Genomic DNA, 126,518 nt, shown 5'->3' with positions numbered 1-126,518 from the left:
ATACCATATCCACAAACATCTTTTTAATTGTTCTATTGAAGTCACCATTCTATTACATTTTTTTTCATCTTCTTCCTTTGATGATAGTATCTTTGAAGCATTGGGTACTTGTGTCTCTCTCAAAATATTGGTAGGGATTATCTCAATTCCACGCATGCTCAAATCCAATATTTTAAGATGAGTCAATTGTCCTATATCACAAGGGAACTCCTTCATGGATGAATTGATGAAGCTAAGAATTTCTAAATTTATCAAGACACCCATTCTAATCATATCATACAAAGTGTGGTGATATAAACATAATGTCTTAAGTTTGGTCAATGAAACAAGAGATATTTCATCTGCCCAACTCAACTTTTGGATTAGTCCTCTTTTGGATTACCCTACCAGCAGAAAACACAAGTTTGTTCATTCAAAGCCATCTCAAGAATCTCATCTGCCCTGATATCTTCTCAAAGCACAATGATCAATCATCATCTATTGGCAAAGACATTTATCATTGTGGCTGTTTTTTCTCAAAAATGTTCTTCTCTATTTTATCAGCAAATCAATTTCCTTATTATTACTTTTAGTCTTTTCCTTCCCCATGTAACCTTGAACTTTGATTAATATAATTTTCCTTTTAATCCAAAAAAAAAAAACTCTTGAACTCGATAGTGGCTTCTGAGTTGGCATATAAACAGATAAATGGCATAAGAATATAACTGTAAGTAAACTCATAAATAATAAGTAAATATTATCAAAAAAGATTCTAAATGGGTGAGATTTCATGTTATGACAGCAAGAAATAGTTGCACTATAGTCAAAACATGGAATGGAAATATTAAAATTACTAAAATTTATTTGTTCCAGGCATTTTTGCAGTAGATGAGTCACAATATGACATATTAAAATCACATTGCCATTCCTTAAAAGAAATTTCATCTTAATTAGTGAACATGACTTTTCTAAATTATTTGGTTTTATATACTTTTCTTGAAAATGAGAACTATTTGTGAAGATTCATTAAAGAAAAGCTTCAGTTAAATAGATTGATGTTATGTGGGTTGAGCCTGTGCATTTGAAAACTTTGTGACTAAAGTAGTCACCAAGCCGGTGGTTTATGTTATGGCATTGGGCTCAGTATGGTTGTATATTAGAACAGAGACCCAAAACTCATGCGTTGCATGGGGGATCCCAATATTTATGAGATTGCTTTTTTTGTTTTTTCTAAGATAGAATGAAAAGATAGGGAGGGAAAAAAAAAAAGAAAACAAGGGGACAAAAAAATTGGATGAGGAGAGAATAGGAAGGTAGAAAAAACTGGAGATAAAATAAGTGGTAGGTCCTACTATTTTTTCTCCCAAATTTTCTGTTCATGTACACCCTCTATTTTCATGAAACTAACATTCTTAAACTTTTTTTATATAAGTAAAATCACATTTTTTGATAAATATTTATTATACTTTTTAAATTATCCCTCATAATTTTTTCATTCATAGGCATAAGAAACAATTAATAAAAGCTTGATTAACACAATTAATGAAGAGAATTATAGTCTAATTCTTTTATTTTCAAACACAATTAAGATAATTAACTAATTTTCTTAAATTATGTGATATAATTTTTTTCTCTTACAAATAAAAATGGAGGGAGTGTGATGAGATTTTGTAGAGAAAAGTACATTTTTCAATGTTGTTGCCCCTTCTTCTATCCACCACCTCCCCTCATTGTCTTGTGTATTGTTTAAGAATCAGATTAGATAGTCAAATTGGTCGGACTATTGACTAAAGCAAGTGATGAACTTAGAAAATTTAGCAATGGGGATAATATTTATACTAAATATAAATATTAATTTTTTAAAATATATATAATTCTAAATATTGATTAAAATAAAATATAAGTAAATTATATGAGAATTTTAAAAATATATATTAATTTTATTTATGTCATAAATTTATTGTTATAATAAATATAACAGTAAATAATATTTTTAAATATGTATGATTGGTAATTCTAAAGAGAATGTGAGACAACTGATTTTTTATGGCAGTAACTGCAATTTTAAAAGAGGGCAAGAGTAATTTTAACTAAAAGGTGCATAATTTTTGCAAATTTCAGGGGGTAGCTGGCCCTTCTTTTCCTATAAACGTGAGTATGTCCCGACTAAATGCCTATTTGGATAATGTTATTAATCAATTTCAAAAAGAAAAATTATGTTTTTATAAAAATATATTTAAACACCTCTATTACATATTAAAATTAATTATGTATTTAAAATTATGTTTTTTTAAAATATATAAATACTCATTATATATATCAAAATTAATTTTTGAACCCAAAACTATGTTTTCTTTCAAAATCAATTATAAACCTAAAATATATTTGTAAAATAATTTATATGATTTTTGAATAAATTTTTAAAAAAGTATAATTGAAAATATGAATTGAAAAGTTGGTGATAGTAGCTTATGAGATGACCTTAATTTTGGATTCATTATTGATTTTGGTATGTACGAGATGTTTGGATATTTTTAAGAAAATTATGATTTTGAGTTCATAATTGATTTTGGCATGTGTAATGAGTGTTTGAATTTTTTTTAAAAAAAAAATCATGATTTGAATTGATAATTGATTTTAACATGTAATGTGGATATTTGGATATATTTTCACGAAATCATAGTTTACTTTATTTTCAATTCTAATTAAAATTAATCTTATTAATCAATTTTATAAATCAATTATATACCTTATAACATAATTAATCATATTCAAAATTAATCATATTTATTATCTTTTAATCAATTATACCCAGCCTAAAATCCAAACACACCCTAAAGCTTTTAATGGTTCACTTTGAACCAAAAAATTGTTTTTAAAATAGCTGTTTTAAGTTGGATGGATTGAAGTTGAACTATTATTGAATCGAAAAATGGAGTTGAGTAGAGAGCAAAAAAGATTTTAAAAAATCAGGACAGGTCTAAATATAATATAAAAGAAGCTAAAAATTAAAAAAAAAACAGAGAAATATTCAAAACTTAAACCCTATTAAAAGCTATCTTGGTTCTTTTTTTTTTCTTTTCTTTTTTGGATAAAACTAACTTCATTCTTGAATCCTTCACATATTTATAATATGATTGAGGACCATTTTTTTATGAAATGTTAATAGTTATAAGTGTAAACGCACATATTTTTGAACTTACATATGTCTCATTTAATTAAGATTTAATTATATTTAATAAGTTATGAATTATAATTTATAATATTGTTGACCTATGGTCATATTGTGCTACTTTATTGATAGCTAGATATAATGTGAATTTATTTCTTATATATATATAATATTATTTTTATTTAATTATTATATTACTGATTTAATTAATAATATGATTAGACTATAAAAATGGAGGCTCACTGATATTTCCTATTTATATAAGCTCAGCTAAACATTGACCGCGAGAACAGCACATCGCATCGTCCAAACAACATGCTCGCCTCTGCCTTCCTCGTCTCTGTTCAGCTCTTTGCTCTCATTGTCGGACCACAATCAGACCTTCCTTATTTAATATATGAGCCCCAAATATTTTTATTTTTAAAATAAAAATAGAATCGTAATGTTATTTTAATTTCACTTTAATTTTTCCTTGTGTAGGACTCACTTATAAAGTATATATAGCCTATGCTCGTATATTTATTTCTCTCCTTCGTCCTTACTTTAAATAAAATCCTTTGAGAGAATTCAAAATTCTTACAAACACAAAATTATTTACCAATTTGAAGGAAACATTTCTGAAAAATTCTTCAGCAAGGAATATATTTATTTTAAATTTTTGAAGGTTTGGCAGCGAAATATATTTATCTATACTTTTGCCTGAAAAGATATCTCATATTTTTGTGATGTTTTCACAAGAACTCTGATATAGTTTTCATATATCATGTACCTTAGACCTTCAAATGTATAAATAAATTTTAAAAGAGAGGAGGAAAAAACCTTCATTTAAAAGTTATCGGGCTGTGGTTTGGGCATTTTGGATTCAAACTTTTATAACGTTGTTGGACTAGTAAATACCCAAAGCAAAATTTTTTGTAATTTTATGCACACTTGCCTTTAGAGCCGAGCCTAAAGAATTAGGTCTAAAAGTTTTGTTTAAATAAAAATTTAAATTTTAAAAATTAATTTTTTAAAAAAAATAACTGGACTTGAGGGCTTGGCTCTGATAAATCCTGTAAAAAAGGGCTTAGGCTCGGATGACCCTTCAAACCCTGATAAACTAGATTATCTTATATATATGTATACACATAAATACATATATTTGACCGACAATGACACAATTTAGTTAATATTCATTGTAGGTGATAAAGAAGATATTGTAGAGATAATTGACATTAAATTTTCACCTCTATCTTCAATAAGTGAACTTATATTTGAGGGATCTAATATTTTATTTTTAAATAATGATGAGAAAGATTTAGATTTATATTGATGAAGATTAAAAATCTTCATCTTAAATTTAAAATTTTAAATCTTTGTTAAATTTTATATGAAACTTTAATTTATTTTATGTTAAATTTTAGAATATTCTGTTTAAATTAAAATGTTAATTTTTTTTTTTGAAAAAGAGGGCTTAAGGGTCCGATCCTAAGTCCTATAAATAAGGATTGGGCTTTAAAATAGGTCAAATTTTGAATAATTGGACTTTAAAGGCCGGGCCCATAAAGACTAAGTCTATCAGGGTCAAGTTTACCTTGATTTCCACTTCTACTTGCCTTAGGTTGATGTATCTTTTGGTTTGAAGTCAATTAGCTTAATAATGGTACTGTTTGTATCCAAAATAATAACAATAATGGTACTTTTTACTGCTCATGAACTATATAATTTGCTAAGCTAGTTTTTTTTTTATTAGTCACTCCATCCAAATCATAATATAGAATATCTTTTAAAAATTTTACTTGATCCAAAATACAAGACACAAGATAGTTTTTATAATTATTTTTTTAACTATATCCTTAATTCATTTATCATTCTTTTTGAAAAAAAATAAGGCATTAAAATTTTAATTATTATTATTAAAACACTTATATAAAATATTTAAGTATAATTAAAAATATATAAATTTTGTTAAGAGATTAAGATTTTATTTAACTCTTTTTTAAAAAAAATCATAAAATGCTTTATCGTGTTCTAGAATGAGTGTTATATGACATCCCTCAGAAAAAACTAGTCCATTAATAAAGTTTAACACCACAAGAAACAAAAAAAAAATAAAAAAGCCACTTCGTTACAGAAATGGCAGGAAAATTATAATTAAGGACCACTGAACACAATAATTGCTTTGTCAAATCAAATAATTCAAATATTACTATGCAAAATTAAAGGATCTAAATATTATTAAAATTTATTGTGAAAAGATAAAGCTATCCCTCATTTATGTGTATTGTAGCCTCCTGATTTTTAGATAATAAATAAATTATGAAATTTGAGTGTTTGTCTAAGATTTAAAATTAAAAATTCTTATTGTTTTGAGATTTAGAATAGATAAATTTGTATTTAAAATTTTTTGTTGTTTATCACATAATTAGACATTTAAGAATAGATTAAATTCAGACTTAAAGTCATATAAAAAAGGCTTATTTAGGATATTATAGTGTATATATATATATATATAATAAATATATATTAAAATAAAATTAAAAAAGAAAAGAAACAAATGTGGGGTACAAGCCAAAAGCAAAAAACAAAAACAAAATCCCACCCACTCCCGAAGAAAAAAAAATGGACACCCCTAAACAATAATGGGAGACAAACCACCAAAGGCGGTTTGTCCCCAAAAATATAAAAAAAAATAAAATATATATATATATATATAATAAATAAAATAGTAAAATCGATATTGTGAGGCTCACTTCTTATTATAAATACCCTCCATTCCCTCTTCATTTTGCACGGCAACTTCCTTCCCTTCTCATTCTTGCTCCTCTTCCTCTCCATCTGAGTGAGCTATTTTCAAGCAAGGTTTTAGCTTTTTAGATTATTTAGGTATTCAAAATGACTTCTTTTCTCTAAATTATCCCCCTAAATATTTTTCACTCATTTAAAATTGTCTACTAGTAATATTATTTTTATGAATAGAGAAAATTTTTTGATTAAAAATGTTCTATAGGATAGTTAATATAAGATTATGATTATTCAAAAATCAATGTTGAGATTGTTGAAGGTATGATAAATGCTAGAGAATATTTCTTTGAGGTTAAAACTTAGATTTGAGAATTTTTGAGTTAAACTTTAGACTTATATGATTAAGTTTATGTTAGATTCAGAGATTGGGATAAATATCTTATTATTAGATATTTATTTGAGTATGAATAAATGTTTCTAAAACTATGAAATGATGATTTGAGGTTTCTGGCTTAAACCATAGACTCCTATAGTTAGATTTTTGATAGATTTAAAATTATAAGATGATTAATTAATTATTAGATGATCATGTGGGAGTAGAAACATATTATTAAAGCTATAAAAAGATAATTCAAGGCTTAAGACTAAGTTTGTAATTTTTGAGTATTTTTAGATGCAAAATTATGGAACAAAAATGAAAATTTTGATATTAGAAAATTGTTAGAAGGAAGCTATTGAATCAAGTAGATAGATTCAAATATATAAAGTTAGATTTTTTAGAATTCAAGAGGCTAAGACTAAGATTTAAAAAATATATATACTTAAGTTTTTAAATATGAGTGAAAATTGTGTTAATAATATTATTGAGACATTAGAATATAACTAATTGTAGATTACTTGTCATTTGGCACCATTTATGCTTTTGGAAGTATTGATTTGAGAGGTTAATCTTTGAACTTTCAAGGGTTGAAGTAACCAAGAGAAATAGATTTTATGCATTTGTGTGTTAATTAATTATTTATATTTGTGAAACAAATGAATATATATATATATATATATATCTCTCTCTCTCTCTCTCTCTCTCACAAAATCTTGAAATCATTGTTTGTAATGTATATGTGACTTTGTTGAAATCTTATGATTTGTGACAAAGTTAATTGTGACATATGTAAAGAATTTGAATGTGAAGGTCATATGTGAAGAAAAAAGAAATAAATATAAAGCTTGCTTTGTAATGTGAAATATTAATATTAATTTATGCTTTCATAGGATAGGGTAATTTATGTCGTAACATAAAAATTGATGCATAAAGCATGATTGCAATATAATAATTTTTTTATGCTTTTTGAGCATGATAAATTGAGGAACATGTGGGATAACTGTGAATTATATATATGAGAGTTATTAAAAAACATTTTTCTCATGAGTATGATCATATGGCAAGAGTTTGCCTTAGTGAAGGAGTTGGCGATTGTGCAAAATTTATATGGTACTTAGATATTAACCGTTAACCTTAAGGGTTATAGTCATTACTTACCTTGTACGGTAAGCATTGTTTGTATTGAAGAACTTAACCCTACTAGTCTACTTAGAGTTTTGGATAGAGTTAGTTTTGAATATAACACCTCATAGTGTGTGATTTGGAGGAAACCATGTTCATAAGTGAGTAAGGTAACTTTGGCCTAGTAGCTCCTCATGATATGATTAAGGCTTTGGGTAGTCTCACCACATGGATAGTTCCTTTAGGTTGTTGGCCCACAGATTTTCTGTCAGAGGTAATAAAGGGGGATAAAAGGAAGAGATTGATCATGCATTTTATTATTATGCCATTTAAGTGATTGATGGCTATGCTTTAAGATAATGATTGTAATTGTGGAATGAAAGCATTTGGTAAATATGCAAAAAATGTTCATACGGCCCTTATGCCAATTTTGTACGAACATTCAGTACTTGTGGGCAATCATGCCAATTTTATACTTAACTTTATTCTTAAAATTATTTACATGAGATAGATGTTAACGTAAATAACATGATCTTGATATAATTGTTTACATAGTTATCTTGATGTAACTATTAGTCACTTGTATTCATGATTGATTATCATGCATTTATATAACTTAGATGTATCTTAGTTACTGAGTAGTTATACTCACCCTTCTTTCTTCAATATTTTACAAGTATTAGTTCATTTGAATCAAAAAGAGAAAAAGAGAGACAAGCTTAGGAACTTGAGAGTTCCTAATTTATAGGCTATGTTTATCTTAAGTTTATGTGTATGAATTATTTTTTATATTGCCAACTAGGATTTATATTTTGTCACTTGCATTATGGGTTTTAAAATGTGTTGTGAGTTAAATAGATGAAATTGTCAAGAGTAAGCATGCTGTAGCATGTGAATATGACTTGAGGTTGTCAAATATGTGTGTGTGGGATTTATATGCAATCTTTTTGAAATATCTTGATTCCATGCTTCTGCAATATTATGAGTGAATTGATTGATGTTTTTAGAAAATACAAGTTAAGTTAGGTTAAGTTAATCATCCTTGGATAATCCTTTTAGGTTAATTCATGGTTAACTATGGTTAGTGAGTTAATTGGTCTCCTCATTTAGTAGCACTCTTTATAGTAGGGATTTATGTTTTGGTTGAGTTATCACATGGTAAGCTCTCATTGAACCCAATGAATAACATGTAGATTAGTCCAACTCACCTTTGACTAGGTGACTTAGCATATGAGTATGGTGTAAAAAGGCATATAAGGTATAGTCATGCTAGTTATTTGAATTATTTAGAAATAATTGTTTTATTTGTCCACTTAACAATTGCATGATTAATTGTCTCATGTGCATTATTACATATTACTATTTTTAGTTACTGAGACTTTTAAGTCTTATTCCACATGATTATAAGATTTCAAGAGCAAGTTCAGCCAGAGAAGTACCTAAGGCGTAATTCAATGTATGAGATACTGTTTTCTAATTCAACCTCTTTATCTTTATTAATGATGTATATTATGCCAACTTAGGATGGATATAGATATAGATATATATATATATATTTGAGCATGTAGATTTTATTTATGAATTATTGCATTTTACATGCTAAGAGAATTTTGTCTGTCCTTCTTGACCCTGTGTATTTATAAAGTAAAATTTCAATCAAGTATACCCCTATGTGGTAATTTTATTTGGTAGTGACCAATGTTTGAAAAAGTATATTTAGGCCCAAATCGAGTATTTATAGTAAAAGTATAGTTTGTGAAATATTGTTCAACTAACAATGGTTTTGCAATTTTAATAGGGGTGTACACTTGGAGTATTTATAACTATTTTTCTTAATTACAATGGTAAAGTAAATTTATTATGTTTAAATCTTTCTACCATGATAAACCCTTTTCATCATGGTAGATCATTTGTGAAATATTTTTATTATAGAAATAACTCTTTTTCTACCATGGTAAGAGTTCAAAATTTTTAAAATAGTTTATTAAACTATAATTTAAAAAAATAAGTATGAAAAATTTAGGGTGTTACATGTATTCTGTAACAAGTCTTCATTTGAAAAAAAAAATTAGTATTAGAGTATTGCATGTAGATGGTTGACAATATATTGTTATGGTGCTTCTCCTTAATATGGCCATTTTATTAGATTAATTTTATTTTTTTACATTCTACATCCTTCAAGAAGGGAGAGAGAATGATGATTTACAATCATTCTCACCTTCCATTACAATTTTGTGGAATAACTTTAATAAGTGTAACCTGATAAATTTGATGATAATCTAAAAACCATTTATGGCAAAAAAAAAAAAAGAGTTGATTGCCTTAAAATCGTATTTTAAATGTTTAGGTGCATCAATAGTTAGATGTGCACATTACTGTGGTGCTAAAAAAAGGCTAAAAAATTGTGTGAGACTACAAGTTCTAAGGTTGAGTATACATTCACTTGGGAGGATTTACTAAAGAAACTGCTTGAATATTGTTTTCCTTTTACATTGAGGGAAGAAAAAGAGTTTGAATTGTATGCTTTTTGTCAAGGGAACCTCGATGAGGAAAAGTTTATAACTCATTTTTAAGGAATTTTTTAGATATTCTACTTGTATATGGAACCATAATGATTTTAGATGGAAAGTTGAATGCCTACTAGAGAAAGTAGGACCAAAATAGAAGGAGTTATTGGCCCCATTAAAAATATAATATGTTTGATGAAATGTGTAAGAAATTTCAAGTTATAGCTAGAGAAAGAGAGAGTCAAAGAAACAAAAGAGGTTAAATTCTCACGATAAGCTTCTGTTATGAGTTTTGTTGTGACAATTGACAAGAGGAACTAGTAAGATTTCAATAACTCGAGAGGATATGGAAAGGGGAAGGGTCTTTCTTGGAAAGACCAGGCCAAGCCAAAGAATCCCCCTCTAATATTTTAAAGTTGGAAGAGCTGACCTCTTACTGTGACTAGATAGTGGATTTGAAATTACTAGCAATAACATTTCTAATTCCTAAAAAGCCAATTAGCTATAGTATGAAAATACTAAAATTGATTCTAAGAATTTTGATTTGCTGTAATTAGGAAACCAAAGATAGTGATCGAAGACCCAACAAGTTCAACCATATATTTGGGCTCTCATAGGAAACCATCAACTTTCTAAGTGTGCTTTTAGGTATAACCAAATGCCCCATTCGGTACATAGTACATTTTGGATTTAAGCACTACATGCTCGTTAGTATCTAGGATTTATATCTATTATTTAAGTTTGCTTGTATAAGCCTTACCTTGGGTTTGGAATGTGTCTACTTTGGCCAATATGTTTGTGAAAATCATTAAGGTATATCTCAACTTAGAAGCTAAATGTAACTAGATTTTCCTACCATTAAGGGATATAGATGTAATTGTGGAGATGAACTAAATGTCAACTAGTGGCATAACCTTAGGTTGCTAGAAAAGATTTTATCACTCTTAATTTTGTTTGTGCATCTCCTGAGAAATCTCAGGATTCTAAATCATTGTTAGTAGCATAAGTAGATAAATATATAAGGAAAAGTTGCTAGGCATGAGTAGTATACTTATCTATATGGATAGAGTAAGATGAAGGATTAGAAATAATAATTTAGGAAAATATTTTCCAAACAAGTATTGGTTATTGGCCATTGTCACATCCCTAATGTTGGATTGGGACATGAATAGATCATTGAAAAATAGGATGTCACCCTTGAACTTATATGGTAAGAGAGGTAGTGGTTGTAATTGATGATTTCAAGTTTAAATAAGATTGAATCAAAAGTCTAATTGGTTAGAATAACTTGTTTGGATTTGAATTGGAATTTAGAAAGTCTAGAGAAACCCTAATCAATAGCAAATTGAAGATGTCAATGATTTGAATGAGTTGTTTGGGTCAAAGAGAAGTAAGGGGAAGTTGATTTTTTTTTTTGTCATTTGAATTCAAGTATGATGAGGATCAAGGGTAGAACATGAGATTGAGAATCTAATATGATGATTTGGCAAATTGGCCAAAAATGAATAACTCTATGTTGTTAAGGTCTATAGAATAAGAGTTGTTATTGTTGTTGTGGCAATAATATTATGAATTAACTATGCATCATGTTTTTGTTCAGGTTTATTTAATCATTATAATAGGATAATTAGGATCAAGTGTTTGTATTTGTATGTTTGAACTATTTGAGTATTTAAATTGTAAGTTATATTTATTACTAGAAGAAGTTACGATGTTCTAGCAAGAATACATTGTATATAAAAATGAGCATCTTGGCCTATGGAAGTGAAGTTCTAGAACTATATTGTGTCGAGAGAAATGATAATTGGTATAAATATATATACACACACACATCAAATTTTATTATATTAAACTATTGTGTTTGGAGGTCAAAGTGTATATATTAAAAAACTGTTGTAGATAGGAATAATGTCAATACGTGAGTAATACTCTTATAGGTTGAAATGATGCTAGTATGCATGTTGATGATGTTGTAGGTTGAAAAGATGTTGTCATCATATTATAGTCATCATATAGGACAATATAGTTAGCTAGCTATCAAGCTCATTATCTTTCCTTTTTCCCTAGCTGGGACGGGGTTGGATTTTAGGGGATAACATGACACATGTTGAGACTACGTAACAAATGAGGATGATATTTCCATAGATTTTGTTACTGGATTACTAAAGACATTGTCAGGTAAGGATGCCATTTGGTGATTGTGGACCAACTTACCAAATCAGCCCACATTTTTTGTCATCAGGTTTACTTATCCATTAGAAAAGTATGCAGAAATATACATTAACAAGATAGTTCGGCTACATAGAAACACCCAAGATTATGTTGGATCATAACCTTAGGTTTACATTAAACTTTTAAGGTGCACTGCAAGAGGCTATAAGCACCATGTTGAGTTTTAGCACCGCTTACTATCTTCAAACTAACAGACAAATAAAGAGGACAATTCAAACTCTGGAGAACATGTTGAGGGCTTACACAATTAAGTTACCCAAAAGTTGGGATAGCCATCTCCCATTAGTTGAATTTGCCTACAATAATAGCTATCATTCTAGCATTAGGATGGTCCCTTATGAGGATTATATCAGAGAAAGTGTAAATAACCCTTATGTTAGACCGAATTGAGATTTTAGAGTGAATTAGGCTAGTAGCCTATAGAGTCACCTTACCTCCAAAAATTGCGAGCATTCATAATGTGTTTCACATGTCTTAGTTGAAGAAATACAATATCAACCCCCTTGTTTAATTCAACCAGAAGAGGTGGAACTTAGAGAGAATTTGACTTTTATATTTGAACCAAAGCGAATTAAGGATGTTAAGGATAAGCAATTGCACAATAAGACCATCTGACTTGTGAAGGTGATCTGGAAGGGCACAACCCAGGTGATGCCACTTAGGAGACTAAAGATAATATTAGGAGGATAATTATCCATATTTATTTGCATAGGTATGTAATGTTTAAAGCTATTAACTATAAAATTTAGGTGACAAAATTGTAAAAAGGAATGGGGAAATGTAGCATCATGATTTTTAGGTAATAAATAAATTGTGAAATTTAAGTTTTTGTTGAAGATTCAAAATTTGGAATTCTTATTATTTTAAGGTCTATTATAGATAAATTTGTATTTGAAATTATTCAGAGTTTATCACATAATTAGACATTTATTATAGATTAAATTCAGACTTAAAGTCATATAAGAAAGGCTTATTTTAGGATAATATAATATATAAATATATATAATAAATAAATATATAAATAAAAATAAAATATAAAAGAAAGAAAAGAAATAGATGTGGGGACAAGCCGAAAGGTTATCCCCACCTTAAAAAATAATAAAAATATATATAATAATAGTTGTGAGACCCGTGTCTTATTATAAATACCTTCTTCGCTTCTCATTTCTGCGCACCTCTCATTGTCTTCTTCCTCTTCCTTTCTCTTTCCTTCATCAGTGTGGCTTTTTTTTTTCAAGCAAGGTTTTAGCTTTTCAGATAATTTAGATATTTATAATGATTCCTTTTCTCCAAAATTTCTTTATAAATACCTTATACTCATTTAGAAATATCTAACAGTAGTATTATTTTGATTTATAAAGAAAATTTTTTGATTAGAATTGTTCTATAGGATAGTTAATATGAGATTATGATAATTTAAAAATAAATGTGAGATTGTTGGATATATAATAAATGCAATAAAATATTTTTTAAGGTTGGAACTTAGATTTGAGAATATTTAAGTTAAATTATAGACTTATATGGTTGAGGTTATGTTGGATATGAGATGTGGGGATAGATTTTTTATTATTAGATATCTATCTGAGTATGAATAAATGTTTCTAAGGCTATGAAATGATAATTTGATGCTTGAGGATAATTTTTAAATTTTTAATTTATTTTTAGATGAATTTTTGAAAGAAAAAAAAATATTAATGAAATTTTAATATTATGATTCATTTAAGACTCAGGTCTAATCTCTTAAGGTATAGGAATTTTAGAAATAAATTTAGAAAAAAAATTAAATGAGGCACTAACTTTCAAACTCTTTAAATTAGAATTATTTATTAAATTAATATTTAGTATTATAAAATTAATATTATACATATATTGTTAAATGGTTATGCAGATTTTGTTGTCTAAGAGAGTGGTGAAAGAGGTGTTGTACGAATAGAACATATTTTTCAAGACATGAGGTAATCATATTAATGTGGGTGGTATATGTGTATATGATTAATTATGCATTTGTTTTGTTATTTGAAAAAATCTTGATTTTTGTTGAGAAATATTATACATGCATATTTTTATCTAAAAATAATTGCCAAGTAGGTTAAACTTATATTTATGAATATTTTGTGAATATTGGCACTACTAAAAACATGAGATAATTATTTGATTGATATAAAAATGTGCCAAATGATTTCTATGTAGTTGTTATAAATGTATGACTGGTTGAGGTGTATTAAAAATTGTTTTGTAGAGATTTATGTTCAATTGAGTTACCACATGGTAAGCCCTTATTAGACCCAATAAGTGGCATATAGCTTAGTCCAACTCACCTTTGGCCTGGTGACTTAGCATCTAAGCATGACATAAGGAGGGGATATAAGGTGTAATCATACTAATTATTCAGATTATTTGAAAATAATTGTTTTATTTGTCCACTTTGCAATCACTCGATTAATTGCCTCATGTGTATTATTACATACTAATATTTAGTTATGGAGACTTTTAAGTCTCATTCTACATGGTTATAAATTTTTTAAGAGTGAGTTCGGCTAGAGAAATACCTAAGGCATTATTCAGTGTATGAGATACCATTTTCTAATTCAACCTCTTTATCTTGATTAAGATGTATATTATGCCAACTTAGAATGAATATATATATATATATATATATTGAGCATGTATATTTTATTTATGAATTATTGCATTTTACATTCTAAGAAAATTTTGTCTGTCCTTCTTGACCTTGGGTATTTATGAAGTAAAATTTTGATCAAGTGTGCTCATATGTGGTAGTTTTGTTTTATGGTGACCAGTGTTTAAAAAAGTATATTTAGGCCTAAATTGAGTATTTATAGTAAAATCATGGTTTGTGAAGTGTTGCTCGGCTGACCTTGGTTTTGCAATTTTAATAGGGATGTACACTTGAAATATTTAATGGACTATTTTTCTTAATTACTGTGGTAAAGTAAATTTATTATATTTAAATCTTTCTACATGATAGACCCTTTTTATCATGGTAAACTATAATTGTGAAATGTTTTTATTATAGGAATAATTCTTTTTCTATCATGTTAAGAGTTCAAAATTTTTAAAATAGTTTATTAAACTATAATTTGCGAAAAATAAGTGTGAAAAATTTAGAATGTTATATGTATTCTATTAACAAGTCCTCATTCAACAACAAAAAAAATCTTATTTCAACTTTAACAACAATCAAATCTCTTATTAATAATTTTAAAAAAAATAACTTGGTGGTAAAGAATAACAAGTGTTATAATTTGGTGAATATATTTTCATTTAAGAAAAAACAAGTCCCATTTGCATTTTAATAACAATCAATTCTCTTATTGATAATTTTAAAAAATTAACTTGCAGAACAATATCAAAATTATTCCATTCTGCAAAGTAATTTATTATATTAAGAGGTCATTGATTGTGATTTTCTTAGAATAACACTAAGGGAAACAGTAAGAAAGAAGCAAAAGCTACATTATAAAACTGCATATACACACCTTATTCAAAGTGAATGAGAGGCGATGTTGTGGTTGTCCTTCCTAGCTTAAGGTTTGAGGAAGCAAGTTCAGTTCTGTGATTGAGAAGAAATGGAGAGATTAATTATGCAATTCATACCTTTCATTATTCCACATCTAAAAAGTTGTCACTATCAAGAAACAGATTCTACCCTGCAACATTATTGATTCTCTCTCGTAAACAGTATATAATGAAAAGACTTCCAAAATTTATGAGGAAATTGCTCTCTCTGTTTTTTTTTTGTAGATTCTTATACCCGATTAATCACAGTGAAAAACAACAAACTCTCTTCAAACAAGACACCAGCTTAAAAAAAAAAACTTTGAAGTTTTTTTTTTTTTTTTGCTTTTTATGGTTTTTAAGATTTTTATAGGAATATGATTGACAATAAAACAACAAAGTTGATGCAGGAAAATGACTTTTTTCTTTTTTTGAAAAGTTGCTCGTGTGTGGAAAAAAACAAAACAAGTTTAAACTTGAAAATTGGGAACAAGGAGTGAACAAATATGGCAGACACGAGAACTTGAATTCAAAACTTCTCAGTAAATGAATGTAATTGATTTGGAATGATTTCTTTTAAGAATGCTAACAAGTTTAAGAAATAGGAAGTAATGAATATTGGATCTCCAACAACAAGATGCAAACGATGCCAAGTAATTAATGTAAAGAATTTTTTTTTCCTTTTTGAGATTTTATATGCAATATTGATAACAAAGAAAAGCGGCAGACTTTGTCTATGCAGAAGATGAGCAGCAGCAAGAAAAAATGTTCAAACAAGTTTTTTTTTTCTTTTTTTAGATTTTTATGAACATGTGATTGACAAGAAAGCAAATATAATGCAGAAAACTGTCAACTTTTTTTTTTTTGGAAACGTAGAAAACAAGGAAACAAGTTTGACCTGAATTGGGAACAAGGAAAGTGAAGAGAGATGGAGTAGACACAAGTTCTTGGACGAATGAACAAGTGTTTGATTTGGAATGATTTCTTTCTGAAACTCGAAAGGAGGAAACAGAAGAAGAAATTTGAAGAACATAGATTGCTCAAGGTTGAAGAAGAAATGGGAAGCAATGAATATCAAATCTGAATATGTAAACAAAGGCATGTAAGATGTGTTAAAAAAAGATTACAATATAAAGAAAGACTCAAGCTTGCCTGCACATAAAGAAAAGAACCTTGGAAATTAATTTGAGGGCTCAACCTTACACCTTCGCGGCTGGAAAAGAAACCTTGTACCTTGCCTTTCGTCTGGTCCTACAAATTATTCTCTGTTTGGGGGGACCTCAAGTACAAGGATGAAATTTGAAAAACTAAATAAATAAAAAACGTCAATAAATAATAAATAAACAATGAAGCTCATTAGTTGATACTATAATATATTGATTCAAATCACTTGATTAGTCAAGTTTTTAATTTCATGTAGCTCACATGAGAGTATGAGACGCAATTAATAACGTCATTATTCTTAACTTGTACAGAGTGTGGCTTACAAAATTTTATGTGTGTGTGTGTGTTCCTTATGGTACTATAGATTAGTAACTTTTTATGAAAGAGTTAAATAGTAATTCGACTTCTAATTTGTATATTCAGAAGCTCTGAGATTTTAAACTTATTTTTTGAACAATATTCTCCTTTCGTGTAATTTTTTTTGTCATTTTCTAAATTTTTAAATCTGTTTCTATATTTTTATTGGTCTTGTATAAAATGACAGAATATTATTATTATTTTTTAATTCGAATCAACAAATACACATGCGGACGTTCCAAAACATTTATCCACAATTTGTAAATGGTATGTATGCCTCCTGAAACTTTATATCTGTTGTAGAAACATAGGAAGAAAAAAAAAATCTTAGTATTTTATATTTTATGTTGAAATTCGAAAGACAGAGTGTGCTAAAGTTTGAGGCTTTAGAAGCAATGAATATTAGATCTCCTGCAACATGAAAGTACAAATTATTCGGTGAGATAAAATCATAATAAAGACTTCAGATTGCTTACACATAAAGAAAAGCACCTTGGAAATTATTTTTGGAGACTCAAAACTATATTCGCAGCTGTCTGGTCCTCCAAATTTTTCTTGTGTAACTTTTTATTTAGAGAACGCTTAGAACGCTTTTGTGTAATTTAAACTAGACATAAACTTAAGGCCCAAAAAAAACTGAACATAAACTAAACTCTAACTCCCATGCACCAGCATGAAATTTTAAGAAAAACATTAAATAATAAATTAATAATAAAATTATAAAATAACAATGCTCCCCACTTACTTAGTTTGCGGCATTGATTAGTCAAGTAATTCTTTTTTTTTTTTTTTTGCATTCCTTGGAGTACAATTCCTAATCTATGAAGAATGTAACTTAAAGATACGCATATTCATATAAATAATTGGACTATGAGCATGTATTTTGTATGGAAATCAAAACAAGACACATTGTTCATTGCTTATGAAAACTGGAAAGTTTTACTTTTTGTAGACTTTTATTAAATATGTATGAACCAATAAACCAATAATGACCTTATTTATTAGCAAGATGAAAAATAAAAAAAGATGACCTGAAAGATCCAAACAAGCATTTATCTCATTAAATCGGGTGGAGCATATGAATTACAGGAAACCCCACCAAATTCTAGGAAAATCTATAACGGTAATCGTAACAGTGCTAGTAAATAAGAGTAGTAGTAGTAGCATTATCAACAATAATGCTAGCAGCAGCAAGCTTTACAAAGGTCGCCAACTATAAATCAGGGTCCAACCAGCCAATGAGTCAACAAGAACCGTTGTGCTAGCAAAAAGAATAAGAAAGAACCATTGTTCTACATTGTATAGGGGTTTTCTAGCAATTTTTCAAAAACTATTTAACATTGATATTCATATTATCATCCCCTAACAATTTTTTTAATCCACAAATCACATTTTCGTTTCATTCTTTTTTTCCCAAAATATAGAAATTATGTGAAAGAAGTAACATTAATAACAGGGAAAAGAACATTCAATAAAGAACATTTAACAATCAGTCATGAAAAATCCAAGGATGATAGGGAAAATCTTTTTTTTTTTTTTTAACCGCCAGGATGATAGGGAAAATCGAAAGTACCCCAAAAAAAAAAAACTAATCATATGAACTCTCAACGTGATATTAATTAACAGGTGCTCGCAAACCCTGAAACATATAAGCACATGTCAAAGAGAGTAATAGACTAATCTGTGACAATCCTTTGACATCGTAATTCATAAATCAATCAACAAATTCCCAAAGGAAGCAGATATAAATATAAGCGACGTTCGCCCATTCTGCTAACATTAGCATTTTGCCGATCATCTTGCATGACCAATAAAGCCCAACAACTGTAATATTCCAGCCAGCACCTTTCTTGGCTTAATGCTACTACGTGACCAGTCTCAGAAAAGCTTAGCGTTGGAATGAGATAGAGTAGGAACCAGTGTTCGGATCTTTAACAGCTTTGAAGTTGTCAACACTCATCCCAAAGCGGCCCAGCAAAGAATTTCCCATATCTTTCAGTTTAGCTGCCCCAAAAGAAAATAGTGTTAACAAAGGTTACCGAAGCATACATTCAGAATCACGTAATGCTGAAATAAATGCCGGGTAGCTTAGATTAGTTTAATTATATACTGGTCATTAAATACAACAGATGAGAGGCCTGTTATCTAACTTTCTGGTAATCAATGTAGTGCTGTCAGTTTGTAAAAGGGGGGCAAATAGATAAGAGGCCATCATATTTATCTAAAGTAAATCCCAAAGTGGCCAACAGAACAAATTATTTAATTGTTTTAAGGATGTCCAACACCTATTAAACCAGACCAGCATAAAGTTGCTCCCTCGAGATTTGCAATCAACAAAGGTTAACAGAGTGTCCATTGCAAAGAACACAGACAAAAGAGACATCCTGAGCGTTCATTAAAGAGCATGACTCCTTGATGAAATTCAAGTGCTAGAGTTAGCTGAGTTACATGGTTGATCCATAAATTGCATAATGTTTAAAATTAGTCATCAGATTACTTCTCATAATTACCAGTTTACTCCCCAGTGCTTGAAAAGCTTCTCGACAAGAGGCAACCACAGATCCCATTGTTAAAACAATTATATCATCAAAGGTCTGATTTCTTTTTTTCTCTTTTTCCTTTTTCCATATCTTTTCATCTATATGTTGTAACATTTTCACAATACACATTGGAACTATAGATATCATGCCATGTCAGTTTGAAGGGAAGGAGAAAGAAAGAGGACAGAATGAAGCAAGTCCTATTGGAGAATAAATTACAAAGTTCAACAATACAATAAGAACAGATATAATAAAATAAAAAGCTTCCCATCCACGCAGATTATAAACATGAAAGGAAAAGTGGAAAGAAGAATTACCGATCATTTCTTCCTTCATCTTTTCCCGCTTTTCTGCTGCCAGGGGTTCCAATCTCAGAATGGTTTTCCTAGCTTGATCATTTGAGGGATCAATTTCTAAAATCTTTTTCATATCTGCCAATTTGAAGAGTAATTGTGAAAGGAAAAGAGTTAGATCAAGTCCAACAAACAATAAAAACTGTACATTCTCCCATTACTGTGTAAATTGCATACTAATACAATGTGAGCTAAGACATATATTAAGGACTATACCACACCAGTAGCCTTCTAGCCTAGTGGCCCATAAGCTCCCCTATAAGTGGGAAGTCACAGATTCAATTCCACTTATAACTTCAGGCTACCGCTCTTGTTCCAAATTTTAAAAAAAAAAAAGGACTGTACCACAATATTCAGTATGATCAAACAAAAATTTCAACTCACCAGCAATGGCCTCTTCAAAATGCTCAAGCTTTTCATGCGCCTCCCCCCTTCTCACCAGAGCTTTCAGATATGCAGGATTGAGTTCCAATGCCTTAGTGCACTCTTTGATTGTGTCCTCATATTTCCCCTGAGGCAATTAATTAAAATCCTTAAATGAGAAATTAAAAGGAAAGTGGTATCAAACTTAAAATTAATTAATTACAAGAATGATACAAAGATATCACACTTAAAACGACCATGGTTGTTGAGGCTGCCCTTCTAACCAACACAAGTGATTTAGTCTCCACTTCCATTGTCTGAATATAAGTTATACAGACCACTTTAAAAAAATGGATTAGATTTCACTCCGGCTGATCCCATTAAGTAATACTCCCTCCAGTCCATAATACAAGACACTAATTCACACTTACGGAAAATGCTAGTTGAAGCCTTAATTTCCTAAAAATGTCCACAATTTTTCATATATAACCTTTTAAGAGTTCTCATTAACATGTGTCTTTAAATATGGAGCATTCAAAGACAAGGAATAAAAAAATAACAAGGGTATAAATGGAAAAACAAACATAAAATTTACCCAATGACCTATATAATGGACCAAGAGGTGCTTCTAAAAAGCAACTTATATTGTGGTCTAAAAGGAGCAACCATCTAATTTCCATGCAACATATAATAATTTTTAAGACTGTTCCCCTTGGATACACAGTCACAGAGGGGCTCTCAGAATTGCAGCTTCAATCACGTTCTCTTTCCACTTGTTTTCTGCATTTTCATTTTGAACTTTATATTCTTTGGAGGATACCGAATCCTCTGCATTTGTATCTTCCTTGGTCCGTAATTAATTCTTCTTTTATGTAAAACAAATTAAGATTAATTAATTCCAAGGTTAAATTCTCACAAAGCAGTCAATTTTCAATAAAACCTCATTCAATTAATCCTAAAGCAACAAAAAAATCCTCATCAAAAATATAAACTGGGCAAATAATACTTAATACCTACTTCTGAACCAGTAACAAACAGATTACAGATCTAGATAAGCATGGGAGTAATACCAACTTTGAACATCAATCCATAGTTTAGAAGTTATTTCTTTTACTTAGCAAGATCAATAAAAAAGATACAACATTATTAGGTATAAGCTGTCCAGCTGATCGAGAGTACTTCATTTATTTAACCTGCGTGAAAGAGAAAAATAAAAGAATGTGCTCATGACTGCAATTATTTGAAAAGATAAAAGAAGCACATACCAATTTCATAAAGCATACAGCACGATTTGAATGGCATATTGAGCGAATTTCTACAGATGAAGGCATATCTGGAGCCATTTGTAAAGCAAATTCATACTTTGATAGTGCCTCCTCAAATTGACCATCCCCGAATAGCTCATTTCCTTCTAATTTTGCATCATTCGCTTGAGCCAATGCTTTCTGCTAGAGAAAGTAATAAAACTCAGTTAGCCATTTCCTCTTATTCAAAGAAAAACTTTTGTGATAAATAAATAAAGAGGGAGTTAATTAAGAGGTAACTAGTAGTTAGGATTAGTTAGTTAATTAAGGTCAAGGGTATTAGGCTATAACTAGACGGGTTGGGTTAGTTGTAATTAGGCTTTTGGAACGATGAAGATTTGAGTGTTCAGTTTCCTTGCTCCCCCACCACGCCGGTTCATTTGTTCTATCTATCCCTCCCTCCTTCTGTTTCCTTCTCTTTCCCTTCTTCTATATCTCCGACCATTCTTATACAACAAAAAACATTTTTCTATCTGTCCAAACCATATTTTTGAATCATCACCAATATAATACCAGAAAATAAATGGTGGCTTACATAGTCAGCCATTAAATTCAAATGCACTGTGCCCATCAGCTTTGATTAATTAATTCGGTTGTTATTTTCGAAATTGGCATTTACAAAAGACCAAGCTTAAACAATACCGTTTCCATAGAACAAATTTAGCAGCTTTAGAATCCCAACACTTCACTCTTCATCATTTATTAGTTCATAACATGTAAGTTGCCGCTCGAACAACAAATTAGTAAAGGTCAAGGATGATGTTAATTGTTAAACACTTAAGGCAGTAATAGTTATGGACAAGCCCAAGAACTTCCATCATCACATGATTCCAGATTGGCACTAGCAGTATGATATTCAAATGCTTCCTAGATTTAATAGCCTTGGTAATTTTAGATTATGTCATTTATATGGGTATGTCCTGAAATACTAACTCTGCAATGTTTTCGCCCTCACGAATGGTTTAAAGGACATCACACAATTAACAACGTGACCACCACGGTAATCAGTGATGACCAAAAACAAATTTTTTTTCGGTCGAAGACGACCAAAAATTTAAACCACTCACGAAAAAGGAAATTTTCAAAAACGCAATTAAGGAAACACTCAGAACCGCCAAACACAACCTGTTTCAATTCCTCATCGTGTGATGCCTCTTCGGAAGAATCAGTTCCCGGAGGAATCCCCAGCTCCTGATGTTGATGTTGTTGTTCCCGTTCCTCCACCTCGCCGCCGAGTTCAGTGTCGCTGGCGGTTTCAAAGCCATCGGAAGCTTCTTTACTGTCATCGACATTGGAGGAGGCTGACGATTTTGCAGTTTCCGCAGATTCAGACAGATTCACAACTCTCTCTTCAGTCCCAACCTCTTCCTGTTGGATCAAGACCATTTCGCAGTCTAGGGATTTTTATTTCGATGATTGAAAATAAATAGAAAGCGATTTTCAGAGCAACAAAATTCGCACGTCACCCTCCTCACAAATTTATAGTCCAGACGATTACAATAATCAGCTTCTCCTTCCAGAACCGTCTGTATGTTCCCTTGCTAATAAGGCAAAGCCAACCTACAGAATATACGGTCTCCCCTCTTCCTTCTCAACCTGTTTTAATTTATTTTTTTTTTAACTATTAGATTAAAATTTTAAATAATTGAAATTTAATTTTCTTCAAAATATTTCATTTTATTTTATTTTTACTATATTTTTAAATTATTCTTATTAAGTTTTAATAGTTTGAATTTTATTATTTATATTTTTTATAATTTGATATTTTAATAATAATTTTATAAGAGATTAAATTTAAACCATTTAAATATTGATTTAATAATTAAAAAGGAAAAAGAATGGAAGAGGATGAGAAGGAATTGGAAAGAATTCACACCCAAAATGTATACCCATCTCACCAAAATTAAAAAATAATTTTTTATTTAATAAAATATAAAGATGTGAAATTAGAATTTTTGTTTTTAATCTCAAATATTGTTTTTTTGGCCTAAATAATCTCAAATATGAGACACATGATGTCATATGGTCTTAATGTATATAAAATCATATACATTGCATTCCAATTTTTTAAGCTTTTTTTTTTATTTAACTACTCAATAAATAAATTGCTAGGGTGCGTTTCACTACATCTTCAACTGCAAGAAAAATACTGGTTGAAGTTGAACTCACTTGAAAATAAAAAAGTTACTGGTTGAATCTTAAGAATCCTATAATATTAAAATAAAATTAAGTATTCAAACTATATTTAAAAATAATAACCAATGGGATTGGAACTAGCGAAAAAAATAAGTTCCTTAAAATGTAGTGAACCAAAATTTGAATATTTTTAAAAAAATGTATACATTTAATATCTAACTGTATATCAAACAAGATTGTGTCTAATAAAAAAATACTATGCTCCATAAAAGAAAATAATAGTGTTAGCCCCTTGCAAAATGGTTAAAATTTAAGCTTTTTTATCTCAGATAGGAGGCACATGATTTCATGATCTAAGTAAATAAAATAATAAACATGGCATTTCAATCTTCTTCTCCTTCTTCTTCTTTTTGTGGTGACGAGCATTTTAAGATTTTCTTAAAACAAAAATTTTCCAATTGTGACAAATAAATTGCTTGGACATAGCCAATGTATCTTAAACTACAAACAAAAACTAGAGTGGTCGTGAATTATTAACATTTATGATTTTGAAAGCTAGAATTGTTTTAACATATAATTTCCTTTTTGTGAAACATAACATGAAATAAAGATAATATAACATTATGACCCTAGACTAAAATAAGGTTAATTAATTCTTTTTTAACGTTATAAGGAATTTGAGATTTTTTTCCTTTAAATATGGGATTTAAGGATTGAACCACATTATGGGCCCATTTGTTTTAGCTTATTTCAAGAAAAAACTACTTACTTTTTGGAAAAAAAAAAAACTACTCTGTGAGTTTTTAACATGGTATTGAAACCCGAATCGGACCGGCCAGGTCAACCCAGAAATCGATGACTCGGTCCCTTGTCCGATCTGGGTTTACTTCTAAACCAGTGACGAAATAAACCGGTGTAACCCGGTCAACCCGGTTCAACCCGGTAAACCCGGTGGGTTGACTGGGTTAATCGGGTTATTTTTTTTGAGAATTTTTTTTTCATTTTTTATTTTTGAAAGTGCTGAATTCAGAAATAAGATAACAAAAAAATTAAAACTAAAGTCAAGAAATAAAAAATTAGAGGTAGAGCATGCTAAGTCCAATTCAGATTTTCAAACAGCATTTAGTTCGACCTTTCATCTGTGTCTCTCCTCTCTCGCCCTAACCTAATTAGCGTCTCTTCTATAACTTAGTCTCCGTCTCTTCTTCAGGCTCTAGCTCTATCTCCATCTCTTCTCCAGCTCTATCTCTGTCTTTGCTATCTTCATCTCTTCTCCAACTTAGTCTCTGACTCTTCGTCTTTTTTTCAGCTCAATCTCTGTCTCTTCTCCAACTCTATTTTCATCTCTTCTCTAGACTTTTGAGATTGAAGAATTGTAATTGTAATTATAGATATTTAAAATGTTGTATTTTATTACTGTTAGACTTTTGAGTGGTTGGATTTAATTGAATATTTTTATAATTAATGTCTTTTTATTTAAATTATATTATTTTAATCATGACCGGTTTGCCACCGGTTCAACCTCGGGTTCAACCCTAATTAAACCACTAACCCGTGACCCAGTACCATAATCGATTCAATGATCGGTCCGGTTTTACGTACCTTGGTTTTTAAGATGTTTGTTTAAAATTTAAAAAATAATTAAAATAAGAAAAAGATTTCTGACCTTTTTAAGAAGGTATTTTTAATAACTTTATAATCTAATGTAATAAATGAGAAAGAGTGTTTTGAACAGGCACAATACGCAAAAATATCATAAAATTTTAAAATAACATAATAATAAATCAATTTTATAAAAAAATCAATGAATATGTCATAAAATTTAAAAATAACTAACTATATTATAACCAAACATAAAATAATATCTATTTTTTATAAAATATTGACAAAATAAATCTCCTTTTATAAAATCTTTAAATTACTTAAAAATTAATTATTTTTTAATCTTAAACAAATGGGCCCTATATATTACTATGAATAATACTCTCTTTAATCTTATTTATAAATCACTTTCATCATGTTTTATCGAAATTAAGAAAAAATTTAAATTCTATTAACTTTATTTTAAAATTTAACAAGTTTTCATCTTTATTTCTAATAAATATTCTTAAATTTTATTATTAATATTTTTATTCAAAATATTTAATAATGACAAAAAATGTAAAGAATAACATTAAAAATTGACAAGTACTCTTTAAATAAAACTAATTTTTTTTTCTTTTTATCCTACAAATTGAACCGGGGGGTATGTGTTACTATATGTTTCATTAGATCATTCATTGTTGATATTGACTTTGGATATATTGGCAATGATATTTGGTGGATTAATATATTGATTTATAATGTATGGGTGTTTTATTGTATAGTGAATTTGGGCCTTGGGGAATATGGTGGGCTTTTTATGACCCATAAAATACAACCAAGATAAAGAAAGAGCAGCAATATGGGCCTCCAATTAATAATAACCTTGGCAATTATCTTGTCATGTTAAAAATCAAGTTAAAATTTTATTCAAAAAAATTTGGACTAGTCTAATAGAAGGTAAAATTTTATCATGAGAATGTTTCTAATTCCATCAGACCAATTCTGTCTGAAATTTTATCTCTAGTGCCAAAAAAATTCAGATTAATATTATCGGCACATATTTGCATTTAGATTAAATTATTCATTACTTTTTTGAACTTTGAATCCCGTATACATAATTTCATTAACTTTTAAAATTTTATAATGAATCTAATTAAACTATTATATTTATGTAGATAAATTTATATGATTAATTTCAATAAAAAAATTTATATGATTAATTATATATATAACTTAAAGTTTAAAAAATTATTCATATATCAATTAAAGTTTGGGGGCTTAAATGTACATAAAAATAAAGTTTAAGGGGCATGTAATTAATAACTAAGGGTTATTTGCATAAACCTGAAAGTTCAAAGAGGTCTATCATTAAGTTTTAAAGATTAAGAGAATTGTTTGTATATAATTCAAAGTTTAGTGGAGTTGTACATAATTTAGCCTTTTATTTATATTGAAATCAATGTGAAAGCCCAATAATAATGTTTTGACAAGTAAAAGTGGGTAAACTTGAGCATAAAAAAAACAAGAAAAAAGTGGGTAAACTTGTTCTCCTCTTTGCTTTTTATCTTTCATTTTAAATTTTTTTTACAGGGACTAAAAAAATGAAATTAATATACTAAAATTTATTTTAATTTTTCTAAGGAGCCCTTATTTTTTTTTTGGGTGAAAATTGTACCCAGTCGTAGACAAGGGTATAATTGAAAAAATAACAATTAATGTTGTCTTGAACTTATAGAGTGACAAATAAATAGAAATACATTTTTTTTCTTGAAAAAGTGACAGATAAAAATGAACAGAGAATATCTTCCAAGCAAGACGTGTTGAACAAAGAGCAGCATCAATTTGTAATCAACATGAATATTGATGGTACTATATGAATACCATCCATTCTCAATGTTTATATCAGCATCAACATGTACATGTTAATTGTATGTTTTATTTTCATTAGTTTCACTTGTTCATAAAAAAAATCAGTAGCAACATAAAAGTATAAAATTTAAAGCAAACCATATTATTCACAAATTGTAAATAGTATTTTTCATACTCAGTGTAATGCAATGAAAAACCAACATATTTATTGGTATTTGAATCGATTTTCTTATTATCTTTAGTATGATCTGTTTCTGATCGGATTCAATGAAATTACAAGATTAACAAAAGGATTTTTAATAAGATTATTTGTTCATTGACAATGAAAACTCCAATTTTGAAATTAAATAATTTGTGAATAGGTAATGAGACTTTGATTGAGCAAGTGACTTTTACAATGGTAAATAAGAAAGTTCAATGTTTGGTAAATTAATGTTAGTGGAATAACTTCGTGGAACAATAAAAGAAAGAAAGATCTAATTGGCTATTTAAACCTGGTCAAATTAAGCACAAACTTTATATAGTGCCCTAAATCATAAGGATCACCTTGAAAGGAAAATGCTGACACACCCAAGTAATTTAGTGCCAATAGTCAAACCCTAATTCAAGAACGAATTTTTTCTTCTAAACACTAATAACCTTGAATGATTTGAAAAATAAGATGGAGGGATAATTTTATGCGTAGTAATATACATTTAATAATAAATTATGAAGAAAATATAACTATTAGTTCTTATACTTTTAATTTGTTTTAGTATTAATTCCTATACTTTTTTTTTCATTGCTCTTAGTTACGTTCCTTAAATTTCATCCATTTGCAATGTTAATTTTTATATTTTTAAATATAATCATAAAGAATTAATAGTGGCTAATGTGAATATAAACTATGCTACTTCTTGTGTAGATTTTGTTAAAATTATGATGAGTTGTATAAAAAATATATAAAATGCAAAAATAAATAAAAAAGACATTAAACCAAAATCCTTAAACATGTGATGGACAAAGCTTTAGAAGGAACAAAATGCAACAGTTTATGACAAAACATAGAAAGTTTAATAGCCATTTTGCTGATACAATATCTATCTTATCATAATTTTACCAACATAGTGGCAAAATTGACAAAGTTATATGTGTATATCAGCATGTTTAATTAACTTTGTCAATGATAATAAAAACTAATGTTGCAAAAAGATGAAACTTAAGGAACTAGCAAGGACCAATAAAAAAAATGTATAAGGACTAATACCAAAATATATTAAAAGTATATGGACCAATGATTAGATTTTTCTTAAATTATATTATTATGACTCAGCACATATGTTCTAAAAATATATATGTATGAAATGAAAACACTCAATGAAGTCAAACGAATAAACTTCTAGCTAGGTAGAGACCCCATGTTCACTCAATTTTCTTTTTCTTCAAGTGGGAAGAGTCAGAGTGGAACCGATATGAGAATGGAGGTTAGGTGTAAACAAGCGTGAGAATAAAACGAGACAATGTGTTTCGCAAAAGTCATTGTCTAATCTTTGTTCCCAAAAACCAAATAAAATAAAACTAGAAACCCTCTTTAGTGATGTATACGTGTTTCTAAATATTTGACATATTATTTGTTGCGATCTTGTTTTAAATATTCGACATCAATTTCCACTAATATAAGTGAAGTGTACATTTCAGCATTTTGGTGGAAGCATGCCAACACTTTAATTTGGAAGCTTGAAGCTAGGTTTTAGACGAGTGTTGGCTTATACAGACTCTTTTAATTCACTAAGAATGCTTAATTTGAAATAAATAAATGTAACCTCCCAACTATTAGTCTTAACTTTCATAATGCTTCTTCATTTATCTTCCTATATGTTTTTTTTTAAAGAAAATCCAACCAATATAATTGAGTTAAATGGAAAGAATCAAATATTTTTTTTAATAGTATGATCTTGATTTCGAGTTTCATAAATTTAAAAAATATGACATTTCAAGGGTTCATCCCATTTAGGATTGACGCATCTGAAATCCAAATTAATTAATGATATTAATTATATACTAAATAACCATAAAAATGAATTGAATTCTCTTCTCTTTCTTGGAAGAATAATGATTTTTTTTAATCAATAAAGACTGCTCAATCCGTCTAAATGCCCTAAACTTTTTCTTATGAAAAATTATTGGGTCGAATGATAATTTGATCTTTAAATTATAATTTCAGGAATTCATGTGATTCTAAATTTATTTTTAATGTATTTTCATCTTAAATATTTAAAATCGTGACAATATCTTCCTTATCGTTAAAATTGAGCAAATATCTGCTACGTTAATAATGTGGGGCCCAAATGTTCAAACACATGGCAGCATTTTCTTAACGTTAAATGCAAGGTGGATTGTGTTGATTTTAAATGTTTAAGGGTGAAAATATATTAAAAATGAGTTTAAAATTTTAAATACTCTTAAACTTATAATTTAAAAGTCAACTTGTTATTTTACCTAAATTATTTAAAACATGCAACAACACCAAATGAATTAACTGAATATTCAAATTTTATTTGAAAGAGTAATATTCTCATGATCATGACGTGCGGAGGTTCATATACCAAAAATCCCTCCGTGAAAACGGTTCTATTCAAGTGGCTCCACTTATCCTCAACTACCCCAGAAATGATGGCATTATATACAATCAACTTCAATGTTGCCTTTAATTGCGCATGTAATAACCCAAATGTTTTGAAAAATGCAGTGCCTGAAAGAATATTTGAGTAAATCGTGTATTAAATGATAGTAGATTAGCAGTCACAAATTTTGGAATATTTGTTGCACTTTTGGCTATGCACTACTTCTTATTTATAAATCACTTTCATTATATTTTACCATAATCAATAAAAACTTTAAATTTTATTAATTTTATTAAAAAATTTAATAAATTTTTAACCTTATCAATTACCCCTATTAAATGTATATACTACAAATATAAAATATTACAATATTTAATAACTTTTTTAGCATTTAATAAAAGCAAAAGATTGAAGATGGACATAAGATCTGAGAGGGGTTGTATAAATAGATAAAAAAGAAATACTTTCTCTCTATCCCATAAATAAAATTAAGATCTTATGGTATCTTATTTATCACTTCTAACATGTTTCACTGGTAAAACCTTAAAATTAATTAATTTTATTAAAAAATTTAATAAATTCTTAACTTTATTTATATTATATATATATATATATATATTAATAACGTATTTTTTCTTACCAATATTTAATAGAAAATAAAAGGAAAAACTTATGTGTAATAAAAATTTAATGCAATGGAACTTATAAATGAGTTCAAAAAAAATATTCTTTCATTACCTTATAAATAAGACCCGAATGTATCAAGATCATTACAAGTCTTATCAAATTCTTCAAGACTTATCGGCAACATTTTCCTATTGATAATGAGATATGATTATTACTTCTTATGAGTATAAGCTACTTTTAGAGTCGATAATTCAGGTTAAGTTTGAATAAATTTAGAGTTGGACTTAGAATTTTTTTTTTTAATGTTCAGGCCTACCGAATAATTAGGACTAGGTTCTAGCTTAGCCCAAATACCCACACAAATAATTATTTAAAAAAAAAACCAACCTAACTTGTCTGAATTATTAGCTCTCTGGCTATTTTTTTGTTAAACGTCTAAATATATTGTTGTCAATCACAAATAAATTGTTATCAAAACCAAACGAATATTTATTAATGAATGGTTGTTGTCATCAACTGCACAGCTCTCATCCTACAACTCCACTGTTGTCATCGATTTCTCTAATAAAAGGTACTGTTTTACCCTAATCGCTGTCTTCTCCTCAAAAACTCATCCATTTTGTGCCAAAACAATTTGTCCACCATTCTTGCTGTGTCTCTATTATTGCTTCGTATTATGCTCAAATCAATCGTATGTGGCAAAAAAATAGAATTTTTTTCAATTTAATTAAGAAATTAAATAATGAATGTATCACGTGAGAATGCTATGGCAAGAGTAGGTGTTTCATTACCAATGCAATTGTAGGGACTTGTCATACTTGGAAGATATTGTTGTGGCACAATTTTTACTTGGAGCATTATTATTATATTGTTGTAGAGGGATGTGTTTATATATTCAGTATATATGGATCAACAAACAACCACTCAAATAATATATTATTATTTTTGTTACATATTCTTGTTACTTTATGTTCATTATTTATTAAGTATAAAATGATGGTGGGGACTGCAGTAATGTTCTATTCCTGCTACAATTTAATTTAGTATCTCATTTGATGCAAGATAAATATGATAAAGGTCCATTGTTGGGGGATTGGGTGTTGGTGCTTCTTAGAAGATGTAACAAAACATACAAATTTCATCTAAATTTCCTTAATTCCTTTTTAGGAACTTTCTCAAATTAGACATAAGCTCTGCCCTGGCTTTTTGAAACTTTGAATTAAGGAAAAACAAATTCCGGAGCATATATTTTAAGCTTGTGAAGAGTCACGTAATTGAGTAAGCTAAGCAAATGCTTTTTTTTTTCTTTTAATGCATACTTATATGATAACATTTAGAGTTTGTTATAACTTGAGTTATGTATATGATCAATTAAGTATTTTTTTTTTAACTTCATCCAATTGCAACTTACTCGTTGTTTTCTTGTTAAAGAGATTTAGCTTACTAGTGAACGTGTTTGTGTGTGTATGTATTTTAACTTTGTCTAATTAAGTATATATAGCGAGGGATCGATCCCTCATTGTTTCCTCACTAAAGGTTAAATTTTAAACACATTTAACGTCGGATTAGCAAGGGACAATGCTGTCATAAACTTTTAGCAAGGGATGGCAACCCTTGCTATCTCATACCTAATATGGTCAGAATTTGATCTCGTTTAACAAGAGATATTGTTCTCGTTAAAATTTAGCAAAGGATATAATCCCTAACCAAATCTCTTGTCAAATAGTGAGAAAATATTGATCTCTCATTAAATTTAGTGAATCTTTTTTGTAATAAATTTAGTGAGGGTCAAAATCCCTCACTAAATATGATTTAGTGAGAGAAATAAGGTATTTAATAAGAATTTTGTCCCTTGATAAAGTTAATTTTTTTAGTAGTGTATGGCCTAGTAGTCATGGCAAAATAATGAGAGGGAAAAAATCAAAAGAAAAAGAAGACCTATGTGGACAACTTGTACTGATTTGATAAATTGGCATTGACCAACGTAAATTAAAACTTTTAAAAGCAACTATAAGTCTATAACTATATATTATAAACACTATTACAAGAGTAAATATATTTAAAATGTTAAATTTAATAAAAGTTACATTTAAGGTGTTGAATATAATATTAATTCATTAAAAATCATTATCATACTTTAAGAAGTTATTGCTAAATATTGTTAAGGCCAATATGATTTGTAAATTTAAACTAAATTAATAGTGATTGAATTAAATGGAAGGGATTGGATTCGTTTCAAACAAGATTGAGAGCTCGACTCTTAAGAATAAAAAAAATTATGGTGAAAGAATTACTTCCAAGTAGGCTCATGCTCAACTATATTTGAATCAAACATGATGTTGGATATATGAGATAATTGTAAGGACAAAGTTTTACAAAGTGATAATAACTTTTCGTTTTTAACGTTTTAAAAATTCTTTAACGTAATTTTTATCCTTTGAATGTATCTTTTTCTCTTATTAGGTTACATTGACCAAGTTGAAAAGGGCACCTAGTAATTAGTAATCAATTAGCTAATTAGTCATGTCTTAAGGAACAAGATTGACGTTACCGGTTGGCGTTGAAGTATCCCAGCCTTTACATCGTCCAACAATGATTTCATAACATTCAACAAACTAAAGAGTGAAAACATTATCTAAGAAGCTTGTTTCAATTTATTGAAAGAATTAAATTAGCTTATTATAAAATTTTGAATTTGAATCATGTGATATATAGTCGCGTTAAATAAATATATAAAAACATTATTAAAGTACCCGTGAGACTGTTGTTGGGAATAACATCTGTTTCACACAACAAGAGTGCAGATTCTCCTAAACTGGAGATAATAATCCCCACATATTCTCATGATACCTAGCGATGAAATAAAAAGATAGTAAAGGCATTAATTTTAAAACAATTTTAATTTAGAGGCACATCATCGTCATTGAAATTAAAGCAAATATTCTCTTTAGTCCTTATTATAGGACACATATATTTGATTTATGGCTCATGTATCTCTTCTAATTATTAATAGGGGTACAATTGAAAAAAAAATTCATTTTAAAATATATTTAATGAGTTAATTATTTCTTAATGAGTACATCAAAATTACCGCAATAATTCAAGGTTTTTTTTTTCATGACTAGTGCATGGCTGAATGAAATAGGTTGGATTGTCCATTGTGACCAACATGTGTTGGTTTTAACGAAATGGATTATAACCGTTTAAGCATAAAATATCGTATGAGTTCACTCAAGTGCAGAAACTGCTTTTGTGAAAGTCTTTTTTTTTTTTCAATTGGGCTCAATAATATTTAAATTTAACCTGGTTATAAGTAGTCGTATAAAAAAAAGAAATCGGCTGTAATGACAAAATTAAAATGCTTTATTATTATATGATAAATAAATACTTAAGATTCTGGTCATTAAGTTTTAAAAAAATCTTTTAATCGACATTAGTCTAAAAAAAATTAAAAAGACATAATGTATTTGATAATAATGCTGATGGGATGAATAAAGTGCGGATATGATAATCAAATTCAAAGGGGAACGCTGCCTCAAAGATTGAAAACACCTCCCTTTGCTACATATGGTTTTTTTTTTTTGGCCGAAAAGAGTCCCTTTGCTACATATTTAAAAACAACAACAACAACAACAATACTAACAATGTTTGGTTAAATAAAATAGGCCAGCGCAGAACCACACACACACACACAGTGTGGAAAAACAAAGTTAGTATTTGAAGTTACATGCATAAAAGTGCACTCAAAGCTTTGCTGAATTATTCCAAAGTGGTGATGAATTAATGGCTTGGGGTTCTCTCTCTCTCTCTCTCTCTCTCTCACCCCATATCACTCTTCAACACATGATGCTTTTCTTGCACGTATTAAAAGCCAGCTTCTACGAGACTATGTTGTTTTGTCTTCTCATAATTCCCCATCAATTTTAGCTGGTTATTCGTTGGAAGTTATTGAAAATTTAATATTTTGAGAGGCCAAGCTTGGTGGCACTAATTAACTTGTTAAGTAAGCCAGGGCATGTCTCTAAAACACATTATAGAAATCAAGTTTTATTTCAAGCTAATTTAAAGTTAATTATGATCAATGGAATAGTTTGAGAGCATGTGTGTGGTTAAAAGTTTTGACATGGGTCGTTCAAAAGAATAATGAGGCTTTTTGAAATTATTTTTATTTTATTATTTTGAAAACTGATATTTTGTAGAACATGTTCTGAAAAAAAAAAATAAAAATAGGTGTTTTTTCATTCTCTCTTAGTCTTCAATACAATAGTTACAGAACACCTAAAAATTATTTTTATTTTTTTATTCTCCAAAACAATATTTTATTTTTTGTTCTTCAAAATACTTTTTAAAAATATGTTACCAAACAAATTTTTTTATTCTCTTATTTTGAAGAATAGAAAATTATTTTCAGAACATATTTCCAAACAGGCCCATAATTTCTTGGTAAAAGTTTATCTGATTTTATGTTCACTGTAACATCACCAATGCTCATCGGTAAACTTTTAGACCAATTGAAAGTATAATATAGGTGACATATCGTATTTATATATTTATGTATTTTATAATATCTTACATAGGTCTCTTTGAACATTTATTAGTCCCTTGTAGGAGATTTTATATTGAGTGCAAACTTTGAGCGAATCAGAGACTTTGATCATGCAATGTTATGGATGACATCTTCTTGAGACTAAATAATAATAATAATAATAATAATAATAATAATAATAATACGCGGAATGACCAAGAGGAACGGAACCAAACACATGTTAATACTTAAATAAATATAAATTGCCGTACTGATAAAAAGGACAATGTGTCGTCCCCAAAACAAATGGTAAAGAGAAAAAAATAAATATAAAGAAAATCCTCTCCACTGAAAATTCTTTTGAGAACATGACAAATTTTTTGGGAATGGGAGATTTTCTATTATTTAAACCTTAACACAACATTTTCAAGAATAAAAAAAAATGACACTTAAGTTTAAAAAAGATAATTGATTATCAAAAAATTTATAAAATTTCTTAAATATCAAATTCTGCACATTTATAATTTAATAAATGACATTTACAATTATCTTCCGTAAGATTTAAGTATAATTTTTCCAATAAAAAATGTTATTACCACCTTTATTTAGTTCAAATCATGCTCAAATTTGATTTAATAATATCAAGTTAGATAGTTGCATGAGAAATATTTTTTGTAATATTATCATATAAATAAAAAATAATTACTCCCCCTATCTTAGCTTATAAGGAATTTTTAGACGTGACTCTGTCCCAAAATAAGACACTTTAACAAAATAAAATTCCATTAATCATATTTATTTTAATATTATCTTGCTTTATTATTATTTTTCTCTATATTTAATGTTTCACAAATAAGACTATATTAAATATTTTTAAAAAATAAAATTATAAAATTAATTTAATAAATTTTAATAATATGTTTAAGTTTTTATAAAGTATATTTTAAATTGAGACGGAGTATAATATATCAATTTCAAAATACTATATATATATATATATATATAAATGTTAACTCTTTTCTGTGTGTACTATTGTAATTTATTATTTTTGTTATTTTATGTTTAAAATAAAATATTATATGTTTCAAGAAATAATTAAATTCTTGTAATTTTTCAGAAAATGAAAATAATAAAACATTTTTGGTCGAAGTAAATAATACTAAAATATTTTATAATTTTAAATGGGAGAATTGTTACGGTATCACGGTAAGTGATGAATCATGAACATGCCACTGCCACGTAGCGCAGAGACGGGGAGAGACAGAGAGAGAGAGAGGAAAAACAAGCATCGGTTAACGGTGGTTAGGGGCCGGCTGGGAAGTCAAGCTGCTTAGGCGAGCCTCAAGATTAAGCGCGAGTATTATAAGGTTAATAAACCTAACCATGGTTACTATCTCGAGTTAGGCCCCAAACACGCATTCTCATTTCACTTCTCCGTCTTCCTCTTTCCCCGTCTTCTGTTCTCCAATGCTATATAAGCATCCCTCCCTCCCTTTTCTCTCTCGCTCCTTCCCTTCCCTTCCCTTCTTCCTTCTTCATCATTTTTCACACAAAGAAAAATACAGAGTGCGACAAAGTGAGGTGTAGCAGAAGCAATAATGATGGAGGCTTCTCTGAAATGGTCATTCATCGTTTTCGTTCTGACTATGGTGCTGCTTTTATCTAGCGCCAAGCCATTGAATGGGGATGAAAATGAGAAAGGCCGTCTTGTAATGTCAAGGTAACAGCTGACAATCAAAGAGAAATCAGATTTCTTCTGTACTTCAAGAGCTTCAATGAACTTTGATTAATTTCGAGTCTTACGAGAGTTTAGCGTTTCATGTGTTTGACACATTGCAATGTGATCAATGCGTTTGTGACTTGGTTGCTCTTACCTGGAACAGGAATGTAGAAACAGAGAAGTTGCAGAATTTGAAGAATTCATCAATGGCGGACAGGTTAGTGTAATTTATCACCGTTTCGTCGGGCTTTTAAGCTTCCGGTTTGAATTCTCAATGACGGCAATGACCGTTCACGTGGGATTGGATTCTAAATAACCGTTTTGTTGAGATATATTTTCGATATACGAATCAGCAATGTATCTCAGAAAAGGAACAATCTGAGCCCTTCAGATCGGATCTGAAGTATTAGTTTATCATTTCAATCTTGATGACTTTTTCTCGTTGGGTCTCAGCTCACGACAATAGCGTGAATCTTCACTATGAAATCACTCTTCTTTTGAGTTTTGAGAGTTTTGACTGCACTATTACCATGAGTCAATCTCTCAATTCAATGAGATTTTGCTCATGTCAGTCAATGGAGCATAAAACGGTGTCGTTTCTACTTCGGTTTCTTGACTGAATATTCCTGTAAATTTTCAGGTTAAACGATGCTCCAAATGAACACGCAGTGGATAATCCAGAGGAGATAGCTTCCATGGTTGATATGTAATCTCTCCATACTCAAATCTTTCCTTTCTCTCTCTTTCGGAAGACTGATCTTTTTCACTCAGATTATTTTTTTAAACAGCCATAAATTGGTTGACTTTATCTTGTTTTATTTTTCTTTAAATTTATTATATAATTATTTTTATAATTACATAAATTCCGAATTAATTTTTTCAGTCGTTCCATATTGCTATTATTAGGGTCATGTGCTTGGTAGATTAGTTTATACGTGTTTTGGGCTCAGAAATCATGTTGTTTTCATCCTTCTCGGGCACTTTGCCTTTAAAAACCTGCGTCCAACATGTCAATCCATGTGTTTAAATCGAAGTTAGAAAAATTCTGTTCTCTTTTTCATCTTATCCCTTTGATAAGAAGCCTCATGCTTGGTTTGGTTCCATGAAAAATACCCCTTCCAATTTTATTTACAAGACACCTTTTAAAGGTAATTTTTGATTCAAAATATAGGACATCTTATAATAATTAAATTATTTTTTTAATTTTATCTCTTTTTGATTAGTGTAAAGATATTTAATCTAATTATATTATTATTTAAATACTCTCTTCAATCTTATTCATAAGAGATGTGAAATGATTGAAAATGTTATATAATAAGAATAAGACGAGGGTACCGCAGCTAAAGGCAAAATCATTGAATCATGAAGGTTGATTACCCAGGAAGAACGACGGTGCCTCAAACAGCACGGGTAAAATTACCAGACCACTATAATAATGACAATTAGGTAAAATTATTAGCACAGCTATTAATTACAGTTAGGAATTCGAAATTATTGAAATTTTAATAATAGGTCATAGTTCTTATTTAAAATTAAAAATATATATGAGTTTATAAAATTGACCTCCACTTAGAAAATAAAAAAAAATATATAACTTTGGGTCACTGTAATTTTTTTCATTGTTCTAAATCTCTACACTTTTATTTTTTGATATTTTAGATCCTTATAAATTCCTTATGGAGGGACTTAAAACACTAAAAAATAAAAGTATAAAAACCTATAACAAAAAAAATGTAAGGATTTATTGTAAAATTTGAGTAAAGTGCAGAAATTTAAAGTTATATTTTCTTATAAAAAAATGATACTGCTAAAATTACTATTATAGAATGAGAATATTATTAATATCAATTGGGAAACCAAGGAATATATAATTGTTGGGATAGATTGTTTTTCAATATAAAACTAAAATTTACTTTTAAAATTTTTCAATGACACTTGTGAATATATAATAGTCATTTAAAAATTTATTAAGATTATTTTTGAATATGAACCTAATCACTTGTGAATTCTTATGTTTGTTAATATATAGGTAGAGCACTAAAAAAATAAAAAATTAACACAACTAAAATTACTATCATGAGATAGAAATAATGTTAATCTCAATTGAAAAACTAAAGAACGATTGTTAGTAATAAATTATTTTTTAATATGAAATTAAAATTTATTTTTAAAACTTTTCAAAAGTACTTGTGAGTATATAATAATTAATTAAAAATTTATTAAAATTACCTTTGAAGAGCATTAGACTATTCATATTTTTTTAAGGTTACAGTTTATTATTGAAATTTTAATAATTTAAAGTTTCTAATTATAATTAATAATCTTCAAGGATGTTTAATTGTCATTGTGCCTTGATGAAACTCCATATCTATTAAATGTGCGAACGAAATAGTACAAATGTGCAATATAGGATTCCTTGTGCCTATATAATAGCACCGTTTGCTTATTCCTTTCCGGATCATCTGTTCTTTCATTTAATATGGAAATACAAATCTGGCTTTATTAATTAATTATACGTTCAAATTGTGAAGTTGGCCTTCAAGGTTCTAATGAAGCAAGCATCATGTTGTGCGCAGAACGAGATCTATTGAAACTGAAAGTTAAACCCTTTATATTATATATGCCAGCTTTAGCCACATGCTAATGCTCCGAGATCCGACCCTGCCGCTCATGATATTAATTTCTTGTCTTTTTCTTTCCCTTATCTAAATATCATCTTCAAGTACAGATACCTTTTCAATGCCAAAAGCCTTCTTTGAGTGACATTAAGTCAACCTATCTAATTGTAGCGTAGCCTATTTAAATAGGAGCTTATGTTTTGTGTTCTTGAAAATATCAATCAGTCAATCACACAATTATTTATATTTTTTTTTGGGTAAAATACTATTATTTATATTTTATCACTTTATTTAAAAAATTGATTATTTTTTAAGTATACTTATGTTTGAATTGAAATTGTCTGTTGTTGAGTACCGGCTTTATTGGGCTTTTGTTTGTTCTTTTATATTCAGATTGTTTGAATTTTAATAAAGAAAATTCATATATTTCTAATGCTATTTTCATTTTTTTGTTTTTAAAATAAATAAAAATAAAAATAAAAATAATATTTCAACTCAGATTTTCAAAAAAATAAATATATACTATCCATATCTCTTTTTTGGTTTTTTTTTTTTTTTAGGGGGGTGGTTCCGAGAACATCCATCCTATTTCTCTAATATCAATGGTCAATGTTCCAGATTTGTTGATCTAGCAGACACTCTCACTCTCCAATGGCTAATGTTTGGTTCTCTTGCTTATGCAAATGCAATACCCTTGTATCCAACTAGATCATCCATTCCACATGGTTTTCTGGCCCCTCCAACACTTGAATCAGTAAAGGGGGGGGGGGGGAACTCTCTTGTTTGTTATTTGATTACCTTCATGATTTCTGCACCCAAATGATCAAATACAATGTCCAATTCAGACTGTAAGAAATTAATGGAGTTCCCACGTCTTCCAACAAGGTGGGGTAACCCACAGGAATGGGCTTTCGGTCTCCAGCCTGTCCTTATAAGCATACACTCCAAACTGCAGATCAGATCTGGTTTCTCCATAATTCTTTCCACACAGCGACACACAGTTGGATGTATTTTAGCTGATTTCTGATCCAGCATCTTCTGTCTCAGAGAACCTTATCAAATGACTTTTGACTATTACCACCGACACCCCCAAGTAGTAAGCTGAAATTAGTTGTTCGTCCCCCACCTTTGGCATTTATTTATTGCTAGAGAAATTTCAGGTCAGATATTCAATCCCCAGTTTCCGTATAGACCGTATCATTCTATCCGTTTGCATTATTGCAGACACACATGACCCATTAGTTTTTCCTTTTGGTGGGACATTGCAATTAAATCATAATAAGTAGTACTACATGCTTCCCTTGTGACTTCCCGTGAATCATACGTGTCATTTTTTCTTGGATCTTTCTGACATTTCTTCAAACTTATAACTTGATAAATGAAAATACTTAAATAACTAGCAAGAGTATATAATTGTAGGATTAATTTCACTAATGTCGGTGACTAAATTTAACAGGAGCATACGCAATCATACTGAAAGAAGGAATCTGGGTTTCTTCTCATGTGTGACTGGAAATCCAATTGATGACTGCTGGCGCTGCGACAAACTTTGGCACAGACGGCGAAAGCGTTTGGCCAATTGTGGGATTGGGTTTGGACGTAATGCCATAGGTGGCCGTGACGGTAGGTTCTATATTGTGACTGATCCAAGTGATGACGATCCTGTCAACCCAAGACCAGGTACCCTGCGCCATGCGGTTATTCAAGATAGACCCTTATGGATTGTGTTCAAGAGGTCCATGGTTATCACTTTAAAGCAAGAGCTTATCATGAACAGCTTCAAGACCATAGATGGTCGTGGAGTGAATGTGCACATTGCCTATGGGGCTTGCATTACTATACAATTCATCACCAATGTCATCATCCATGGTTTACATATCCATGATTGCAAACGAACTGGTAATGCAATGGTTCGTAGCTCACCAACTCATTATGGTTGGAGAACTATGGCTGATGGAGATGGCATTTCCATTTTTGGTTCAAGCCACATTTGGATTGACCATAATTCAATGTCTAATTGCGCTGATGGCCTTGTTGATGCAATTATGGGGTCCACTGGTATTACCATTTCCAACAATTACTTCACCCACCACAACGAGGTAATTGATTTGCCTTCAGCCCTCTTATTTATAGGATTAAGATTATATACTTATTGCTTTTCAATTTTGCAGGTTATGCTACTGGGCCACAGTGATACATATGTAAGAGATAAGCAAATGCAAGTAACCATTGCCTACAATCATTTTGGGGAGGGTCTTATCCAGAGAATGCCGAGGTAACATTCTTTTTTATGCAAACTCAACTAGTAATCTTGTTGAGCTTGTAGGCAGATAAGATATAAGATGACCATCAGCCTTGTTACTAGAGGATTACCAATAAACTTTTACGACTGTTTTAGTATCTTGACCAATTCTATCTCCAGGGTCTCCACAGCCTTCCACAGCCTACTCACTGTAATACGGTGTTTTGTTTTGTGGATGACTGTAATAGCAATGGCAATGGTACTGTCTTTTGGTTTTCCAAATGCTTATTCCCTCATCGTTGGTTTTAATAGAAGTCATATTTAATATCAAGATACTGTTGCCAGGAGAGTCTAAAGAGATGTATAATTAATTTGAAAACAATTTAATTGCTTTGTAAAAACTTAACCAACAGTGGAGGTGGATTTTTTTTCCCTTTACAGGTGCAGGCATGGGTATTTCCATGTGGTAAACAATGACTATACCCACTGGGAAATGTATGCAATTGGTGGAAGTGCTAATCCCACAATTAACAGCCAAGGCAACCGATACCTTGCCCCTCGAAACCGTTTTGCTAAGGAGGTAAAATCTTCAACTGTGAATTTTACTTCCAGAGTCAGAGACATGGCAGTTTATATATACAGTAATAATGTTTTAATATGTGGTGTGTGAACAGGTGACAAAGAGAGTGGGTACAGACACAAGGATATGGAAGCACTGGAACTGGAGGTCAATGGGAGACCTTATGTTGAATGGAGCCTACTTCACTTCATCAGGAGCTGGTGCTGCAGCAAGTTATGCCAGAGCCTCCAGTTTAGGGGCCAAGTCATCTTCCATGGTTGGTATCATTACTTCTGGAGCTGGTGTTCTTAACTGCCGCAGGGGCTTCACCTGTTAAAACCACAAAATTCTAAAAAAAAAAAAAGGATAAAGGAAAGGAAGGAAGGAAGAAAATGAAGTTGTTTTCATTCTTTCTCCTACTTGATTGCATTATTATAGATATGCAGAGTGAGATGCTGTTGAGGACACATCATCTGTTTGTCCTTCCCACTAAGGTGCTGGTGGAAATGTAAATTTTACATGTCCCAATTGTTATCAAATTGATAACAATGCTTGTGTTGAAGAAGCCATTTGTTTCTCCCACTTTCTGAGGACTCCTTCTTCAGACTCCACAAATTCATTTCCAGGGGAAGCAGATTCTACAGAACTCGTCTCTTTGATCATTATTTGTTTAACCTTCTTCAGAGAAAACTCTTGATTTGTTCCAAATGAGATGAGCCAAAGGAGTAGAGGAGAGATGTATTACTATAATAGTTAGGTGTGTAATTTTCTTCAAATCGAAGTTTAATTTTCTTGCACTTTCGCCTTATAATTTTAAAGCTATCATTCTTTTTAAATTACATTGAAGTTATATTCACTTTATAAGTAGTTTTAAATAAATACCTAGTTCCACAAATCCTGAAAGCATCTTAAACAGATGATTAATAATTTTAGCTTTAAATACGTTGATTAAATGCATACATTACTTTATGTAAGTGTCAATAGAGTTATTATATATAAATCCTTTATTATTACAAAAATTATGAAGAGTAAGTTATATTATTTTTAGTTTTTGAATAATATATTACACATCAATATTGATTAAATTGGAAAACATCACATTTATACCTAAATGCATCATAGTGATCAACTATATCAGTATATATAGTAAATTTTAAAAAAAAATTAATCTTTTAATCCTTCAATTTTTAACTTATTTGTAACTCAATTTTTTAATTATAACTTGCTGCGACTTAATCTCTCAACTATAACTAACCTATGACTCAGTCCCTCAACTTTTGTTAGTTCTCTTTTTTAATGTTAACTTAAATCGCACCTCAAAGAGTAAGAGAAGGGTATTTTAAAATAATATATGAAATTTTTTTTTATTCCTCTTATTTGATAAGGATAATTTTTAAATTAAAAAATATGAACCGAGTTATATGTGAGTCAAAAATTGAGAGATTGAATCACAACAAATCATAATTAAAAGACTAAGTCACAGCGAGTGATAATTGAGGAATTGAGTTAAAAATTGAAGGACTAAGATTAATTTTTCTTAAAATTTATATAAAATTGTAATCATTCTATTTATAAGGCATGATACACTTTCTCTCAAATTTACTACAAAACACAAGACCATTGTCTATACTGTGATCTCATACCTGCTTATGCCAAATAAAAATGCTTAATATAATGGCATAGAGATAAGGATGCAAATGAGTAATTGTTAACATGTGATCATGGAGGCAAATTTAACAAGTCCTGTCGTACTTTGGTTTTAATGTGATGAAAGAAATATGTATTATATATTTATATTTTGAAATACTAGAAATAAGTTATATAGTAATAACTCAAAGCTTGATAAGGAAGTAACTTCTCTAAGATTTAAAATTCAGCCAAACAATAAATGACAACAGTATCCACTGTTTACAAAGAGCACTAAAACTGAGTTTGTCAATATGATCTATGCTCATCACGACACCCATTAATGAGATTAAATTGTCGATTTCTTTAAATACATTCTTCAAATTTGCATTTAAAAAAAATCATCGACTAAAATTGCATAAAAATAAAATACAAGCGAGTTTAGATGTATTCCAATTCTTTCCCTCCATTTCTCATCCTTCCAGAGATAGACATTAAATTTAAGGAAACTATCACTCAAAAGAGTCACATATCTACTATTTAAATGGATCTCAAATGAGTTGAGTCTATCTCTTTCCAAAATCTTGGAGAAAAAACTGAGAGAAAGAAGTAGAAATGATCCAAATCCGAAACAGTCACAGGACATAATAAAAAGGACACAACCTAATTCTCATACTGATATGCAAAATTCAAAAAGGAGTGCCACTCCCACTTCTTGTTTCTGTAGGGCTGTATAAAGCAGACCTATTCCTTGGCCTATTCTCTTCCAACTGTCTCACAACTTCTTCCATGCTTGGTCTCACTGAAGGCACTGGAGCACAACATCCCATTGCTACCTTCAATGCCTGAACCAACCCATCTTCCATTGGACTCCTTATCCCTTTCAGAAGCTCCACGTCAAACACTTCCATGGTTGTCTCCTCCAACACTGCCACTTTCACCATGGAAGGCAAATCCACGACCTCCCCACTCCTCCCGTTCTTACCCGGTTTCTTCCCTATCAATATCTCCAGCAGTAATATCCCAAATGCATAAACATCGGTCCTTGAGTTACATTTCTTCATCTTCTGAAGCTCTGGAGCCTTGTAGCCATCTGTTTTTGCAAGTGCTACCATTTCATCAGCTACAGCAGGAATCATTAGCTTGTCCAGCCCAAACTCAGAGAGCCTGGCAACAAAGAACTCGTCCACTAGCACGTTCTTGGATCGTACATTCCCATGAGTGATTGGAACATCAAGTCCTGTATGAAGATATGCTAGTCCCCTGGCTATTCCCAACGCAATCTTGTGTCGCCTGGCCCAGTTTAGCACTGGTTTTCCAGTTTTAGTTTCTGTGGTTGGATGGCAAAATTGTAACACTATGGTCAATTCCAGGATACTTAATTTAACTTCACCAAAATGAAGCGCACTACACATCAAGCTATTCGGAGATCACAAAAATAATGACTCTACTAACGGATAGGATAATGGTTGCTGATCCTGTCCTCCATTCCCAGAATAGTAAAGGCTAAGCCTTTTTTGGCTTCTCTGTAATGGAATTGTAACTTTTGCTATATGAACTATATAAAACTACATTCAGAATGGTTTTTTAGCAGAAGTGAGATAAACACAGATAAGAGGGTCAAGCAAACACTGATCAGAATATATGAAAAAGTAACGCCTAGATGACCTATGTTCATGGACTTATTGGGATCACGATATCTGGATAACAATAACATCATGACACCGGTCCATAGTCAAATAGCCAATCATCTTCCTCTTAAGAATAAAATTATAAGAGGTATTTGATCCAACTCAAATAGTGTAAGAAATTAACCCCCCTAATCTCCATGGACAACATTTTTCCCATCTTGGGACATTTACTTTTCTCCCAAGGCTTAAGAAATAATCTCTCCCCATTTCAAAGATAGTTCCAAGTCTCACATGAATGCTTTGAATTGAATAAATCTTTGGTCTTATTAGACACTTCACAAACAAGTCAGGGGTACTTCAAGCAATTGGTTACCTCAGTTAAAAAGAAAGTGATTTGGCAAAAAAAAAAAAAAGATACCATGTAAGCATCTACACCAATGGAAAATAAAAGCACTCGAGGGAAATTAATAGGATATAACTTCATATTGAACATACCATGTAAAAGATCGTGAAGTGTTCTGAGAGGAAGATAATCATAAATAAGAAGCTTCTCTCCTCTCTTCCCTTGATAGAAGGCTCTCAAAGGAATCAAATTCTCATGTCGAATCCTTCCCAATTGCTTAATCACGAGCAAGCACGAAGCCCTATCCTTGCAGCTGCCTTCTCTTAATAATCTCAAAGCAATGGTTCCTCCTTCAGCAAGCTTTGCCTTATAAACAGTACCATAACACGTCTTCTCCATAACTTGCCCTGTCGCATTCAACACATCGTCCAATGACAAGTTCTCACCACCTTGGAACAACATAAGCTTCCCTTCACCACCACCTATAGCACCATTACCACCACCATTTTCTTCATCATCATCATCTTCATCTTCCTCCAATTCATCCTCACTATCTCCCTTACCCTTCCTCCTCTTGTTTTGCATATACCCAATAAGCAAAGAAACAAAAACCACAGCTCCAGTCATGAGAGTGATAACTATACCAGCAACTGCACCAGAGCTCAATCTAGGAGTTCCACTACAAGTTCTTAAGGGTAGCCCACACAAGCCAGGGTTATTCCCTTCAAAAACCTCCACACCAAATTTGGATGATTCACCAAAAGTAGGTAAAACCCCACTAAAATTGTTGTGAGAAAGATTCAGTTTCTCAAGTCTAATTAACCCAGCTAAGCTCTGAGGAATTGAACCCGTAAACATATTATTCCCCAAGTCAAGCTGTTTCAGCCCACCAAAACGTGTGATGAATTCAGGGAAAACCCCAGAAAACTTGTTATTACCCAAATCAAGAAATTGCAGATTCTTGCAAGAAGATTCGGGCAATGCCGGTTCAGGAAGAGACCCAGAAAACATGTTGCCATGGAGTCTAAGCGAAACGAGCTTATCACACAAATTCCAGATCGACGGTGGTAAAGCTCCACTCAACATATTGTCATCCAAAACGACATCGTTAAGTGAGGAACTATACCCAAGCTCAATAGGAATTGTCCCTTTCAACGAATTGATGTTCAGGTAGAGACTCTGAAGCATAGGAAACTCTGAAAGCTCCCTCGGAAGCGAACCAGAGAGATTCGCAGAAGGAAGCTGAAGAGAGAGTAGATGTAAAGAGGGGTCTCTGAAAAGCGAAAGATTGGTCCATTGTGGTGAAGACAAGTCATTGCATGACAGGGGAGAGCCATTAGAGAAAACCCATTTGAGTCCCCTCCATTGGCAAAGAGGTATAGAGGAATTCCATGAAGACAAAACGAGGTTATCGGCGTTACCTTGAAGGGCAGCTCTGATTTTACCCAAGAGAAGCTCGACATCCGAAGAAGGCGGCAAAGAGGCTGCAACGGCACTGGAGTTGTTGGTGAGGTAGCTGCAGAATAACAAGATAAACATGAAAATGTAGAGAGAGAGAAGCTTCGTCACCGCCATGAATGAAGTGAAGAAGCAGAGGGGAAAGGTAGCAGTGGGAGCGATGTCTCAAAGGAGGAAAGACACTCTTTTTGGGGAAAGTTGACAGAGTGTTGATTATTAGTAAGCTTCACGTCTAGCATTTCGACGGCTGCGATTCAATCCAGCAATATGAAATCGGATGGTTGTAATTTATTCACCGTTAGTTAAGACTTTGAGAATGTTCATTATCAGGCTTAGTTTCTCATTAAGTTAAAAATTTTAGTGAACCAAGTAAAGAAAATTTCATTAACTTCCCAAATTTACTTATTTCCAACTAAGCAACCCCTAATAAAAGCATACTTATTTATTAGTAATGTCATTGAATTTTTATAATAAATTTTTCCTTTTATTCTCATCAAATATTGATAAGATAATTTAATAATCTCCACTATTGCTACTATTAGTAATTACAATAAAATTTTAACATCACGTAGTCACCTCTTGATTACAAACTAAGGACTTAAATGAAAGAAAATAATTAATACAATAGACACATCTCTCAAAGTGATTAATATAATTGACACTAAAACATTCTTTTAAAAGAGTATGACTAATATTAAGATTAGAGAAGTAAGTGATTATTGTGAGAAAAATCTCGTTTATGGAATAACAAAATTTTCAGACGAATTTTTAAAAAGAGTTGATTGATATAAAAGAATTAAAAAGAAAACATGAAGAAATAAGGAAACAAGGAGACAATAGCGTTTGAATATTCAATAATTTTGTTGTGATGCTTTTTGAAGCTTTGCTTATTGTGTGTGTCCGTGCACGCTTCCCTCTCCTTTGGGTTCCTCCTTTCATTAGTTTGCGCTCTCTAGGGAGCTCTGTTTATTTGTTTTTTCCCAAAATTACATCAAAGTACCACCCCAGAAGAAAATATCTTCTCAAAGTTTTCAAAAACTTGCAAATATTATGCACTAATATTTTAATATATCTAAAATGAATAATGAAATAATAGAATTTATCATGATTTAGGTGTACATTTTTTTGAAATTCATGAAAAATAAATTAAAAAAAAAATAAATGAGTTGACTAGTTAAGCATTTAATCTGTCAATTCTTAAGGGTTGGATTGAATTATAATTTTTCAACCCAAAAAAAAAAATTAAATCTGACACAACCTATATTTTTTTTAACCCATAAGAGCAACAGCAAGTTATCTTTTTCAGTTAATAACACAAAAAAAAAAAGAATTATCTTTTTCAGTTATTGAGACCAAAAAAACAAGATCATTCTTCACTAAGTCATTGTATTCAAAAAAATTAGGATTAAAATTTCTAACCACATGTTTAAATGATGACCATAGTTTAAATCTTCAACTACTTATTTAAATGACCAAATTCCTAGACTATTCATGTTAACTTGAGTTTGTTAAGAAAATAATCCTTTTTGTCCACCAAAAAGACAATAATCTAAAATGTTTATTAATCTATCTTTTGTATATTAAGGAAGGAATAAATTTTAATTCGAGCCTGAATCCTATTAATGTTTTTCAAAATTTTCTATTCTAGACTTTTTTTTATAAAAAAAGGAGACTCGCACACTCATTCACATGCATAAATATGTCAATATCATGTTTAAATTCAAAACTTCTTTAAGAAAGATGGCACTGCCGCTAAGATAGCTAGCCATCAACCTAAAACCTATTAATAACTTATATTTGATTTTGTATAATACAATATATATTTATATATTAAATAACATTTTCAATTATAAGCAATTCATGAATAAAAAGTTACTGAGATAAACATGTGATAGAATTTTTAATTAAGACTTTAACACTCTTAATTGAAAAAATAACAGTTACATTTCAAAATGTTGAATTAATAACAGTTAATTCATTCTTTAAAAAATAGTTAAACCTTCAACAAAAATTTTATAAAAATGAGTTGTAAATATCAATTCAAATAGTTATAAATAAAATTTTTATTACAATCTAAAAATTATTTAATATTTAAATACTTATTTATAATTGAAACTCTTGAATTTATAATTATTTTAATCAATATTTTTGACTTATTTTTTAAAATAAATTTATTAAAAATTTAACTATCATTAAGACCTAACTATCATTTTTTTTTTCCAAAATAGTTCCTAGTGGTCACTAAATTATTTGAATATACTGGCGTTGGACTAATGGGTGAGTGGCTTTGCTGCTCCAGACTAAATGCAAGAGCTTGCCAGTTCGTTTGTGTGTAAATATATATTATATTGACTAATGTGAGCTTACGCGTGAGAAAATAAAAACTATGCCATATTCTATTTATTTTCATTTGAAATAAAAATTCTTTTATTTTCTTTATTTTTTTTTTTTTTTTTTAAATAACATAGGTTTAAATTAGGATTTAAGACTAGTGGTGGGTGTAGTGGTGACTGGTGACTGGCGAAGGTATCAGAGAAAAAAGGGGCCCACATGTTCGGAGGACTGAATACAAAAATAAGAGACAATGATGAGATGGCTTTGTTGAACAAAAAAGAGAACCGGATCGAGATCCTCTTAGAAGGAGCATCCCTCAACGTTCCAAATCTCATCCCTTCAATAAATATTTAATATCTCATATTTTATCATATTATTTTATATAAAAATAATTTTATTTTAAAAATCAATTCTTCCATTAAATTAATTTTTTATTTCATTTTTTATTTTAAAAAATTACTCTAAAGATTTTTACAAAAAATTTATAATTCAATTTATTCAAACTTTGGTTTAACTTATTTAATAAAAATATATTTTAAAAATCTATAGAGTTAGACTTTAAGTAGGTAATTACAATTTAGTTTATTTAAACTCTAAAATAATTTATTTAATAAAAATATATTTAAAAAATTATAAAATAAGTCAGACTGTAAGCAGATATTTATAGTTTGATTTATTCAAACTCTGGCTTGATCCATTTAAAAAAGTTTAAAGAGAGTTTTTTTAGAATAAGTTAAAAGAATTAATTTGTAAAATAAAATTATTTTAATATGAGATGATGTGAAAAAATATGAAATATTAAATATTTATTGAAGGGTTGAGATTTGGGATGCTGAGGACGTTGCTTCTAAGAGGATTTAGATTTGAGGAAAACCTTGGAGGGTACTATTCACAACCAGTAACCTGATACTTGAAAAATTTTAAATTCAGATTTTGAAAATTGTATATTTTACATATCTAGTCTTAATAAACCCCATAGCTCGAATAATATTAATTAATTTTTTAAGTTTTAAATTATTTTATATTAAAATATTATATATTTAAGCACATTATTATAGACATTTTTTAAAAAATAAAAATACTTATGTTATCATATTTTTATTATTTTAGATTTATAAAATATCTAAAAATAATATTTAAGTTTTATTTTAAATATTAATTTTTAAATTTTAAAACCCAAAAATTTTTTTTACAAAGTTTGAGTTTTTTACATTGTTAAAGTATTCCAAAAAATATATTTTATATTTTTTATAAAATAAAATACTCATTTCATTTCAAATTATAGGATACTTTTAAAAAATATTCAATATTTCAAAATATAAGACACCTTAATAAAAATAAAATTTTATTAATGATATATTTTTAATATTACCTTTCCCATATACTCTCTTTCTTCAATATTCTTTCATCAATGGAGTATTAAATGAATGATATTTTTAAAAATTTATACTTTTGTCTTAAAAAGGTAAAGTTGTAAAGTGTATTTAATAAACTTTATTGGTGTATAAAATTTTATTTAAAAATATTTTATAATTTGAAACGAAAGAAGTGATTAATTTTAAGTAAAAAAAATTAAAATTAATTTAAAAAAATGAAAAAAATTGATAATTTGAATATTCTGACTAAGCTTAGCTATTTAGGCTTTTATATAATTTCAAATTTATTCAAGCCAACCTATGTATGTAACTTGAATTAAGTCCAACCTGCCTAAATTACGAACTCTAATATTTTTCACATGGATTAAGTACCACCTATTTCTTCTTTTATTTTTTTGATTTACAAGTTCAACCCAAAAAAAAAAAAAATTGCCGTTAAGTAATGGTCTATGTTTAATGAATCTAAAGCGGGGGTTCACTTGAAGGATATACAACAATAAACAAAGATTCTAAAATAAACTAAGCATGAGGTTAGAGTCATTAGTCATACCACATTCAAAAGTGGACTATTTAATTCAAAAGATTGTATTCCTGTAATCATATTTAAAAGGCACTCTAACCCGGTAGAAGCACTTTCCAAGCCAACCACCTCCATTTATATAAACATCATAAGAGGAGGCTTGTGATTCAATGTTCCTCATTAATGTAGAAATAAAGCTTTTTTATTTGGACTCAATAAAAAATCACTTAATTTTCAATTAACTGGTCAAACCTTATTAAATTATAATATATCAAATTAATGCTCATTAATTCGATATAATATCCTATTCCCAATCAATGGTGGATATGATAATCCAACATCACTAATAATGGGTATGACATTACAGTTTATTACAGATTTGATTGTATATTTTTTACATCAAAATTTTGTTTTACATTGATTATTATTGGTATTGATGCATTAATTTATGTGAATATATTATCACATGATTATTTCATGAATACATTAATAATACGGGAACAGTATATGAATTCTAATTTAATTTTACTTCAAGACTAAACTACTCAAGAATGTCATCCAATATATACTGAATGATAACTTTAAAATCTTGCGATCAAAGACTACAATTCTTCTCTGTACAATATATTATCATTGGTAATTTTGCCTAATAACTCGAATACATATATTAAAGAGAAATATAACTTTTGATTCTTAAAATTATTTTCAATTACTAACTCAGTTATTGAACTTTAATTTGAAAAACTAAATTCTTATACTTTCTTGACTCATGACACCTCAATTCTTATAGTTTTTTTTGTACTCAAAATTTCTCTAATTATTTAACTCAATAAACTATAAAAATTGAATTGTAGTGGATCAAAGTTCAAGAACTAAATTAATAATAGAACTAAAATGTAAGATCAAGTGCAATTACTATGGTAAAAACTATGGCTGTTAAACATAATTTTATTTCCATAAGCCTTTTTGAGGACTGCACCAATCACTATGCTATGCATTGAAATGTTAAGTCCATCGAATCAAAAGAGGAATGTTGGCCAAACTTTCTTCAACAATCTTATCCAATATAAAAATTGTAATATATTTATATTAAATTATTATTTTTTTCATATAATTTTCTCTATTTATGATACTCTAACAATTCCGATCTAATTAACTATAGTAGTGTCTATTCCCCCCCCCCAAAAAAAAAAAAACCACTAGAGGGTCCGCACATCTAAAGTGGAGGCAAGCAGATATAAACGCATTGAGTGGTTTAGATTTGTATGCAATAATATTGGCCATAAATATTTTTTCTAAAAAAGTAAAAAAAAAAAAGATTGCATGCAATAATATATATTAATAACCCTTTACTTTAGAAATAACATAGAGAAGCACTCATTTGATTTGATGATGACATCAACACCATCATTGCCATGCTTTCACTATTCAATCTCACGCTGCTCTTCGCCATTACTCTCTTCCATTATATTTTTCTCCAATTCTTTTTCTTAATTCACTATTATTTTTTGGTAAAATTCTTAATTCACTATTAATTAGTGCAAGACCTTTATTATCACATGTTTGACCGTGACGTAATTAATTTTGTGTAAATTAAATCATACATATACGAAATATATGAAATATAGATTTTTCAGTGTTTATTTTAGATTTAATCTGTGTCATTTTCGATTTGAGGATACTCCATATGCCTAGCTCTTGTATTAATTATAATTTCAAGTGTCAAGTTTTAAAACAACATAAATCAATCAATTTGATAAATATTAATATACTTTGAACAAGAAATTGTACTAAAGCTAATGGCATATATTCTAAACAGTTTTTAGAAACAATATATGCTTTATGTAAGGCGTTTTTGTTTCATTTTTTTAACCCATTAGAAAAGTCAAGTTATTGCTTAAAGTTACCAAAGATCTAATGAGCATGTCTTCATGTTTTTCCAGAATGCTAAGGAATAGTAAAACTAATTAAAGCCGTTAAAATCAATTAACTAAAATTGACATGAATGGTTTTTGCCCAAAAAAAAAAACACTTGACATGAATTATATGGGTTATCGACACTTAAATAAGTAGCTGAAGTTCAAATTACAACTTTTTTATATATGTAACAATTTAATTAAAAAATGTCTACCTTTATTATTTTAAGAGAGATAATATCTAATATCAACGGAGTTTATTTCTTTTACTCATGAAAAAAAAAACAAAAATTAGGTAGGCTTGGTCATCATACACCAAACAACAATCTAGTCATTATGACTTTTATATAACTACTCTTGGAGTGCAGAAAATTTATATACTCTACATGAATTGATTATTACCCTATTCGGTTTTTCTATGGCTTTGTAGTAAAAATAATAATTTAATATCACTATGATATAAATAGATATATTCAGCCATTATGCCTGTGCGCATTTATAATAAAAAAATTCAAAAGGTTTATGATGATTGGCTAGAAGCACTCTGAACCAGTTTATACCTTTAAAAAATCTCTCTCTCTCTCTCTCTCTCTCTCTCTCTCTCTCTCACCGCATATATGCTTTTGAGTTTTGACATCTTTATTTACTTTAGTTGTTGTAAGCACATCAATGCTATTGCATTTCATTTGGTTGTTGCTGAAAAAGTTGGAATTTGTCTTATGAGAAAAAAAAAATGCATTAAGATACTGAATATCAGTATATTTTAATTTGTAAGTACAAGATGCAACTTGTTCTTGCAAATAAGAAAATGTATTGTCACTTTACTCAAAACGTAGTATGATAAATTATTTAAATTTTAGTGGTAACTTTGCTCTTCACAAATAAATTGACATGGATTTAATTTACAAAATCTTAATTTTTAGATACAACGTTTTCTGGCAATTCACCTCCGAACCAGGGTATATATATTTTGGCAACATTATTGTTTGAAACATGATTTGAAGTTGAGAGAACCAATATGCACAATTAAAAAAGTGAATAGACAATTTTGGAATTTGAGACGAAAGTTGTTTAGCATGGTGGGAACATAACTTTTTCATAATGAACACAATGGCCATAGATGATACCCCTCATTGCTTTCTCTTTCTCTTTTGCTTTTTATCTCTTATTATTATGTTTAATTAATGCGCAATCTTTATTAACTAAACGACTTGACCAATTCAATCTTTAATTTGAGTTTTAAGTAGGCGAAGCATTTGAATAGTCAAAAACAACAATTTTTTTATTTAATTCTAATAGTGAGTCTATAATATTAGTCCAAACAAGATTACAGTTTATTGTGCATCTTTTATCCTAGCATCAGTTTGCAAACTTTAGTTTATTGAAATTTTAGTTTTGCAAATTTAAATCCAAGCACACGCTAATGGTTTGGAGGGCTAAACTTAGTTTCAGCAAACCCAAATTTTGATATTTGTTTGTTTAGTCAACTTAAAATTGACTTTTGCAAAATAGAATATTGAATATTAATCCAAAACATACATGTGTACATATAGAAATAAGGGTTAACCAACAAAAAATACATTCGGTAAAAGAGGCTAATCTCTTATAAGGTAGTAAATTAAAATTTGAATTATTATTGACAAAAAATACTCACATTTAATATTTAACTATGTTTTGAATAAGATTCTCTCTAATATAACACATGTGCACAATATAAAAAAGAAATAAAAGTTACTTTTTTAAAAAAAAAAAAAAAGGTTTTGTAAACCAAGGTTTCGTTAATTGGCAGACGAATACAACACCGAGTTTCAATTTTCATCCAAAAATTTGCTGAAATCTCAATCAAAGTAAGCAATAGAGTATGTGGGAAATTATTTCTCTCTTGAGTGTAGCGTGTCAGTTCTTCTGCCTTCATCCTTCATGAACAAACTTCCAAACCTTCAAATCATTTCATGTGGCTGATACTTATAGACAAAGTTCTTTTGTCTTCATCAATGCCAATCTTTTCTCTCTTTGCTTCGCCTTCTCTTGATTGATTTTCTTCTTCAAAGCCAGATGAGTTGGTAAGAAAAAGTTTGAATGAATGCAACTAGATATGGGCCTCCTGCATTGCATAGACTTTGTAATTGGGGCACAAAAGTTTATGTGAATTTTATATTAAATTCATTGATCCATAAAATGGAGATGAACTTATAAATGTTTTTTGTTTTTTTAGTTTGCCACAGATATACTCCAATTAAAGACAATCATGTTTGAGACACTATTGAGTATTAAATATGAGTACTTCTTTCAACAAAGATTCAAATATTGATTCATCACATTGTAAAAAATTAACTCTCTCTGTTAGACTCAATCCCTGTTAATAACATTATAAATGTTAAACAAGAAAAGATGAGAAGAACCTAGGAAGTCATCTCTCTTTGTATGCGATAAGCTCACGATACTTTCGGCCCAGTCTAACAAAACTCTTGCCTTGGACTTTCACTTGCTTGGCCCAGTCTATTTTTCCGATTGTTGCGCTAATCCTCCAAGAGATGAACTCAACATGTTACATCCAAAACAGACACACACGGATGAAGCAGATACCCATTAAACTGTTGACTGTAAATGACCATGCAAAACAACCTGGCCATCTCAGGAAGTTAACTTCTACACATTTCACCATCACATTTTGACATGAAACATTGTTTAACAATACTTGCAGCTTTTCTTAATAGGCTGCACCATGTTGCTAAGAAATTAAGAAACAATAAGCATAGTGATCACAACTTACGTCATCCAAAGAGAAAGAATATTATTAATTAACAATGACTTGAAACTTAACTCACCTAAATAGTTTTGTTGGCAAAAAAGAAGGAACCATATCAATCAATTATATTTAGAACAACATACATCTGTTGTTTCACCCACCGGACATTTCCAGTTCTCAAGCAGTCAAAGATAATTGTCAATGTGCAAATCAATTCCAATAACTACAATAAATCACACGCTTTATTTTGCAGAAACAAGTCAAGTATTTATAATAAGGACAATAAAATGTACCTATCCAATGTCTAAAAATTAGAGTTGTCAATGATTTGCAGACTACCAGTAGTCCATACAAGAGCATGAACCATGCTGAAAAAGGTGAAAGCGTTTCCTGTCCCTAATAGTTATCTTACGCTCATAAATTTTTGAGATCAACTTCATTGATGAATGACAATCTTCGCAAATGCGCAAGTTTTTTTACTATGTTAAGGGGCGTTTTTGGCGATGTACTAATTAAGCCAAAGGCCACTGCAATCTTCTCACTATGGTAGTGCAGCAAGCTTTCTTTTTGTTTTTCATCCATTTAAGCAAGACTTGTGTAGTGTCTGGCCTATGACATTCCAAACTCAACTTGTGGGAAATTTCCTCCAACATTGAGTTTATTTCTTTGGCTCTAGGGTGGGAATCATCTTCAACAAGAAACTCATGAATCAACCCATCAATCTCAATCCAACTACATCCAGGGTCTTTCCTTATGTCCAAGTCTTTCATCATCAACCTCACCCCTGCAACAGCATCCCAATCTCCTACTGCAGCATACATGTTTGAAAGAGCCACGTATGCCCCACTATCATGAGGAGCCAAATGCATTAAAACTTCAGCTGCTCGCCTACCTATGTCTATATTTTTATGCATCTTACAAGCACCAGCAAGGCCTTCCAAATGACATCATCTGATCTTATGTTTCATGTTCAGTATAAGCTCTTCAGCTTCTTCTAAAAGACCAGCTCGACCCAAAAGATCAACCATGCATCCATAGTGTTCTATTCTAGGCTCAAATCTAAGCTTATCAACCATATGATTGAAAAAGGATCTGCCCTTGTCCACTAACCTGCATGACTACAAGCAGTCAAGATTGCAATGTATGTAACATCACTAGGGGACACTCCACTTTTTTCCATTCTTGAAAAATAATTCAAGGCATCATTGGCTCTACCGTGCATGGCAAGACCACCGATTATAGCATTCCAAGTTATGACATTACGTTTAGGGAGCATCTCAAAGACCTGAATTGCCTTCTCAATAGTCCCACACTTTGCATACATATCCACTAAAGCAGAGCCAAGCACATCATCAATCGGAATCTTATTCTTCTCTGCATATAAATGAACCCATTTCCCTAATTCAAGGGATCCAAGGCGTGAAATTGCTGGCAGCACACTGACCAAAGTCACACGATTTGGGGACACACCTTCCATTTGCATCTCGTGAAACCTTTCCACGGCCTTCATGAAAATCCCATTTTGTGCATATGCAGATATCATGACATTCCATGAAACCACGCTTCTTTGGTGCATTCTCTCGAACAATTCACTGGCAGCTTTGATGTTTCCTAGTCTTACATATCCGTCAATCATCACATTCCAAAGGACCACATTACCCTCTTGCTTCCTCTTACTATCGCTCACCATTCTGCTCACATCTTCAACCCCATCATATTTCTAGTGAATAAAATTTGGGCATCCTCCATACTCCCACACATTACATACATCCTCAGTAAGTTGGTCACGACGAATTCATCACTGTCCAATCCACACTTGATTACAAAACCATGAACTTGTTTTCCTTCTTCCAACCTGGCGAACCTAGAGCATGCTTTTAAGACAGAAGGGAAGGTAAAGCGATTAGGTTCTACAATTCCATCAGAAACCATTTGACAAAACAACAAGAAAGCGTCCAATGGCCCATAGTCATCGTCGCTTTCAGCAAGTGCTCTGATCATAGTGTTCCAAGAAAAGCAATTGCGTTCTTGTAATTGGGCGAAAACAGAGAGGGCATACTGAATATCACGATAATCCGAGTGGCGCATAGCTTAAGGAAGTCTGTTGCCAATGAAATGTCATGAATTTGAGCTTGTTTTGATGAAAAGGGCGTGAAATTGCTTCAACTCTCGTATGGTTTTGCAGTGTGAGATTCGTGGGACAAGAGAAGGTGGATGAAGATTCAGCGTTTTGCAGAATTCATGGTAAAATACAAATCACAATACCTTGTGGACAGCATTGTTTATCCACATTAATAGAATCAGCTTCTCTCTACTAACTCAAAACGACGCCGCTTTGCATTTGGGGTGGAATCCGAGCAGTTCCCTCAGCAAAGCTATACAAGAGTCTGAATATGCGCGCGCGCGGCACACACATATAAGTAACCTTGAAGAATTCTTTTGTTTTCGTTGTAATCTTCTTGATTTCTACATATATATATATATGAGCACAGCCTTCGTTCAAAAAAAAGAAAAGTAATTTCGGAGTATCAAACACGAGCGCACAAATCATTCGAACTTGGAACTTGGAAGTACCAAACAACCAACCCAAACAAGAGCGAAATCATATTCATCCAAGCAGTCACATCCAAATAAAACCGCAAGAGAGGAGCGAAATCATTCGAAGAAGGGGATTTAGGGATTCTGGCAGGATACCAGAAAAACGCCAAGAAGAGTAGAAGGTAGAGAAAGAAATTGACGCTTACCTCTTCTGCTTTGAAATTGAACAAAACGGTGGAATTTGATTTCCAGTTTAGGGCAGGGAGAAGATTTCCACTGACCCAAACAGAAGCAAAATGACTACTAGAAGAACTGAAGACGTAGAACTGTCGCGCGAAAACGGCAATTTGCTTTCCGACCATGAAAATTGCAAAAAAAGGGAATAAGTATTAAATATCACCGACTGCAAATAAGATTTAAAAAAGAACGGGAAACTGTCTTAACGAGATACACAACATTCAACAACTGTCAATACATTTGCTTATTTAATTACTCCCTTCAATTCTATTTATGGAATACCTTGTACAAAGTAATTCTTAATTTAAAATATAAAATATTTATAATAATTAAATTATTTTTTTAAAATTTTATTTCTTTTTAATTATGTAAAAATATTTAATATAATTATATTATGATTATGTAAAATTAAGGATAAAAATAAATTATATTTTACTTTTTTATGATATCAAAAAATAAACTAACTTTTATTAAAATGCTAGAAACGGTAGAAATTATCTTGTAATAACAATCGGAATGAGTATTCAGTATCAACGCATATATAATTATTATCTATCCTCTTAATTTTAACTAAGGTTCTAAATAAACAAATAACCATACAAATTTTGATAAGTAATCATCCATGAGCAGCAAGCACACTCATTCAGTCATGAAACACTTCAAAAAACTAATAGGACTAATAATAATGGGATAAGTATGGTTTTAAATAAACAAGCAATTATTTAAGTAATGACAAGTAATTATACTTTCTATGATCCTATTTATAAATTACTTTCAGTATAATTATCTGAATTAAGAAAAATCTTAAATCTTATTAACTTTATTTAAAATTTAATAAGTCTTCATCTTTATCCCTAACAAATATTATTAAATTTTATTATTATATTTTTATTTAACGTATTTAATAAGAGCAAAATTGTAAATAGAAGTATTGAAAATTATCAAGTATCCTACAAATAATTAAATTTTTTCTTCTCTCTTTATCCTATAATAGGATTAGAAAGTAATGTTAGTAATAAGTGAATATTTTTTCAGTCGTGTTTATCATTCACTTAACAAAGAATAATTTGATCTTTTCACTTAAATTTTATTTTCACGTAGGTCCCAAGAGGTGTGGTGATATTTCAAATTATATGGTCCTTTTTGGCTATTAAAAAGCTATAAGATCCTTAAGTGAAAATTCTCCCCCAAAAAAAAAACCCCTCCTTCTTGTACTTAAGGTTATTAAACTTATAAGTTTAAGTAACTCTTAACAAGAATATAAATTTAGATTGTAAACTTGTAATAGTTTATATCTATTAATAAATAACCTTTAAAAATACATAATTAAATAATTAAAATACAAAATATGACTATAATTTAATTTAAATTATTTTAAATATAAATCATTCAAATAAATTTATCTACATTTATAATTATTATACTCAACATAAAATTTTAAAATAGGGCAACTTATTTTTGATATTTTTTGTTTTCTTTTTTATTAATATGATTTTTTGTTTTTTTTGTTTTATTTTTTATTGAATTGGATCTTGCTGCTTTTATAAATCAAATTCTACATAGTATACACACATCTTACTCAATGAGTTTATGAATGAATTAATACAATTTTATAAGTAAAAAATATAAAACAGTAACTCGGAGAGTCAACTCATGGATTTAATCGAATTTATCTAATCTAAATTTATAAGTGAGTCAATATAATTTTGTAAGCTAGAAATGTAAAAATAATAAACTCATAGAGTCAAGACAAAAGTTTGACAACATACTTATGCCTATTCAACTATTTCCGGGATAATTAATATTAAATAATATTAATATTAATAACATTAATATTAATTAATAGTATTTTATATAACGTAGTAAGGAGAGAAAAATTTTCTACAAAACATCTGCAATATAAACGAAGAGCGAGCAAATACGATCCCCTTCGTTGCTCTCTGTTTTTTTTTTTTCCCGATGGAATCCCTTCGTTGCACTCTTGGCAATGAATAGATATCAAGTGTGAGTAGTTTCGTGGTATAAAAATTTAATAAAAGTTTCATTCCATTCTATATTTATCAATATCTAATGGGATAAAAAAATTATGATAAAAATTTAATAACATGACTTATAAATAAAATAAAAAAATTCTTTAAGTAAATCCCAATTTTGAATTTTTAATGACATGTCATCATATTTATGTTCTTCCACTCAACAGGCTGTCAAAATCTTTCAACCATATAGGAATTTACTCGATAAGAAATTCAGACTCTAGTCGAAGTAAAATTTTGGGAAAATTACTTCCAGCCTCTTTTCAAATGAATTAATTACATATAAGAACTAATGCGGAACATATTATTGTTAAAATAAAAAAATGATTTATTTTTTTTCGAATGAGATTTGTTATTGATCCTTATTTGTGATTAATTTTCTTGAGAAAGGCTGAATGTAATTCTCCCTAGAATTTTTGAAAAAATCACATTCTTGTTACCCAAGGTCCCACCAAATACTAAAATGAGTTTCAGTCTCTAGGTCCTTAATTGTATTTAAATATACTATCAATTTACTGAAATGCCCATTATTTATCACATCACTTGCTCTAGTTTTCCTTCATGGACTGTTCGTCCCCCATAGCCCATCTCCCTTCTGTCTGAACCCAATTTGGAGTTTACAAACGTCGATTGCGAAGTCAAATCTGCGTATTTCGAGTATTTCCGTTTCTCCAGCTTGCATCGTCAAGTTCTCCTGTCATGTGTGGTCACCCTTATCCCTGCACCATCACCTCTCTGCCTGTAACAGCCCGCTTGCATCTGTTGCCTTTGTCCGCCAGCTTTTGCCCCTTCTTCTTCTTCTTCCATGTCGTTGACTGACCTTTTATATATATATATATATATATAGGAAATCAAAACAGAGTAGCAAATAGAAACAGTTAAATAAAAATAAAAACATCAAATAAATCAGCTAGAAGGTCTCTAAGGTACTCCACTGTAGCTAGATGGAAACTCAAAGGGAGATAAGGATTTTTTTGCAAGACAATCAACTTTCCTATAAAATTCTCAAGCATTATGAACGAGCTCTACCTAGCATTCCTCTTTGAAGCTATAGCTCAATGTAAGCTATAACTGCATGATATTCCTGAGCCTCAATGGTTTCGATCTTGAATTAACTTCAAAGCTTCAAACAATCACATCTAAGTTTCAACCACACTAGAATAAAATGAAGGTTGTATGGGGAAAGGGATTTTCAAATGGGACCATTTCGTCATTTAACAAAAATACTGGAATTACAGCTGAGGACCTAGGAACCACATATTCATTTTAGCATTGGTGGGACTTTTGGATAATAAGAATGGGTTGCAAGGGGCTTGGTAGTGATTTTCCCTACAATTTTCCTGATGCATTATTTTCTTGACAAAATTAAATTAAAGTTAAATTAACAGGATGTTTAGATACGAGATCAGGTTTAAATTTGGTGTGAATACAATTTTTTTTAAATAGTTATCTCCAATTAAATTTAACAATAGCTAATCGATAAAAAATTAAATCTTTTGAAAAATAAGACAAACAATTGATTAATTAAAAAATAAAAGAATTTTCTTTAATGATACTCTCACAGTCCATAAATAAGCTTAGAAATTATTAGAATTATTTCTGAAAAATAATATTATTAGGATCATATAAATTATTTAGTCATCGTATATGCTAACTTTAGTTTTTTTTCCCTTCTCATCACGATATACTTTTGTGTTTTTTTTTTTAAAATCTTTCTTGTGGTGGTGCATCTAAGTTCTAATCTAGCATGCTACTTGTGTCACACAAAAAATATAGATATTATCATATTATATACAGAATGGAATGTGGGGGTTTTGATTACTCCCCAAAATTAAATAGATAAAAAGTAGCCTCACATTATAAAAAAACCTATTTTAATCGGTTAATTATTAAATCCCATAAAGACTTTGTTATTATCATTCATATATGAAATATTTGATTTGATGGAATATGAGGGAAATATCCCACCCTAAATAATATGTATGCTTCTAATTGTTTATCATAATCTATTCGAAGCACGAATACTTCAAATTATTTCATGTATTCATATTATTATCATATCTGATATTAATACTTCTTTGATAATATTTATATAGTATTAAAATATTATTTTTAATTTTAAAATTTAATTTTTGATATGTATACTATTTGATACTTTTAAATATGAATTGATACTTTAAGCCGATATTACAATACTTTTTTTAAAAAAATTAATTTTTTTAAATATTTCTATATTAATCTTTTTTATTCCTAGTATATATTTTAAATTTTTTTGTAAAGTTAAGATTAGATTTTTATTAAAAAATAGATTTTAGATCTAATAAAAAGATAAAAATTTATTTATTTTAATTATAAAATGTAATAATATAATCTTTGACATAAAAATTCAAAGTAGGGAACTATTAACAAAGACTAGACATTAGATAATAAGATATTGATAAAATAAAAGTATAACTAATGATTATGTTTTATTTGACATTAGTACAAATGATTATAAATGGATGCTAGTTTGGATATTTTTGAATTTAAATTATATTTTTAATTTTTATGATTATTTTATAATATATATATGCACTTATTGAAAACGTATCATATTTTATATTTTTTAACATAAAAATTTCAACGCATCATATACATATTTATGTATCAATATTTGTGCATCATAATTCATAATTCCTGTTGTATTGATGTAAATATTTAAATATTAAAAAATCGCATTGTCAAACCAACACACAAGTCTTGAAATTCGACATTATTTCATGTAGACCCCTTATAAAGTACCCGGAAAATGAAATTTGTCATGGAAATAAAGAAAAATCCATATTTTTTTTAATTTATAAAAGGACATATGCATTTGAAAAAAATAAAAAAACTAAAGTTCAAGCACACATCTTTTTTTTTTGGTAATCCACAAGTCGCAAGTATTCTTCTGGAGATAATCTTGTTTGAAATACTTTAAACTTTAATATTTGGGTGCTTTTTTTAAACGAGAATTCAAACTTTGATTAATTACTTTGAGAGGAATTAGCTTCTTCCAATGAATCCAAACTTATTGATAGTTCAAACACATATCAAAGATTTGAAGTAATGAAAATGAAAACAAAAAATGATACAAAGTGGCCCAAACAGAATAAAGCAACAAGTAGATGCATCAAAGCACAAAAACAACAAATGGGTAACTTGCCAACAAGTGCTTGATTAACCTAGCAAGTGAGTTTGAAATCTGAAGTCCTGAGTTTTGATAATACAATGGTGTTTAGTGGGAGAATTTCCATCTAAAAGAATCCTAACCTAGTTTGGTTCGGATTGATAGGAGCTATTGGCTTTCAGACACCAAATGATTTATATTACTAAAGAAAGGGAAAATTGTGCATAAGAACCAACAAATATAGGTCATAGTGGAAGGAAATATGACTGTTGAAAATATGAGGTCTTGATTTTGAATTTGTGTGAATGTAAAAAATATCTTTAGGAGTTACACGCAAATGAACTTGACAAATAACAATATTCAAATTTAACTTGGTTAGTGTCATATGGAAATAAAACTGTGTATAGAATCACATGTGTGGAAAAATTGAGAGGAGATTATTGAAGATCTCTTGAGACTGGATTGTAAATTTAGAACATGCAATGATCTCCAAGCGATAGTTCTTCTTCCCAAATTTTAATCCATTTGATTATTAAGCACAATTTTTTCTAAAATTACTGAACTTGACGCCAATGCAAGCACAATAAGAGGTTTGAAAACAGTGGAAAGAACCCATCCACTCTCGCAGATCATAAATTATTCTAAAATTATAACAGATTCTATCAAAAAAATAATAAAAGTATCACACAAATTTCCAAATACTCCATCCTCCTAAATTAAAAGATACTTTTAAATAAAATTTAACATATTAATAATCTCATTAACTACAGTTAACAACTTTATTTTTTTAAAACAAAAATATAATTTTTAAAATATTCATAATTTAATGTATATAAAAATTAATTATATAGAGAGAAAAATAATATTAAAATTGATATATTTAAGGAAACTTTAATTTATCTAAAATATTTTGTATTTTAAAATAAAAAAAACTCTTAAAAAAACAACACGTGTATTCCAGTGGGAAACATGGTGTGGGGGGGTGTTTTTAACTGGGAGACAGGGAGGGGGTTGGGGTTGTTCGTTGGCGTAGGGGTCACGTCCACACGGATTCAGAAAAATGTATTAGTGGGACAGCATTTATTAAATATGAATATTAATATTTTAAAAAATATAATTCTAAATTTTAATTAAATTAATATACAATAAATGATCTAATATTTTTAAAAATATTTATTAATTTTATTTATACCATGATTCTTGTTTTGTATTTTATTTATACCACAAGAGTAAAAATATTTTTTAAAAATGTATGCTTAATATTTAAAAAGTTATGCAGGACAATTCCTTTTTTTTAAAAGAAATTGTAATTTACAAGTGAATTTTTTATTGAATTATGGGGTTGCCCCCAAGCCCTGAACTTGAAATAGGCAGGTCGGGCAGCAACCCAGCCATTCCTTTTAACCAAACAAGATTAGATTATTATTCATAATCAAATAATATTATATTTTTAAGTGGGGGAATTGCATACAGTACCTCAAAAGCAAGATATGTCACATGTTCAAGGGATTCTGATATTTTTCTGCAAAGTGTAGAAGTTCTCGGTTATATTTTTCTTGTTAAAGTGGTCCAATTATCCCTCACATACACAACAGTCCTCAACTCGGCCTTTTCTTTCCTCCCTTTTCCTTCAATCCTATTCTTTTTAATCATATTTATAAATTACTTTTAACATATTTTTATTAAAATTAAAAAAACTTTAAAATTTATTAACTTTATCTTAAAATTTAATAAATTTAAATTTTACTTCTAATAAATATTTTTAAATTTATTATTAATATCATAATGTTTGCACCAAAAATTAAATCCTGAACATAATTAAGTGATGTGAGTTAAAAAGATGCAGTATTTATAATTTAAATTTTGAATTGAAATCTTTAACATCCCACATAGACTCATCATACTTAACTCGTTGCATATATCATAAACACAAAATAAGAAGCATGGAGTAGCAGGCTAGAAATACAAAAAGCATGAAGAAGATAATTAAAGAAGCTAATAGTGCCGAATTTTAATTACTGCTTGCATCCAACTCCAGAGCTGCACCATACCCCTTCCATTCAAATTGTTGGACATGTTTTTTCAGCTAACATTTGTTCAAAAGAGAAAATATTAATATCGTAGAAAGTATTTTTTATTTTTCTTTATACTTTTAATATAGATTCTTGTTGCAACGTGGGAATTTATCACCCCCTTATCACCCATTCATTTGAATTTTGTGACATCCTCATTCAAAAATATTGACATAAATGTTCTCTCTCTAATTTAATTCATCATGGAAAGTTGGGAACTAAGGTAAAAAAAAATGAATTTAAATGAAATTTTTAGCATGCAAATTATAATTAAAAGCTGCTTACATTTGTACCAGTAGAGTAAAGCATAAGCATAGAAGCATTAAGCCACAAGAGACTCCGAAATTTTCTACATATAGTATCATATTCCTGAATTTGAAAGGAAAAAACTTATATAATTAACTTTATATACTTACAGTTTGTTTTTTTAATAAATCAAGACATCTATTTTTTTATAGATTATTTATTCTATGACAAATTCTTATCGCTGACATTATTAACATATTAAAATTCACATGCCTTGATTTAATTGGATAAAAATATATTAAATATAAAACTAAATATATATGTAAGTTGTAAAATTGGTATCTATCTATTATATCTTATATGTTGTGAGTGTTCTCTCTTTGTTTCTATTTTGTTGGAAAAAATTGTATAACACAATTTAAGAAAATCGATTAACTATATTAATTGTGTCTGAAAATAAAAAATTTAAACTACAACACCATTTATTTATGGTGTTAATTAAGCTTTCATTAATTTTTTATGACCGTAAATGAGGAAATTATGAGCAGTAATTTAAGAAATTTGTGATAAATGCTTATTAAAAAATATAATTTTTTATATAAAAATAAATTAAAAGTGATATTTTTTTTATAAAAAAACGGAGGGAACTCTCAAATCGTGGGAATAAAATTTAATTGGCCAAATTCATATCCTTAGATCTTAATCATTGAAACTTGACTGGTCATTAAATTCATTATCACATTTTTATGAGAAATTTGAATGGCAATTAAATTTGTTATCACATTGTAAAATTCCATTATCACATCACATTTTTTCTCTATTTGGTCAAATTGATCAATTAAATTCATTGTCACATTTTCAATCATCAATCTAACTTAATTATTTTATTATTTTCTATTGTTGATGTTTATCATCGTGCTCTTATCTGTTCATTCCCCATCCACTTATAATTTTATTCTCAAAAAATCTTTACTTCTTCACCTCTCTCAATGCATTCAATTTTTCGTTTCTACTTCTAACGCATTAATCTCTGAGCCTTCAATTCCCAATATGATCAGTCAAGATTCAAATTTTAAGTCCCAAGCACCATATTTGTGTCTATTCATTCATCTTTTAATTTTGGATTGCACATACAGTCTTTTGGTATTTAGAAGGTGGGCTTTCCTCAATCCTTCCCCTCACTCTACACAAAATCATATGGCATAACTCACATACTGCCTCGCGATGCCTTCCTCTAGATGCTCATGAACTGGGGGTAATATTACTTCCTATCCCAAAGTATATCGTCCAAATGGGTGAATTGGCTTGCCTTGTTGAAGTAGAAGACTGACCTACCTTTTTTCTTCTTTTTATTGCCTTTCCTTGTCTCTGACATGTCCTTATGTGCTGAGAATGTCTTAATTAAATGTCTCTTTTTTGCATATCAACTATTCTCCTCTGAAGTCACTTCCAGCATTTGCACCCAAAATAAAAAACCTTTAAATCTCATTAATTTTGTTTAAAATATAATAAGTTTTTAATTTTACCCCTATTAAATATATCTACTCTAAAATAAAATACTTTAACATTTAATAAGATAAATATAATAATCATTGAAGTGCCTTATAAATAAATTTAAAACAAACATTCTCTCTCTGCCTTATAATAGGAGCAGAGGAGTATACATAATTCTCTTTTAGGCATTCCGGGTAGGGAGAGAATTGAGAACCCGAGTTCTGAAGAATGTTTTTAACCTTTCATAATAATGAAAATTAATGGTTTTTTACATAAGCATGTCATCTTAGCATTCTCTTTCAGTTTTTTCGTTGTTGTAAACGTGGCTATTATATTGATCATAACATACTCTTCAACTATAATTATCATTTCAACACTCGGGAGTCCATGTTCCTTTCTTTTAAGACGGAGGGAATATATTCTTTTCTTCAGAGATTTGTGTTACTTTTTATGCCCCTAATACCTTCACCATCGACTATCACTTATAAATATAAAACATATATCCCTCCATCTAAATATCATATTTTCCCATTATCTTTCTTACTGATTTGTTAATTTAGACATATTATTAGTAAAAAAAATTGTGATGCTATATCTTTTTCTTTTTTTAATCATTTAATTTAATTTATTATTGACAATAATGTTTGAATAGGATATTGATAATTTCTTATTGCTCGTGCAATGCACGGGATTAGTTGCACGGGATTATTTTCCAGTTAGGCTATAAAATTTGGTATCATGGGACCCCACTTGTCTGCTCCTTTCACAATGAGTTGGCAAATTAATTAAGAGCGCATAGGTAGTCACGTGGTAGACCCTTTAATTTGCTTTTTGAGTTGATATATTTGCTTCCAAAAGCAGAAGAAATGAGATTTTCGCCTGAAACAATGGGGTTCATAACAAGGGCTCAAACTTGGTGAGATCATTCTTATCCTTTCTGGCTTCCTTATATCTACTCTCCATCTTAGAAAAAGCCCTAGATGTATCGTCTAGGTCTTAGGGGTGGTTTTCGACAACTTCGTCACCTGCGAAACAATGTCTTGTTTCCATGTTCTTCCTTGTCCAATCATAATGACATGTCCTCCATGGCTGGCAAGGTGATCTCTTGCAAAGGTATTCATATACATGATATATATATATATATATCTGCTAGCTGGCTCGTTTAATTTTATTACATCAATCTCTTTTCATTGTTCTTGGTTTCATATATATATATATATATATTGCAGCTGCAGTGGCATGGGAAGCAGGGAAGCCATTGGAGATAGAGGAAGTGAAGGTTGATCCACCAAAGGAGAATGAAGTGAGGGTCAACATCAAGTATTCTTCACTCTGCCATACTGATCTCCATTTCTGGAAATCTAAGGTTTCTTCATGTTTTTTTAGTTTCACTCTTCAATCTTAATTTCTCAGTAATTGAAAAAGGAGCCCCAGTTTTTGGTTAGAGAAAGGTATGACAGAAATGGAGTTTTTCATAAAATGGTCATTTCAGACTCATGGTTTAGTAATATGTATTCATGTTAATTACCTTGTGTGATTAATTCAGTAATTGCGTTGAGATAATTAAAATAAAGAACCTCGAATATTTTCAGGGGACGTCACAGAGGTTCCCACGCATATATGGGCATGAAGCATCTGGGTAAGTTAGTCATGACTTCAAGGTGTTTGTGTGTGTGTCCCACCTTTCATTACATGGACCAATTAAAACTAACCATGCGATGTCAATTGTCCAGCGTCGTACATACTGCCTCTCCGGTCCTACTTATGAGTTATGAAGTAGATTGAGAGGATTTTCTTTTCTTTTTTGTTTTATTTATGTATCATATTATTAATTTTTTGTCACAAATTTTTTAGCCTATATTAAATATCAGTAAATATATATATATATATATATTATTAAAGTACATATTTTTAATAGGAATAAAGTTAAAAAATTATTAATTTTTTATAAAATTAACAGATTTTAAGATTTTTTTATTTTAATAAAATATGTTGAAAGTAACTTATTATATGTCAGAAATTTTTGGTAAATAACTATAACTTTTGGTCCTTGAATTGATTTTTAATTATTGATTTAATGCTTGAAATTTGATTTGAAACAACTTAACCTTTATAATTTCTTGATTCGAAACAACTCAAATTTTGCATTTTTTGATACGAGTACAACAAAATTCTTATAATTCTTTCACTCAATGAACTATTAAAATTGAGTTATACTAAGATAAAAGTTCAAGACTAAATTGATAATTAAAAAAAGTTTGATAACTAAAAGTTATATTATTATTTTCTTTTTGAAAAAAACAAAGTAAACTGGGTCCTACAGCTTGTTCTGGTAAAAAAAAAAAAAATAGTTGGCTTAGATAGTCTTTATAATTAAGAGAATGTTTAGAGATTAAAAATTATATTTCTTTTGGGAAAAAAGTGAGAGAATGAAAAGTTAGAAATTGAACAGGGATCCAATCAACAATTGAAAGGAAATTTAGGGACTAAAAGTTATATTGCCCCTTTTTGAAAAATGTGATAAATAATGAGAAGTTAGAATTGAACAGGGTTGTAGAGAGTGTGGGAGAAGGAGTGAGAGACGTGAAAGCAGGGGATCATGTGCTGACAGTATTCAACGGAGAGTGTGGAGAATGCAGGCAATGCAAGTCATCAGAAGAGAGCAATATGTGTGAGCTTCTGAGAATAAATGCAGAGAGAGAGGTGATGATCAGCGATGGAAGGTCAAGGTTCTGCATTAATGGAACGCCTGTGAGCCACTTCTTAGGAACTTCCACTTTCAGTCAGTACTCTGTTCTTCACTCTGGCTGCCTCGTCAAGCTCCATCCCTCTGCTCCTCTCCACAAACTCTGTATTCTCAGTTGTGGCATCTCAACAGGTTTCACAGACACACACTCCGTTCTCATTTGCGCATGTGTTGGTTGAACAAGTACTTTGAATATCTGTTATAACGTTGGGATTGCAAATTGCAGGATTAGGGGCAGCTCTCAACGTGGCCAAACCAAACAAGGGTGATTCTGTTGCAATCTTTGGTCTTGGAGCTGTTGGCCTTGCTGTAATCATCTCTCTCTCTCTCTCTCTCTCTCTGCCTTTCATAAATTATCAATTATAAATGATGCTCCTCTAAACCAAAATATAAGATATTGGAGAATTAAAAAAAAGTAGTTAAAAGTGATTTATATCATTAAAAATATAAAAAAGATATAACTATTTTTCAAGATTACTATATTTTAATTACCTTTAAGGGAAAATATTCTCTTTTGTTCAGTTGTTTCCTGGTCCATGCTGATGTGTATTAAAGTGTGATAAAGTAGTAAATATTTTGCAACATGGAGCTTAAAGAAAAAATTTGTTATTTATGTTTCTTTCTTATATAATCTATCTCTATAATATAATTAATAAAGGTATTTGTGGAAAAGAAAAATTTAATGTTATTGACATTTTACAAAGTGTCATATATTTTAGACCGACCATGACAGAAAGAAAATGTCTAATATTTTGGATTGAAGAAAGTATGTATAACTCTATTTAATTATTGATGTTAAACAATGATTAGGCTGCTGAAGGTGCAAGAATTGCTGGTGCATCCAGGATCATTGGGGTTGACTTAAATCCCGATAAATATGAGCAAGGTGCCTCTTCTTTTTTGTTTTTGCTTCCAAACAGACTTTCTATTATCATTGTCTTTATTCCATAAACAAGACAACAAGTCATACAATTGAGATATCTAGATTGGAAAAGGGTTTGGGGGGGGGGGGGACTGACTAAATTTTGAAATGTGCCTCTTTTGATTCCTCTCAATGACAGCCAAGAAATTTGGAATAACAGAGTTTGTGAATCCAAAGGACCATGATAAACCAATTCAGCAGGTGCACAATTACACAATTACACAATTATGAACCTGACATGTTCCCAACATACTGTGAACTTGATGTTTGAATCTATGCAGGTCCTGATAGAGATGACAGACGGTGGAGTTGATAGGAGCATTGAGTGCTCTGGAAACATTGATTCCATGACCTCTGCTTTTGAAGCTGTTCAGGATGTAATATTATTCTCATCAACCTTCTTCTTGGAAATATAATTGGAGTTTAAAGTATGGTCTAACATTTATTTCTTACCTTAATCCCTGTTCTGTATAGAGTCCAAGGCAAAGAGCTTACTTCCTCTACTTTAAAATATAGGATATTTTTTATTAATTTTACAAGAATTAAGCAAAAGCAGTCAGAAGTGGTTTGTATGTCAAGACGATAAAAATTATATTATTACTTTCTAAAATCCTCTCCAATTAAAATCAATATATTTTAATTAACTTTAATTTCTTTCTTATATAATCTCTATCCACACTACAATTAACAAGGACATATTTGCAAAAAAAAAAAGAATTTAATGCTTTTAATTTTTTTATAAAGTAACGTATATTTTAGACCAACACTAGCTAATAAAAAATATTATATATTTTGGGGCGAAAGAAGTATATTTGTTTTCAATGGAGAACCTAATGAGTGCAGGGATGGGGTGTTGCTGTGTTTGTGGGAGTACCAAAGAGTGATGCAGAGGTAAAGGTAAATCCATTTCTGTTTCTGAGTGAGAGGACCATCAAAGGCACTACCTTAGGCAACTACAAACCCAAGTCTCATCTTCCTTCTCTTATTGATGTGTGCCTCAATCATGTGAGTTCATCCCCTCCCTATTTCCTACATTTTTGCTTTTACTCTGACATCCTAGATCTTTAATCTAGACTAATCTCATCAACAACTTGTAAAGATTAATTATTTAGACGATGCTTAGGTCAGAAACAACACATAAATGTTGTTATTTCTTTCAGAAAAAGATGCTCCTGGCAATGAACACGATGAAGGTTAATTATTTATATAATTGAATGAAGGAAGTGAATTTTAATTCCTTTTTTTTTTTTGGGTGCAGAAACTGGAGCTGGATAAATTTATAACGCACAGAGTTGGGCTTTCTGAAATAAACAAGGCATTTGATTACATGATTAAGGGCGATGGCTTGAGAACTATCATTCATATGGAAGACTGATTGATCTTGGCCAAATATTAAATTACCAACAAAATTTCCGATGCTTGTTTGAATTCAAATCTGAGAAGAATAATTAGATGGGTTTAGGTTTTGATGCAATATGATGCACACTTTTCCTTAAAATTGTCAGACCCCTAATTTGTTTAAAATAATAATATTGTGTGCTTTTTTAAACTAGCAAAGTTTTAGGCTCAGAAATATTGTAAATCATTTAGGTTGTGTTTGAATGGATGATTTGAGTTAAGAATTTAAATTTAAAATCTCACATTTAAAATTTACAGATTTTAAATTCTTTATTTAAATGATATAAAAAATTTCAAATGCGACTCCAAATTTTAAATTCTATGTTTAAACTTAAAGGCAATTTGAATGGAGTCAGTAGTCTGGTTCCAATCAAAGTTGTTGGTTGGGTCCAAATCAATGGTGATAGCTCAGTCTTGGTTGATTCCAATTGTCCGAACCCAAACTATATCAATGGTCAAGTCTCGATTGATAGTAGCAGCTTGGCCTAGTCGACATTGGCGGTTCAATCCTAAATAATGCCTACAAATTTGCATGGGATGATTATAGCAATCTGGTCCTAGTTGACACTAATGGTCCATTCTTGATCCATGGCGGTGATCAATTCTCAATCAGCACTGATCGTTCAGTCTAAGTCAAAGTTGGCCGTCCAATCTCGGGGGTACCAATAGTCCTTTCTCAATCGACACAAACATTCCAATCCTAGTTGTCGCTTGAAGTCTGATCCCAATTGGCATCAGCCATCCTTCTCGATCAATGTCGGAGATTCAGTCCTAGACAACATTGGTGGTTTGGTCCTTGTGGAAGTCGACCGGAGGCAGTGATGTCAAAGTTGACGAACGAATGCAAAGGAAAAGAGGGGTTTTCATAGAAATTTAGAATGATAAAGGTTTAAAAAATTTAAAATTATAAAAAGATTAAGGTAGGATTTAAATTTGAATTTAGATCAAATCCAAATCCACACATTTTTAATTATCCAAATAATAGATTTGGCTCAAATTCAAATCACATGCATCCAAATATAGCATTAGGTTGCATTTAGATGGGTAAATTTGAACTGAGAATTTGGATTTGAAATTTCACATTTAAAATTTACATATCTTAAATTCTTTGTTTGGATCATATAAAAAAATTTAAATTATAATATTAAAATTATTTGTTTGGATTTTAAGCAAAATTTTAATTTTCAAATTTTATGTTTGAATTTAAAAGCAACTCAGACAATATCGATAATCCGATCCTAGCCAAAGTCAATGGTTTGGATGGCCGACTTCCTTTAGCAATCTAGTCTTATTTGGCGCTGCCGACGGGCCAATCAAATTATAAAAGATTGAGGTAGGATTTAAAATAATAAATATTTATAAAGTATTTCAAATTATAAGGAGATTAAGGTAGAACTTGAATTTGGGTTAAATTTAAATTCATGCATTTTTAATTATTCAAATAATAAAGTTGGCTCAAATTCAAATCTAAATTCTTATACATCCAAACATAACATTAAACTTATTTTTAACTATAAACAATATTCCTTTTATTTTTGAATATAACATTTAAAATTATGGTCTCAGTTAAAAACTACTTTATTGCACCCTCTCTAATCAATGGCATTTTTTAGAAAAAGGGTTAAAAATTTTAATTACACTTAAAAAATAAAAAATACTTTATATTTTTTTAATATAGTCTTTTTTAAAAAAGGAGTTAATGAGTATCATAAACTCTAAACTATTATGTGAATAGCGTTTTAAATTTTAAACTCTTAAAATGTACAAAAACTTCTCTTAACTTATAAATTCTAAGCACCTAAAACTTAGTCATTAAGTTGTAGAAAATAGTTGTTATTTTTATAATAGTCATTAAGTTGTAGAAAATAATTGTTATTTTTATAGTTGTGGGGCCTAGTTGTACATTGATGTGGTACTCATATTAACCCTTAAAAATAATGGCTGTTTTCTCTAACTTAATAATAAGATTTCATGCACTCAAAATTTAAAAAGTAATATTTTTTTTTCACATTTTAAGAGTTCAAAGTCTATGATATTATTTAAGTAATAGTTTATAACTTAGAATACTCATTAACCCTTAAAAAAATGCTATATAATATTGAATGGAGTGAGTAAATATGTGGAAAAGATTTACAAAGGAAGGATGCTGCCTTGAAAATGAATCCCCCCCAAATAAATTTAACACACAAATTAACATGCAATGCACTTTTTTTTTGTTTTCTCTTTTAAAAAAATGACAAAAAATTCAAAATATATAAATGATAACTAAGTATCATAAATTATAATAGTTATCATTGAATCTTAAGAAACTTGTATGATATTTTGATTTTTTATAGAATGATTTATTTATCTTCATATATTAATATACTTTGATAAATAATTGTTTTAATTGGGCTATTGATTACAAGAAAATAGAAAATGATTATTTTATTTTTACAAATTTGTTTGTCAATCAAATATAATTAAAGTAGTTATTTTTAGAAAAAGAAGTGATTACTTTTAATTCGTTTTTGAATAACAAATTTCCAAAAATAAAGTATTCTATTATGTTTTAGTCAATAATCTAATCAAGGTAGTTACCAATCTTTTGCACTTACATTTCATTGATAAATAAATGTTCAGAAATAAAATAATCATTTTTTATTTCATTTTAATCAATAACCTAACTAAAATAACCATTTATCAAAGCATATTACTTACTAAGATTAAATATACCATTTTATAAAAAAATAAAAATATCATACAAATTTTTTTAGAATTAAATAATAATAATAATAATAATTACAATTTCCGGTTATTATTATTATTATTATATTATAATTATTATTGTTATTATTATTTTTTGGTAGTTCTTACCTCTCCCCCCCCCCTTCTCTCTCCATGTGATGGTGTACTAATCAAAGTTTCTTTTAGAGAAAATAAATGACAATTAAAAAGAGGTAAGTCATTGGAGGAAGGAACTTTCCGAAGGGAGAGCAAGTCAGCCCCGAATTCCGTCCCGCGTGCCTTCTCTTGCCCATGTAGGACTCCAGCGTTTCTTCCGTTTCTTTTCTCCGAATTCCCACCAAATTCAATAATCATTACTTTTTCTCTCTTTTCTTAACCTGCAAGAACACAACGATCCAAATTTCCTCTTGTTTTCTCCCTCTTCACGCCTAATTTAATCAATCAAAAAGCCGTTTCTTTGAGGTTTTCGCGCTTGTTCTGTATCTGCACAACTGCTCCGTATTGAATCCTTTTGATTGAAGCAGAGTCAGGGTCTCCTCCCCGATTTCGTAGCAGATATGTTACATCGAAGCTTCAAGCCCGCAAAATGGTAATAATCATTCTTCTCTCCCCGATATTTTTTATGCTGGTGAGCGATTTCAGTGGACTGATAAGATTATTTAGTGATTGACTTATGGTAAAATTCACTGATACGAGATTCCATGTTCGCCTAGAAATGTAATTAGTTGTTTGCTCGCTGTCTCTGTATGTTATACTGATTTGAAGTTAGCTTTCTGGTTGTAATTTACAATCTTTCTGATGGAGATGGTTTTTCTGTTGACAATAACAATTTGTTTGTATTGTGAACTGCCCTGCAGCAAAACAGCGTTGAAACTTGCGGTTTCACGAATAAAGCTTCTGAAGAATAAAAGAGAAACTCAAGTGAGGCAACTCAAAAGGGAGTTAGCCCAATTGCTTGAGTCAGGGCAGGATCAGACGGCTAGAATCCGGGTAATAATATAAATCCAAGAAATCCAAAACTTACCACCTTTCCAGTGATACATCCGTGGTATTCATTCGGATTTCTAACTTATCAAAAAGTCCTTAAAACTAGCATCACTACAAATGTCAGGATAATATAAATATATTGCTCAAGTTCATTTTGTCTTTAAAATGAGGGGTTTAAGTGGTGGTGGTTTTGTGATGGAAATGTTAAGCAAGTTATAGAAGAGAACGCTAAAAACCTTGACACTACTTTCACTCCAGTGGATGAAGATAAAATTTCTAAACCACAGATACGATGCCTTCTATCACTGTTCTAACTAAGAATATTGAAATCTTACATGCTTGTGGCAGTTCAAGTGCCTCAGAAATGGATCAAAACAGCACAACCAGATTGTAAAATGACTAGAGTTAAAGAATACGCCAGTTACATGAGTTGTGCTTGTAATATCTCAACTGGCAACGCTTTTTCTTCATCTTTTTGTGATTTGTTTTTTTTGGTGACCCTTGACTTCTGTTTCCATGTTCATTCAGGTTGAACATGTTGTTAGGGAAGAGAAGACAATGGCTGCATATGATCTTATAGAAATATACTGTGAGCTGATTGCAGCACGCTTGCCAATGATTGAATCACAGAAGTATATGATCTGACACTCACCCAAATAATTTTGGTGCATTCTACTTCGTCAACATCATGAAATTGTTTTCAACGTTTACTGTATGTTTTCTATTTGGTCAATTAAATGAAATATCACCTTTTTACCTTGTGGGCTGGTCTGCCTTGATGTTTATACTAAAATATTTGGTAATTTAGCCAACAAAACAAAATTTTCTTATATAGCTTACATGTCACACTTTGTCGAGTAAATATGTGATCTTTGGTTTTGGAACTCTTGGTGAATATTGTATGAAAGAGGAACAGTTATAGTAGAAATGAGGCCAAGAGGTTGTAGTCAGACTAGGATTTGAATAGCAAGCAGGCAAATATGAGTAATGTCCCAATTCTGGTGGAACTATGTCATAGCCATCCTGTTGATCATGATAACATCCCAATTCTGGTGAATCTGAATTTGCATGAAAAGTATGAGTAATATCAACCACTACTTTTCTTATTGGGACATGGTGGATGATGATATGTTAAAGAGAGTTCACTTTGTTCTTGAATGAATGATGCAGTGTTTATTAAAAGATAAGAAAAATTGCTATATGTTTACATAGAACTTTGATCTGTGAGGCTTTCTTGGTTTCTCCTGGATGCTCCTGCATCAGCCTTTTGATTATTCTTCATGCGGAAAATAAGTATTTGGCATGCCAGTGAACAGGTCCTTCAGTAATGCAGTGCTTTATTGTTTTTCATCATGTTCAATTCAGTTTTGTCACCCATTTATGTGTTTTTTTTTTTTCATGATGCACTTGTGTATATATTTTACCATATGCTGCGACCTTGTGCTTGCCTTAAGGGTTAACTGCTTGAGTATTTTCGTGTCTGAACACTATTGAATTTGCAACTGAGAATCTAGCTTCTTGTTGTTTGAGCCTGCTCACATTGTTTTTTTCCCATCAGAAACTGTCCTATTGATTTGAAGGAGGCAATTTCGAGTGTAATATTTGCATCCCCACGGTGTTCAGATATACCTGAGCTCATGGATGTGAGGAAGCATATGACAGCTAAATATGGAAAAGAATTTATCTCAGCAGCTGTTGAATTACGGCCTGACTGTGGTGTAAATCGCCTGGCAAGTTTCTCTGCCTTCTTATAAGTTTACAACAAGGACTAATTTGAAGCTTATCTATTATTAATTTTTTTTTTCACTTAATGTTGTCTTTTCAGTTGGTTGAGAAACTGTCTGCCAAAGCACCAGATGGTCCAACTAAGATGAAAATACTGACTGCAATTGCTGAGGAACATAATATAAAATGGGAACCTAAGTCTTTTGGAGAAAGTGATTTAAAGCCCGCTCAAGATTCACAGGTAGGCTTTGTTAAGCATGGATGATCATTAGTTGATTTTGTATCATTATGAAAACATCATGCTGTGTTATATTATTATATTATTTTGACATTATTGATCTTTCAAGGTTGGGCCAAATGCATTTGAGAAGGGTAACTATGTGGAACCTCCTCAAGTTCATGTTCCAGCTATTCGTGATGAAAAGGGACCTTCTAATTTACACGGTTCCTCTCAATACGAAGAAATGCGAATTATGCCTACAAATATAGATGAAAATACTAGTGTTGCTCATAAAATGGTTGGTGGCAATAAGTCAACAACATCAAGCACCGCTAATCCAGGGATTGGATCATCAGGTGACTTTTTTCAGTTACTTTATATCATCTATTCTGTTTGAAGATGGTCATTATATACTTCTCCTCAGACTTATATTCTGTCTATTACATGGTTTGTTGGGACCTGTCTAACAGGAACTGGAAATCAAGAAGTGGATTCTGCAGCTTCTCATTATGAAGACAGGAGAAATGTTCCTATGGATAATATAAATTGGAGCATGGAATTTAAGGATGCTGCCTCTGCTGCGCAGGCAGCTGCAGAATCTGCAGAGCATGCGAGTATGGCTGCCCGAGCAGCTGCAGAACTTTCAAACCGTGAAAGAATAATTAGGCAGTATTCAAGTGGATCACAGGGTTCTTCTGGAAGTGTTTTAAGATATGAAGTTCCTCAAGAATTTGCTTTTCATGATGATAAACGTCCTCCCACAGAAAGTGCAGGAATGACTGCTAGTGCAGCTGCAGACCAACCAATTCGTGAAAAGACAAGCAAGCAACATTCAACTGGATCACATATATCACACAAGAGTAATGAAATACCTCAAAAATATGCTCCTTTTGATGATGAAAAGCGTATTTCTACTGGTTCTGTTGATAACATCGTCCACAGTAGTACTTTTGCAATGCATTATGGGCAAATTAGAAGCAGAGAACAAGATAGGCCTGCAAGAGCGCCTGATGAATATAACATGAATAGTTATGAGAATGTGGTGAATCGTCCCCCGTCTTCTACCTTCATATCTAGTGGTTCTTTTAATGATGATAACTTGTTTGCTGTTGATTCTAAAAGGGCAAATATAGATCCTGAAAATAATTCATTTAAGCGAGAAAATAGTGACTACCTATATGAAATGAACATGAAAAAAGGGGCGAGTGGAACTGAAGTAGATGAAGTCAGTGAACTGCATTCTGATTTGGATACTGAAATTGAAAACAATGATCTATTTGGAGATGGAAGGATGGATAGGCAGTCTAGAAAAGCTTCCCCTTCTGCTCAATTTATTATGCCAAGTGATGATCGTAATGATGTTTTCAAGTTGAATGATCCAAAGGTAAACAACAGTCCTGTGGGAGACCTTTTTGTTACCGATGAAGGAAACACTCACAGAATATCTATGGAAACAAATTCTTATAATGATACTCCTGTTGTTTTTGATGATTCAGAGTCAGAGGGTGATGATTATAAATTTGTGGATAAAATGTATGGGGAACAGGGATCTGGTTCTTTCTTCTCATCTATTGATAATAAATCACATGCAGATCCATTAGCTAATAGCAATGCTTGGAACCCTGGACAAGACGTTGATGAGAATGAGACAAGCTTAAGTTCACAGTCACATTTTTCTGAGGTTTCTGAAAGCTTGAGAAAATCTGCTGTTTCTCCTGGGAAAGAAGACTTGCCACCTCTGACTTTTGATGATTCAGATGGTCCGAGTTCAGATGGTGAGGAGGATATGGTCAAGTCTAACGTTTCTGAGAGTTATAATCATGGAAATTCTTTCCAGCCCTCGTCATTGTTTGATAAAAATGTTGATTCTGACAGAAAGTATGGATTATCTTCATCTTTAGCTGATTTAGATACTGTGGAAGAGAATTTTAAGGGAAAGATAGACATCACTAGTGTGCCAGAAAAGAATTACAGGTATGATGACGTGCCAACCAAGAAGCCACCCTCTGAAGCAAGTTCTTCGTTGAGTTCAAATCTCAGGACAAGTGTCCTCTCGTCAAAGTCATCTGATACTTCGGAAGAATCTCACATAGAAGAAAGTGGTAAGGAATTAAACTACGGATCATTGAAGGGTGGGTTTCGCAATAAAGGTATTGGGCGGCGACCATATCTTAAAAGCTCATATAAGGTTTCATCATCACTGGATGAAATTCCAGTCCAGAATGAAGGATCTTTTCCTTCTCAGAGGGCATCAGTGAACTCTGATGCTCATAGTCAGGATGCATACCAGAGTAAAGTGAGCCGAGAAAATAAAAGTATGGGCTTCAGAGAACAGAAAACATTGGATTCTAATAGTTATAACCCTGTTCTGAAGTCACAAGAGAACACAACTGATACTCGAGATCCTTACATTCAAAAGCAAGAGGAAAGTGAAGCAAGGAGGAAATCAAGCTCCAAGGTCTCTAATACTTACTTTGATTCTGATAGTAGTTGTTCTGATGATGAATATCCCAAACAAAATTCAGGCAGTCGTGTCCGCCCTGTTGGTGGATTTTCTCGAAGGACGACAACTATGAAATCTGGTGCAAGTTCAGGACTTGCATGGAAATCTCCAAGAGCTTCTAAGGAGAGTGAAAATCAAAAAATGGCCTCTTCCAGGACGATGACCTCTGATAATTTGGCAGCTCCCAGGTATTCATCAACAGAAAAAGCAGCATTCAAGCCAATCCCAGATTCTATCAAGTCCTTAGATGAAGTTACAAGGTCATCTGCGAAGGTGCAACCTTCCCATCCTTTACCTAAAACAGTGACACCAGATAACGTAGAGGCTTCTGGTTCTTCAAATGCTGATGGGGATACTCCCTCTAAGGGTGACGCTAGTCACGTTCATCCTAAGCTACCTGACTATGATTCCTTCGCTGCACACTTCCTATCTCTTAAGAAGGGTCGTCAATGAACTTTATTTATTTCATAATGGTTCGTTTTTACGTGTAAATTTGTGAAATAAGATTCGAATTACGTTAGGAACACAGTGATTCGTATATTTTTCTTGTATACATTGAGGTAATGCATTTGTTTTGCTATCCCATTTTGGTGCATATACAATAAATTGAACAGCACTAGTTGTCCTGTCACTTGTATTCGTAGAATAATGCAGTTATGAGTTGAATGTTTGAACATGAGGCATGACTGGTTGGGTTGGTAGTGCATGTTTATCATGTTTGTTTAAAGAAATTTTTCATGACTGTTCATTTGATTCATTATAAGTATGGGCAACCTGAAAATGAATCACATCTGCACGTTAATCTCATTGGTAAAAGAAAATTGAATGAGGGGGAAAAAAAAGTGGTTGTGGTCTGGGATGGTGTCACAGTAATCAAAGAAGTAATCAAGTAAGAAGGATAATGATCCAGCCAAGGTTTAGCATCTCAGAAGCATAAAACCCTGAGTAAAAACAATGGATAAAATAATTAAGAATCCCAGTGGAAAAATGTGAATTTTTTAGTGAATTTTTTAGTTTTTTACCATTAGTATCCGGGGGAACATGATCCATTGTTGAAGTGACGAAACCTGATTCTATCTCCAAGATACTAACAATAATTTCTCGATGGAATGCTTTAGAAATAAATTTTACAAACGTATGACAAAAATCATTACAAACCCTCATATGCCTCATTATTTGCAAATATGATTCTGCTGTGTTTTTGTCAACCCAAAGGCAATTGCCAACTTGTGACTAAGTTTAGAAGCTGAACTTCACAAACTCAGTTCTGTACTAAATAAAGGATATTATTTTTTTTTAAATCAATTATTTTTATCAAATCTTTTTTTTTTTTGAGAAAAGTCAAATGGTATTAATAAAATAAAAGGTAATTACAAGGTAAAAGTTACTAATGAAAAACAAGACATAACAAAAGAATCGAAAGACCAAGAAAAAAGTATGCTTGCTGCTTGGTGATAGAGGCACATCCAAAACAGTAAAGCAGATGATTAAAATCTCGATCTATGACATCTTGATTCTCCTTGGAGAGCTGTCCGACAGAACCTTCTTTGTGAATGATGATATCTCGATGTCCTAGAAAAGGCTTAGCCATCAAAGGATCCAAGTCATAAGAAATATTTGAAAAAGTGTAGATCCGGTGCAAAAAGGATCAGACACAAGCAGAACAAAAACGAGTTGGTTCCGTGTTGGGTGACGTGTAATGAGGATTCGAAGAAGCTCTTCACCATTGAGATAGATGACAACCGCACAACTAGTAAGATGCCTTTTTTAAAACTTTGTATATTTTATCTTCCATTTCAGAGTTGTAGGTCTTCAAACCCTTGTATTTTGAATTCTGCCTAATGTGAGCGTTGATGGACAGTTGCTAATGTGAGCAATTTTAGGCATCTTATCTTCTCACTCAAACTTAAGGTAGTTAAATTGATCTCGAAATTCCATGATGATTCGAGACGGAACAAAACGTGCTTGATGAATGGCTATGTTTCTTTTGTTCTATATCAAATGTAAGAGAAGGAAAATTCCTTCTAAAATATGATACTTGGAAGAGCAATGAAGCTCAATAGAGAAGGTGATAAGCCATTCAATTAATCCTTGCTCTGAGATATTAGTGGAATTCATGGAGAGAGAGCCAAACCAGATTGATTTCGTGAAGGGGCAATTATAAAAAATGTGATTAAGAGTTTTTTTTATTTTTTATTTTTTAATGTCACAGCCAAATGGTCATAAGGTTGAATTTGGAAGATGGCGATTAATGAGGACGCCACTAGTGGGGATAGCCTTGTGCACAAGCTTCCATATAAAAAGAAGAGTCTTGTATGAAAGAATAGTGGAATTATTTTTGTTAAATCATTAAGGAAGACAGAAAGAGTTGACCAGAATGAAAATAAGAATTCAATTTCCTCTTTTACATTGAATGCACTTGACTGCATAAAAAATGGATACGTTTTCCTTTATCACACGCTTTTGAGCCGATCATAAGCTTCTTGCCGTAGATTTTGATTACTCAAAATGAATAAAATGAAGTCAATTTAAATTTGTCGTTTTCTTAAAAAATTGGGCAGGCTGACAGTAAAAACAAAGCATCATGAAACTTTTATTTTTAATCCCTCAAATTTATGTTTTTATTGATTTAGTTTTTTATATTTGTTTTAATTATTAATTTGATTTTATTGTTTACATGGGTATTCTTACTAAATATACTCACATGAATAATAAAATATTAATTGCAGCCATGTAAATTAATAAAAATTATAATTAATTATGTAAAAAAAAACCTCTCAGAAATTTTAATAAATAAAAGAATAAAATATAGTGTAAGGGATTAGATTAATAAAGACTACACTGATTTGAGGATTGATTCATTCTTATTGATTAATAAAAACTCGAGGGAAGAATTTCATTATCCAACACAACATACATGTACACAGGCATGTATGAACAGAGGATCCGCATCCCTTCGAACATAGAAATTTTTGTAAGAAATGAGACATGGCTTAATGAAACAAGCAAATTCATAAGCATTGATACGTTGCTTCCAAAAGTTGTAGAGCTTAAACCAAGTTGCTTATTGGCATTTTCCCACCGATTCTATTCTCTGCTTGATTCCATCCACAGTGTCATCAAATCTATGGGCGTCTCATTCATTCATCTCGGCTGACAAAGCAGACACATTGAATCTCTCCACGTTCCCTCTGATATTGGCACTCTGATTTGTTGTTTTCTGTAGAACTCAACAAGTATTATTCATTGTGCATGGGGTCCAAAAACCATGTCCTTAGAAAATTAAAAACAGTTGTTTACATCATGTTTATATAATTGAAAGGTGATAGAGAGTGAAAATAACAGGGGTAAGGAAATTACATAGTTTGCCCCTAGTATTTCTATATTAGACAGATGTGTCATGCTCAGAGGCTTAGGACTTGTGTCCGGGCGATAAGGAGCAGTATTCCGAGGAGATTTTTTCCTAATTTGTACTTGCATTCTTCTTCTGCAGATTTCACCACAATGTCGACCATTTCTGGTCTCGCGATTCCATGCAAAGGTATGAATCAATCCATCGCATACGAACACATTTACTAGCTTTTTTAATTGCTCCTTGTTTCGGAAATTTGGGGTTCTTGTTGCTTTTGTGATGATGTTAGATTCAGAAGTTTTGTTAATCTTTGTTGTGGAAAAGTCACGCAACCAGATGGTGCTGGACACTGTAACAATCCTTTTCTATTCAATCTTCTTCTAGTTTCATTCTGAATATAGCGAAAGCAAAATTCTAATCGGAGAAGAAAGTTCAGTTTCATGGCAAGATTAGGTTTGATTGTTCTGTTTCGTTCCATTCCAATCTAGATTTTCAATTTCAGTTTCACCCAAGGAGCCGCAAATTGAACAAATGATGTGTTTAATTAGACTGAAATGTTGCTATGTCCTCTCCCGAATTTATCAAAAGAACTCCATACAAGTCTCTACCAGAGAATCCCACGATCTTTCAATAAAAAGCAAGAAGGCTACAAAACCGTTGATTAAGGTAGTAAATTAACGGTCGATATCATTTTCTTTGTGATGTATGCGATCCCTATCCTTGACATGAATGTAAACAACCAATCGCTTATTTCATCTTTTTCTAATGGATTTGTCTTTCTTCTAGTCCTTTCAACTTCACATGATCTTTCAAAAAAAGTTATTAGATTTTTTTAGAATATTATATCATTTACTTTTCTTATTAAAAAATATAAGGTATTTTTAATCACATTTCATCCTTCAATAAAATAATTATTTATTTTTAAATCAATTATATCTTTTCATATTTACTCCTATTAAATATCTTACAATAAATATAAAATTATTTATTAATAAGAATACTTAAAAAATAATAATAATTACACTTTAAAAAATTAAAAATACTTTATATTTTTTAACGGAAGGAATATATTTTTATCATAAGACTTGGGAGGTAATATAGTGTAGGATTTTGTAGTAGCAGTTCAGGATTTAAACCCTTCTAAGAGAACTTAAAAAATAATTTAAATTAAATTAACAATTTTTAATATTTTCAATACACAGCTAAAATAAGTCATCTGGAATACATTTTAATTTTATTTTTAAATAAAGGAAAAGAAACATGAGACTCATTCGTGTGAAATTCAGCAACACAAATTAAAGTTCATTTCATTCTTTCTTTTGTTTTTCCCTCTCTGCATTTCGTTTGAGATGCTTCAATATATTTAGTTCTTAGTACAAGAAATACATGGATGGATGCAAAATTTATGAAATGAAATATATGAAAAAGCAGCTGCGGTGGCATGGGAAGCAGGAAAACCATTGGTGATGGAACGAGTGGAGGTAGCTCCCCCACAGGCGATGGAAGTGAGGATCAAGGTTAAATATACGTCTCTCTGCCACACTGATCTCTACTTCTGGGAGGCCAAGGTCTGTCTGTGTAACTGTTCACGTCTCTCATTTTGTTATTCCCCCCCTTTATTTTTGCCCGCTCTCTCGCTTTTTATTCCAGCTCTCATGTGGAATGCTACTATGTTTGTTCTCCCATTATCAAGGCTTGATCATTCATATATATCTGCGTTTCAGGGGCAAACTCCTATTTTCCCCAGAATTTTTGGCCACGAGGCAGCTGGGTAAGACTTCTTAATAAATTGGACACGACTTCCCCGTATAGTGAATCACGTGCAGATAATTTATTAACTGCTAAAAATCCGTATTGTTTCATTAACTGAGTATGACACATCAGTGACAACAAAGATAGCTTCCGTAAACTGCGTTATACTTATATAGTATCTTTGAATCATGTATAGTTTACACCCTAACTAGGCCACGCTCCTAACAGTAAAAAGAAACAAACTAATTATGACACAGATTAGTTTGAAAAGATTCATTCTCAGATTTTAAAAATCAAGGAATTATTTGTACATTTTACAAAATTTGCGAAAATTACATGATATTTTATATTAGCTTGGGAATTGTGTGAGTTTACTTAATTTGCTTAATGAACAGAATTGTGGAGAGTGTTGGAGAAGGAGTGACAGACTTGCAAGCAGGGGATCATGTGCTTCCAGTATTCACCGGGGAATGTGGAGAATGTGCACACTGCAAGTCCGAGGAGAGCAACATGTGTGACCTTCTGAGAATAGATACAAATAGAGGAGTGATGCTGAGTGATGGAAAAAGTAGGTTCTCCATTAATGGCAACCCTATCAACCACTTTCTAGGCACTTCCACTTTCAGTGAATACACTGTGGTTCACTCTGGCTGCCTTGCAAAGATCAACCCTTTGGCACCTATGGATAAAGTCTGTGTACTCAGCTGCGGCATTTCGACTGGTTAAGTCCCACTTTTGTTTAATTTTTTAGCTTATATCCAGATCATTTGACCAAAAAACCTAACATGCAACAAGTTTGTTAATTTTAGATATTAAAACTGAGACAATCTGATAATTTACAAATTTGAGTTGCTGATTTGCTCTTAGGTTATGTATAGATGTATAGACTTCAGCTTTAGATTAGATTTCTCGTTGACTAACTTGAGTGGAACAATACTCGTGAAATTTCAGGATTGGGAGCAACTCTTAATGTGGCAAAGCCAAAGAAAGGTTGCTCTGTTGCAGTCTTTGGTCTTGGAACTGTTGGCCTTGCTGTGAGTTGATCTCTTACGTTTCTCTAAACATAACTATGATACAAATTTTCAATGTTTATCATGATATTGTTCGATCAAGTTATGACTAGATTCTAAAATATCAGGCTGCAGAGGGGGCAAGAATTGCTGGGGCATCTAGGATCATTGGGATTGACTTGAATCCAAGTAGATTTGAAGCAGGTAGATTTTGTTCTTAGAACTTCAGTAATCTCACCTTTCTGATTAACTATGAGCGCTTCAGTGATCTCCCCTTTTTAATAAACTAAGGACTTCAGTATCTGACTGTTGTTTTCTTTTTCTATTATGTTATAGCCAAGAAATTTGGAGTGACTGAGTTTATAAATCCAAAGGATTATGATAAACCAGTTCAAGAGGTTATTGCAGAGATAACAAACGGTGGAGTGGACCGTAGTGTGGAGTGCACTGGAAACATCAACGCCATGATCTCTGCTTTTGAATGTGTTCATGATGTAAGCCATCTTTTATTAGATAACCATACCATATGATAGCAGAAATTTTGGGGAAAGAATGATGGTTAATGACCAAGAACTTGTTAATCAGTAATGACAGCTGAAGATCTTCAAAACTTAAATATTTTCTTTCAAATTTTGGTAGAATTGGTCCTTATGAGGGCAGGATTCGGCTATATGGTTAATAATTTGTGTGTAACATTTTAGGGCTGGGGAGTTGCAGTGCTTGTAGGAGTACCCACCAAGGATGCAGTGTTCATGACCAAACCAATCAATGTGCTAAACGAAAGAACATTGAAAGGGACCTTCTTTGGGAACTACAAGCCCAGGACAGACCTTCCATCTATTGTTGACATGTACATGAACAAGGTGACTATGGTTTTTCATTCTGTTATAATGATTAGGTCTCATGAAACCTTGTGATTATTTGGTGAGCATGTGATATCGTGAGTGAGATTGATGCAAACTGAGATTCTTGGCTTTTTTGGTTGCAGAAGTTGGAACTGGAAAAGTTTATAACACACACAGTTCCATTCTCTGAGATTAACAAGGCGTTTGAGTTGATGTTGAAGGGGGAGGGACTACGCTGTATCATTGACATCGACGAATAGAATTTTGAAATGCATCATATCACTTTATCCACAGCTAGCTTTGTCTTCTTCGGGTGGATTATGTAATTCTCATTTTATGTCACTGATGTTTGAACTATCTAGAGCGTGGAATTAGTATAATATTTTTGCAAAATGGAAAAGAAAAAAGAACTGAGTAAGAATAGAGAAAATAAATAAGTTTTCCATGTTCAAGAATTATATGGATCTCATTAGGCTGCTTACAGCACATCAAATATGATAAGGTTTAGATGATATAAAATAATGAGTTCAAGCCAAATAGAACAATGGATGATTGTGAAGTGAGACAGTGTGTGTGTCACGCTCTGCATGACATTGTATACCATTTGGAATTACATAACCTAATGAAATAGTGTTTAGTGCTCATTTTTAAGTATAGTTTGGCAAACAAACACGTAGAAAAGGATAACAAAATTACGAACAAAGTTCCAAAAGGAATTCAAAAATTATATTATGTGTAGTTTGATTAAGAAAGCTTTTACACGAAGTACTATTAAAGTAAGTAGAATTTGCCCACTACTTAGTGTATATTACATAATGAAGTTGTGCAGCTACAATTCTTTGAGTGAAAAACCTGCAGGATAAGCAAATGCATAAACTTGTAAAACCTCCAACTCTGGCCACTCAAATTAAGAAAAACCCCGGGGGGCGGGGGGCGGGGACAGAGGCATAAACTTTGGGCTCTCATTTTGATTTTTAGCATTCCTTTGACAGGCTAACACCGATGGAAAAGTCACAGTATTCTCAGGCTCTCTGAGCATATCTCTAGCAGAAACAAGTTCAAGTGGGACATTACAAAATTTACTAATAACCTAGGGTCATTTTAAAAGGTAGAGAAAAATATTTTTCCTGAAAAGCAAAACTCACACTCTCTCTCTCTCTCTCTCTCTATATATATATATATATATAAAATTAAAAACGTTATTTAACTAAGAATTTGAGGGAAATCTCAATGCTATCATTACCACATAGTTATGGAATGGATGACTGTAGAATGCAGAAAATGACTTACTCTGATGCCACTACTTGTACTTTTCCATTATTTTTCTGGCTTCTTCCACTGGATCCTCCATGGGTTTGGAGGTGGTGTCTCTGACTTCTGTTCTCCCTTGATCTTTATTGAATGCTAGGAACGCGAAATATACAAGTCCCATTGTGGCCTGGCACCATGCAAATTACTTGTTTCTATGAACTCAATATGGCTGTTAAAAGAATGCCAAAATATTGAAGACATTTATTTACTTAAGAAAAGAACAAAAGAGTATTGAATCGGGTAGCAATGATTGACCCCATTTTCAGTATAGCAGATAATACAAGAGATCTTGATACAAAGAAGTGTACAGAACAAATATATTTAAATAAGATTTCTGGAATTCTTATCTTGTCTTACTGTCTTGGGAACCTTCCAATACAGCGAAAGTCAAAATATAAAATTTCTGAAAACAAAGAAAGTAGATGACTTACCAGTACAAAGAATGCAGTAGAGAGGAAAGACTTCAGAACAAAAAGTGCAAGGCTCAATGCCACAAAGGTTACAGAAATCCTTGCTACCGGTCTTGGTATAGAATTCTTGTGCCAAAAAATAGAAGAAAACAAAAATAAAATGAATAAGAAAACAGAACAAAGTATTCAATAAAAAGATCGGATCCAAGGATTGCTATTCTGAAAGGGCTATTCAAACTTACAGGAACCAGATTAGCAGCCGCCTCAATTCCATCCCTCCCAACTTTCCATGTTGTCTGCAGAACTATTAAACATAATCACAATGGCAGTAGGAATCAAAATGAAAGGTTAGGTTGATTGAAGAAGTATGCAGCATTCAGAGTAAAACTTCAAAAATTACAAGGCAAAAACATACCATGAATTAAGTTTTAAGCAACTCATATGATACTGTCAACAAGCAACAACTGTTACAGCACATGTTTGCTTTTTCCATATTGGGGTACCAAAACGTACGCTTTCCCAAAAGCAAAAAATTTATTGCTTTTGGGAAAACATACGTTTTGGGGTTCCAAATCGTTAAAATAAAAACATGGCCTTAATCGTTTGGTGTTTACTTCTCAACAAAGAATGGTTCATCAAGGCTTCATAATACCTGAAACTTGGGCTGATTCTCAGATTCATGTTTACTCTTGTGAAATGAAAATCCGGTATGCCAGTAAATAAGGACTTGGAAGTGAACGGGCATGAACATTGGCCAAAAGCAATACCCACATATGATAATCAATTACATTTACTACGCAACTAGACGACTCGTCAAGGATGAAGCTCATTGTCTTGGTAATCATCACACCATATGAGAACCTGACTTACTTTACACAATGCGTTGTTCGGATTGATTATAACCCTAAATCAAGTTCTTCATAAGTTTTGGTTGTGCATATTACCTAAACCCGCTACTCCTTACCATACGCTGTCCCTGTTTTGTTATGTATATCATCCTAAATCCTAAATATATAAAATTGACGCAAAACAACACACTTCTAACAGAAACGAAGCCACTAAAACATCAAGGATGATCTATTACTTTAAGATTACTCAACAAATAGTAGTCAACAGGGCGATTACTGCAGCCGCATATTGTTTAGGATTAAGAAAATCCAAATCGGTATCAATTACTATGGTCCACCACACAGATTAGTAAAGGAGATGAAGCGAGTTCAAATTCAGCTATACAATTAAAATGTTACGAATCATTTCGCCAAGCGTTATTCAAAATCGATTCTATTTATGTATACCAAGTCTCCGATGCCAGTAAACCAGTAATTTTCCAGCAAAATAATCTCATAACCCTGGAAATAATTCTGAAATTAGCTTATCTCCACTTCCATATCAATGAACTGCAATCTCGTCGTCTCAAAATCCAGAAGTACCCTTATTTTTGACAGTTCAGTTCATTTAGATTTAAACAAACATTTTACTCTTGGCAGTCCAAAATTCAAGCATATTAGAACAAAAGAAAACATTGACTTTAAACCCAGATCAAATACAACGTCCAATCGGAACATATCCAGAATGAACAAACTATAGAAAGAAGAAAAATCTTACCTTTGAAGAAATTCGATTGTACCGCGAGAACCACAAAAGAAGAGCGAGGTTTGCGGGTTCTGGATATTTTGGCGCGAGTGAATCTCAAAGGCTGATTCATGAACTTCAGAGAGGAATTGAACGAAAGAAATTGGGAATGGCTTAGAACAAAGGGTCGAAAATGAAAGCAATCTGGGGAGTAAGACGAAATGGGACATGAGTTCTGAACATTAAGAACTGAAGAACACATTTTTCCCCCTATCTGTCGTCAATTTGATCATAAATTTTCTGGCTTTCGCTGCTATGAAAGAAGTCGAGAACTCTTGCAGCTACAAAGTAAGCTCGAGGCAAGTGAGACCAGAATGCCGCCGTATCTCTCAGCCGCACAATCTCGTTTATTGCTTCATCAATAATTATACACTCTCTTCGTTTAAAAATATAAAATATTTTTTTAAAATTAAAAATTTTAAAATATAAAATATTTTTAACTTTTTAAAATATAATTATTTTTTTATAAATATTTTTTTAATAAATGATTTTATATTTATTATAAAATATTTAATATAAATAAATATAAAAATATAAAATTAGTTTAAAAGTGAGTAACTATTTTATTGTGGGACAAGATTATATTAAAAATATTTTATATTTTTTGACGAAAGAAGTATTTATTATTATTTTGCTCCTAATTTTTTTTAATAAATTTTATTGTATTACCTTTTTTCCAAATAAAAAATCACGTAGAAATTTATGAAGTAATTTTTTTACAAGATCAAAAAGTTGTTTAAAAACTTGACAAAAAAAGTTATTAAAAAAACTATGAGTTCACTATATGAGGGTGTCTGTGTGAGAAAGCATGTTAAAATTGACTATATATAGACAAATTTTGTTGTAATTGATTTCCAAGTACTGAATGTCAAGTTCTTTCGATCTTCTTGAAAATTTGAAATCATTTGACCCAAAAGTAATTACCTAAAATGTATAACTAATAAATTTAAGAAACAGGAACAAGTCAATGTTGAAATTGAAAATAAGGCTATTAGATAAGGTAAGCTACAAGTGAGTCACGAGTTACAAGACTGAAATTGTTAAATTATTAGCTCGATCAATTAAAATCTTAAATTCATTCACCCTTCAAAAAACATGATTCGAATATATGAAAACAAAATAACATAAAAAGGTAATTATATATTTCCTTCATTTAAAAATATAAAATATTTTTAAGGATTAAATGTTAAAAAATATAACATCTTTTTAATCTTTTAAATAGAGTTGATAATATAGGTTGAGCCCGCCAACCCGCAAAAAAGTTACAAGTTGGGTTAAACAAAATGGGTTCAATTATATGCGGGATAGTTTTGACCTACACCACATAACTTGAACTCGCAGCAGGCTAATAGGTTGGCGGATTAGCTCGCTTATATTTTTTTAAAAAAATAGACAAAAAAATAAATAAATGATATTGAGTTTAAAATAAAGTTCAAAGTAAGTTTGCTTGTGATACTTTTACATTTATTTAATTTAAGTTTAATTATGGCAAAAACAATAAAAACACACTGTTCATATATTTAAGCAATGATATAATATAATCTAAATGTGATTAATAGAAGATTGAATAAAATATTTTATTATACTCTATTTCATTCATATAATGGCTTATTTAAATTATCTTATTTGCAAAATAGTGCTACCCAATCTAGCAAATAAAAAAATTTTAGTTGCCCCTTTTATTTATAAAATTAAACATAATTATAAAGTGCTAACCATATATTATATTATCATCTTAATTTGAATATAAAAGGGAAAAAAACAAATATAGGGATATTAGAACGTTTAGGTGATATGAACTGAATGTATTATAAATAATAGTTTAATAATCAAAGTTTAAATCATTATTATTTTCTTTAAAAAAAGAATTGATATTTTAAATTAGGGCATCAATTTTATAGAAAAAAATGTCAAAATAGGATGAAGAGAAAAGAGGATAGAAAAAGTATTTCTATTAATTCATATATATAATACTAACCAGCCATGTAAAAAGACTAAAGAATAAAAGAATAAACAACAACAACAACAACAACAAGCCTTTATCCCACTAGGTGGGGTCGGCTACATGGATTGCAAGACGCCATTGTGCTCTATCATTTATTAAGCTTTTAGAAATATTATTAATTAAGAGATCACGTTCAAGTAGTGATATTTAAGTAGTGATATTATTAGCATGTCTTAAGTAGAAAGACTTTTATTGTTATTTAGATAATTAATTTTTAGGGAAAATATAAGATTTTTTATCATGAAAAAATAATAAAAAGAGATAAATTTATAATTTTTAAAATTTAAAAAAATTATTAAAAATATACTTTTTTTACTTGTGGGTTGGCCTACTAATCCACCAACTAGCTGCAGGTTGTGTGGGTTGGTAGAATTTAACTTGCAAAAAATGCGAGCCATACCAACGTTTAGGTGATATGAACTGAATGTATTATAAATAATAGTTTAATAATCAAAGTTTAAATCATTATTATTTTCTTTAAAAAAAGAATTGATATTTTAAATTAGGGCATCAATTTTATAGAAAAAAATGTCAAAATAGGATGAAGAGAAAAGAGGATAGAAAAAGTATTTCTATTAATTCATATATATAATACTAACCAGCCATGTAAAAAGACTAAAGAATAAAAGAATAACAAAATTAAATTAGTTTATATTTAAGTAGTGATATTATTAGCATGTCTTAAGTAGAAAGACTTTTATTGTTATTTAGATAATTAATTTTTAGGGAAAATATAAGATTTTTTATCATGAAAAAATAATAAAAAGAGATAAATTTATAATTTTTAAAATTTAAAAAAATTATTAAAAATATACTTTTTTTACTTGTGGGTTGGCCTACTAATCCACCAACTAGCTGCAGGTTGTGTGGGTTGGTAGAATTTAACTTGCAAAAAATGCGAGCCATACCAACCCACAACCCACTGCAAGCAAACTCACGGGCTGCAGGTTGACCCATATTACCAACTATACTTTCAAGTGTAATTATTATTTTTTTTAAAGTCTCTCAATTAAATAAATTACATTATATTTATTTTACGATAAAATATCTTATTAAATTGGGATAAATATAAAAAGATAGAGTTAATTTGAAAATAAGTAACTATTTTATTAAAAGTGAGATTTAATTAAAAATATTTTATATTTTTTAACAAGGGAGTATAAGATTTATTTTTATGCTCATTTATTTTTTTTAATTATATTATAGGGAATCGCTATTATAATTTCATAAACGCAAATGAAAATGGCATTCATGTGAAATAGGGAAAGGAAATTGTCACTTGTAGTTACATGGTAGAATCCACTAAGCAGCTAGCCCAACAACCTTTTTTCCTTTTTTTTTTTTTTAAATCTTTCCATAGCTCTGCTCTTCGGGAATTCAAATGTCCTTTTTATCTGTTTTTACTTGTATGTTGCTTTTTAAACTTATTCATTCTTTATTTTTTGTTTTAAATATATGGCCACATAAAGAATTCCACAGGGAAAAAAATGAACAGCAATGTCCATGTGATATAGCTTGATAAGCAAGTCACTTTACATATCTATTTACTTCTTTAATTACCTTGACACCTAACAACATGATACCTAACAACAGTAAAATTAATCTCTCAAAAAATTTAAACAATATTATTTAAGAAGTTATCATCTTTTAAAAAATGTTTTTTATACACACTTTGATGATTGCTACTATCTATCATATCCACCTAAGTTAATAAGTGTCCAATCCTTTTAAATTTTTTCAATGCTCCCTTCAGTCATATTTTTAGAATATATTTTAGAAGTAATTTTTAGTTCAAAATATAAGATACATTGTAATATTTAAACTATTTTTAAGTTTTAATTTTATCTTTTTTTGATTAACGTGAATGTATTTAATGTAATTGTATCATAGGTTAAGGGTCAGAAATGTTCTTGAAGTATACACAAGGTCATAAATGATCTTCAAGTTAACTATTAGTTATTTATATTCCTTAACCTTAAAGATTATATTTTCTATCATCTTAAAGATTATTTATATTCATAAATGTACATTTTTTGCGACAAGTATAATGTAACTATGGCAAAAAATACTATTTTTTGCCACAGGTGAAGTTGAGACCTGTGGCAAAAAATAGCCTCTTTCACCATAAGTGTGTAATATCTTTCGCCACAAGTTTTACTTTCACCTGTGACAAAAAATATCATCTTTTGCCATAAGTCCAAGAGATACTTGTGGCAAAAGATGATTTTTTTTCCCTACAGGTCCAATCTTCACCTGTGGTGAAAAATATTATCTTTCGCCACAAGTCTTTCTTGGACTTGTGGCGAAAGATGCTTGAACGGCGCATCTTTGATGACAATTATAACCACAATTGTTGCTATAAATTCATTTTTTACCACAGTACAACTATAACTGTGGTCGTAAATGCTATGCTTTTTTTATAGAATCACCTATTATTATATATATCTCTTACTTTATAAAACCTGCATTAATACATAAATAGTAGCTTTAGAGGTCAATACAAATATACATAGTACAAACATTTCAACTAAAATCTCCATTTTCAATACACATATCTAAAATGTTTCTACTCCAACCTTATTAATTCTAAGAAAAAATGAGACTAAAGATTCTGTATATGTCTCAACTCTTGCTTAGAATATGGCTCTAAATTTTAGAAGTGCTGCAATTTCAATAACAATATATATATATATATATAAATAATAACTCAAGTATATGACAAATTTCATAATATAAACCATTATTAGAAAATTATTACCTGATCAAATGAGTGAATAATACCTTGAGTGATGATTTCATACATGAAAATCATTACATAATAACCACACTCTATACTTCCTAGTTGTTGAGGGCACTATAAAGATAATAAAAATAATGAAATAAAAATAATAAAATTTATTAAATCAATATTATAATCTTCATTCTAATAAAAGAATAAATTTGAAATACTTACTTGCATTTGCACCCACTTAATTTCATTCTTTTTCTTGTCAACCATTCTTGCTGATTTCCAATATATTGTTAATGATCTATTTACCAAATATACACACTTAAAAAATATTAAATATATGTTATTAATAACACAAAATAGAATTATTTGAAGACTTATAATTCCATCAAAGACTTCATATCATCACTTATTTCCTTTCGTAGTGAACAAAATCAGTATATAGTATTTTCATATGGGCAAATGACAAGAAGCATCTAATGATGACTACAACATTTTAATTTATATTAATATCACATCATTAAGCAAATTTTTATTAAATTGAGGGATGAATTTAAAATTTAATACCTTTCAATAATTGATAAAAACCAATACCTCTTCTTTTGCCTACATATCATCTTTTCAATATAAGAAACTTTTTGATTCACTTTGTCGATTATAGTTAAAAGTGAAGACAAGAACTTATAATTATAATCGACACCAAGTTTGGTGCATATCTTATGGAGGTGCCTTTGATGATAAAAAATATGTTAGCAAGAAAATAAAATTATTAATCTAGAAATAAAAATGAACACTTACATAATAAACACTTGAATTATTGCTAAGTCCAACCAGTCAAAAATAATGAGATCATTAATGCCTTTTCTAGCGACTCTAAAAGTAATAGGCTTCCCAAAAATCATTTTGCTTACTTTTATTTCATCAAAAAATTCATTCATATCAACTACCACCGAAGCCAATTGTTTCAAATAATCTTACACCGGTTGGGAATTAGAACCCAGAGATTCTTTTGATTGTAGGAGTTCTTATAATTAATATATAATAAAAATTATAAATACCTATAATGTTAATTAAGAAATATAAAAATTATAACTTTTCATACCTCACCGATAACCTGTTGGGCTAGCCTTTTCAACCAAATAATAAAATTATGCTCAGCTTGTCCTACTGTTTGCACCTCCTTAGTAGGGAATAACACAGGAGTATTGGCATCCACAACCTCTTCAACTATGAATTTTACTTGATTATGTTGTATCGGTTATTGGTGGTGCACTGTAGTTGCATGGTTATACACCTTTTCATATGCACAACTACTTATTTGTTATGATCCTCCACATAAAGTATGCATGACATTCCTTGCTCTGATAGGTCAAGATCACACCCTGAATCTAGAACACCACCATAGTTCTGTGTTTGTTATGATTGCATCTGGAGATTACTAATCATTGATTGCATTTCAATCATCATGCTTGATTTGCATTCTGCTATCATCATTTGTACTTGTTGCATTGGTACAAGATCAGGATATGGTGGTGGTCCAAAATATTGTCTTATGCCCATACCTTTTGAAACACCCCTAACACAGCCAGAGTGCTCTTCACTCCCTAATGATATGGCCAATATATCCTTCCTACCAGTAGATACAAAGGTCCCTTGAAAGGATGCTTCTGTAAGAGCATCCTGGAACATATAATCAACCAATGCAATTAGTAGACTTAAATCATATAATTGAGATGTTGACTATAAAAATACTTACAATTTTTTCAACCACTTCTCTAGCTTTTGGGAAAATATACTCTTCTTTTTTAGTCATTCGTCCTCTCTTCTATGCTTGTACACGATTAATAGGAGATGGAGGAGAAACGTCTTAAACATTATCAACTCCCGTCACTTGTCTTTTTGCTTTCCACTTTTCTTGAGTCATTATGTCATAAACATATGCATACCCTCCTCGAGACATAGTATGGTTATATACGTTTTTCTTCCGACACTCTTGACCTCTTTGACTTTTTTCTATTAACAAACAATAAAAAATATTTGTTAAAATAAAATTTTAATAATACTAGTTTAATATAATATTTTTCCTTCGCTTACCAAAAATTTAGGATCGTGTCTACTGTGAATAAATTTCATCCATGTGTTATAATCAATGAATGGATATTTCTCCTAAGGTTTTTCCATGTCAATATCATTGTCACTATCATCATTTTTATTGTCATTCTTGGGAAACACATATTTTCTTGTAAGTTTGAACTTAAAGTCCCTCCATCGATCCCTGACATATTTTAACCATTTGTCCTTTAAAAATGGAGTTTCCTTTATGTCATATGTAATCTGCAAAAACACGCCAATGATGAATTTAGTAACAACATATATTTCAAAATAAAAAGTAAATATGATATAAAGCAATTAAAAATATCAGTATTGTTTTCCAAATATCATCTCTATTACTTTCTTTTACATCATCCCACTCTTCCTTCAAGATGCTAATTTTTTGATGAGCCACAAAACCTACAAAACTCTTAAAAATATTTCCTTTTTTCTTATCAATTGGTTGGCCCTTTTCATCAAAGTCAAGATAAATTTTTTCATGTACTTGGGCCAATTTAGTTAGTCGCGTGGCCCATCTTTTACCTCTCTTAGTCTTTGCTTTTTCAATGCCACTGCTGGAAGGATTTTCCATATTTCTCCTGAAATAAATAAGATAAATAATATTAGTAGTAAAAAATATAATAAATTTAAACTTATATAAATAATGAAAGCATAAAAAAACAAAAGGGATAAAAGAAATTCACTAATATTATGTTACCATTATAAATATATTTTAATTCTCCCATAAGCCTTCATCATGATCAGTTCTAATGTCATAGACATCATCCTCATCTTCCACATCCACCAAGGGTTGGGTTGGCATTAAAAGAGGAATCTCTTTAATGCCAAAACTTGTTTCATCATTTTCATCATGAGAAAGGAGACTTTTTCTCAATAGTACGATGGACAACCTTTTATCAACTGGATCGATAATATAAAAAATTTGTTTTACATGAATTGCCATGATAAAAAGCTCATCCTTATGTTTTGCCTTATGAAGATCTACTAAAGTAAAACTCAATTTATCTTCTTGAACACCATTTTAATATCAACCCACATGCACTTGAAAATGGGCACCTTAAATTTAAAATAATCAACTTCTCATATCTCTTCAATGACTCCAAAATATGATGAAGATGTCACAGTTGGATTTTTATCTTTAACACTAAAAAAATGAGTTGCCTCAGCTTCTACCATTATCCCATTATTTTGAATAGTACTATTATCATCTTGTATTTTTTTATAGAATAAATACCCATTAATGTCATATGCACTCCAAGTTATAACATCATAAAGGAGAGGAGAATCAATGAAGAAGAGAGAGGGAAAGTGGGGAGGAGGGACGGGAGAGAAGGAGATGGAGAGAGAGAGAGAGAGGAGAGAAGGATATCTTTTAAATTATAAAAAATATAAAAAACATGGGACACACCAAAAAATTTAAATGTGGAACCCATATAACGGCATAATTGGAAGAGTTGACGTCGGGAGTATCGAGACAATGAATCTTTGAGGTTAAGTGACAATATTGACCTCAAATTGAGTTTAGGATCATTTGTGAGCTTTCATGACCAAGTTAGGGGTAAAATTGATCCTTAACTTTAAATTTTATTCCTTTATCCAACAATATTCATCACAATAAATTTAATTCCCCTATCCAAAAACATTTTACACAAAAGAAAAGAATTATAGTAATTATAAAAAAAATAAAAACATTAAAATGATACTTAATTCATATATGGACATCAAAATATATAATCAACCAATATAATTTAATTTACACACACACATAATCAGCCAAAATAATTTATAAATCAAATAGAAAAATAGAAAAAAAAAAAGTAGTGATACTTGGAATTTATGGGCATCAAAATGCAACCTTGAAGCAAGACCCGACAATGAAGAAAGAGGAAGAAGCAAGCACCAACTGAAACGGAAGATTCGCTCACAATGGAAGAAAATGGAAGAAAGAATAAATCAAATGGAGACCCCGAATTAAATAATAAACTTGATCCACAAAGAAAAATTAAAAAACGCATCTTAAAAGCTTCAAAATCACAAAAATGGAGATATGAACGGTGTTTGGAATAGAAAAGGACGGTGGCTCAATGGAAATGAACTTGACGGCGGTGGACCTCTAATCATCAATGGCAGCGGACCTCACGGTGGTTGTTTTGAGCAGTGGGGAAAAAAGAAGTTTGACACTGGGAGAGAATAGGAGGAAAAAAACGCCAACAGTATGCGAAGCGTCTACTGCAGATCTAGAATTTTTAAACCAGACTGACGTCGTTCTTGTTTTCACGTTGAAACATATTATTTTTTAATTTTTTTTCGCTGGTTTGTTTTCCACATCGGTTATTAAATGACCGATGTGAAAAAACCAACGTTGTAACTTGATTTGACGTTGGTTCGTATCGAACCGACATTAAATATCTTCTAGTAATTTACAATCATGCCACTGCCTTTTTTTTTTTTTTAACAATGGATTTTAAGAAAACTAACATTAAAAGGAATCGTTAAATGCATTTTTGTCTACTAATATAATCCACTTCATACGTGACTTATTAATGTACAGATAAACCTATTACAATCACACTCAAATTTTATTAAAATATAATGATTTTACTAATTATTAATGCAACAAATGATGACATGAGTATCTTGATGAACTGCTTTTACGAAAACAGATAGATACGAAAATTTGTGTGTGTAGTCATGCAAGGTTGGAGCATATACATGGTCAAGGGTTCCCAAGCATCGACCTCTCATACCACAAATAAAGACAAAGCAGACATTATCCATCACCATGTAACTACAAATGATTATTGATACACATCAAAACATTCATATATATATATATATATATATATCACATTGCTGATTACAATACTATATATTTCTCTGTGCTGTGGGCACTCCTCAGTTCTGAATCTGATATACGCATTTGCAGTCTGAGAGGACTGAGAAAATTAACCCAAGATTCCATCGACCCCATACAACTCTGAACCATCCATTTGGCCATAGATTCAACCTCATTCATAGATATTCACTCTTTGTTATTGCTTTTTCTCGTTCATCTTCTTGGGTGATGATGGAGAGCCATAATTAGCCTTCTGGTTTTTTCCTGCTGCGCCTTTCTTTGTCTCCACTCTCGCTCCTGCTTGCCTCACTTTCACACCCCTTATCATCTGTTTTGCAAACACGTTTTCCGCAGCATTAATTAATTACCACACAATATTCTTATTCTTCATATATCTCACCCAAAAAAAACATGAATTCAATTTAATTAACAGAGAAACATGCAAGATGACAACTAATGGCTCTCTTACATATTTGCCGCATTTTACATCTGAATATATCACTATGAAGTCTCCTTCTTGAAGTCCGTTAGCTCTCACAAAGTCTCCTGCACAATCATTTATTTTATATATATATATATATATATATAAAACCCAACAAGAAGCAAAAATGAAGACTTCAAGTCAGAAATACTCACCAGTATTCTCAAGTAGATACATCCTGCTTTTGTTGTTCGGCCAGTATCTGATACTCCACAAGTAAAAGAAAGTCCAAGAGAAAATTTTAATTTCAATGTATATCAAAAAGATAGAACTAGCATTAACTAATTAAAGAAACTGCTACCCCTCTAATGTTCTAAATCTCAGCCCTTCATTTAGATTAATGGTATGAGCAACTTGATCTAATTTCCCCAAATGAAGAGATCTACTCTCTGTGGGTGTTTAATTAGCATACCTGTAGCGCATGTTCCAAACACGAGAAGTTCCAATGTCTTCCATTGCTATAGAAATTCCATCTCTTTCCTCCAGTTCTGGCAAATGACTTTCTGCTTCTTTCTGATCATTCCATATATATATATATATATAAATGACAGCTCCAAATAACTATAATTAATCTAAAATAAGAAAAGAAGAATCACCTTTGGCAGCACTATCCTCCCCAGATTACCCACGTCGCTTTGCTTTAACACCTTCTGCAGAAGGAACTTCAAGTTCTTCTCAGGCTTCCATCCCTATATGTAATCTCATATAATTCCGTACTCCAATCTCACAAGATAACAAGTTACGGACCAAACTTATTGATGAATCTAGCTAGCTATACCTGTCGTTTATCTGATGAGACCCGGGTATGTTGATAATTCTGGTGAGACTGCACCGCGGTCCGATCCCCTGCATTTCTCGCTGTCGACGGTGGCTCCGGCTGAGCCATTGGCGCAACAGAAGCAGCTCCACTGCCGGACGTGGCCACCGGTGGCCAATACAACCAGTTCGGCGGATTTGCATGCGGGGCTACTGTAGCAGCTGTGCAATAATCGCTACTTTGATTCTGCTGGTTTTGTTGGTCTTGGACATTGTGATGCCTATGGTGAGATGAATGCCGTCTCTGCCTCGCCATTCTCTTCTTCCTCGCTTCTTTGGTCGCCAAAGGACCCAATCTATCCGGGCCGGTGCCGTGAAAATATGGATGATATGGAAACTGATTCCCATAACCACCAAATGCCGCTGCCGCTAACGGCGTCATTGTCGTCGGGTGTAAATTATTTTCCCCATATGGCTGGTTGTTGTAGACAGTGAACTGAGAATGAGGCCATGACTGAGAAGAATCCAGCACGTGAAATTCACTTGAAGCTCCATTTGAAAACGGGTCTCCCAGGTTGTTATTGTTATTATTATACCCAACCAGTGGTTGGGGAAATGACGGCGGGGCCGCTGCAGGAGCCGCAGCAGGATCAACGCCGTAAGGCGGCTGAAAGATCCATTCCGGTCCAAATGAAAGCTGGTGGTTCAGATTATGAGAGCTAGGGTTTGCGGTGTCCTGAACTTGAGTCATGAGAAAATTGTCATCATCCTGATTTTCGATAATCCGTCTTTTCTTCTGAAGATGGCTGGTCTGAACCCATTCCAGAATTAACTTCAGTAACTGCTTCATGCCTTCTTTTCCTCCACCAAGACGCTTAGCTGCACATTCTATTGTCGCCTTTTTCAGCCTCACGTTCCTCAAATCACTAGCCGACACGCTGTCCTTGTTCATCCTTAGCCACTCCAAGAACACCGAGCTCATCTCTTCGTCCGTAGCCGCCGTCTCTGGCAATGGCGGCGGTTGATGCTGCTCTTGCTGTTGCTGCTCCTCCTGTACTATCATTTCACCACTTGCATGTCCCTCTTCCGGTGGATTCGGGTCTAACCGTGTCAATTCGTCTAATAGATTCTCTCCATTTTCAAACATAGATGAAGGATCGAAGAATTCGTTGGTCTCCATGAATTCCATATGCCCAAAAGTGCCCATCATATCCAGACAATCTCCTCCGCCGCCGCCGTTATTGCCGCCTTGATGATCTGGCGGTTGCGGGATCTCCATAGAAGCAGTGGAGGATAACGCCGGCGGCTGTGTCTGTGGCGGTGGGAGAGGAGGCCCTACATTATCGGACCGGAGATTCGCCCAGGAAGCAGCGGAATTAGACGACGATGTATTGGTGGAGGAGGAAGAAGCGCACGTGACGGTTTTGACTGTGGCTGCTGGCGGTGAAGATGAAGAAGAAGAAGAAGATGACATGCATGAGAAATCTGGGAGAGAAGGGAAGTCATCGTCGGCGTAGAACAGCGAAGCGTCGTCCAATACACTGGCAAGCAGATCATCCTCATCATCATCTTGCATATTATTATTATTCCTATGGTTATTATTCTGAAGCCAGATCTCTCGCTCCTTAACCGCCGCCACAACTGTTTCTTCTTCTTCTTCATAGAAATCTCCCTCTTGCAGTTGCGGTTCCACACCAACATTATTCATCTCTCATTCACAAGCAAAATCGCAAAACTCCGAGTGGTTCCTCGTTCTTATGCTCCAGATGGGTTTTTTAGAGAGAGAAACTGGATAATAAAAGGGAAGCGAGAGGGATTCTTTCTTTCTCTCTTCTTCTTCTTCTTCTATCCCTGTGTACGGATAAGTGAAAGGGGGAGAAAGATCTTCGGTTTGTGTTGGATTAGGGAAGCAAAGGAGATAAGGTCTCGGCTTTGAAATCAAATCTGAAGGAGAGAAGCAACATAAAGCATCTGGTTCTGGTTCTGTCAAATATCATAATACCCACACGATCCACAAAGAGATTCAACAAACATTATGGATAACATAAACAATAGAATATATAATACAAACCTTCGTAATCTCTTACCTTCGAACTAAGAAAGTGACTTCTCTGCTGTCCCCTCAAATCTTACAGATTTTTTTTAGTATTTTAATATTGCAGATGGTGACTTAAACAAATCTGGACACGGTAGTAATTAATGGTTCGACCAAGAAGAAGGCATTAGCAAAGTGAAATTTCGTTCATGGCAGAGAAGATGAAGAGGAGTGCAGATTCTTTCGTCTTTCCCAGGAAATTGAAGCCAATCAATCAAGGACTTGGCATAAAAGGGCAGGAAAAAAGAAAACCCATTTTTGGGAGAGATCACTTACACTCTTGCAAAGCATAGCCTGAAACTTGTTATACCAGTGAAGCACCCCCATGTGTGAGTGTTCTGGTTTGTTCTAGTTTGTTTCAATATTAATAATTGTAATTCTGCCCCATTTCTAACGTGTATTTGTCTTCTTTGCTGGCCTAAAATATGGAGAGAAAAAGGGGGCCGTTTCTGTATAATTTGAATGGCAAGGTCCCATTGGAAAATGGTGAAGTGTGTTCAAGTGGAATATCACTTATTAATTTTGTCTTTTTCCTCAATTCAGTTTTATATTATTTTCAAGGTTTCATACGAAACCAGATCTTGTTTAGAGTTTGTTTGGATTTCAATCAGATAATATTGAATAATTAATTATAGAAAAAATTGAACATCAAATGAAGTTTTAAAATCATTGATTTTCAGGTGAAACTTCATATATATATATATATATATATCTTCCTGTAATAAAGTTTCACATCTATAATTGATCATCAAATGGATCGGAGTTTTAAAAAAATGGGATGTTTGGATCATTTTTTTAAAAAAAGTAAAATTTCAGGAGCCAAACTATAAAAGGATTATCCAAACACATCTAATCTCTGGTCGAAAATCATATTATCATTTTTGCCTCAAATTTGATTTTAATTAGTTAGATATATGATTTTTAATATATGGCACTTAGTGGGTATTAATTAATTACATTTTACTGATATTACCAATATTAAACTTATTAATTATGAGAGGAAAAATTAATAACTTAATCATCTCTTTTGTCCTTCTTAATTTGATAAGGTAATTAAAGATACCTTAAAATAGGGATTGTAGGAGAGTGCAATTATATGTCTAAAATAAAAATAATTAAGAAAACTAATACTATTGTGCGTAAATTTATTTGTTTAGATTAATGACAAAAATGAATAATAATATTTGAGAAGGATAAAATAAGAACAAAACCTGATGCGGCGAGTTTCAGAGTGAGACTTGGGAGGCTGTGCCGGGAACCATACGTTGTCATCTGAATGGAACAGCCAAACGGTGGCTCAGTCTTTGCCAGAAAGCTTGTCCCTCTCGCTGCTCAAATAGGCTTCTCAATTCCTATGCTTTAATTTCATGCCAAGCAAATTATTACTATATTTTATTTTCACAATCATTAACTCCTTCAATTTAGTATTACTACATTTGAATTAATTTCATCCAGCCGTTTCAAATCTTCCATATTTTAATACTCTCTTTGTAAAAATAATTAATTATTTTTACAATTTCAATTTCTTTAAAAATAAATTAGAAAAATGTTTTATAAGATTTTATTCATATATTAGGGGCATACGTCTTTTAATTATTCCTAGAACTTTGCAGGTGATCTTATAATTTGGGATATCGACCCCTCAGAATTGGCTCTTTATAATTAGGAGTGGAGACAGTATCCATCCTTCTTTATATTGAAAAGAGAATGTTGGTAAAAAGAAAAAAAGATTAAATGAGGGCATTTTAGTCCATGCATGCCAAGTAATATTTTAAATATGTTTTAATAATTTCTTTCATTTTTATAGCATTTCTTAATTTATGTGAAGAACTTTAAATGGCAATATATAGTTAGGACAGAGGGAGTATTTTTATAAATTTATTTCATCATAAAACACGTATTCTTTTAGTATGCCTTCATGCTTATGAAACTGCACGGGTTCTTCATATGTATAAAACAAATGGCATTTTTTCCCTGAAAGTAATCATGCATGGCAATTTCTCTAAAAGTTGCATTATTTTTTCTAACAACCATTTATCAGTTAAATTCATAAATGTATTTAAATAAAAATTAAAGACTCAATTCCTATAAAAAAAGGTAAAATGACTAAAATACCACTTGAATTTTAGGTCTAATAGCATTATAGACCCTAAAATCATTTATTTGCAAATTATTCATCCAAATTTTAAAAACGGTGCATTATTGTGCAAATTATTCGGTCAAATTTTTAAACGGTGCAATTTTGATCGCTAATTAATTAGAAAAAAATTCAAAAAAATTACAATAAAGAACTCAAAAATGAAGACATTGACTAGGTCAACGATCCTTTTTTATTATTTTTTTAGTCAATTAATTAGAGATAAAAGTTAATTTTTATTAATGGCATGGGTCAGATTGCACCATTTTCAAAGGTTAAGAAAATAATTTGAACAATAAATAAATTTAAAATCTATGGTGTTATTAGACCTAAAGTTAAGAAGTAATTTCCTCATTTATCACAAAAAAATTAAAGACTCTCGAGAATAAAAAAAATCAACCACAAAAATAAATTTATTAATATGCCCTAAAGAAAGTGAGCAGAATTATACTATTTCTCTCCGCGGTATGAAGAAGAGAAGACTAAATGAGATACAAAATCGTAGAAGTTGATGAAATGTAAAGTGAAGCAGATAAGCATAAGAAGAAAATATTAGATATATCATGAGGCCACATATTTTTGTTAATTATATATATATATATATATATATTGAAGCACAACGATAAAAGAAAATGGTGAAGATGCAGTGCATATGTTAAAAGGAAGGGAAAGCACTACTTTTGATATGGCATTTTGCTTAAGTTTTGGTTTTAGGTTCCCATACTTTTTTTTTTAGTGTTTCAAGTCTCTACATTTTCATAAAAACATTAATATGGCGCAAACGGTGTTAATTAATAGTGCTTATATGTCAATTAACACCATTAATATTGTGTTTATGTGTCAAACTGATATTGGTATGGATTTTTTAATAAAAAATTAAAAAACTATATCAAATGAAATAAAAAGGCTAACCTGGACTTTTAAACAATCAACAGAAGGTTTTTTCTTTTAAGTTATTTCATGGTATGTAGACTTTTTTATTTCTTATTAAAAAATTCATATAAGCATCAATTTGACATGTAAGTACAAAATTAATGATATTAACTGACTTGTCGACCTTATTAACAATATTTGTGCTATGTCAATATCTCTCTAAATATGTAGATATTAACACTGCATACAGAGGAAAATGTAGAGAATGTAAACATTGAAAAAAATGCAAGGATTTATACTAAAATATGAGCAAAATACAAGGATTAAAGGAAAAATTTTAAATGGGAACCCTTGACCAAACATGTTAAAAAAGAAAACCCTAAAATTTCTAAAATTTTACTACAGGACTCAATACTAAATTGAAATTAAATTTTTGATAGAAATGATAAAATTGCCCTCATTTAAATTAACAACATACCTTAGGTAAGATGACTTGTTCATTCCTATACTGAATGTTATTTATTTACTTACAAAATGCTGTTAATTACCTCTAGTTTTGTTTAATTTCATTTCAAGTGTTAGTTTTATGATAAGATCACTTGTGTATTTTTATATTGTATGTTGTTTATTTACTTATAAAATATTGTTCGTTTCTTTATTTCACTTGTTTATATCCCTTGGAATGAAATCAAGTGAAAGTAGGGTTATAAACTAGTGAAGTAGGAAAACAAACAATATTTCATAAATAAATGAACAATATACAGTATGAGAATGAATAAATTACCTTACTTACAGTATGTTATTCATTTAAATAAGGGCAATTTTATCATTTCTATTAGAAATTTAATTTTAATTCAATATTGGGTCCTACTGTGAAATTTCAAAAATTTAGGGGTTCTTTTTTTTATTATGTTTGATTAAAGGTTCCTCACTGAAATTTTTTGAGGATTAAAAGTAGTGTTTTCCTAAAAGGACCATGGAAAGAAGAAAAGGAAATAAAAAAATGCATTGGACAATACTGTACAAGACAAACTGGAGCAGGAATCGAACAAGCTTTGTGACGACTCTGCCTTCTTTGCTATTTCAGGATTTCACACTCTCCTCTCACACTATGCATTCCAATTTCCATTAGTTGTATCCAATCCAAACTTCTCTATCTCACACACACACAACACTATTAAAAAGAAACCTTTTTCAAGTTTTAAATTTGGGAAAACATAACTATATTATTTACCCCTCTAATTGTATTGTATTTTGTTATTAGAAAAATATAATTTTGAGTCCTTATACTTTACTCGAGTTTTGCTATATGTTTTTGGACTTTTTTTAAGTGTTCTAAAAGTACAAGAACCTATAGTAAAACTTGAATAAGATGTAGGGATGCATAATTATATTTTTTATTTGTTTTGACACTTTTTCCCAGGTAAATTCTCTATTTTTTAACATAGCCCAAGGGATTATAATATATAATTAACAACATTAAATTATTTGCCTTGACTAATGGTGTTAAATTTTGTCCTGGATGTTAAAAAATTGAAAAGAAAGAGAATAGCAATTACAAAATGCAAAGTAACGAAAATCAATCCGAAAAAAACTGAAGATTATGCCCAACTACACAATGATAAAATAAACTCTAAATTAACATATTAACTAAAAATAACAAGCTTCAAAATTAGAAAAAGTAAAACAAAGCATCTTGTTACTGCAAATGAAACCAAAAAAGACGCAAAGAGACAAGTTTAGAGTTTGTAAAACAAGCAAAATAAAACTTAACTTCCGTTTGACACACAACGAATGAATAAAATGATATTACTTGCACGTCAAATAATTTAATATCGTTAATGATACATCATCATCCTATAGTGAGACTATATAGGAAATGGGAGCCATGAGGGGGAAAAAAGTAATAAAATGAATCAATGACAAAGCATAATAAACTACAGGGACCACCAGTGTTTTTCCTCTAAATTATTTCTCCATGAATTACACACTACCTAATTTTTTTAATACAATCAACTTAAACATGCATGCCTACAAACATATCAACGTAGGATCGAGCCCTATATCTCTTTAAAGAAAAGTAGCTTTGTCATCAACCTACACATTATCTAATTAAACAATAGCTAGTATATATCTCTATTTATAACTTGTTAATATATTATTTGATATTTTATATATATGCACACACAGAGACTAACATGTTCATAATATTAATAATTTTTCCAAGAATTTTATAGATGTAAGATTGATCGAACTTTACAACCAGTTGATTTTTTATTTTTGAAGCTGTAATAATTAATATTGGTCGCAGGGATTCGGGGGCTGAAGCGGCGGGGTTCACCGATTGCGGCTACGTGTGCATGCATGAGTGACGAAACCCAATAACCGTTCACTTTCGTCGCAGCCTGAAGGAGAGCCATCACATGACGCATTTCGTCTAAATCTCACAGACACGTCCGTTTCCGCCACGTGGACATACTCTACCAAGTGATTGGCTTGTCTTTCCGTACTTTGTCGTTCACGGTCACCCTGGTGGAGCATCTGTGCTTGACTTCGTACTTCATCTCAATATCCTAACAAATACATGACGCCATCTGATTTCTCTTTCATACCCATTATGGCTGACATGTCACCCTTCTCCTTTTGTCAATTACATATCCCATTAAAAGACCTTTATGATATGATATTTCACAAAAAATGAGTTATATAAATTTTTTTTTAAAAAAATTAACACTCGTTAATTATTTCATATTTTATTTAAATTTCATATTTTATTTAAAATATTTATTCATAAAACGCTTTAATTTTTCTCATTTGTTGCCTTGGATAAACCAAGTTGCCCTTATCCCTTTTCCCTAATATTTATTGGAACAGTTTTGGTCTAAGTGTGGCCCTTTTTGACATCTAATGTGTGATTTCCATTTTAAAATCTTGACACCGCGTGAAAAAAAATGTAAAAATGTCAAAGAAAACTAAACTAGCCAAATCTATATACATATATAGCTATATCCAATCCACAATATAAATTTATAACGCATTATGGTATTCAGAAGATGTTAATATCTAGCTCATCCTAATTTCAACCAAAATATGCAGGCTCATAATATAGTTTAACATCATTCTACATATACTATTATAATATTTACTTGATATAATATAGGGTTAATATACAATTTAAATCACAAACTATAAGTCCAGAGGTGGTTTGAACTATAAATTTTTAAAAGATACATTTTGAACCATACACCGTTAAAGTTAGGGCAAAATTGCCCTTACTACTAACTTTCAACAAATGTCTATCAAATTAGAGTCTTAATGTGCAATTTTCACTAAAGTTTACTCTCCATCTCTCCTACCTTCATTTGGTGAAAATTATACATTAAGCTCTAATTTCATAGACGTTAGTTGAAAGTTAATGATAAAGGAGAAATTACCTCAACTTTAATTATTTAGGGTTCAGAATGTATATTTTAAAAGTTTAAGGTTCAAATCACTCTTAAACTTACAGTTTAAGGTTCAAATTGTATATTAACCTTATACTATATATACATAAGTATCAATACCTCACCTCTTAAAATTTCAAACATTTGCTTTTGATTTTGAATCAAAATTAAACATTATAATATTTTAAATTTTTTGTGTTGCTCATAGATATCATTTTATTGGAAATAATCTTGTTTGAAGCACAATTGAATACTAAAAGTAGGCACCTCTCCTAACAAGATTTGAACCTTAATTCACCACGTTGTGAGAATTATGAGTAATTACTTCATTATTAAACCAATTAATTAAAGGAAAAATAACAGTAATTTTTTTTTAAAATTATATAAATGATAATTTGATTCTTCAAAATGTCATAATTTTAATAAAGTCTCTATGGACCTCTTTGTCAATAAATTTTAAAATAAAAAAAATTATTTTACCCTAACTAAAATAACAAGTCTCAATTACAACTTTTGTTTAAGGAATTACAACTTTTATTTTATAAATCACAAAAGTTAAACAAGAAATCATAACTTATCAAGTGTAATTTCTGATATTAAAAAATAAGTCCCAATTACAACTTTTGTTCAAGGAATAACAACTTTTATTTTGTGAATAACAAAAGTTGAACAATAAATCATAAGTTGTCAAATGTAATTTCTATTATTAAAAAATAAGGTCACAAAATAAGAAATATCATTCACAACTTTTATTTAAAAAATTACATCTTTTCTTGACAAAATCGCAATAATTAAACAAGAAATCACAACTTATCAATAAAGGTAAAACAGTCTTTTTAATTTAAAATTTATTGACAAAGAGATCTTTATGGATTTCAGTAAAATTATGACATTTCGAGAAATTAGATTATCATTTATCTAATGTAGAGAGATTTATTGTCATTTTTCCTTAATTAAACTAATATGATAATCATATAAATGATAAAATTAAGGGAAAGAATTGAAGAAGCCATTACCAAATGCTTAGTTCAATAGGTTAAATGAGTCAAATCAACTTATCATAGAGTCTCAAGTTCAAATTCAAATCTTAGAAAGCGAGCAGTGATAATACTTTCAAATTTTTCAAAATAGATAGAATTTAAATAAAAAAAACCGAAGAGGTTAAAATGGAACTTATTCAATTATGATCGGGGAGGAAGGAATACAAAAGATGTTTTAATTTAAAGATAAGATTGAAATGAATTAAAGGTGGGTGGGAGGATTTTTCTTGCAACAGCACCAATAAATAGATGGGCCGGAATTGTTAAAGCCCAAACAACAGCCACCATTGGTAAAGCCCATGCTCTTGCATTGCTCGCCACAGTCATCCCTACACGGACCCTGGCACTCTATGTCCAGTTGTCTCGTTTGCACTTTACTGCTCCACCCTTCCACTCCCCCTCCTGTCATTTTAAGTCATGAAGAAATTACAGTAAGAATTGACCCGAATTCAACCATGAAACACAATATTAGAAAAAAAAATCTTTTATCATCATGTCAGGAGTCAACGTCTTCATATTTTATTGTCATCAATCCCTAATAATCCATGTTTGTGACTGCAAGTAGATATGTTCCTGAAATCAAAAGCAGAGTGATGCAGACAATCCCACAAAAGCGTGGTCCCATGGCAGCACAAGTCATTTTGTGAATACGCCTCACCTCAGCTGAACTGCTTGGTCCTCACAGACCCACTCAGTCCTCATTATATATGTGTGTGTGATACTAGAGATTCTTCATGCATTTAATTCCTTCTTCATACATTTAATACTAGAGATTCTTGTAATCAATGCATTTGTGTACTCCCCGATCACAATATAATATAGGACTTTGGTAAAGATAATTACTCCACGGTTCTAAAAAAATTAAATGGAACCTCAATCTCTTAAAATTTTTTACATTTTTTCAATCATATTTTTATTAAGTAACATATATAAGAACTTCAATCATAACAATTGAAATTTCAATATATATTTTTCAAAAAAGAGCAATAAATGAAGGATATTGTTGAAAAAATACCTATAAAAATTGCCCAATGCTTATATTTTAGAACAAATAAAACTTCTAGAAGATGCTTTATAACATTATAGTCTAAAGAAGTATATGTTGCAATTATTTGGTCTGAATATGTATAAAGTTTATAATTAATTAGTAGATCACATTATTCATGAGTCATAGAAGTGTGGATCTTCTGACTATATACTCTCCCCATTTTAAAATGAGTGTAGATCTTTGGGAGAAAAAATTTGTTTCATATTATATGTTCTTAAAAAGTTCATAATCTCAACATAGCATTTATGGGTGCATTTATTTTTATTTTCTTTTTATTAATTATAAGCTGAATTGAGGGCATAATTGATAAAGTAAGAAAGAATATTGCCATATTAACTGTATTTCTTAACAAGTGCGCAGATACACTTAAAAATATTTATATGTTGAAACTGCGGAAATACTCTATTTCTAGTTTGCCAAAGTAAATTTAAAAAGTGTATGGCCATCATAAATGAGAATTTATTCGAACAAATTAAAGTCAACTAAAAAAATAAGACTTTCAACTAAAATAAATACTGTCCCGTCTTAGTTTATAAAATATATTTTTAATAAAATTATGATATAAGAAGTGGGTTTAAAAAAAATTGATTCACTTTGCGATAACGTGGTTTCAAGACTCAAGCTCATATAAGTCAAACTCATGAGAATCAGGTCTACTGAGCAGAACTCGCCTGTTTTTCTGACTCTATTCGACATATACACACCAACTACAGCATTTGAGGATTTTCTAAACTAGTGATAGCTATTTTACATCCAATATCATTGCGCCTAATCACTTGCTGAAGGAATCCTTTTTTTTTTTTTTTACTTTCTTCTGTGATTTCAAATCATAAATATATAATTCTAAGCCGTGATTCAAGTAAAACACTACATCACTACATCATGTCATCTAATATAATGAGAGATATTAATATAAAAAAAATATAACAAAATCTCTCCAAAATATATAAATAATAATTGGCTTTGAAGTTCCTGCATACTTTGCTGACATTAATAATTTTAATTTAAATAACTAAATTACTTCTTGTTTAAAATAAAAATAATGAGTCTAGATCCATTTTTTTCAATCATGACTTTTGTTTAAATAATCACAAATTTTGTTTTGTGAATTATAAAAATTGAACAAGAAATCACAACTTTCTATATGAAGTTGCTTTTATAATTGATAAACAAATTTTGAAAATAATCAGTTCTAATCACAACTTTTGTTTAAGTAATTATAACTTTAATTTTGTGAATCACAAACATTAAACAAAAAATCACAACTTTTCATGTAAATTTCTTTTATTATTGAAGTCCAAGTTTAAAAAATAATCAATCACAACTTTTGTTCTGTCAATTACAAAAATTAAGTAAAAAAATAATTTTTCACATGAAATTTTTTTTATTATTGAAGTTTAAGTTTTGAAAATAACTAATTACAACTTTTGTTTAAGTAATCATAACTTTTTTTATTGCAAGTAATTACAACTTTTATTATGTGAATCGTAATAATTTAACAATAAATTATAACTTTTCACATAAAATTTTTATTATCATTAAGGTCCAAGTTTTGAAAATAACTAATTATAATTTTTGTTTAATTAATCACAACTTTATTCTTAAATCATAAGAATTGAACAAAAAATAATAACTTTTCACTTAAATTAATTATTTTTTTATTTTAAACAAAGGGCAATTTAATCATTTGACCTAAAATTGTTGATGTTAGAAGGATACCTAAGATTGACATTTATATAATGTCAATGAAATTTTATTGTCATTTATTCTATTAATATTATAAGCCTTCCACAATTTTATTTATTTTTAAGAAATTCTATGCGCGTGATTTTTTTTCTTTTTATAATATAAGAAATATGTTCTGCTAGTGACAATAGAGATTATCTTCTTCAAAATACTAAAAGCAAAAGGTAGACATCTCTTAACTAAAATTGTTACATATAATAGGCTAGTGTTTGAACCCCGACTGATTGTTTAAATTATGAGAGTTTTTAATTACCCCCTTACATAGGCCAATTTTAGTTGGTTTTGTGTGCTTGATTTAATTTGCTTAGATTTAAGTTAAACACTGTGAGGTCACATTTTCCACGTTGGTTTCTTTTAATACGTATGCATTTTAACAAGTGGTGTTAGTGGATTTCCCAGATCATCGATCGCATTCCTTTATTTGTTCCATATTTATTGAAACTAAAATAGCATTTTACAGATAAATTGACATGACAGTCACTGATGTGCAACTAAAATATGCAGACAAAGTTGAATTAGTGTTAGTTTTGATACAAAAATTTAATAATCTTAAATTTAATTATGTGAATTTGTTTACCCAATTTTTTTATATTGCACCCCACACTCGCCACTTGTTATGATAAAGATGGATACGACATTTATAAAAAAAAAAAATGAAACATAAAATCAGCTGACATGGGAACTTTTGTCTTGTTTGAGACTTTATTTTTTATATATAAATTAAATTATTTATATTTATGCGTGGAAACCTCTTCTACATATGATGTACGATCACAAGAATAACTACAAATTATCAGAGATTATTATTTCTTTCACTCCTACTACTCTTATCCTTTTTTTCGCATTTTTGATGAATAATCTTCTTATCTTTTACAATTATGTAATCGGTGAAAAAGTATAGTATAAAAAACGTCATTAAATGTAAGGAATATTTTCGTTATATATTCTCATAATATTGTGTCTTTTTCTCTTTGTTTTATAAAATGTCTGAAGAGAAGTTACAATATAATGTTTCAAATTTGTCAACCGTGTGACTTTTTTGTGGATTTTGTATTATAGATATTCCCTCTAGTATGAATAAAGTAATTTTGTCCCTGAATATTTTTCACGTTGATATTTCCTAACCAACTAAATAACCCTCTTAACTAACCAACCTATTTAATTAAGATTACAGGATGTATGAATAAGCTTATGGATTTGCATTTGGATATCCAAATTCATATTTTGTTATAATTTTTTTGTAATTTTAAATTTACTCTAAATTTTTAGTTATTTAAAATTTTAACTACCTCAATTGTCTAAATTTTTTTTTTATGCTATCACTATTAGTGCCTCTATTACTCTCATATCTCATCTCATCTTTTATTAAATAAAATATATACATATAATTGTCGCTCTTAATTTTTTGTTTCATTCTAAACTCAACTCGTCCATCTTACACTTTTTAACTTTTTACATTATATTATCTAAATAAAAATTTTTAAATATATGAATTTTAAATGTGAAGTTTAAAACCAACAAGGATTAGGTTTAGGTTTAAATTTAGTGAAAGATGTTAGCTTCTCACAACGTGATGAATAAATATTTAAATTCTTATTAGAAGAGATGCACACATTATATAATAAGATAATTTAAAATTTAAATTCAAATCCATACAAAAGCTACATAAGTAATTTTAATTAAATTTTTTATCTATGCAAAGTGATTATATAACGAGGACAAAAAGATTGTGTAATATTATTATGATTTTTGATTATTTTACAAATTATGTGGGTCATATATGCTTTAATGCAAAGTTCAAAATGAGACATATTCATATAGTATGAATAAGGTAATTCATGCTATTTTTATATTAGAACTTGATATGTAAATATGGACATCTATATTACAAGACTTGGGAATTCCAAAATCCCCAATCAATTATTGCTCTAGAGAATTCCTAAGAAACCTCCATGTCTCCATCCCAATCTCTTTGACAGTGCTTTAGCTTTTCAACCAAAGATTATGATTTTTTTAATAAAAGAAAGGTGAATTAAAAAGCAATAAAAAAATAAAGGTGTAAAAACGAAAAGGCACACAGAGAAAAAAGAGCACATGAGATCAGCAGCATTGGCCACCATGGAAAACTCACCACCTCCTCTCATCTCGCCCCTCCCCCCTTCCCCACCACCACCATTCTTTCCCCTCCCTCCTCCACCACGCGCCTTCTCCCAAATCACCGTCATCAACGCGCTTCCTCCTTCTCCGCCGCAGCCACCCTTCCCGGACTCCCCCAGCTCCGTTGACTTGTCTCCTCTTGAGTTCCTCCTCGCTCTCATCGCCGTCGTCACCATCCCTGCCCTAATCTACACCTTCATCTTCGCCGTCAGGTGTCCCTCTCGCCATCGCCGCCATCCGGACGAAGCTTCTGGAGGACCACCCTCCGTCTTCTCCGAACCTGCGTCGCATGACGGAAGAGATGCGGCTGCGGTGTTCTCCGACTTCAGGTACCGGAAGGACGCCCATGGGAAGGAGATCGGCAGCGAGTGTCCCGTTTGCTTGTCGGTTTTCGGCGAAGGCGAGGAGGTCCGGCAGCTCAGTGTGTGTAAGCATTTGTTCCACGCTTCTTGTATCGACATGTGGCTCAGGACCCAGTCCAATTGCCCGATTTGCCGAGCCACCGTCGCCATCAGGCGGCCAAACACGGCGGCTCCGGCGAGAAATAATAGTGATCTGCAACAAGGTCTGCCTGATGCCTCTTCTTTGGATTGACTCTTTTCTTCGTCTCCCTAATTCCTGTCCGTCCCAACCAAATGCTCTGATTGTTCACTTCTTTTGTTTGGCTAGTGAGAGAGTGAAAATTTTCTGAGAAAATTGGACTTCCTTCAAAACCACGGAGATTTAGGATTTGGAAGTGGTTACCACGAGGATTTTGACTGAGCTCACCACTTGTGTATTCGTTGGCTGAAAATTTAAGATTTTATCACAGAAGTTAAACTCAATTCGGAGTTCAAACTGAAATCATCAAGTCTCTCAGTTGCAGGAATTCTTAGCTGTGAAGAAGTCTTCTGATTTATCAACTTCCTTTAGTTAATTGTTCTTCTTAAAATTTTGGGGTTCGAGTTGTTTAATTTCCCAGTTAGAGAGAAAGTGAAGGGATTTTCCTGAGAAAATTGGAGTTCAATATCAAGCCTTCAAAAGATACAAATTGATATATTTGTGGTATCCATGTTAAAGCGTTGAAAACTTTCAGTTACTCAAAATTACTGATTAACGCTATACGACAAGTCTCCTTTTTTTTTTTGGGGGTAATAAAAAGAGATTATAGAATGTGATTTTTGGAAGCTCATTTTCACATTTTTACTTGGTTATTAAAAATGTAAAAAAAAAATTCCTCAATTACCATTACCAATATTCTTAAGAATTGGAACTAGGTTCATTTTTCTTGTTAATTTATTTTAAACGGGAGAAAATATCAAAATAAAGGGACATGTATAGATTAGAAGGGTTTTAAATTTTTAAAATTGATAATTGTATTTGGATATTTGGAATTGGCTCACAATTAAAAGGAAGAGCTTATAGTAAAGATGGAATAGAATCATTGTTAACGAGAAAATTTGAGAATTACTTTTACTTTTGAGTTGTTTTATTATGTTGTTGTTATCGGATGTAGAGTGCAGTGGAATTTGTTAAAGAAATAAAATAGAGAATGAGTGGGTGAAACTGAGTTGAATAATGGAAGCTTGGCTCAAAGTTTGACAGCTTACCAAATATTAAATAGTGGAAAGAAAATGAACGGAAATGGTTGGGAAAAATGTTGAAATTGAAAGGCATTATTGTTTCTTCATTGTTGACAGTTGTCAGCCGACCAAGATAATTTTACATAATTATCATCATCATCATCATCATCAATTTTCAATGAAATATTGATGTAATATTTTTTTTCTTATCTACATGACTACACTATATGATTGAATGTTTAGAAAATTAAAATATAACAGTTAACCTCTCCCCTAAAATATAATAAGATAAGAACAAACATTATAAGAGAGTAAATTCCGTGTGTTGCGGATAATTTAAAAAAATTATAATTATCCTAGTAGTGATTGATAAAAATCTATTTTTAAATAAAAAATTGTAAAGCAACAAAGAATATTTTAAATACAATTTATAAACCCTTAAAATCTTTAAAAGATTCAGGTTCAACTTATTTTACTCTCACGTCTTTCAATTTTCAAACAAAGACGCATATTTTGTAAAGCCAAATTTTAAATATTTTCGAAAAAAATTAATTATTTGATTTTTTTTCATTTTACTTGAACTTTGAAGTCATTTCAAGCTCGATTTTTATATTTCTCAAATGTTTATAATGTGATCCCTGTTCTAAAAAATTGCATATCAATACATTATAAACCCTCACCTGAAACTATGAAATGAATTCTTACTATTTCCGTCCTATGAAAAGAAGAAACTATGAATTGTTGTTGTAGTATTTTTTTTTTTTAGTGAAGAATATTGTTTTATCGATTTTTTTGTTTTTATTTTTGGGAAAATTTTATAATTGATTTATGATTTATTTGCGGTTAAATGGATTTCGCGATGGTCCCCAGTGGGATCGAGCGCATGTGCACCAACTCACATCACAGCCAATTCGTCATGCTTGTGGGTCCTACTCCTCTTCCAAGTTTCCCTCCCAACTACAATCACTCTCCAAATTAAAAATTCAACCCGTTCGTCGCAGCCAATGGCTCTGTTTGTCACGGCGACCTAACTTAAACTTGTTACATTGGGCCCAAAGTGGCCCAATTGTACCTAGAGTCAGAAATTAATTCCCATATAGGGTCCAATTAACCCAATGCCCATCCAATTTCCCCAATGAATCTAATTAGGGCTTAGATTAATTAATTCAACTCCTTAATTAACTTAATTAATGCCTGTTTAAATTCTAGTTCTAGGATGTTATAGGAAGTGGAAGGGGTGGGATTGGATCAGACTTCCTGGGTCACAGGACATGAAACTAAATTTTAGTCCATGCCGTTAAAAGTCCCAACTGCAAATTACATTCGTACCTTTCTTATTTTAGTCAACAAGTTAAACTAGTTCCATGTCAGCATTCTAGGTCAGATTTTAGTCCAACTAAGCAATCCAAATGATCAACATCTGAACGTTTAACGTCAAGGTATGGATGCACCGAATTAATTACATCAGAGTGAAAATGCTATGCAAAATGTCTTGGAGTATTGGATGCTTATCAAAGAAAACATCAGAGGCAAAAACACATTTTAACGTTATTTTTAAAAAGAGAATATCATATTTCATATTAATCAAAATTGGAAGAGTTTACAAACATAAAATAACAACCTAAACAAACAAGAAAAATAGCCAAGTCACTACCAAAGAAAACACATTTTACTACCCCTAATTAATGTCATTTTCTAGAAAAGCGAAGTAAAAAATGGTTACAATGGCAATTTTATAATTAAACTAGACAGCTTCCCGTGCATTGCATGAATTAAAATTAAAAAATTTAAAACAAATATCATTGATATAATTGATATTGACACATTTAAGATGGCTAAATTTTTGAGAGTTCCTATATTCAATCATTTTCCTTCTTAGATATTTCATTTATACACATCTTATTTTTAGTTAAATTTAAAATTTATTGCTAATATTTTAAATCATTAAACCTTTTAGAAATATTATACATATTAAAAGGTCAGAAAGAAGAAAATCTGTATGTATTTATATATGTATGGTGAAAGAACTAAATATATATTGTTTGCTAAATCATTTTTGACTCGCTTCTTTTATGTGAAAAGACAAAGAGTCACCACATTATCTTGTCAATGCAAAATGTATGGTGAAGCATGCATAGTTTGAAGGGCCAAGACCACAAAATAAAGATTGATGATCCAAATCAAACTTAAAATTTTTTTCATTTTTATTTTTTTCTTTTTACAAATAATGTTTATGAATAATAGTTGATGAGTATTGAGTACAACAAATCAGGAAAATACATGAAAAATAGGAAAAAAAATTAAATCTCATTGATTAGAAAAATTAAAAAGGCATGGAAAAGTACAGCAACTGCAAAAGGATAGTTTGATGGAGTTAATGCTAATAATCAAGAAAATTTTAAAATAGGACTGCTCTTGAATCAATGCTCCCGTAAAAGTACACTGAAAATACATGAAAAATAAAAAAAAATTCATTGATTAGAAAAATTGAAAAGGCATAAGAAAATACAATGAATGGAGAAAGATAGTTGGATGAAGTTAATGTTAATGATCATAGAAATTTGAGAATAAGACTATTCTTAAATCAATGCTTCCATAAAAGTATATTAAAAATATATAAAAAATAGGAAAATAAATTAAATCTCATTAATGAATTAAGAAAAAATTTCATATTAACATTAGCCTAAAATTTATTAACTAATGCAGTGAGAGTCAATTTTTCTTGACTAATCAAATTAAAGCTACGAGATTACTCTCCCTGACATTAGCAGGAAAGAGGCATGAAACTCCTCCACCCTGATCGCCCAACTCTCCACCATCGGCAATAAACCCATTTAGGAGAATGGCTGATCAATGATTGATTAAGGAATATGAGACTGAGAGATGTAAAGATATTTTTGTATTGGGAACAAAAACTCTCTAGCAAGACTTGAGAGCATGGGAAACAAGATAGTTAATGCTCTCGTGATAGATGACTTAGGGAATTTTTGAAATAGAATTTAATACTCCCATCACGTAAAAAGAAAAAAATCAATTAAAATAAATAAAAAATAAATTAAATTCTATCAACCAATTAAAAAAATATTTAATCATGTCAACCAATAAAATAGTAATATTCATATTAGTATTAGACTAAAATTAAATTAATCATACAAAAATTACTGAACCAATTGGAGAGGATAATTAATATATTATACCAAAGCTTGTCGACTAATGAGAGAGAAGAGATTTGTGATCAATCACCTTCATCCTAGAAGATTTAGATATTTAATCATTTATTTATTTAATTTAATGCTCCCGTCCCATGAAAAAATAAAATCAATTAAAATAAATGAAAAAAATTAAATTATGCTAACTAATGAGAAAAAATATTCAATCACATCAACCAATGAAACAGTAATATTAATATTAGACTAAAATTAAATTAATTATACAAAAATTAATGGACCAGTGGGAGAGAATAATTAATATTATACCAAAAAAGTATATTGACCAATGAGAGAGAAGACATTTGTAACCAATCATCTTCATTCTACAAGATTTGTATATATATATATATATATTGATGTGAAAAATGCAAAGATATAGGCATTACTTTTATTTAAAGTGACGTAGAAATTAAATATCCATATTGTATTTTAAGGAGAGCGACGTTGAGTCATGATGGAAAATAATATCAACATCATTTATTTTAAACTTGATGTAGATATTAATTTTAGCTAAAAAGCAATTTAAAATTAATTTATTAAGTATCTTCCACATCGCTAATAATATGAACGACGTGGAAACTTATCCACGTTGCTCCAACAATAAAAGCAATGTAGATATTAAAGCTAGAAAACAGTTAAAATAATTAATTGATTCCATATATTCTATGTTGCTTCTAGTATGAATGACATAGAAAATTATCCATGTCACTTGAACAATCAAAGCGACGTAGATATTCAAGCTTAAAAAAGTACTATAATTAATTTATTAAGTATACTCCACATTACTCAAACAAAAAACAGCGACATGAATATTCTATTTTTCACATCGCTTATATTAGAAAACGATGTGGATATTTATTTCTTAAATGCCTAGATTTTACTTTTACTCAATAGTCAAAAACTCCAATTTTAAATTTTTTCCTTCCCGCCAAGAGTCTACTCTTCTCGACTAGAACTCAATAGAAACTCCTCTCATCCCCTCTCTTCTCCTCCCTTTCTTCTCAGCAACTAGAGATTGACGACGAAATCTCTCCTCCTTGAAGGACTGCCTCCTCTTAACCTCCTCCTCTTCTCATCATCAACGTAGCTGAGCTCCTCCCCCTCGAAGGACCTCTTTTCTCCTCTCCTTCTCTTCTCGGCCACCAAAACTCAATAGCGAGAGATTGTCTCCTCTTTTTACATCTTCTCGTCTTGACAACCAAATTTTGGCACAGCTAGAGCTCCTCTTCCTTTACATCACTGCTCTCTCTTTTTGAATTGGGTATATTTAGATATTTAATTTAATTTAATTTAATTTTGCACTAGGTTTTGCTTTTATTCAATGGTGTGCAATTCTACCCTCTTCACTTTGATTTCTTCTACCTAAGTATTGAGTAATATTGAAGCAATTTCTTGTTGGAAGCCTTCAAATAATTGCTATCCCAGGTTGAATTGATATTAAGATTAGTTTTGCAAATGATATGATAAACCTGCGTTATATATATAATTAATCTACTAGTTCCCCCATATTATTTCTCCAGCATAGTAATTAGTAAAGAGATAATATAATTTTAAGTCCCTAATCTTTTTTAATTATTTATGAAGTCCTTGAGATATAACAACTAGTATATTGCTACTTTATTTGGTGGACAAAGTCCCTTTCTAAATATTTGCACATGTTTGCTTAGTTTTTTAAAAAATATTATTATGAATTTATTTATACCATTTTGAGAAAATTAAATTTTCTTAGCTTTGAAAAAATGTTATATCTTTACTGCATGGTTAGTTTCATATTGATCCATTTATACTCTAATTTAATATTTAATGATTTGGACTGGTTGAAATGCTTAATTTAGTATTACTGAAATTTGATGATATCCTATTTTTAAGAAAAAACTTTGCCAAATTTTTTTGATGGTATATTATTTTCATTTATGTTTAAATTTGATATTCGATTATTTGGATAGATTAAAGTGTTTAATTTTTTTAAAAAAAAAATTGGAGAGGTCTCATTTTTAAGGAGAAACTCTGTCGAACTTTTTTTTATTGTATATTTTTTTATTTATGCTTAAATTTGATATTTGATTAATTAGACTTGTTAAAGTATTTAATTTATTGTTTTTGAAATTTGGAGATGTCCAATTTTTAAAGGAAAACTCTGTCAAATTTTTTCTAATATTAAATGTCCATGCAAATTAGATAATTGCTAATTTGATGGACTTTATGATGATTGCTTAGGTAAAAATAAAATAGATAGTAGTTGGATGTATGCTAGGAGAATGAGTGAGAAATATGAGAATGGTGTGGATTAATTTCTTAAATTCACTAGAAGAAATGTTCCTAGTAAAAATGAAAAGTATTATTATCTTTGTATCAATTGTATGAATAAGATTGAACTGAGTATTGATGAAATAAAAGAGTATTTAATTTGTGATGGGATAAATTTAAAATATATAATATGGATATGGCATGGGAAAGTAGGAGCAACTTCTATGCCCTATAATGAGCCAATTGTGAATTACTGGGATGATAGAATGAGAGATATAATTCGTCATGTTAGGATGAGGTCATTTGCATGATCACATGTATATGAAAACTTGAGTAGTGATGTAGATAAATCCTTATACCCAAGGTGTACTAATTTTATGCTTTTGATACCTATGTTAGGATTGGTTAACTTAAAGTCAATTAGTGGGTGGACTTATTCGAGCTTTATAATTACTTGAATTCTTGAATAAAATGCTTTCAACCCATAATTTGCTTCCAAAATATATGTATGAGGCAAAGAAATTTTATGCCCGATGGATATGAATTGTAAAAGGATATGGGATTGTCCTCATGACTGTATACTATACATAAATGAGTATAAAGAGCTACACAAATGCTTGAAATGTAGGACCTCGTGCTACAAAGTGAAGAAAGATGATGGTGCTAATGGTGATGAGATCATAGCTAAAGGTTCTCATATGAAGGTTTTGTTATAGGTTCAAATAATACCATAATTTCAACGTTTGTGATACACTTTAATCACAAAAGCAATGTAGTTTCCCCAAAAACCACTTCTCTCTTTATTAAAAGTGATGTGGTATATATTATCCAAATCCTTTATAAAAGTGACGTTGATGCTTCAACTTTCAAAGTCACCCTAATCTATGTCTCTTACGATAAGGATGTGAAATATCCTAAAAAAGTGATGCAAAAAGTTTTTTTATTTTGGTGGTGGTAGTAGTAGTAGTGAATCCAACATAATAGCAACACCAAAATACAAAACTAACCATAAGCATAAAGAAGCATATTTGATTATAATAAGATCCAACATTCAACTCAAAAACTTACTTATAAAGAATGAAAGTCTTCACCACTTCTGCCAATTAAAATATGCATCATGAAGTATATTTTAGTCTTTGGTAAAAAATATTTTTAGTTAAAAGGAAAAATATATTTGCAGATCTTTACAGTTTCGTTCAATCTTAAATTAGATCTTTATAATTTATTTTATTTTAATCAAGTTTTTATAGTTTCATCCTTTATATATGTTAACCTTCAGGTTAAAATCAATAAAGAATTATTAAATTTCATAAAACAAAATTTTTTTTTGAAGTTTATAGAAAATTGAATTTAATACTCTCAATCAAAATAAAAAAAAATTTGAATTTAATACTTTTTTTATATTTTTATTAATTTTTTATGAAAAATTCTATATGTATAAAAAATATAAAGAAGACAATCTAATTATATAAATTTTGAATGATAAAAATTATAATTAATTTTAAAGTCATATAATCATTTAATAAAATAAAAGTTCTTAATTTTATTTTTTAAAAGGAAAATTTAAGGATTTTAACTTTTAGATATTAAAAAAATTAATTGTTTAAATTATAACGGTTCAATTAAAATAAAATGAACTACAAGAATTTAATTAAAATTAAATGAAACTATAAGAACCTACAGATTTATTTTTCCTAATTAAAATAAAAAGCACAAATGGAGATTGGTCCAAGGTGAAGATCAATCTCGTATAAGAATGTGGGATCAAGAATCATCATATTTAAGTTTCAAAAGAGGAAAGTAATGACAGTTTTATTCCTGATAATTTTTTTGTAAAATAAACTATGCTTATTAATTTAAATAGTTGTAAATTTAGGAATTTCAATTATAAAATAGATATTTAAATTTTAAATATAACTTTAAATTTATAATTGAGTTTCCTATTTACAATTATCTAAATTAATATTTGCAACTCATTTTTTTAAAAATTTTTATGAAAAACTTGGCTATCATTAATTATTTCTTTTAAAATTTTATTGTCATTCTCCCTAGAATCATTTTCCCTTTTTTCCCCCTTAACATTGTCAATGCTAGATTTTTTTTCAGTAGTCAATTTAAGTATCTCCACGATCTCTACAAAAATGTTTTCGAACAGGAGGCTTGTTTTTTTTTTTTTTAATTAGAATTAGGAGGCTTGTTCTTTTGTTCTCCTTTTTTGGATAAATAAGGAAACCCTAAACTATACTACTCGACTAGCCAGGGTACGGCTCTCCCGAAACCAAATTTTGAGGCTTGTTCCAATTTTAAATTTTTAATACGCTTGAGATCCAAAATGTGCTCCTTTCATTTTATAACATATGTATTTCAACTAAAATATGCAAATTTCAAAAGGTACAAATTTGACCCTCTATTATTTTTTTAAAGAGCATTGAGTTTCATATTATAAGGTAGTATGAAATAAATTCTCAATTTTTAAGAACGAATTATCCAAAAGTCTCCATTAATTTTAATTTGATAGACATTAACTTTCTATGTGGGGCTCACAATTTTTGATTGAAAATAACAAATGGCACACCACTTTAGC

The 126,518-nt window shown here is 30.4% G+C and overlaps 9 protein-coding genes and 2 pseudogenes across 12 annotated transcripts; 5 read left to right on the top strand and 6 right to left on the bottom strand.

Moving 5' to 3' along the window:
* Positions 1-18,744: 18,744 nt before the first annotated feature.
* Positions 18,745-23,257, bottom strand: LOC129287644 (uncharacterized). 2 transcript variants are annotated; one of them, XM_054923866.1, is made up of 5 exons: positions 22,841-23,257; positions 21,677-21,859; positions 20,433-20,559; positions 20,013-20,126; positions 18,745-19,159 (listed from the first exon to the last, which is right to left on the bottom strand). In XM_054923866.1, exons 1-5 carry the CDS (start codon positions 23,099-23,101, stop codon positions 19,044-19,046), a joined length of 801 nt encoding a protein of 266 aa, XP_054779841.1. In that variant the 5' UTR covers positions 23,102-23,257; the 3' UTR covers positions 18,745-19,043. The 2 variants fall into 2 exon arrangements, with proteins under 2 accessions (XP_054779841.1, XP_054779842.1); XM_054923867.1 differs by having other exon boundaries at positions 21,677-21,856; positions 22,841-23,256.
* A 13,302-nt stretch (positions 23,258-36,559) lies between these two features.
* Positions 36,560-42,995, top strand: LOC129288789 (probable pectate lyase 20). Its single transcript, XM_054925530.1, has 7 exons — positions 36,560-36,779; positions 36,943-36,996; positions 37,420-37,485; positions 40,854-41,496; positions 41,569-41,672; positions 42,081-42,219; positions 42,314-42,995. The coding sequence occupies exons 1-7, from the start codon at positions 36,658-36,660 to the stop codon at positions 42,533-42,535; spliced, it is 1,350 nt and encodes a 449-aa protein (XP_054781505.1). The 5' UTR covers positions 36,560-36,657; the 3' UTR covers positions 42,536-42,995.
* A 1,042-nt stretch (positions 42,996-44,037) lies between these two features.
* On the bottom strand, positions 44,038-47,429 carry LOC129287964 (putative kinase-like protein TMKL1). Its single transcript, XM_054924263.1, has 2 exons — positions 45,951-47,429; positions 44,038-45,154 (listed from the first exon to the last, which is right to left on the bottom strand). The coding sequence occupies exons 1-2, from the start codon at positions 47,371-47,373 to the stop codon at positions 44,514-44,516; spliced, it is 2,064 nt and encodes a 687-aa protein (XP_054780238.1). The 5' UTR covers positions 47,374-47,429; the 3' UTR covers positions 44,038-44,513.
* Positions 47,430-55,665: 8,236 nt separating this feature from the next.
* LOC129288902 (pentatricopeptide repeat-containing protein At5g48910-like) lies at positions 55,666-57,846 on the bottom strand (annotated as a pseudogene).
* Positions 55,666-59,051, bottom strand: LOC129288288 (pentatricopeptide repeat-containing protein At5g48910-like; annotated as a pseudogene).
* A 9,746-nt stretch (positions 59,052-68,797) lies between these two features.
* LOC129288586 (alcohol dehydrogenase-like) lies at positions 68,798-73,172 on the top strand. Its single transcript, XM_054925231.1, has 10 exons — positions 68,798-69,032; positions 69,149-69,285; positions 69,512-69,558; positions 70,469-70,797; positions 70,892-70,974; positions 71,476-71,551; positions 71,727-71,788; positions 71,869-71,964; positions 72,431-72,592; positions 72,846-73,172. Exons 1-10 carry the CDS (start codon positions 68,900-68,902, stop codon positions 72,960-72,962), a joined length of 1,242 nt encoding a protein of 413 aa, XP_054781206.1. The 5' UTR covers positions 68,798-68,899; the 3' UTR covers positions 72,963-73,172.
* A 2,765-nt stretch (positions 73,173-75,937) lies between these two features.
* LOC129288583 (uncharacterized) lies at positions 75,938-81,778 on the top strand. Of its 2 annotated transcripts, none has more exons than XM_054925228.1 (7): positions 75,938-76,301; positions 76,570-76,702; positions 77,228-77,331; positions 78,258-78,429; positions 78,525-78,665; positions 78,772-79,000; positions 79,115-81,778. In XM_054925228.1, exons 1-7 carry the CDS (start codon positions 76,270-76,272, stop codon positions 81,598-81,600), a joined length of 3,297 nt encoding a protein of 1,098 aa, XP_054781203.1. In that variant the 5' UTR covers positions 75,938-76,269; the 3' UTR covers positions 81,601-81,778. The 2 variants fall into 2 exon arrangements, with proteins under 2 accessions (XP_054781203.1, XP_054781204.1); XM_054925229.1 differs by lacking the exon at positions 75,938-76,301 and adding an exon at positions 77,048-77,137 and having other exon boundaries at positions 76,569-76,702.
* A 2,725-nt stretch (positions 81,779-84,503) lies between these two features.
* On the top strand, positions 84,504-88,564 carry LOC129288585 (alcohol dehydrogenase 2-like). Its single transcript, XM_054925230.1, has 9 exons — positions 84,504-84,688; positions 85,931-86,067; positions 86,224-86,270; positions 86,647-86,972; positions 87,203-87,285; positions 87,390-87,465; positions 87,598-87,755; positions 87,963-88,124; positions 88,250-88,564. The coding sequence occupies exons 1-9, from the start codon at positions 84,541-84,543 to the stop codon at positions 88,364-88,366; spliced, it is 1,254 nt and encodes a 417-aa protein (XP_054781205.1). The 5' UTR covers positions 84,504-84,540; the 3' UTR covers positions 88,367-88,564.
* Positions 88,565-88,788: 224 nt separating this feature from the next.
* On the bottom strand, positions 88,789-91,801 carry LOC129288587 (uncharacterized). Of its 2 annotated transcripts, none has more exons than XM_054925232.1 (5): positions 91,433-91,801; positions 90,070-90,131; positions 89,849-89,953; positions 89,397-89,544; positions 88,789-88,958 (listed from the first exon to the last, which is right to left on the bottom strand). In XM_054925232.1, the coding sequence occupies exons 1-4, from the start codon at positions 91,659-91,661 to the stop codon at positions 89,407-89,409; spliced, it is 534 nt and encodes a 177-aa protein (XP_054781207.1). In that variant the 5' UTR covers positions 91,662-91,801; the 3' UTR covers positions 88,789-88,958; positions 89,397-89,406. The 2 variants fall into 2 exon arrangements, with proteins under 2 accessions (XP_054781207.1, XP_054781209.1); XM_054925234.1 differs by lacking the exon at positions 88,789-88,958 and adding an exon at positions 89,009-89,149.
* Positions 91,802-101,336: 9,535 nt separating this feature from the next.
* On the bottom strand, positions 101,337-104,085 carry LOC129288287 (B3 domain-containing transcription factor ABI3-like). The gene is made up of 6 exons (XM_054924799.1): positions 102,400-104,085; positions 102,218-102,310; positions 102,034-102,134; positions 101,777-101,823; positions 101,610-101,686; positions 101,337-101,468 (listed from the first exon to the last, which is right to left on the bottom strand). The coding sequence occupies exons 1-6, from the start codon at positions 104,083-104,085 to the stop codon at positions 101,337-101,339; spliced, it is 2,136 nt and encodes a 711-aa protein (XP_054780774.1).
* A 12,780-nt stretch (positions 104,086-116,865) lies between these two features.
* On the top strand, positions 116,866-117,965 carry LOC129288990 (RING-H2 finger protein ATL33-like). The gene has a single exon (XM_054925821.1). The coding sequence runs from the start codon at positions 116,878-116,880 to the stop codon at positions 117,508-117,510; it is 633 nt and encodes a 210-aa protein (XP_054781796.1). The 5' UTR covers positions 116,866-116,877; the 3' UTR covers positions 117,511-117,965.
* Positions 117,966-126,518: the final 8,553 nt, after the last annotated feature.

Source organism: Prosopis cineraria, unplaced genomic scaffold, assembly GCF_029017545.1.
Source record: "Prosopis cineraria cultivar Desert tree isolate PC_DT_omini unplaced genomic scaffold, ASM2901754v1 PC12, whole genome shotgun sequence".
In the NCBI taxonomy this organism is placed as follows: domain Eukaryota; kingdom Viridiplantae; phylum Streptophyta; class Magnoliopsida; order Fabales; family Fabaceae; genus Prosopis; species Prosopis cineraria.
This window is presented reverse-complemented; position numbering and strand designations above follow the sequence as displayed.

Excerpts from the sequence above, each read along its gene's own strand:
- LOC129287644 (XM_054923866.1), bottom strand. The coding sequence starts at position 23,101 with ATGGTCTTGATCCAACAGGAAGAGGTTGGGACTGAAGAGAGAGTTGTG. Across the intron at positions 20,560-21,676 it reads CTGTATGCTTTATGAAATTG|GGGAAATATGAGGACACAAT; the intron begins GTATGTGCTTCT and ends TAATTGCCTCAG. Across the intron at positions 20,127-20,432 it reads TTTTGAAGAGGCCATTGCTG|ATATGAAAAAGATTTTAGAA; the intron begins GTGAGTTGAAAT and ends TCAAATTGGCAG.
- LOC129288789 (XM_054925530.1), top strand. The coding sequence starts at position 36,658 with ATGATGGAGGCTTCTCTGAAATGGTCATTCATCGTTTTCGTTCTGACT. Across the intron at positions 36,780-36,942 it reads GGCCGTCTTGTAATGTCAAG|GAATGTAGAAACAGAGAAGT; the intron begins GTAACAGCTGAC and ends TACCTGGAACAG. Across the intron at positions 42,220-42,313 it reads GAAACCGTTTTGCTAAGGAG|GTGACAAAGAGAGTGGGTAC; the intron begins GTAAAATCTTCA and ends GTGTGTGAACAG.
- LOC129287964 (XM_054924263.1), bottom strand. The coding sequence starts at position 47,373 with ATGGCGGTGACGAAGCTTCTCTCTCTCTACATTTTCATGTTTATCTTG. Across the intron at positions 45,155-45,950 it reads ACTTCACGATCTTTTACATG|AAACTAAAACTGGAAAACCA; the intron begins GTATGTTCAATA and ends ATCCAACCACAG.
- LOC129288586 (XM_054925231.1), top strand. The coding sequence starts at position 68,900 with ATGTATCGTCTAGGTCTTAGGGGTGGTTTTCGACAACTTCGTCACCTG. Across the intron at positions 71,965-72,430 it reads CTTTTGAAGCTGTTCAGGAT|GGATGGGGTGTTGCTGTGTT; the intron begins GTAATATTATTC and ends TAATGAGTGCAG. Across the intron at positions 72,593-72,845 it reads TTGATGTGTGCCTCAATCAT|AAACTGGAGCTGGATAAATT; the intron begins GTGAGTTCATCC and ends TTTTGGGTGCAG.
- LOC129288583 (XM_054925228.1), top strand. The coding sequence starts at position 76,270 with ATGTTACATCGAAGCTTCAAGCCCGCAAAATG. Across the intron at positions 78,430-78,524 it reads ACTGTGGTGTAAATCGCCTG|TTGGTTGAGAAACTGTCTGC; the intron begins GCAAGTTTCTCT and ends TTGTCTTTTCAG. Across the intron at positions 79,001-79,114 it reads TCCAGGGATTGGATCATCAG|GAACTGGAAATCAAGAAGTG; the intron begins GTGACTTTTTTC and ends CCTGTCTAACAG.
- LOC129288585 (XM_054925230.1), top strand. The coding sequence starts at position 84,541 with ATGTGTCATGCTCAGAGGCTTAGGACTTGTGTCCGGGCGATAAGGAGC. Across the intron at positions 84,689-85,930 it reads TCTCGCGATTCCATGCAAAG|CTGCGGTGGCATGGGAAGCA; the intron begins GTATGAATCAAT and ends ATGAAAAAGCAG. Across the intron at positions 87,286-87,389 it reads TTGGAACTGTTGGCCTTGCT|GCTGCAGAGGGGGCAAGAAT; the intron begins GTGAGTTGATCT and ends CTAAAATATCAG.
- LOC129288587 (XM_054925232.1), bottom strand. The coding sequence starts at position 91,661 with ATGTGTTCTTCAGTTCTTAATGTTCAGAACTCATGTCCCATTTCGTCT. Across the intron at positions 90,132-91,432 it reads ACAATCGAATTTCTTCAAAG|TTCTGCAGACAACATGGAAA; the intron begins GTAAGATTTTTC and ends TATGTTTAATAG. Across the intron at positions 89,954-90,069 it reads CGGCTGCTAATCTGGTTCCT|AATTCTATACCAAGACCGGT; the intron begins GTAAGTTTGAAT and ends TTTTGGCACAAG.
- LOC129288287 (XM_054924799.1), bottom strand. The coding sequence starts at position 104,085 with ATGAATAATGTTGGTGTGGAACCGCAACTGCAAGAGGGAGATTTCTAT. Across the intron at positions 102,135-102,217 it reads GGAGGATAGTGCTGCCAAAG|AAAGAAGCAGAAAGTCATTT; the intron begins GTGATTCTTCTT and ends TGGAATGATCAG. Across the intron at positions 101,824-102,033 it reads GTTTGGAACATGCGCTACAG|ATACTGGCCGAACAACAAAA; the intron begins GTATGCTAATTA and ends GTGGAGTATCAG.
- LOC129288990 (XM_054925821.1), top strand. The coding sequence starts at position 116,878 with ATGGAAAACTCACCACCTCCTCTCATCTCGCCCCTCCCCCCTTCCCCA.